Consider the following 144,179-nt stretch of genomic DNA (forward strand, 5'->3'; position numbering starts at 1 on the left):
AATTTAGCACAAAAATCTCTACTCATATAGCTTCTATCCGCACCCGAATCAAATAAAACGTAAGCAGATTTATTGTCAATAAGAAACGTACCCGTAACAAGCTCCGGGTCTTCCTGTGCCTCTGCCGCATTAATATTGAAAACTCTTCCGCGGCCTTGTCCATTCGTGTTCTCCTGGTTCGGGCAATTTCTAATAATGTGGCCCGGTTTTCCACATTTATAACAAACTACATTGGCATAACTTGCTCCGACACTACTTGCTCCGCCATTACTCGTTCCGACACCATTTGTTCCTTTCGTTCTGTTAACCCCTGGTCCGTAGACCTCACACTTCGTCGCGCTATGACCATTTCTTTTACACTTGTTGCAAAATTTGGTGCAGAACCCCGAGTGATTCTTTTCACACCTTTGGCATAGTTGCTTCTGATTGTTGTTGTTGTTGCGGTTATTATTGTTGTTGGGATGATTGTTGTAGTTGCTGTTGTTGTTGTTGTTGTTGTTGTTGGGCCGTTTGTTGTAGTTGCGATTGATGTTGCGATTGTTGGGATAATTGTTGCGATTATTGTTGTAATTGCTGTTGTTGTTGTATTGGTGATTCTTATCACCGTTTTCCTCCCACTTTCTTTTGACTTGCTTCACATTGGCCTCTTCAGCAGTCTGTTCTTTAATTCTTTCTTCAATCTGGTTCACTAGTTTGTGAGCCATTCTACATGCCTGTTGTATGGAGGCGGGCTCGTGTGAACTTATATCTTCTTGGATTCTTTCCGGTAATCCTTTCACAAATGCGTCGATCTTCTCTTCCTCATCTTCGAATGCTCCCGGACACAATAGGCACAATTCTGTGAATCGTCTTTCGTACGTGGTAATATCAAATCCTTGGGTTCGTAACCCTCTAAGTTCTGTCTTGAGCTTATTGACCTCGGTTCTGGGACGGTACTTCTCGTTCATCAAGTGCTTGAATGCTGACCACGGTAGTGCGTACGCATCATCTTGTCCCACTTGCTCTAGATAGGTATTCCACCATGTTAACGCAGAACCTGTGAAGGTATGCGTAGCGTACTTCACTTTGTCCTCTTCAGTACACTTACTTATGGCAAACACCGATTCAACCTTCTCGGTCCACCGTTTCAATCCGATCGGTCCTTCGGTTCCATCAAATTCCAAAGGTTTGCAGGCAGTGAATTCTTTGTAGGTGCATCCTACACGATTTCCTGTACTGCTAGATCCAAGGTTATTGTTGGTATGTAGCGCAGCCTGTACTGCGGCTATGTTTGAAGCTAGAAAAGTACGGAATTCTTCTTCATTCATATTCACGGTGTGTCGAGTAGTCGGTGCCATTTCCTTCAAAATAGTTAAATGGAACAAGTTAATCATACAGAATATTAAGAGTAGTTAATAGTATTTCGTAGCATAATATGAACTCATTTATAAAAGCTTTTTCTTCATATTAGCATTTTATAAGTTTAAATTCGGGTAGTACCTACCCGTTAAGTTCATACTTAGTAGCTAATATACAATTCAACTACTACAATTCTATATGAAAAACTGATTATAATAATATTTCGCGTTCAAACTTTTATACAATATTTTACAAACTTACAATACCGCTTATTTTACATAAAGCATGAAATATAGCACACAATAACTTTGATACAAGATAGTTGTGAAGACAATTCTAGCTAGTACACAAGTCGTTCAGCAAAGGCAATAAAGACCCGTAATTCATACGTCCAGAAACAAGTCATGCATTCTGGTTTTACTAGGACTACTTCCCATCCTTGGTCTTGTGCAACATAACCGTTATGGCCGTTGATAAGACAGCGTGTTGTAACGTCATCAAAGGGACGAGGGTTACGTAATGTCCAACAGTCCCGTAATAATCTAAAAACCTCATTTCTTACCCCAATTACCGACTCCGTCACTTGTGGAAACGTTTTGTTTAATAGTTGTAGCCCGATGTTCTTGTTCTCACTTTGGTGAGAAGCGAACATTACTAATCCGTAAGCATAACATGCTTCTTTATGTTGCATGTTAGCCGCTTTTTCTAAATCACGAAGTCCAATATTCGGATATATTGAGTCAAAATAATTTCTTAACCCGTTGCGTAAAATAGCATTTGGGTTCCCCGCAATATATGCGTCAAAGTAAACACATCGTAACTTATGGGTTTCCCAATGTGATATCCCCCATCTTTCAAACGAAAGTCTCTTATAAACCAAGACATTCTTGGAACGTTCTTCGAATGTCTTACAAACTGATCTCGCCTTAAATAGTTGTGCCGAAGAATTCTGGCCGACTCTAGACAAGATTTCATCAATCATGTCTCCGGGTAGGTCTCTTAAAATATTGGGTTGTCTATCCATTTTGTGTTTTTAAACTGTAAAATAGACAAGAGTTAGATTCATAAAAAAAATACTTATTAATACAAGCAATTTTTACATATATCATAAAGCATAAGAACACTATATTCCATATATTACACCACACGAATACAACTATCTTATTCCGACTCGCTCATTTCTTCTTCTTCGGTTTTGGTTCGTTTTGCCAAGTTTCTAGGGATATATGATGTTCCCCTAATACGAGCCGTCGTTGTCCACATTGGTTTAGAAAAACCTGGTGGTTTAGAGGTTCCCGGGTCATTGTTACAACTTAAGGACTTCGGGGGTTGACGATACATATAAAGTTCATCGGGGTTGGAATTAGATTTCTCTATTTTTATGCCCTTTCCCTTATTATTTTCTTTTGCCTTTTTAAATTCAGTTGGGGTAATTTCTATAACATCATCGGAATTCTCGTCGGAATCCGATTCATCGGAGAATTGGTAATCCTCCCAATATTTTGCTTCCTTGGCGGAAACACCATTGACCATAATTAACTTTGGTCGGTTGGTTGAGGATTTTCTTTTACTTAACCGTTTTATTATTTCCCCCACCGGTTCTATTTCTTCATCCGGTTCCGATTCTTCTTCCGGTTCCGATTCTTCTTCCGGTTCCGACTCTTCTTCCGGTTCCTCTTCGGGAACTTGTGAATCAGTCCACAAATCATTCCAATTTACATTTGACTCTTCATTATTATTAGGTGAGTCAATGGGACTTGTTCTAGAGGTAGACATCTATCACATAATATCAAACACGTTAAGAGATTAATATATCACATAATATTCATATGTTAAAAATATATAGTTTCCAACAAAAATGTTAAGCAATCATTTTTAAAGAAAACACGGTCGAAGTCCAGACTCACTAATGCATCCTAACAAACTCGATAAGACACACTAATGCAAATTTTCTGGTTCTCTAAGACCAACGCTCTGATACCAACTGAAATGTCCCGTTCTTATTGATTAAAAACGTTCCATATTAATTGATTTCGTTGCGAGGTTTTGACCTCTATATGAGACGTTTTTCAAAGACTGCATTCATTTTTAAACAAACCATAACCTTTATTTCATCAATAAAGGTTTAAAAAGCTTTGCGTAGGTTATCAAATAATGATAATCTGAAATATCATGTTTACACACGACCATTACATAATGGTTTACAATACAAATATGTTACAACAAAATAAGTTTCTTGAATGCAGTTTTTACACAATATCATACAAGCATGGACTCCAAATCTTGTCCTTATTTAAGTATGCGACAGCGGAAGCTCTTAATAATCACCTGAGAATAAACATGCTTAAAACGTCAAAAAAAATGTTGGTGAGTTATAGGTTTAACCTATATATATCAAATCGTAACAATAGACCACAAGATTTCATATTTCAATACACATCCCATACATAGAGATAAAAATCATTCATATGGTGAACACCTGGTAACCGACAATAACAAGATGCATATATAAGAATATCCCCATCATTCCGGGACACCCTTCGGATATGATATAAATTTCGAAGTACTAAAGCATCCGGTACTTTGGATGGGGTTTGTTAGGCCCAATAGATCTATCTTTAGGATTCGCGTCAATTAGGGTGTCTGTTCCCTAATTCTTAGATTACCAGACTTAATAAAAAGGGGCATATTCGATTTCGATAATTCAACCATAGAATGTAGTTTCACGTACTTGTGTCTATTTTGTAAATCATTTATAAAACCTGCATGTATTCTCATCCCAAAAATATTAGATTTTAAAAGTGGGACTATAACTCACTTTCACAGACTTTTTACTTCGTCGGGAAGTAAGACTTGGCCACTGGTTGATTCACGAACCTATAACAATATATACATATATATCAAAGTATGTTCAAAATATATTTACAACACTTTTAATATATTTTGATGTTTTAAGTTTATTAAGTCAGCTGTCCTCGTTAGTAACCTACAACTAGTTGTCCACAGTTAGATGTACAGAAATAAATCGATAAATATTATCTTGAATCAATCCACGACCCAGTGTATACGTATCTCAGTATTGATCACAACTCAAACTATATATATTTTGGAATCAACCTCAACCCTGTATAGCTAACTCCAACATTCACATATAGAGTGTCTATGGTTGTTCCGAAATATATATAGATGTGTCGACATGATAGGTCGAAACATTGTATACGTGTCTATGGTATCTCAAGATTACATAATATATAATACAAGTTGATTAAGTTATGGTTGGAATAGATTTGTTACCAATTTTCACGTAGCTAAAATGAGAAAAATTATCCAATCTTGTTTTACCCATAACTTCTTCATTTTAAATCCGTTTTGAGTGAATCAAATTGCTATGGTTTCATATTGAACTCTATTTTATGAATCTAAACAAAAAAAGTATAGGTTTCTAGTCGGAAAAATAAGTTACAAGTCGTTTTTGTAAAGGTAGTCATTTCAGTCGAAAGAACGACGTCTAGATGACCATTTTAGAAAACATACTTCCACTTTGAGTTTAACCATAATTTTTGGATATAGTTTCATGTTCATAATAAAAATCATTTTCTCAGAATAACAACTTTTAAATCAAAGTTTATCATAGTTTTTAATTAACTAACCCAAAACAGCCCGCGGTGTTACTACGACGGCGTAAATCCGGTTTTACGGTGTTTTTCGTGTTTTCAGGTTTTAAATCATTAAGTTAGCATATCATATAGATATAGAACATGTGTTTAGTTGATTTTAAAAGTCAAGTTAGCAGGATTAACTTTTGTTTGCGAACAAGTTTAGAATTAACTAAACTATGTTCTAGTGATTACAAGTTTAAACCTTCGAATAAGATAGCTTTATATGTATGAATCGAATGATGTTATGAACATCATTACTACCTTAAGTTCCTTGGATGAACCTACTGGAAAAGAGAAAAATGGACCTAGCTTCAATGGATCCTTGGATGGCTCAAAGTTCTTGAAGCAAAATCATGACACGAAAACAAGTTCAAGTAAGATCATCACTTGAAATAAGATTGTTATAGTTATAGAAATTGAACCAAAGTTTGAATATGATTATTACCTTGTATTAGAATGATAACCTACTGTAAGAAACAAAGATTTCTTGAGGTTGGATGATCACCTTACAAGATTGGAAGTGAGCTAGCAAACTTGAAAGTATTCTTGATTTTATGAAACTAGAACTTTTGGAATTTATGAAGAACACTTAGAACTTGAAGATAGAACTTGAGAGAGTTCAATTAGATGAAGAAAATTGAAGAATGAAAGTGTTTGTAGGTGTTTTTGGTCGTTGGTGTATGGATTAGATATAAAGGATATGTAATTTTGTTTTCATGTAAATAAGTCATGAATGATTACTCATATTTTTGTAATCTTATGAGATATTTCATGCTAGTTGCCAAATGATGGTTCCCACATGTGTTAGGTGACTCACATGGGCTGCTAAGAGCTGATCATTGGAGTGTATATACCAATAGTACATACATCTAAAAGCTGTGTATTGTACGAGTACGAATACGGGTGCATACGAGTAGAATTGTTGATGAAACTGAACGAGAATGTAATTGTAAGCATTTTTGTTAAGTAGAAGTATTTTGATAAGTGTATTGAAGTCTTTCAAAAGTGTATAAATACATATTAAAACACTACATGTATATACATTTTAACTGAGTCGTTAAGTCATCGTTAGTCGTTACATGTAAGTGTTGTTTTGAAACCTTTAGGTTAACGATCTTGTTAAATGTTGTTAACCCAATGTTTATAATAACAAAAGAGATTTTAAATTATTATATTATCATGATATTATGATGTACGAATATCTCTTAATATGATATATATACATTAAATGTCGTTACAACGATAAACGTTACATATATGTCTCGTTTCAAAATCATTAAGTTAGTAGTCTTGTTTTTACATATGTAGTTCATTGTTAATATAATTAATGATATGTTTACTTATCATAATATCATGTTAACTATATATATAACCATATATATGTCATCATATAGTTTTTTTACAAGTTTTAACGTTCGTGAATCACCGGTCAACTTGGGTGGTCAATTGTCTATATGAAACCTATTTCAATTAATCAAGTCTTAACAAGTTTGATTGCTTAACATGTTGGAAACATTTAATCATGTAAACATCAATCTCAATTAATATATATAAACATGGAAAAGTTCGGGTCACTACACCAAATAACTACGTACCGGCCCGACCTGCTTACTATCCTCCACACCAGCTCGATATGCGACCACCACTTACTCTCTACGACCCTAACCAGGCCTATCAGTACACCTATAACCAACTATGGAACCTGCCCGACGACATGCACTGGAACCCCTATCCAGATTGATATAGTTCCCGTTGGTAATTTCTATGATTTTTATCTTTTATTATTTTTATTTACTTATGTTTAAACATATAATATTGTGATACTTTTATATAAGTTTTAATATTATTATTATTTTGTACTAATATTTCATATTTGATTTAAAAGTGGGATGTTAAGTCCCATTTCAAATTACCATGCATGTTATTATTTGTATGTATGTATATTGTCAATTGTACACAACATGGTAAAACAGCGCATTTTCAAAGACTGGCATTAAAGTTCAGCAAAAACTACTAATTTTGACGACAAAACGAAAAACAAATGTGATGTAACAACAAGACGGAATGAACAAATGATGTGCACCATTTATCATTCAACAAACAAATGCCAATATGTTTGGAAACTTTGGTAAAATTTAATCATTTTTCTACACTAATTTCCCTCAATAATTTAAATTGTACTGATTTCTTGCAAATGAGGGCATTGCAAGATCTTAAGTGTGGGAAGGGGTTAAATTCTTTCGGATTTTTTTTTTAATTTTTAACTTAAACACTTGGTTACCATTAAAAATACTAGTAACGCAGTAGTTGTATTAGAATCTAGTGCTCTCTGATAATAAAGAACAGCCATAGTCTTATATACTAACTACCCAATTCTAGTAAAAAAATTTCAAAATTTTCAATTAAATAAACTCAAAATCATGTTTATACAAATTTATGAACGATAAAACTAGGTGTTAACACCGAAATTATTGTTACCTCGGAAAGGACATAAATTGAGAAACAACCCAAAATGTTAGAATTCATTTAAAATGGAATAGAGAAAAATAAAAAGGAAAAAAAAGGAAAATAAAAGCCAAGTGTGGGAAAAATTTACCAAATTATTTAGAACATATATCACATATTTTTGTACAAATAATTGAAGATACTTTTGTTTTGGATAATTTTATCAGTTTTACCTAATTTCTTATAATATATTTGAAAGAAAGATGGATCTACACGATGAATCAATTCCATCATTAAAAGGAAGTAAAGTCTTCCGAAAAAGACACGTATTTCTTGATTTAGGTCAGGAAGTTGTCGTCCAGACCAGTTGTAGAGTCTACGAAAAACCTTGAAAAGTTTTCTCGAAAATCAACTGGAAATTCACGGACCTCAGTATCAAACAGGGTCGCCAAATGGTCAGACTTATCCTAACCATGAGAGGATCTATCTCGTATAATGGGGGGCACCGTGCAAATTAGCTTATAAGACTAATGAATCAGATCCCCAGAAAGGATAATCTCCTTAAAGATCCAAAATCAGCTTTTAAGACTGATATTACTCAATCCTTGAGATTGACCTTAAAGATTGAGAATTACAAACTCATGGAATTCGATGATATGTAAACTTGAGCTTGAACGAGAAAATATTTTGATCAAATTACAAACCGATTTGTTTTCTGAAAACCCATTTTTAATGCATTCATTACTATTGAACGTAAAATTCTAGGAATTCACTTGGAATTCATTAGGTCACCTGAACCAAATCGGGTGTCAACCGTAAGAACGGTGTTTGCATAGCATGATCGAAGACAGGACCTTGTGCCATACCGAAAAACTATAGGGTGATCTTTACTATTGCTCCTATAAAGGATAGTAATTGCATCCGACATGATATAGACCATAATTAAAAGCATGTCACGGGATATTGCCTTAACAATTGTTTGTTCAACGCTTTCCTTTACAACCGGATGGTAGTTTACCGAAAGGTAATATACGGAGCAAGTGTACTGGACGTGTTGCTTTCCTAATACAAGGTTAACAAGTGGGTGACACAAAACAGTAAGTTTTGAGCTAAAATTTTCAAATCTGAAACCCACAAAACCCATAAAAACATTTTGCAAACACCGGTGAAGGGTTATTCCGGAAAACTTATCTAGGGTAAAAGCTAGATTGAATTTTCAAAAAGATCAAATATTTTCATAAAGATCCAATTTCCTTAAAGGATCTAAATTTTCATAGTCATGTGGGACTGTAAACCACAACGTTACTATCATTGTTCATACCGCCGTATAGAAATCACTGATGTACAAAGTGTGAAGAATAAAGAAGTGATTCAAGTATATTTTTATTTCAAGACTATATTGCTTGAGGACAAGCAATGCTCAAGTGTGAAAATATTTGATAATGCTAAAAACGAATATATATATTTCATAGCATTATCCCTCAAGAAAGAAAAGCTTTTAGTTGCAATTGTTCTATTTACAAGTGATATTCGTTTAAATAATAAAAGGTTTAAATAATAAAAGGTGAAGACAAAAGACAGATTCGACGAATTGAAGACGCAAATGACCAAAAAGCTCAAAAGTACAAAGTACAATCAAAGTGGTTCAAATTATTGATGAAAAACGTCTAAAAGTTATAAGAGTACGAGCCGCAAAACGCAAAGTACAAGATATTAAATAGTACGAAAGGACGTTCGAAAATCCAGAACCGGGACCAGAGTCAACTCTCAATGCGCGACGCAACGGACTAAAAATTACAAGTCAACTATGCACATAAATATAATATAATATATAAATAATTCTTAAAATTATATATATCTTATAATATATAAATAATTCTCAAATTTTGTGTTTAATGCAATATGAACCGGAGCAACAACAAGAACAACAACAACAACCTGATCAACACATACCATACTATGATCCGCAATAAGAATATGTTAATGCCTATGTACAATTTCCGATTCACCTGATAATAGAACACCCAACGATTCATGAAGAATAGTTGCATCCCAATTTGAGATTTGATCGAAGCTGGAGAGATTACCCGACGTACTAAAGTAATTGGGGGTGTGCATGAAGAGGAATTCCATGTAGGCTATAGCCTTCTTTCCTTTTTCTGTTGCACTCATTCACACCGAAATTCCATAAAGGGGCAAGAGAGAGTGAAAAGGCAGAAGAAGAAGGGCTTGTGCACTCAAAGGTGTAAAAATCTGCTAACATGAGGGCCTTTTCTGTGCATTCATTAAAGCTGTGAATCGTCGGGGCGAGTTATAAGTGTTGGTCGAGCCGGTGGCGCTAAGGACCTTCTTGAGAAAAGCTAATCTCATTTCCTCGGATTATCGCTTTGTAATGTTATTGTCATGTTGATGCTATTGCTATATTAAAGAATATAATCTAAAAAATTTGCTTTAGTCCCATTCTTTATAATTGTCTTTCTCGCCTTTCTCTACTATACCGGTAAACGAACTTCAAGTCTGAATTGTGTACTCACCAGGAACTGGTCTAAAAGCGGAGAGAGGAATTCCTCTAAGCCGTATGATCAATGTTAATAACATTTCTCGATGCTTCTCTACACGGACCTTTCTTCTGGTTGATTCGAACCAATCAAGTTACTTGCCTTTTAGTAGATAGTAAGAAAAAAGATGCAGTACCATTCAAAAGAAAATAACTGTTTTATAGGCGGTCATCAATGAGGGCCTTCATACTATCTACTACAGAATCAGTCACTTTTTCCTCGTAATTCTCAATTGTCAGATTATGCCCTTGCGACTCTAGACTCTAAATAAACAAAATCCATTGAGAAACCCAAAATCATAATAAGAGAGACGCTCATCAAAAAAGAGCGCAATTGCTAGAGCACGGGAGAATGAAGAGTAATGATTTCAGCAAGAGCAGCCGGACGGACTACTATAGTGAGTTTAGTGACTACTAGAGTAGAGTTAAGTCAAAAGGTATGGTATAGCAGCCTTTCCGAGCGAGCCTCTAGGATCTCCTGTAAACCCCCATGATGTGGTAAAGGGAGGATATTAGGGGAAGCAGTGAGGGTAATTGATTGGGAGCCTTTGGAAAGGGTCCAACTAGTTAACTCAGTTAGGCAGCATCTGATCCAAAGGTATAAGAACTCTTCTTTTCCTGATTAGGAACATTTATTCACCATTCGTAGGCCTGTATATAAAGAATGATGTGTTGAGCTTATGAGTACTATAGCATTAAATACGGATGTAGTTAGGTTAGATGATAGAAATTTTCTAAGATTTTTACTTGACCGTAGGATGTATAGGATGTCCATGCTGGACATGGCCAGGGCTTTACAGATTTACACTCCTGGTGAATTACTACTACCTGATTGTACAAATTTGATTTATCATGGTGAAAGGGTAGATAGGAATTTTGACGCGAACGCCGTCTGGAGGCGTATGTCAAATTATAATGTTTTTACGCTGGGAGGAAGACACTCCTATTTAGATATTAACAAAGCAGAGCTTCGCATTATACATAGATTTTTAGCTAATTCGATTACACAAAGAGGTAAAAAAAAAGGAGAAGATGACCTTACACGATTTATTTTACCTTAAGTGTATTCGAAACACTAGAATCTTTGTTAATATCCCCTACTGCGTTGGTTTTTATCTGTCCAAAATGGTGGCAGGAATACAGGACGGGGGAATAATAGGAGGAGGTATTTTTGTTACTCTCATTGGAGAGTATTTGGGTGTAGATAGGGATCAAGGGGGTCCACTGATGGTGTGTAGGGAACAGGTTGATACTTTAGGATTGAAGGTCTATCAGGTTGCAAAGGTATTAAAGAGCAGACGTAATCAGGCAGTACCATATGATGGTCGTCATCCACAGGTAGAGAGAGGTTCAGATGAAGAAATGGAGGAACCGGATGACATTAGGGATGTGATAATGCTAAAAATGAACATATATTTCATAGCATTATCCCTCAAGAAAGACAAGCTTTTAGTTGCAATTGTTCTATTTAAAGTGATATTCGTTTAAATAATAAAAGGTGAAGACAAATGACAGATTCGACAAATTGAAGATGCAAACGACCAAAAAGCTCAAAAGTACAAAGTACAATCAAAGTGGTTCAAATTATTGATGAGAAACGTCTCAAAATTACAAGAGTACAAGACGCAAAACGCAAAATACAAGATATTAAATTGTACGCAAGGACGTTCGAAAATCCGAAACCGGGACCAGAGTCAAATCTCAACGCTCGACGCAACGGACTAAAAATTACAAGTCAACTATGCACATAAATATAATATACTATTTAAATAATTCTTAAAATTATTTATATATTATATTTATTTATTAAACCGTCGGCAAGCTAGGAAACAAAGTCACATGAGCTGGAAAAAGTGGCCATGCGATCGCATGGCCTGGAAGAGCAAATTCCATGCGATCACATGGCAGTAGGTACCAGGCCACATCTATAAATTTCGCAGTTTTTGGTCGAATATTAATTTTAATTTTAAATTCCAATAATAAGGGTATGTTAGCGAATGTTGTAAGGGTGTAAGTCGAAATTCTGTCCGTGTAACGCTACGCTATTATTAATCATTGTAAGTTATGTTCAACCTTTTTAAATTAATGTCTTGTAGCTAAGTTATTATTATGCTTATTTATATCGAAGTAATCATGATGTTGGGCTAAATATTAAAGACGGGGTAATTGGGCTTTGTACCATAATTGGGGTTTGGACAAAAGAACGACACTTGTGGAAATTAGACTATGGGCTATTAATGAGCTTTATATTTGTTTAATTAAATGATAGTTTGTTAATTTAATATAAAGATTTACAATTGGACGTACCTATAAATAACCATATACACTCGATCGGACACGATGAGCGGGATATTTATAAGTACTAATAATCGTTCATTTAACCGGACACGGGGATGGATTAATAGTCAATGGACTTATTAAAATAGGGGTGAATTATATACAAGGAATATTGGTGTAATTATAGTTTAAGTCCCCAATTAGTTGGAATATTTGACTTCAGATATAAGGATAATTTGACGAGGACACTCGCACTTTATATTTATGACTGATGGACTATTATGGACAAAAACCAGATGGACATTTATAATAATCCAGGACAAAGGACAATTAACCCATGGTAATAAACTAAAATCAACACGTCAAACATCATGATTACGGAAGTTTAAATAAGCATAATTCCTTTATTTCATATTTAATTGCACTTTTAATTATCGCACTTTTATTTACTGTCATTTTATTTAATTTCACTTTCAATTATCGTACTTTTTAATTATCGCAACTTTATTTATTGTCATTTTATCTTTGGCATTTTAATTTATCGCACTTTAATTATTGTCATTTACTTTACGCTTTAAATTAAGTCTTTTATATATATAATAATTTACATTAGGTTTTAACTGCGACTAAAGTTTTAAAATCGACAAACCGGTCATTAAACGGTAAAAACCCCCTTTTTATAATAATAATAATATTACTTATATATTTTTGTATTTTTACAAATATAGTTTTTAAAAATATAGTGTTAAGCTTGTTTAAAAGATCCCTGTGGAACGAACCGGACTTACTAAAAACTACACTACTGTACGATTAGGTACACTGCCTATAAGTGTTGTAGCAAGGTTTAGGTATATCCATTCTATAAATAAATAAATATCTTGTGTAAAATTGTATCGTATTTAATAGTATTTCCTTGTAAAAATATAACTATTTTATACACCACCTCGTACACATCAGGATGTCATTAGGGAGGCTGTTACTAACGTTTATCAGCGTATATATGAGGTAGAAATGATAAACGAGGCTAGATTTAGTCAGTTCGAGCAGTGGCACGCCGAGAATGTGTACGAGCATTCCAGGCAACGACAGCATGATAGATGGCACTATCGTCAGCATCAGATCATGAGCCAGCTATCACCTCAGGTACCAAATAGCTACGTACCAACCCGACCTGCTTACTATCCGCCACATCAGCCCGATATGCGATCACCATTTACTCTCTACGACCCTAACCCGCCCAACTACATGAACTGGAACCCCTATCCAGATTGATATAGTTCTCGTTGGTGATTTTTATCTTTTATTATTTTTATTTACTTATGTTTAAACATATAATATTGTGATATTTTAATGTAAGTTTTAAATTTTTTTATTATGTTGTACTAATATTTCATATTTGATTTGAAAGTGGGATGTTAAGTCCCATTTCAAATTACCATGCATGTTATTATTTGTATGTATGTATATTGTCAATTGTACACAAGAGGGTAAAACAGCGAACTTTCAAAGACTGGCATTAAGTTCAGCAAAAGCTACTAATTTTGACGACAAAACGAAAAACAAATGTGATGTAACAACAAGACGGAATGAACAAATGATGTGCACCATTTATCATTCAACAAACAAACGCCAATATGTTTGGAAACTTTGGTAAAATTTAATCATTTTTCTACGATACTCGCCCTCAATAATTTAAATAGCTACTGATTTCTTGCAAATGAGGGCATTGCAAGATCTTAAGTGCGGGAAGGGGTTAAATTCTTTCGAATTTTTAAAATTTTAACTTATACACTTGGTTACCAATAAAAATACTAGTAACGCAGTAGTTGTATTAGAATCTAGTGCTCTCTGATAATAAATAACAGCCATAGTCTTATATACTGACTACCCAATTCTAGTAAAAAAATTTAAAATTTTCAATTAAATGAACTCAAAATCATGTTTATACATATTTATGAGCGATAAAACTAAGTGTTAACACCGAAATTATTGTTACCTCGGAAAGGACATAAATTGAGAAACAACCCAAAATGTTAGAATTCATTTAAAATGGAATAGAGGAAAATAAAAAGGCAAAGAAAGGAAAATAAAAGCCAAGTGTGGGAAAAATTTACCAAGTTATTTAGAACATATATCACATATTTTTGTACAAATAATTGAAAATACTTTTGTTTTGGACGATATTATTCAGTTTTACCCAGTTTATTGTAATATAAATGGAATCTAAAAGGAAGTAAAGTCTTCCGAGAAAAAGACATGCGTTTCTTGATTTAGATCAGGAAGTTGTCGTCCAGACCAGTTGTAGAGTCTACAAAAAACCTTGAAAAGTTTTCTCGAAAATCAGCTGGAAATCCACGGATCTCAGCATCAAACAGGGTCGCCAAGTGGTCAGACTTATCCTAACCATGAGAGGATCTGTCTCGTACAATGGGGGCACCATGCAAATTAGCTTATAAGACTAATGAATCAGATCCCCAGAAAGGATAATCTCCTTAAAGATCAAAAATCAGCTTTTAAGCCTAATATTACTCAATCCTTGAGATTGAATTTAAAGATTGAGAATTTAAACTTATGGAATTCGATGATATCTAAACTCGAGCTTGAACGAGAAAATATTTTGATCAAATTACAAACCGATTTGTTTTCTGAAAACCTTATTTTCAATGCGTTCATTACCATTGAACGTAAAATCCTAGGAATTCACCTGGAATTCATTAGGTCACCTGAACCAAATCGGGTATCAACTGTAAGAATGTTGGTTGCATAGCATGGTCAAAGACAGGACCTTGTGCCAGACCGAAAAACTATAGGGTGATCTTTACTATTGCTCCTACCAAGAATAGTAATTGCATTCGACACGATATAGACCATAATCAAAAGCATGTCACGGGACATTGCCTTAACAGTTGCTTGTTCAACGCTTTCCTTTACAACCGGACGGTAGTTTACCGAAAGGTAATATACGGAGCAAGTATACTGGACGTGTTGCTTTCCCAATACAAGGTTAGCAAGTGGGTGACATAAAACCATAAGTTTTGAGCTAAAAATTTCAAATCTGAAACCCACAAAAACAATTTGCAAACACCGGTGAAGGGTTATTCCAGAAAACTTATCTTGGGTAAAAGCTAGATTTAATTTTCAAAAGATCAAATGTTTTCATAAAGATCCAATTTCCTTAAGGATCTAAATTTTCATAGTCATGCGGGACTGTAAACCACAACGTTACTATCATTGTTTATACCGCCAAATCAAAATCACTGATGTACAAAGTGTGAAGAATAAAGAAGTGATTCTAGTATTTTTATTTCAAGAATATATTGCTTGAGGACAAGCAACGCTCAAGTGTGGGAATATTCGATAATGCTAAAAACGAACATATATTTCACAGCATTATCCCTCAAGAAAGACAAGCTTTTAGTTGCAATTGTTCTATTTATAAGTGATATTTGTTTAAATAATAAAAGGTGAAGACAAAAGACAGATTCGAAGAATTGAAGACGCAAACGACCAAAAAGCTCAAAAGTACAAAGTACAATCAAAAGTGGTTCAAATTATTGATGAGAAACGTCTAAAAGTTACAAGAGTACGAGCCGCAAAACGCAAAGTACAAGATATTAAATAGTACGAAAGGACGTTCGAAAATCCGGAACCGGGACCAGAGTCAACTCTCAATGCGCGACGCAACGGACTAAAAATTACAAGTCAACTATGCACATAAATATAATATAATATATAAATAATTCTTAAAATTATATATATATTATATTTATTTATTAAAACCGTCGGCAAATAAAAAATAAAAGTATGTGAGCTGTAAAAGAAGGCCATGCTATCGCATGGCCAGGAAGACCAAAAACCATGCGATCGCATGGTGCACAGTATCAGCTCAGGTCCTATAAAGTTCGCGTGTTTTGGCAAAAAATAACATACCTTTTTCTAATCTATCTCTCACTCTCTAAGATATATATATATATATATATATATATATATATATATATATATATATATATATATATATATATATATATATATATATATATATATATATATATATATATATATATATATATATATATATATATAATTTATAATTTTAATTTTAATTTTAATTTAATAATAATAAGGGTATGTTAGCGAATGTTGTAAGTGTGTAAGTCGAAATTCTGTCCGTGTAACGCTACGCTATTATTAATTATTGTAAGTTATGTTCTACCTTTTTAAATTAATGTCTCGTAGCTAAGTTATTATTATGCTTATTTAAATCAAAGTAATCATGATGTTGGGCTAAATATTAAAGACGGGGTAATTGGGCTCTGTACCATAATTGGAGTTTGGACAAAAGAACGACACTTGTGGAAATTAGACTATGGGCTATTAATGGGCTTTATATTTGTTTAATTGTATAATAGTTCGTTAATTTAATATAAAGATTTACAATTGGACGTACCTATAAATAACCATATACACTCGATCGGACACGATGGGCGGGATATTTATAAGTACTAATAATCGTTCATTTAACCGGACACGGGAATGGATTAATAGTTAATGGACTCATTAAAATAGGGGTGGATTACATGTAAGGACACTTGGTGTAATTGATAATAAAGTATTAAAACCTTATTACAGTTTAAGTCCCCAATTAGTTGGAATATTTGACTTCGGATATAATGATAATTTGATGAGGATACTCGCACTTTATATTTATGACTGATGGACTGTTATGGACAAAAACCTGATGGACATATTGAATAATCCAGGACAAAGGACAATTAACCCATGGTAATAAACTAAAATCAACACGTCAAACATCATGATTACGGAAGTTTAAATAAGCATAATTTCTTTATTTCATATTTTATCGCACTTTTATTTACTGTCATTTTATTTATTGCATTTTTAATTATCATACTTTTTAATTATCGTAATTTCATTTATCGTACTGTAATTATTGTCATTTACTTTACACTTTAAATTAAGTTATATTTATTTTTAATATTTTACATTAGGTTTTAACTGCGACTAAAGTTTTAAAATCGACAAACCGGTCATTAAACGTTAAAAACCCCCTTTTATAATAATAATACTACTTATATATATATATATATATATATATATATATATATATATATATATATATATATATATATATATATATATATATATATATATATATATATATATATATATATATATATATATACAAATATAGTTTTCAAAATATAGCGTTAAACTTGGCTACTTCCCTGTGGACGAACCGGACTTACTAAAAACTACACTACTGTACGATTAGGTACACTGCCTATAAGTGTTATAGCAAGGTTTAGGTATATCCACTCTATAAATAAATAAATAATTTGTGTAAAATTGTATCGTATTTAACAGTATTTTGCAACAAAAATATAACTATTTCGTATACACCTCTGCGCACATCAACAGTTGCATCCCAATTTAAGGATTGATAAAAGTTGGAGAGATTACCCGACGTACCAAAGTAACAAATTTAAGCTTTGAACCAAAAATGTAGAAGTACCAAGGGTAATAGATTGAGAGCCTTTGGAAAGGGTCCACCTAGCTAACCCAATTAGGCAGCATCTAATCCAAATGTGATGCCCCGTACAAAACCATCGTGTACGAATCATCAACAACAGGATTATTACAAGGTCAAATACTATATGCGGTTTCAAAAAAAGTTTGCATTCATGAATAAAAGGTGACATTTTAACCAACGTCATATGTTTAACATCTGAAAGTATGCTTCAACAAATAGCAAGCAAAAATAATAGTATGTGACCCATATGTCGTTACAATTACATCGTTTCAAAAGTAATATAGTTTGAATGCAAATTAAACGTTTCATGCGGTGACATCTCTAATAAGCGCAGCGGGTGTCTACAAAGCATGACTAGTACAGCGGAAGCAAGCAAACCTTAAGCACCTGAGAAAAACATGCTTAAAAATGTCAACACAAAGGTTGGTGAGCTATAGTTTAAGTATAACAGTAATGTAAGGTAGGCCACGAGATTTCAGTGCTTCAAACAACGTTTCAAAACAGTATGAAAAGTATATGTATAACCGTGGGCACTTGGTAACTAACTTAACGTTTATCACCCCCTAATAGTACACTTGGCGAGTGCGTATGTTTACGAAGTATTAAACACCCGTTAAATGTGTAGTGACCCGAACTTTTCCATGTTTATATATATTAAATGAAATTGTTATTTACATGATTAAGTGTTTCCAACATGTTAAACAATCAAACTTGTTAAGACTTGATTAATTGAAATAGGTTTCATATAGACAACTGACCACCCAAGTTGACCGGTGATTCACGAACGTTAAAACTTGTAAAAACTATATGATGACATATATATGGATATATATATATAGTTAACATGATATTATGATAAGTAAACATATCATTAAGTATATTTACAATGAACTACATATGTAAAAACAAGACTACTAACTTAATGATTTTGAAACGAGACATATATGTAACGATTATCGTTGTAACGACATTTAATGTATATATATCATATTAAGATATATTAATACATCATGATATCATGATAATGTAATAATTTAACATCTCATTTGATTTAATAAACAATGGGTTAACAACATTTAACAAGATCGTTAACTTAAAGGTTTCAAATCAACATTTACATGTAACAACTAATGATGACTTAACGACTCAGTTAAAATGTATATACATGTAGTGTTTTAATATGTATTCATACACTTTTTAAAGACTTTAAGACACTTATCAAAATACTCCTACTTAACAAAAATGCTTACAATTACATCCTCGTTCAGTTTCATCAACAATTCTACTCGTATGCACACGTATTCGTACTCGTACAATACACAGCTTCTAAATGTATGTACTATTGGTATATACACTCCAATGATTAGCTTTTAGCAGCCCATGTGAGTCACCTAACACATGTGGGAACCATCATTTGGCAACTAGCATGAAATATCTCATAAAATTACAAAAATACCTACAAACACTTTCATTCTTCAATTTTATTCATCTAATTGATCTCTCTCAAGTTCCATCTTCAAGTTCTAAGTGTTCTTCATAAATTCTACAAGTTCTAGTTTCATAAAATCAAGAATACTTCCAAGTTTACTAGCTCACTTCCAATCTTGTAAAGTGATCATCCAACCTCAAGAAATCCTTTTTGTTTACAGTAAGGTATCATTCTAAATCAAGGTAATACTCATATATACAAACTTTGATTCAATTCCTATAACTATAACTATCTTAATTCGAGTGATAATCTTACTTGAACTTGTTTTCGTGTCATGATTCTACTTCAAGAACTTTCAAGCCATCCAAGATCCTTTGAAGCTAGATCATTTCTTGTCACTTCCAGTAGGTTTACCTACTACAATTGAAGTAGTAATGATGTTCATAACATCATTCGATTCATACATATAAAGCTATCTTATTCGAAGGTTTAAACTTGAAATCACTAGAACATAGTTTAGTTAATTCTAAACTTGTTCGCAAACAAAAGTTAATCCTTCTAACTTGACTTTTAAAATCAACTAAACACTTGTTCTATATCTATATGATATTCTAACTTAATGATTTAAAACCTGGAAACACGAAAAACACCGTAAAACTGGACATACGCCGTTATAGTAACACCGCAGGCTGTTTTGGGTTTGATAATTAAAAACTATGATAAACTTTGATTTAAAAGTTGTTCTTCTGCGAAAATGATTTTTCTTATGAACATGAAACTATATCCAAAAATCATGGTTAAACTCAAAGTGGAAGTATGTTTTTCAAAATGGTCATCAAGACGTCGTTCTTTCGACTGAAATGACTACCTCTTACAAAAATGACTTGTAACTTATATTTCTGACTATAAACCAATACTTTTTCTGTTTAGATTCTTAAAATAGAGTTCAATATGAAACCATAGCAATTTGATTCACTCAAAACGGATTTAAAATGAAGAAGTTATGGGTAAAACAAGATTGGATATTTTTTTGATTTTTGTAGCTACGGGAAATATTAACAATTCTATACAAATCATATCCTAGCTAACTTATATCATATTATACATGTATTCTAATATATTATGTAATCTTGGGATACCATAGACACCTATGCAAATGTTTTGACATATCATATCGACCCATGTATATATATTATTTGGAACAACCATAGACACTCTATAGGCAGTAATGTTGGAGTTAGCTATACAAGGTTGAGGTTGATTCCAAAAATATATATACTTTGAGTTGTGATCTAGCCTGAGACGTGTATACACTGGGTCGTGGATTGATTAAAGATAATATATATAGATTTATTTCTGTACATCTAACTGTGGACAACTAGTTGTAGGTTACTAACGAGGACAGCTGACTTAATACACTCAAATCTTTAAAACATAATAAAAATGGTTGTAATTATATTTTGATCATACTTTGATATATATGTACATATTTGTATAGGTTCGTGAATCGATCCGTGGCCAAGTCTTATTTCCGAGGAAGGAAATATCTGTGAAAGTGAGTTATAGTCCCACTTTTAAAATCTAATATTTTTGGGATGAGAATACATGCAGGTTTTATAAATGATTTACAAAATAGACAGAAGTACGTGAAACTACATTCTATGGTTGAATTATCAAAATCGAATATGCCCCTTTTTATTAAGTCTGGTAATCTAAGAATTAGGGAACAGACACCCTAATTGACGCGAATCCTAAAGATAGATCTATTGGGCCTAACGAACCCCATCCAAAGTACCAGATGCTTTAGTACTTCGAATTCGTTTTTATCATGTCCGAAGAATTTCCCAGAATGATAGGGGATATTCTTATATGCATCTTGTTAATGTCGGTTACCAGGTGTTCACCATATGAATGAATTTTATCTCTATGTATGGGATGTATATTGAAATATGAAATCTTGTGGTCTATTATTATGATTTGATAATATATAGGTTAAACCTATAACTTACTAACATTTTTGTTGACGTTTTAAGCATGTTTATTCTCAGGTGATTATTAAGAGCTTCCGCTGTTACATACTAAAATAAGGACAAGATTTGGAGTCCATGCTTGTATGATATTATGTAAAAACTGCATTCAAGAAACTTATTTTTGATGTAATATATTCTTATTGTAAACCATTATGTAATGGTCGTGTGTAAACGGTATATTTTAGATTATCATTATTTGATAATCTACGTAATGCTTTTTAAACCTTTATAGATAAAATAAAGGTTATGGTTGTTTTAAAAATGAATGCAGTCTTTGAAAAACGTCTCATATAGAGGTCAAAACCTCGCGACGAAATCAATTAATATGGAACGTTTATAATCAATATGAACGGGACATTTCAGTTGGTATCCGAGCGTTGGTCTTAGAGAACCAGAAAATTTGCATTAGTGTATCTTATCGAGTTTGTTAGGATGCATTAGTGAGTCTGGACTTCGACCGTGTTTTCTTTAAAAATGATTGCTTAACATTTTTGTTGGAAACTATATATTATTAACATGTAAATATTATGTGATATATTAATCTCTTAACATGTTTGATATTGTGTGATAGATGTCTACCTCTGGCACAAATCCCATTGACTCACCTAATAATAACAAAGAGTCGAATATATATTGGCAAGATTCACAAGTTCTCGAAGAACCGGAAGAAGAGGAAACGGAACCAGAAGAAGAGGAACCGGAATAAGAGGAACCAGAAGAAGAGGAACCGGAAGAAGAAGAGGTTCCGGAGGGGGAATAGTAGGAACCACAGAAAACCGATCAAATAAAAGAAAATCCTCAACCAATGGACCAAAGTTAATAATGGTCAATGGTGTTTCCGCTAAGGAAGCAAAATATTGGGAAAATTACCAATTTTCCGATGAATCGGATCCTGATGAGGATTCTGATGATGTTATAGAAATTACCCTGACCCAATTTAATGAGGCAAAAGAAAATAATTAGGGAAAAGGCATCAAAATAGAGAAATCTGATTCCGACCCCGATGAACTTTATATGTACCGTCAACACCCGTATTTTCAATATCGTGACAATAACCCGGGAACCTCTAAACCACCAGCTTTTTCTAAACCATTATGGAAAACGACGACTCGTATTAGAGGAACATCATATATTCCTAGAAAAATAGGAAAATGAACCAAGTCCGAAGAAGAAGAAACCAGTAATTCAGATTAGAGGGTTGTAATCATGTTGTGTATTATATGTATTGTAGTGTGCTTGTACTTTTATGTTCTATGTAAAAAAATTGCTTGTATTGTTAGTTAATTATCTTTTACGAATCTAATCCTTGTCTATTTTACAGTATAAAAACAAAATGGACGTTAAGGGTAGACAACTGAATATTTTAGAAGACCTACCAGAGGATATAATTGAGGAAATCTTGTCTAGAGTCGGTCAGAATTCATCAGCACATTTAGTTATGGCGAAATTAACATGTCAAACATTTGAAAGAATTTCCAGAAATGCCTTAGTTTATAAAAGGCTTTCCTTTAATAGGTGGGGTATATCACATTGGGGAGACCGTAAGTTACGCCGTGTTTTCTTTAAAGCATTAAATGCGGGGAACCCAAATGCAATTTTATGCTACGGGTTAAGAACCTATTTTGACTCAACATATCCCAACATAGGATTTCATGAATTAGAAAGAGCTTCTAACATGCAACATAAAGAAGCATGTTATGCTTACGGGTTAGTGATGTTCGCTTCTTATCAAACTGAGAAAAAGAACATCGGATTGCAGCTTTTAAATAAAACTTTCCCACATGTGACAGATTCAGTAGTTGGGGTGAGAAACAAGGTTTTTAGATTATTACGGGGCTGTTGGACATTACGAAACTCTCGTCCTTTTGACGACGTTACAACATGCTGTCTAGGCAATGGTCATAACGGTTATTTTCCACAGACCAAGGATGGGAAGTCGTCTTAGTAAAACCAGAACGCATGACTTGTTTCTGGACTTATGAATTACGTGTCTTTATTTCCTTTGCTGAACAACTTGCGTATTAACTACGTTTATCTTCAAAACTGTCCTGTATCAAAGTGTACTATATTTCATGTTATATGTAATATAGCGAAGTTGTAAGTTTGAAGAATATTTATATGTGATATATTATTATAATCAGTTTTTCATATGGAATTGTAGTAGTTGAATTGTATATTAGCTACTAAGTATGAACTTAACGGGTAGGTAGTACCCGAATTTAAACTTATAAAACGCTAATATGAAGAAAAAGCTTTTATAAATGAGTTCATATTATGCTATGAAATACTATTGACTACTCTTAATATTCTGTATGATTAACTCGATTCAGTTGTCTATTTTGAAGGAAATGGCACCGACTACTCGACACACCATGAATATGAACGAAGAGGAATTTCATACCTTTCTTGCTGCAAACATAGCCGCAGTACAGGCTGCGCTACATACCAACAATAACGCTGAATCTAGCAATGCAGCTAACGGCACAAGAAATCGTGTAGGATGCACCTACAAAGAATTCACTGCCTGCAAACATTTGGAATTTGATGGAATCGAAGGACCAATTGGATTGAAACGGTGGACTGAGAAAGTCGAATCGGTGTTTGCCATAAGTAAGTGTACTGAAGAGGACAAAGTTAAGTACACTACGCATACCTTCACAGGTACTGCGTTAACGTGGTGGAACACCTATCTTGAACAGGTAGGACAAAATGCTGCTTACGCACTACCGTGGTCGGCATTCAAGAAATTGATGAACGAGCAGTACCGTCCTAGAAACGAAGTCAATAAACTCAAGGCAGAACTTAGAGAGTTACGAACACAAGGGTTCGACGTTACCACATATGAACGATGATTCACAGAGTTGTGCCTATTGTGTCCGGGAGCATTCGAAGATGAAGAAGAGAAGATCGATGCGTTTGTAAAAGGGTTACCAGTTAGGATTCAAGAAGACGTGAGTTCACACGAGCCCGCTTCTATACAGAAGGCAAGTCGAATGGCTCATAAACTCATAAGTCAGATTGAGGGAAGAACTAAAGAGCAGGCAGCTGAAGAAGCCAACACGAAACAACTCAAGAGGAAGTGAGAGGAAAATGGTGACAAGAGTCACCATTACAACAACAACAATTACAACCACAATCGCAACAACTATCCCAACAACCGCAACAACAATCGTAACAATAACCACAATCCTAACAATAAGTACAACAAACATCCTAACAACAACAACTACAACAACCGTTTCAACAACAATAACAATCCCAACAACAACCTCAATAACAACAACGGAAACAAAAACCAAAAACAGCCATGTCATAGGTGTGAAGAAAATCACCAGGGGTTTTGCACGACATTTTGCAACAGGTGTAAAAGAAATGGTCATAGCGCGACAAAGTGTGAGGTCTACGGACCAAAGTTTAACAGAACTAAGGGAGCAAATAATGCCGGAACAAGTAATGTCGAAACGAATAGTGTCGGAGCAAGTAATACCAACGCTGTTTGTTATAAATGTGGAAAACCGGGCCACATTATTAGAAATTGCCCAAATCAGGGGAATACTAATGGGCAGGGCCGTGGAAGAGTTTTCAATATTAATGCGGCAGAAGCACAGGAAGACCCGGAGCTTGTTACGGGTACGTTTCTTATTGACGATAAATCTGCTTATGTTTTATTTGATTCGGGTGCGGATAGAAGCTATATGAGTAGAGAATTTTGTGCTAAATTAAGTTGCCCATTGACACCTTTGGATAGTAAATTTTTACTCGAATTAGCAAATGGTAAATTAATTTCAGCAGATAATATATGTCGGAATTGAGAAATTAAACTGGTTAGCGAAACATTTAAGATTGACTTGATACCAGTAGAGTTAGGGAGTTTTGATGTGATAATCGGTATGGACTGGTTGAAAGAAGTGAAAGCAGAGATCGTTTGTTACAAAAATGTAATTCGCATTATACGAGAAAAAGGAAAACCCTTAATGGTGTACGGAGAAAAGAGCAACGCAAAGTTAAATCTTATTAGTAACCTGAAGACACAAAAACTAATATAAGAAAAGGTTGCTATGCTGTGCTAGCACACGTCGAGAAAGTCAATTCCGAAGAAAAGAACATCAATGATATTCCCGTCGCAAAAGAATTTCCCGATGTATTTCCGAAAGAATTACCGGGACTACCTCCACACCGATCCGTTGAATTTCAAATAGACCTTGTACCGGGAGCTGCACCAATAGCTCGTGCTCCATACAGACTCGCACCTAGCGAAATGAAGGAACTTCAGAGCCAATTACAAGAACTTTTAGAGCGTGGTTTCATTCGACCAAGCACATCACTGTGGGGAGCTCCTGTTTTGTTTGTCAAGAAGAAAGATGGTACATTCAGGTTGTGTATCGACTACCGAGAGTTGAACAAACTTACCATCAAGAACCGCTACCCACTACCGAGAATCGACGACTTATTTGATCAACTAAAAGGCTCGTCTGTTTATTTGAAGATCGATTTATGTTATGGATATCATCAAATGCGGGTGAAGGAGGATGATATTCCAAAGACTGCTTTTAGGATGCGTTACGGTCATTACAAGTTTATGGTTATGCCGTTTGGATTGACTAACACACCAGCTATGTTCATGGACCTAATGAACCGAGTGTGTGGGCCATATCTTGACAAGTTTGTCATTGTTTTCATCGATGACATACTTATTTACTCGAAGAATGATCAAGAGCACGAAGAACATTTGAAAAAAGTGCTAGAGTTGCTGAGAAAAGAAAAACTGTACGCTAAGTTTTCAAAGTGTGTATTTTGGTTGGAAGAAGTTCAATTCCTTGGTCACATAGTGAACAAAGAAGGTATTCAGGTGGATCCAGAAAAGATTGAAACCGTTGAAAAGTGGGAAACCCCGAAAACTCCGAAACACATACACCAGTTTTTAGGACTAGCTGGTTACTACCGAAGGTTCATCCAAGACTTTTCTAGAATAGCAAAACCCTTGACTGCATTAACGCACAAAAGGAAAAAATTTGAATGGAAAGATGAACAAGAGAAAGCGTTTCAATTGTTAAAGAAAAAGTTAACTACGGCACCTATATTGTCATTACCTGAAGGGAATGATGATTTTGTGATATATTGTGACGCCTCAAAGCAAGTTCTCGGTTGTGTATTAATGCAACGAACGAAAGTAATTGCTTATGCATCTAGACAATTGAAGATTCACGAACAGAATTATACGACGCATGATTTGGAATTAGGCGCGGTTGTTTTTGCATTAGAGACTTGGAGGCACTACTTATATGGGGTCAAAAGTATTATATATACCGACCACAAAAGTCTTCAACACATATTTAATCAGAAACAACTGAACATGAGGCAGCGCATGTGGATTGAATTGTTGAATGATTACGACTTTGAGATTCGTTACCACCCAGGGAAGGCAAATGTGGTAGCCGAAGCCTTGAGCAGAAAAGACAGAGAACCCATTCGAGTAAAATCTATGAATATAATGATTCACAATAACCTTACTACTCAAATAAAGGAGGCGTAACAAGGAGTTTTAAAAGAGAGAAATTTAAAGAATGAAATACCCAAAAGATCGGAGAAGCATCTTAATATTCGGGAAGAGGGAACCCGGGATAGGGCTGAAAGGATTTGGGTACCAAAATTTGGAGATATGAGAGAAATGGTACTTAAAGAAGCTCATAAAACCAGATACTCAATACATCCTGGAACGGGGAAGATGTACAAGGATCTCAAGAAACATTTTTGGTGGCCGGGTATGAAAAATGTTGCTAAATACGTAGGAGAATGTTTAACGTGTTCTAAGGTCAAAGCTGAGCATCAGAAACCATCAGGTCTACTTCAACAAACCGAAATCCCGGAATAGAAATGGGAAAACATTACCATGGATTTCATCACTAAATTGCCAAGAACTGCAAGTGGTTTTGATACTATTTGGGTAATAGTTGATCGTCTCACCAGATCAGCACACTTCCTGCCAATAAGAGAAGATGACAAGATGGAGAAGTTAGCACGACTGTATTTAAAGGAAGTCGTCTCCAGACATGGAATACCAATCTCCATTATCTCTGATAGGGATGGCAGATTTATTTCAAGATTCTGGCAGACATTACAACAAGCATTAGGAACTCGTCTAGACATGAGTACTGCCTATCATCCACAAACTGATGGGCAGAGCGAAAGGACGATACAAATGCTTGAAGACATACTACGAGCATGTGTTATGGTAGAAAGTGCAGATCTCCAATTTGTTGGAGTGAAGTGGGGGATAGACAGATTACGGGTCCGGAGATAATACAAGAAACTACCGAGAAGATCATCCAAATTCAACAACGGTTGAAAATCGCCCAAAGTCGACAAAAGAGCTACGCCGACATTAAAAAAAAGATATAGAATTTGAAATTGGAGAGATGGTCATGCTTAAGTTTGCACCTTGGAAAGGCGTTTTCGATTTGGTAAACGAGGTAAATTAAATCCAAGGTATATTGGACCATTCAAGATTATTGATCGTGTCGGACCAGTAGCTTACCGACTTGAGTTACCTCAACAACTCGCGGCTGTACATAACACTTTCCACGTCTCGAATTTGAAGAAATGTTTTGCTAAAGAAGATCTCACTATTCCGTTAGACGAAATCCAAATCAACGAAAAACTTCTATTCATCGAAGAACCCGTTGAAATAATGGATCGTGAGGTTAAAAGACTTAAACAAAACAAGATACCAATTGTTAAGGTTCGATGGAATGCTCGTAGAGGACCCGAGTTCACCTGGGAATGAGAAGATCAGATGAAGAAGAAATACCCGCACTTATTTCCAGAAGATACGTCAACACCTCCAACTGCTTAAAATTTCGGGACGAAATTTATTTAACGGGTAGGTACTGTAGTGACCCGAACTTTTCCATGTTTATATATATTAAATGAAATTGTTATTTACATGATTAAGTGTTTCCAACATGTTAAACAATCAAACTTGTTAAGACTTGATTAATTGAAATAGGTTTCATATAGACAACTGACCACCCAAGTTGACCGGTGATTCACGAACGTTAAAACTTGTAAAAACTATATGATGACATATATATGGATATATATATATATATATATATATATATATATATATATATATATATATATATATATATATATATATATATATATATATATATATATATATATATATATATATAGTTAACATGATATTATGATAAGTAAACATATCATTAAGTATATTAACAATGAACTACATATGTAAAAACAAGACTACTAACTTAATGATTTTGAAACGAGACATATATGTAACGATTATCGTTGTAATGACATTTAATGTATATATATCATATTAAGATATATTAATACATCATGATATTATGATAATTTAATAATTTAACATCTCATTTGATTTAATAAACTATGGGTTAACAACATTTAACAAGATCGTTAACTTAAAGGTTTCAAATCAACATTTACATGTAACGACTAACGATGACTTAACGACTCAGTTAAAATGTATATACATGTAGTGTTTTAATATGTATTCATACACTTTTGAAAGATTTCAAGACACTTATCAAAATACTTCTACTTAACAAAAATGCTTACAAATACATCCTCGTTCAGTTTCATCAACAATTCTACTCGTATGCACACGTATTCGTATTCGTACAATACACAGCTTCTAAATGTATGTACTATTGGCATATACACTCCAATAATCAGATCTTAGCAGCCCATGTGAGTCACCTAACACATGTGGGAACCATCATTTGACAACTAGCATGAAATATCTCATAAAATTACAAAAATATGAGTAATCATTCATGACTTATTTACATGTAAACAAAATTACATATCCTTTATATCTAATCCATATACCAACGACCAAAAACACCTACAAACACTTTCATTCTTCAATTTTCTTCATCTAATTGATCTCTCTCAAGTTCCATCTTCAAGTTCTAAGTGTTCTTCATAAATTCTACAGGTTCTAGTTTCATAAAATCAATAATACTTCCAAGTTTACTAGCTCACTTCCAATCTTGTAAAGTGATCATCCAACCTCAAGAAATCCTTGTTGTTTACAGTAAAATATCATTCTAAATCAAGTTAATACTCATATACAAACTTTGATTCAATTCCTATAACTATAACTATCTTAATTCGAGTGATAATCTTACTTGAACTTGTTTTCGTGTCATGATGCTACTTCAAGAACTTTCAAGCCATCCAAGATCCTTTGAAGCTAGATCATTTCTTGTCACTTCTAGTAGGTTTACCTACTGAACTTGAAGTAGTAATGATGTTCATAATATCATTCGATTCATACATATAAAGCTATCTTATTCGAAGGTTTAAACTTGAAATCACTAGAACATAGTTTAGTTAATTCTAAACTTGTTCGCAAACAAAAGTTAATCCTTCTAACTTGACTTTTAAAATCAACTAAACACATGTTCTATATCTATAAGATATGCTAACTTAATGATTTAAAACCTGGAAACACGAAAAACACGTAAAACTGGACATACACCGTCGTAGTAACACCGCGGGCGGTTTTGGGTTTGATAATTAAAAACTATGATAAACTTTGATTTAAAAGTTGTTCTTCTGGGAAAATGATTTTTCTTATGAACATGAAACTATATCCAAAAATCATGGTTAAACTCAAAGTGGAAGTATGTTTTTCAAAATGGTAATCAAGACGTCGTTCTTTCGACTGAAATGACTACCTCTTACAAAAACGACTTTTAACTTATATTTCCGACTATAAACCTATACTTTTTCTGTTTAGATTCATAAAATAGAGTTCAATATGAAACCATAACAATTTGATTCACTCAAAACGGATTTAAAATGAAGAAGTTATGGGTAAAACAAGATTGGATATTTTTTTATTTTTGTAGCTTCGGAAAATATTAAAAATTCTATACAAATCATATCCTAGCTAACTTATATTGTATTATACATGTATTCTAATATATTATGTAATATTGGGATACCATAGACACGTATGCAAATATTTTGACATATCATATCGACCCATGTATATATATTATTTGGAACAACCATATACACTCTATATGCAGTAATGTTGGAGTTAGCTATACAGGGTTGAGGTTGATTCCAAAAATATATATACTTTGAGTTGTGATCTAGCCTGAGACGTGTATACACTGGGTCGTGGATTGATTCAAGATAATATATATCGATTTATTTCTGTACATCTAACTGTGGACAACTAGTTGTAGGTTACTAACGAGGACAGCTGACTTAATACACTCAAATCTTTAAAACATAATAAAAATGGTTGTAATTATATTTTGATCATACTTTGATATATATGTACATATTTGTATATGTTTGTGAATCGATCCGTGGCCAAGTCTTATTTCCGAGGAAGGAAATATCTGTGAAAGTGAGTTATAGTCCCACTTTTAAAATCTAATATTTTTGGGATGAGAATACATGCAGGTTTTTTAAATGATTTACAAAATAGACACAAGTACGTGAAACTACATTCTATGGTTGAGTTATTAAAATCGAATATGCCCCTTTTTATTAAGTCTGGTAATCTAAGAATTAGGGAACAGACACCCTAATTGACGCGAATCCTAAAGATAGATCTATTGGGCCTAACGAACCCCATCCAAAGTACCGGATGCTTTAGTACTTCGAATTCGTTTTTATTATGTCCGAAGGATTTCCCAGAATGATAGGGGATATTCTTATATGCATCTTGTTAATGTCGGTTACCAGGTGTTCACCATATGAATGAATTTTATCTCTATGTATGGGATGTATATTGAAATATGAAATCTTGTGGTCTATTATTATGATTTGATAATATATAGGTTAAACCTATAACTCACCAACATTTTTGTTGACGTTTTAAGCATGTTTATTCTCAGGTGATTATTAAGAGCTTTCACTGTTGCATACTTAAATAAGGACAAGATTTGGAGTCCATGCTTGTATGATATTATGTAAAAACTGCATTCAAGAAACTTATTTTTGATGTAATATATTCTTATTGTAAACCATTATGTAATGGTCGTGTGTAAACTGTATATTTTAGATTATCATTATTTGATAATCTACGTAATGCTTTTTAAACCTTTATAGATAAAATAAAGGTTATGGTTGTTTTAAAAATGAATGCAGTCTTTGAAAAACGTCTCATATAGAAGTCAAAACCTCGCGACGAAATCAATTAATATGGAACGTTTATAATCAATATGAACGGGACATTTCAAAATGCTAGCGCTACTAGCCCGAGTGGGGATGTCAAACCCTATGGATCCATATCTAAGATTCGCGTTCACCGGTTCAAAGACCAATGACTAAACGTTACCGAGCTAAGGGAAAAGTTTATGCCGTTGTATAACCCACACATATATAAAGTTTAAGTACTCATGCCTAGTATGTAAAATGTAAAATGCTCATGTATTCTCAGTTCCCAAAATAGTTAAATTAAAAAGGGATGCTATAACTCACAGTGGAAAGTAGTAAAAGTCGATATGCGGGAATAGTAAGCAAGTGGTTGGTCCGAAAACTCCTCAACCTAAGTCAAAAGTTACTAAGTCAGTAAATCGTTCCCAAAGGTTTAAATGTATGTAAATTAGGTCTTAAGTATCATCATCATTCATCATCAAACAAAAAGTGTAAACTAAGTTTCAAGTCAAGACTAGGGTTTGAAATAAAGTCTGACTTCGTTCAGTTGAAACGACCTCTATACAAACTGAAATGAGGTGAGACCAGTGGCCATGGCTCCGTATATTAGTCCCCTAGAGGCTGACCAATTTCCAGAACCAAACTTGTCTTTGTTTGACCGTGGTGACGGTTTAAGTGCGAGTAGGTCAGAAATTTCAGCACAACGTTAATAGGGTGTAGTGACTTTCGGGAGGCCATAGATCCTAAGCCATAACTTGGATTAAGACGAGGTCTAAACGGAAAATCATCTAATCAAACCGAACTAACTGAAAATAAACTTTACAGTAGCCCAGGTAGTCTGATCAGTTCCAGAAACAGTAGCTAAATGTGTTCCGGTGGGTTCTTGGTGCTTGATGCTCATCACGGTTCTCATCCTTGATGCGTATAGCTTCAAGTGTACAACTCGTTGATGAGTTTGCATCATATTAACCAAGATTTGACCATCATAACACTAGTGTAAGTATAAGATAAGTAGCACAACTCATTTAAGTATTGCAAGTAGTTTGATGAACCAAAGTTACATCAAAATCTTAGATCCGACACATACATGAATTCTAAAAAGTAATATTAAGCTACAAACTTGAAAGTAAACTAAATAATCAAGATCTTAAGCTGTAGAACTTAGATCTTAGCTAGATATTAAAGATCCTAGACTAGAAAGTCTAGATCTAGTGTTCTTAAGTTAGATCCTAAGTTACAAAACTTGGATCTACACTTAAATGAAACCATAAGTTATGAAACTTAGATTTTCAACTTGAATAATGTATGTAAGCTCATAAGCTCTTGTTTACAACAAAATTAGAAGACCATAAGCTATAGAAACTTAGATCTTTCATAAGTATATGAAGTTGTAACTAGAATGTTAAACTTCTATGTTCTTGAACTTACAAAGTTTAACTTTAGTTCCAAGAAGTACGAGATCAAGATTAACTAGTAATACTTGACAATTAATCAACAATCACGAATTTATAAGTGCATAACATGAAGAATTAAACTAAATAAACAAGTAATAAGTTCATGTTTGTTCATACTTAGAAAGATTCAAGCCAAGGCTTTGATCTTTTAAGAAAGTAAACTTTAAGTTTACAAACATGAACACAAGTATGATTTTAAAACTCATGAACTTTCTCTTTAACAAGTTTTATGGAGGAATCAAACTATGAACTTGATTCTCCTTGGTTCTTGTATGTTCTTGTATGAACAAGATGATACGAAGAATAAACTAACAAGTTTGATTCTTAACATTTAGTAAGTAAACAACAAACAACTAGTAAGTAAACAATAAACAAAGAACAAGTAATTAAACAAGTAGGAATGATGATGATGAAGGTTTATGGTTTCAGTTTTCACAAGAAAAAGAAAGAAAAATCAAGCTTTGTTACTTACAAAGTAGAGAGCAAATGAGAGAAAATGAGATGCAAGTAAGTGTGTGTGTGAGAAATGAAGATAATACAAGTAATAAGTAACACAAAAAGAAAAGTAGAACCCCCTTTAACCACTCCAAAGCCGACGGCCCAAGGGGGTGCCAAAAAGGGAAAAAGTCCACTAGTTTCTTGCATGAATGGGTGAAGTTGTTAGCTTGAAATGGTAATAAAGCAAGTTGGCATGGGAAAGATGTGTAATGTGCATGTAACTAGCCTCCTTACTTCACTAACCAATCTAGTTTTACCTTAATGTAATACTTGCATAAAAGATGGGCTAAGTAGTCCATTAAGTGTGTAGGGTGGGCTTCCAAGTCCATTAATCATGAGTCCATTAATAAAAGACCAAGTATATAACAAATTAAATAAATAAGCCCAAGTAATTAACTACAAACACTAGTTAATTAAAAATGATTAATATTAATTAATCATGAATGCAAATAATACTCCAAAATATTATTCGTGAAAAGTTCGTGTGTCACAGAGACAAGTCCGGACATGCAAAGTCATGTACAGTAACAAGTAAATGTATAACAATACATTCATTAAAGTGCAAGCATTAATAATAAATATTATTAATAAAAGATGGAAAAACCAGGGACATTACATTACCCACCTGTTAAAGAAAATTTCGTCCCGAAATTTTAAGCTGAGGTAGATGGAGGAGTCGGGAATGTAGTGACCCGAACTTTTCCATGTTTATATATATTAATTGAGATTGATATTTACATGATTAAATGTTTCCAACATGTTAAGCAATCAAACTTGTTAAGACTTGATTAATTGAAATATGTTTCATATAGACAATTGACCACCCAAGTTGACCGGTGATTCACGAACGTTAAAACTTGTAAAAACTATATGATGACATATATATGGATATATATATAGTTAACATGATACTATGATAAGTAAACATATCATTAAGTATATTTACAATGAACTACATATGTAAAAACAAGACTACTAACTTAATGATTTTTTTAAACGAGACATATATGTAACGATTATCGTTGTAAAGACATTTAATGTATATATATCATATTAAGAGATATTCATACATGATAATATCATGATAATATAATAATTTAAAATCTCATTTGATATTATAAACATTGGGTTAACAACATTTAACAAGATCGTTAACCTAAAGGTTTCAAAACAACACTTACATGTAACGACTAACGATGACTTAACGACTCAGTTAAAATGTATATACATGTAGTGTTTTAATATGTATTTATACACTTTTGAAAGACTTAAATACACTTATAAAAATACTTCTACTTAACAAAAATGCTTACAATTACATCCTCGTTCAGTTTCATCAACAATTCTACTCGTATGCACCCGTATTCGTACTCGTACAATACACAGCTTTTAGATGTATGTACTATTGGTATATACACTCCAATGATCAGCTCTTAGCAGCCCATGTGAGTCACCTAACACATGTGGGAACCATCATTTGTCAACTAGCATGAAATATCTCATAAAATTACAAAAATATGAGTAATCATTCATGACTTATTTACATGAAAACAAAATTACATATCCTTTATATCTAATCCATACACCAATGACCAAAAACACCTACAAACACTTTCATTCTTCAATTTTCTTCATCTAATTGATCTCTCTCAAGTTCTATCTTCAAGTTCTAAGTGTTCTTCATATATTCTACAAGTTCTAGTTACATAAAATCAAGAATACTTTCAAGTTTACTAGCTCACTTCCAATCTTGTAAGGTGATCATCCAACCTCAAGAAATCTTTGTTTCTTACAGTAGGTTATCATTCTAATACAAGGTAATAATCATATTCAAACTTTGGTTCAATTTCTATAACTATAACAATCTTATTTCAAGTGATGATCTTACTTGAACTTGTTTTCGTGTCATGATTCTGCTTCAAGAACTTCGAGCCATCCAAGGATCCGTTGAAGCTAGATCCATTTTTCTATTTTCCAGTAGGTTTATCCAAGGAACTTAAGGTAGTAATGATGTTCATAACATCATTCGATTCATACATATAAAGCTATCTTATTCGAAGGTTTAAACTTGTAATCACTAGAACATAGTTTAGTTAATTCTAAACTTGTTCGCAAACAAAAGTTAATCCTTCTAACTTGACTTTTAAAATCAACTAAACACATGTTCTATATCTATATGATATACTAACTTAATGATTTAAAACCTGGAAACACGAAAAACACCGTAAAACCGGATTTACGCCGTCGTAGTAACACCGCGGGCTGTTTTGGGTTAGTTAATTAAAAACTATGATAAACTTTGATTTAAAAGTTGTTATTCTGAGAAAATGATTTTTATTATGAACATGAAACTATATCCAAAAATTATGGTTAAACTCAAAGTGGAAGTATGTTTTCTAAAATGGTCATCTAGACGTCGTTCTTTCGACTGAAATGACTACCTTTACAAAAACGACTTGTAACTTATTTTTCCGACTATAAACCTATACTTTTTCTGTTTAGATTCATAAAATAGAGTTCAATATGAAACCATAGCAATTTGATTCACTCAAAACGGATTTAAAATGAAGAAGTTATGGGTAAAACAAGATTGGATAATTTTTCTCATTTTAGCTACGTGAAAATTGGTAACAAATCTATTCCAACCATAACTTAATCAACTTGTATTGTATATTATGTAATCTTGAGATACCATAGACACGTATACAATGTTTCGACCTATCATGTCGACGCATCTATATATATTTCGGAACAACCATAGACACTCTATATGTGAATGTTGGAGTTAGCTATACAGGGTTGAGGTTGATTCCAAAATATATATAGTTTGAGTTGTGATCAATACTGAGATACGTATACACTGGGTCATGGATTGATTCAAGATAATATTTATCGATTTATTTCTGTACATCTAACTGTGGACAACTAGTTGTAGGTTACTAACGAGGACAGCTGACTTAATAAACTTAAAACATCAAAATATATTAAAAGTGTTGTAAATATATTTTGAACATACTTTGATATATATGTATATATTGTTATAGGTTCGTGAATCAACCAGTGGCCAAGTCTTACTTCCCGACGAAGTAAAAATCTTTGAAAGTGAGTTATAGTCCCACTTTTAAAATCTAATATTTTTGGGATGAGAATACATGCAGGTTTTATAAATGATTTACAAAATAGACACAAGTACGTGAAACTACATTCTATGGTTGAATTATCGAAATTGAATATGCCCCTTTTTATTAAGTCTGGTAATCTAAGAATTAGGGAACAGACACCCTAATTGACGCGAATCCTAAAGATAGATCTATTGGGCCTAACAAACCCCATCCAAAGTACCGGATGCTTTAGTACTTCGAAATTTATATCATATCCGAAGGGTGTCCCGGAATGATGGGGATATTCTTATATATGCATCTTGTTAATGTCGGTTACCAGGTGTTCACCATATGAATGATTTTTATCTCTATGTATGGGATGTGTATTGAAATATGAAATCTTGTGGGCTATTATTATGATTTGATATATATAGGTTAAACCTATAACTCACCAACATTTTTATTGACGTTTTAAGCATGTTTATTTTCAGGTGATTATTAAGAGCTTCCGCTGTCGCATACTTAAATAAGGAAGAGATTTGGAGTCCATGCTTGTATGATATTGTGTAAAAACTGCATTCAAGAAACTTATTTTGCTGTAACATATTTGTATTGTAAACCATTATGTAATGGTCGTGTGTAAACAGGATATTTTAGATTATCATTATTTGATAATCTACGAAAAACTTTTTAAACCTTTATTGATGAAATAAAGGCTATGGTTTGTTTTAAAATGAATGCAGTCTTTGAAAAACGTCTCATATAGAGGTCAAAACCTCGCAACGAAATCAATTAATATGGAACGTTTTTAATCAATAAGAACGGGACATTTCAGTTGGTATCCGAGCGTTAGTCTTAGAGAACCAGAATTTTGCATTAGTGTATCTTATCGAGTTTGTTAGGATGCATTAGTGAGTCTGGACTTCGACCGTGTTTACTTGAAAAATGATTGCTTAACAAATTTTGTTGGAAACTATATATTTTTAACATGTGAATATTATGTGATATATTAATCTCTTAACGCGTTTGATATTATGTGATAGATGTCTACCTCTAGAACAAGTCCCATTGACTCACCTAATAATAATGAAGAGTCAAATGTAAATTGGAATGATTCGTGGACTGATTCACAAGTTCCCGAAGAGGAACCGGAAGAAGAGTCGGAACCGGAAGAAGAATCGGAACCGGAAGAAGAATCGAAACCGGATGAAGAAATAGAACCGGTGGGGGAAATAATAAAACGGTTAAGTAAAAGAAAATTCTCAACCAACCGACCAAGGTTAATTATGGTCAATGGTGTTTTCGCCAAGGAAGCAAAATATTGGGAGGATTACCAATTCTCCGATGAATCGGATTCCGACGAGAATTCCGATGATGTTATAGAAATTACCCCAACTGAATTTAAAAAGGCAAAAGAAAATAATAAGGGAAAGGGCATAAAAATAGAGAAATCTAATTCCAATCCCGATGAACTTTATATGTATCGTCAACCCCCGAAGTCCTTAAGTTGTAACAATCACCCGGGAACCTCTAAACCACCAGGTTTTTCTAAACCAATGTGGACAACGACGGCTCGTATTAGGGGAACATCATATATCCCTAGAAACTTGGTAAAACGAACCAAAACCGAACAAGAAGAAACGAGCGAGTCGGAATAAGATAGTTGTATTCGTGTGGTGTAATATATGTAATATAGTGTGCTTATGCTTTATGATATATGTAAAAATTGCTTGTATTAATAAGTATTTTTTTTATGAATCTAACTCTTGTCTATTTTACAGTATAAAAACACAAAATGGATAGACAACCCAATATTTTAAGAGACCTACCCGGAGACATGATTGATGAAATCTTGTCCAGAGTCGGTCAGAATTCTTCGGCACAACTATTTAAGGCGAGATCAGTTTGTAAGACATTCGAAGAACGTTCCAAGAATGCCTTGGTTTATAAAAGGCTTTCATTCGAAAGATGGGGGATATCACATTGGGAAATCCATAAGTTACGATGTGTTTACTTTGACGCATATATTGCGGGGAACCCAAATGCTATTTTACGCAATGGGTTAAGAAATTATTTTGACTCAATATATCCGAATATTGGACTTCGTGATTTAGAAAAAGCGGCTAACATGCAACATAAAGAAGCATGTTATGCTTACGGATTAGTAATGTTCGCTTCTCACCAAAGTGAGAACAAGAACATCGGGCTACAACTATTAAACAAAACATTCCCACAAGTGACGGAGTCGGTAATTGGGGTAAGAAATGAGGTTTTTAGATTGTTACGGGACTGTTGGACATTACGTAACCCTCGTCCCTTTGACGACATTACAACACGATGTCTTATCAACGGCCATAACGGTTATGTTCCACAAGACCAAGGATGGGAAGTAATCCTAATAAAACCAGAATGCATGACTTGTTTCTGGACGTATGAATTACGTGTCTTTATTGCCTTTGCTGAACGACTTGTGTACTAGCTAGAATTATCTTCACAACCATCTTGTATCAAATTTATTGTGTGCTATATTTCATGCTATATGTAAAATAAGCGGTATTGTAAGTTTGTAAAATATTGTGTAAAAGTTTGAACGCGAAATATTATTATAATCAGTTTTTCATATAGAATTGTAGTAGTTGAATTGTATATTAGCTACTAAGTATGAACTTAACGGGTAGGTACTACCCGAATTTAAACTTATAAAATGCTAATATGAAGAAAAAGCTTTTATAAATGAGTTCATATTATGCTACGAAATACTATTAACTACTCTTAATATTCTGTATGATTAACTTGTTCCATTTGACTATTTTGAAGGAAATGGAACCGACTACTCAACACACCGTGAATATGAATGAAGTGGAATTTCGTACTTTTCTAGCTTCAAACATAGCCGCAGTACAGGCTGCGCTACATACCAACAATAACCTTGGATCTAGCAGTACAGGAAATCGTGTAGGATGCACCTACAAAGAATTCACTGCCTGCAAACCTTTGGAATTTGATGGAACCGAAGGACCGATCGGATTGAAACGGTGGACCGAGAAGGTCGAATCGGTGTTTTCCATAAGTAAGTGTACTGAAGAGGACAAAGTGAAGTACGCTACGCATACCTTCACAGGTTCTGCGTTAACATGGTGGAATACCTATCTAGAGCAAGTGGGACAAGACGATGCGTACGCACTACCGTGGTCAGCATTCAAGCACTTGATGAACGAGAAATACCGTCCCAGAACCGAGGTCAATAAGCTCAAGACAGAACTTAGAGGGTTACGAACCCAAGGATTTGATATTACCACGTACGAAAGACGATTCACAGAATTGTGCCTATTGTGTCCGGGAGCGTTCGAAGATGAGGAAGAGAAGATCGACGCGTTTTTGAAAGGATTACCGGAAAGAATCCAAGAAGATATAAGTTCACACGAGCCCGCCTCCATACAACAGGCATGTAGAATGGCTCACAAACTAGTGAACCAGATTGAGGAAAGAATTAAAGAACAGACGGCTGAAGAGGCCAATGTGAAGCAAGTCAAAAGAAAGTGGGAGGAAAACGGTGATAAGAATCACCAATACAACAACAACAGCAATTACAACAATAATCGCAACAATTATCCCAACAATTGCAACATCAATCGCAACTACAACAAACGGCCCAACAACAACAACAACAACAACAGCAGCAACTACAACAATCATCCTAACAACAATAATAACCGCAACAACAACAACAACAATCAGAAGCAGCTATGCCAAAGGTGTGAAAAGTATCACTCGGGGTTCTGCACCAAATTTTGCAACAAGTGTAAAAGAAATGGTCATAGCGCGGCGAAGTGTGAGGTCTACGGACCAGGGGTTAATAGAACGAAAGGAACAAATGGTGTCGGAATGAGCAATGGCGGAGCAAGTAGTGTCGGAGCAAGTTATGCCAATGTAGTTTGTTATAAATGTGGAAAATCGGGCCACATTATTAGAAATTGCCCGAACCAGGAGAACACGAATGGACAAGGCCGCGGAAGAGTTTTCAATATTAATGCGGCAGAGGCACAGGAAGACCCGGAGCTTGTTGCGGGTACGTTTCTTATTGACAATAAATCTGCTTACGTTTTATTTGATTCGGGTGCGGATAGAAGCTATATGAGTCGAGATTTTTGTGCTAAATTAAGTTGTCCATTGACGCCTTTGGATAGTAAATTTTTACTCGAACTAGCAAATGGTAAATTAATTTCAGCAGATAATATATGTCGGAATCGAGAAATTAAACTGGTTAGCGAAACATTTAAGATTGATTTGATACCAGTAGAGTTAGGGAGTTTTGATGTGATAATCGGTATGGACTGGTTGAAAGAAGTGAAAGCAGAGATCGTTTGTTACAAAAATGCAATTCGCATTATACGAGAAAAAGGAAAACCCTTAATGGTGTACGGAGAAAAGGGCAACACGAAGCTACATCTTATTAGTAATTTGAAAGCACAAAAACTAATAAGAAAAGGTTGCTATGCTGTTCTAGCACACGTCGAGAAAGTACAAACTGAAGAAAAGAGCATCAATGATGTTCCCATTGCAAAAGAATTTCCCGATGTATTTTCGAAAGAATTACCGGGATTACCCCCACATCGATCCGTTGAATTTCAAATAGATCTTGTACCAGGAGCTGCACCAATAGCTCGTGCTCCTTACAGACTCGCACCCAGCGAGATGAAAGAACTGCAAAGCCAATTACAAGAACTTTTAGATCGTGGTTTCATTCGACCAAGCACATCACCGTGGGGAGCTCCTGTTCTGTTTGTCAAGAAGAAAGATGGTACATTCAGGTTGTGTATCGACTACCGAGAGTTGAACAAACTTACCATCAAGAACCGCTACCCACTACCGAGAATCGACGACTTATTTGATCAACTACAAGGCTCGTCTGTTTATTCAAAGATTGACTTACGTTTTGGGTATCATCAAATGTGGGTAAAAGAAGATGATATTCCAAAGACTGCTTTCAGAACACGTTACGGTCATTACGAGTTTATGGTCATGCCGTTTGGTTTAACTAATGCACCAACTGTGTTCATGGACCTTATGAACCGAGTGTGTGGACCATACCTTGACAAGTTTGTCATTGTTTTCATTGATGACATACTTATTTACTCAAAGAATGACCAAGAACACGGTGAACATTTGAGAAAGGTGTTAGAAGTATTGAGGAAGGAAGAATTGTACGCTAAGTTTTCAAAGTGTGCATTTTGGTTGGAAGAAGTTCAATTCCTCGGTCACATAGTGAACAAAGAAGGTATTAAGGTGGATCCGACAAAGATAGAAACTGTTGAAAAGTGGAAAACCCCGAAAACTCCGAAACACATACGCCAGTTTTTAGGACTAGCTGGTTACTACAGAAGGTTCATCCAAGACTTTTCCAGAATAGCAAAACCCTTGACTGCATTAATGCATAAAGGGAAGAAATTTGAATGGAATGATGAACAAGAGAAAGCGTTTCAGTTATTAAAGAAAAAGCTAACTACAGCACCTATATTGTCATTGCCTGAAGGGAATGATGATTTTGTGATTTATTGTGACGTATCAAAGCAAGGTCTCGGTTGTGTATTAATGCAACGAACGAAGGTGATTGCTTATGCATCTAGACAATTGAAGATTCACGAACAAAATTATACGACGCATGATTTGGAATTAGGCGCGGTTGTTTTTGCATTAAAGACTTGGAGGCACTACTTATATAGGGTCAAAAGTATTATATATACAGACCACAAAAGTCTTCAACACATATTTAATCAGAAACAACTGAATATGAGGCGGCGTAGGTGGATTCAATTATTGAATGATTACGACTTTGAGATTCGTTACCACCCGGGGAAGGCAAATGTGGTTGCCGATGCCTTGAGCAGGAAGGACAGAGAACCCATTCGAGTAAAATCTATGAATATATTGATTCATAATAACCTTACTACTCAAATAAAGGAGGCGCAACAAGGAGTTTTAAAAGAGGGAAATTTAAAGGATGAAATACCCAAAGGATCGGAGAAGCATCTTAATATTCGGGAAGACGGAACCCGGTATAGGGCTGAAAGGATTTGGGTACCAAAATTTGGAGATATGAGAGAAATGGTACTTAGAGAAGCTCATAAAACCAGATACTTAATACATCCTGGAACGGGGAAGATGTACAAGGATCTCAAGAAACATTTTTGGTGGCCGGGTATGAAAGCCGATGTTGCTAAATACGTAGGAGAATGTTTGACGTGTTCTAAGGTCAAAGCTGAGCATCAGAAACCATCAGGTCTACTTCAACAACCCGAAATCCCGGAATGGAAATGGGAAAACATTACCATGGATTTCATCACTAAATTGCCAAGGACTGCAAGTGGTTTTGATACTATTTGGGTAATAGTTGATCGTCTCACCAAATCAGCACACTTCCTGCCAATAAGAGAAGATGACAAGATGGAGAAGTTAGCACGACTGTATTTGAAGGAAGTCGTCTCCAGACATGGAATACCAATCTCTATTATCTCTGATAGGGATGGCAGATTTATTTCAAGATTCTGGCAGACATTACATCAAGCATTAGGAACTCGTCTAGACATGAGTACTGCCTATCATCCACAAACTGATGGGCAGAGCGAAAGGACGATACAAACGCTTGAAGACATGCTACGAGCATGTGTTATTGATTTCGGAAACAGTTGGGATCGACATCTACCGTTAGCAGAATTTTCCTACAACAACAGCTACCATTCAAGCATTGAGATGGCGCCGTTTGAAGCACTTTATGGTAGAAAGTGCAGGTCTCCGATTTGTTGGAGTGATGTGGGGGATAGACAGATTACGGGTCCGGAGATTAGACAAGAAACTACCGAGAAGATCATCCAAATTCAACAACGGTTGAAAACCGCCCAAAGTCGACAAAAGAGCTACGCTGACATTAAAAGAAAAGATATAGAATTTGAAATTGGAGAGATGGTCATGCATAAAGTTGCACCTTGGAAAGGCGTTGTTCGATTTGGTAAACGAGGGAAATTAAATCCAAGGTATATTGGACCATTCAAGATTATTGATCGTGTCGGACCAGTAGCTTACCGACTTGAGTTACCTCAACAACTCGCGGCTGTACATAACACTTTCCACGTCTCGAATTTGAAGAAATGTTTTGCTAAAGAAGATCTCACTATTCCGTTAGATGAATCCAAATCAACGAAAAACTTCAATTCATCGAAGAACCCGTCGAAATAATGGATCGTGAGGTTAAAAGACTTAAGCTAAACAAGATACCAATTGTTAAGGTTCGATGGAATGCTCGTAGAGGACCCGAGTTCACCTGGGAGCGTGAAGATCAGATGAAGAAGAAATACCCGCATCTATTTCCAGAAGATTCTTCAACACCTTCAACAACTTAAAATTTCGGGACGAAATTTATTTAACGGGTAGGTACTGTAGTGACCCGAACTTTTCCATGTTTATATATATTAATTGAGATTGATATTTACATGATTAAATGTTTCCAACATGTTAAGCAATCAAACTTGTTAAGACTTGATTAATTAAAATATGTTTCATATAGACAATTGACCACCCAAGTTGACCGGTGATTCACGAACGTTAAAACTTGTAAAAACTATATGATGACATATATATGGATATATATATAGTTAACATGATACTATGATAAGTAAACATATCATTAAGTATATTGACAATGAACTACATATGTAAAAACAAGACTACTAACTTAATGATTTTTTTAAACGAGACATATATGTAACGATTATCGTTGTAAAGACATTTAATGTATATATATCATATTAAGAGATACTCATACATGATAATATCATGATAATATAATAATTTAAAATCTCATTTGATATTATAAACATTGGGTTAACAACATTTAACAAGATCGTTAACCTAAAGGTTTCAAAACAACACTTACATGTAACGACTAACGATGACTTAACGACTCAGTTAAAATGTATATACATGTAGTGTTTTAATATGTATTTATACACTTTTGAAAGACTTCAATACACTTATCAAAATACTTCTACTTAACAAAAATGCTTACAATTACATCCTCGTTCAGTTTCATCAACAATTCTACTCGTATGCACCCGTATTCGTACTTGTACAATACACAGCTTTTAGATATATGTACTATTGATATATACACTCCAATGATCAGCTCTTAGCAGCCCATGTGAGTCACCTAACACATGTGGGAACCATCATTTGGCAACTAGCATGAAATATCTCATAAAATTACAAAAATATGAGTAATCATTCATGACTTATTTACATGAAAACAAAATTACATATCCTTTATATCTAATCCATACACCAACGACCAAAAACACCTACAAACACTTTCATTCTTCAATTTTCTTCATCTAATTGATCTCTCTCAAGTTCTATCTTCAAGTTCTAAGTGTTCTTCATATATTCTACAAGTTCTAGTTACATAAAATCAAGAATAGTTTCAAGTTTACTAGCTCACTTCCAATCTTGTAAGGTGATCATCCAACCTCAAGAAATCTTTGTTTCTTACAGTAGGTTATCATTCTAATACAAGGTAATAATCATATTCAAACTTTGGTTCAATTTCTATAACTATAACAATCTTATTTCAAGTGATGATCTTACTTGAACTTGTTTTCGTGTCATGATTCTGCTTCAAGAACTTCGAGCCATCCAAGGATCCGTTGAAGCTAGATCCATTTTTCTATTTTTCAGTAGGTTTTTTAAGGAACTTAAGGTAGTAATGATGTTCATAACATCATTCGATTCATACATATAAAGCTATCTTATTCGAAGGTTTAAACTTGTAATCACTAGAACATAGTTTAGTTAATTCTAAACTTGTTCGCAAACAAAAGTTAATCCTTCTAACTTGACTTTTAAAATCAACTAAACACATGTTCTATATCTATATGATATGCTAACTTAATGATTTAAAACCCGGAAACACGAAAAACACCGTAAAACCGGATTTACGCCGTCGTAGTAACACCGCGGGCTGTTTTGGGTTAGTTAATTAAAAACTATGATAAACTTTGATTTAAAAGTTGTTATTCTGAGAAAATGATTTTTATTATGAACATGAAACTATATCCAAAAATTATGGTTAAACTCAAAGTGGAAGTATGTTTTCTAAAATGGTCATCTAGACGTCGTTCTTTCGATTGAAATGACTACCTTTACAAAAACGACTTGTAACTTATTTTTCTGACTATAAACCTATACTTTTTCTACTTAGATTCATAAAATAGAGTTCAATATGAAACCATAGCAATTTGATTCACTCAAAACGGATTTAAAATGAAGAAGTTATGGGTAAAACAAGATTGGATAATTTTTCTCATTTTAGCTACGTGAAAATTGGTAACAAATCTATTCCAACCATAACTTAATCAACTTGTATTGTATATTATGTAATCTTGAGATACCATAGACACGTATACAATGTTTCGACCTATCATGTCGACACATCTATATATATTTCGGAACAACCATAGACACTCTATATGTGAATGTTGGAGTTAGCTATACAGGGTTGAGGTTGATTCCAAAATATATATAGTTTGAGTTGTGATCAATACTTAGATACGTATACACTGGGTCGTGGATTGATTCAAGATAATATTTATCGATTTATTTCTGTACATCTAACTGTGGACAACTAGTTGTAGGTTACTAACGAGGACAGCTGACTTAATAAACTTAAAACATAAAAATATATTAAAAGTGTTGTAAATATATTTTGAACATACTTTGATATATATGTATATATTTTTATAGGTTCGTGAATCAACCAGTGGCCAAGTCTTACTTCCCGACGAAGTAAAAATCTTTGAAAGTGAGTTATAGTCCCACTTTTAAAATCTAATATTTTTGGGATGAGAATACATGCAGGTTTTATAAATGATTTACAAAATAGACACAAGTACGTGAAACTACATTCTATGGTTGAATTATCGAAATCGAATATGCCCCTTTTTATTAAGTCTGGTAATCTATGAATTAGGGAACAGACACCCTAATTGACGCGAATCCTAAAGATAGATCTATTGGGCCTAACAAACCCCATCCAAAGTACCGGATGATTTAGTACTTCGAAATTTATATCATATCCGAAGGGTGTCCCGGAATGATGGGGATATTCTTATATATGCATCTTGTTAATGTCGGTTACCAGGTGTTCACCATATGAATGATTTTTATCTCTATGTATGGGATGTGTATTGAAATATGAAATCTTGTGGGCTATTATTATGATTTGATATATATAGATTAAACCTATAACTCACCAACATTTTTGTTGATGTTTTAAGCATGTTTATTTTCAGGTGATTATTAAGAGCTTCCGCTGTCGCATACTTAAATAAGGAAGAGATTTGGAGTCCATGCTTGTATGATATTGTGTAATAACTGCATTCAAGAAACTTATTTTGCTGTAACATATTTGTATTGTAAACCATTATGTAATGGTCGTGTGTAAACAGGATATTTTAGATTATCATTATTTGATAATCTACGTAAAGCTTTTTAAACCTTTATTGATGAAATAAAGGCTATGGTTTGTTTTAAAATGAATGCAGTCTTTGAAAAACGTCTCATATAGAGGTCAAAACCTCGCAACGAAATCAATTAATATGGAACGTTTTTAATCAATAAGAACGGGACATTTCAGGGAAAAGGTGAGGATACTTCTGCATCATTTGATCCTCTCGTTCTCAGGTAAACTCAGGTCCTCGTTTGGCATTCCATCGTACTCGGACGATCGGAATCTTGTTGCGTTTCAAAGTTTTGACCTTACGGTCCATAATCTCGACAGGTTCTTCCACGAAGTGGAGTTTGTCATCAATCGTAAGTTCCGTCAATGGTATGACATGTTCCAGTTCAGCAAGACACTTCTTCAAATTTGATACATGAAAGGTAGGATGAACTGAGCTCAATTGTGTTGAAAGATCCAAACGGTAAGCAACGGGTCCAACACGCTCCAAAATTTCAAAAGGACCAATGTATCGCGGGTTTAACTTCCCACGTTTTCCAAAACTGATGACACCTTTCCAAGGTGCGACCTTCAACATTACATGGTCACCCACGTTGAATTCAAAGTCTTTTCGTTTAAGGTCGGCATAACTCTTTTGACGATCACGGGCCGTCTTGAGTCTCACTTGAATTTGAACAATCTTCTCAGTTGTTCATGGACTATCTCTGGTCCGGTGATTTGCGTTTCGCCTACTTCGGCCCAACAAATAGGAGATCGGCACTTGCGGCCATACAATGCTTCAAAAGGTGCGGCATTAATACTCGAATGATAACTGTTGTTGTAAGAGAATTCGGCTAGCGGCAAAAGCCTTTCCCAAGCCTTTCCGGAATCAATGACACATGCACGCAACATGTCTTCCAAAGTCTGAATCATTCGTTCGCTCTGACCATCGGTCTGTGGGTGATATGTAGTGCTCATGTCGAGACGAGTTCCCAAGGCTTCTTGCAAAGAACGCCAAAATCTGGAAGCAAAATGGGGATCGCGATCTGAGATGATCGATAAAGATACACCATGACGAGATACAACCTCCTTTATGTATAGTTGAGCTAGTCTTTCCATCGTATCCATTTCTTTCATGGCTAAGAAGTGTGCAGATTTAGTAAGATGGTCAACGATAACCTAGATGGTATCGTATCCGCCCACCGTCTTTGGTAACTTCGTAATGAAATCCATTGTTATCCTTTCCTACTTCGAACAAGTCAAACACTTTTCAACATAAGTTGCAACGTCCTTCTTAAGATTAGGACACCAATGCTGTTCTTTAAGATCGTGGTACATTTTACCGGCTCCCGGATGAATTGAATATCTCGACTTGTGGGCTTCATCTAGTATAAGGTTCCGTAGATCTCCATAAAGAGGTACCCAAATTCTTCCGGCATAGCATCGGAGTCCAGTTTCCTTAACTTCGAATCGAGAAACGAGGATGTTCAAGTATTCATGAGATATATTCTCCTCCTTGAGAGCCTCGTCTTGGGCTGTTCGGATTTGGCTATTAAGGTTCGAATGAATGGTGATGTTCAAGGCTCGGACATGAAGAGGTGCCATCCTCTCCTTTCGGCACAAAGCGTCAGCTACAACATTGGCCTTACCTGGGTGATAACGAAGTTCACAATCATAGTCGTTTAACATCTCGATCCATCGACGCTGTCTCATATTCAGTTGCTTCTGATCGAAGATGTGTTGGAGGCTTTTATGATCGGTGAAAATAGTGCTCTTAGTTCCATAAAGATAGTGTCTCCATAGCTTTAATGCAAAGACAACGGCTCCAAGCTCGAGATCGTGCGTAGTTTAATTTCGCTCGTGAATCTTCAGTTATCGGAAGGCATAAGCGATAACCTTTGTGCGTTGCATCAGTACACAACCAAAACCACTTTTCGAAGCATCGCAATAAACGACGAAATCGTCACTGCCTTCAGGAAGTGATAAGATATGTGCGGTGGTTAGCTTCTTTTTCAAGGTTTGAAATGCAGATTCCTATTCGGGTTCCCAAATGAACTTCTTCCCTTTGTGAGTCAGCGCGGTCAAAGGACGCGCAATCAGAGAGAAACCTTCAATAAATCTTCGGTAGTAACCGGCGAGGCCTAAAAATTGGCGAATATGAGTCGGAGTAGTGGGGGTTTCCCACTTGCTGATAGCTTCAATCTTTGCGAGATCAACTTTGATACCTTGATCACTCATAACGTGACCCAGAAATTGGACTTCCTTCAACCAAAAATCACACTTGGAGAATTTTTCATAAAGTTGCTCTTGTCTCAAGAGTTCCAACACTAGACGAAGATGTTGTACATGTTCTTCTTCGCTTTTGGAGTAGATGAGGATATCATCTATGAAGATGATAACGAACTTATCCAGGTATGGCTTGCAGACACCATTCATGAGATCCATAAACACAGCAGGTTCGTTGGTTAAACCGAATGACATCACAAGAAACTCATAATGACCATAACGAGTCCTGAATGCAGTCTTCATCACCTCACTCTCTTTCACCCTCAACTGGTGATAACCAGATCGCAAATCGATCTTAGAGTAAATGCTCGATCCTTGTAGTTGATCAAAAAGATCGTCAATTCGGGGAAGAGGATACCTATTCTTGATCGTCAATTTATTGAGTTCATGGTAGTCGATACACATGAGGAAGGATCCGTCCTTCTTCTTCACAAATAAAACAGGTGCGCCCCAAGGTGAGAAACTTGGTTGGATAAATCTACGGTCTAGCAGTTCTTGTAATTGGCTCTGTAACTCTTGCATCTCGGAAGGTGCGAGTTGATAAGGTGCGCGAGCTATAGGTGCAACTCCTGGCACTAAATCGATCTGAAACTCCACTGCTCTCGGTGGCGGTAATCCAGGCAATTCTTCCGGGAAGACATCGGAAAATTCGTTCACAATTCGTACGTCATCCACGCTCTTTACTTCAGTTTCTAACGTTTTCACATGTGCCAAAACAGCAAGACGTCATTTCTTCATGATCTTTTGCACTTTCATGCAACTAATGAGATTCAGTTTCGAACTACATCTCTCTCCATAAATAATCAGTGGCTCACCATCTCTGTGTGGTATACGAAGAGCTTTATCTCCACAGATAATGTCAGCCCTTATCTTGGTCAACCAGTCCATACCGACAATAACATCAAAGCTTCCCAACTTAATGGGTATCAAGTCAATCGCGAAATCCACACCAGCTATGTTGATAATGTGAAAACCCATCCTAATCCATCCGGACGAAGTCCATATCGATTATAAACGATTCACAACAGTTGATTACATCGCGAGGTACTTGACCTCTATATGATACCTTTTACAAACATTGCATTCGTTTTTGAAAAGACAATCTTTCATTACATCGAAAGTTGACGGTGTGCATACCATTTTATAATATATCTAACTATAATTGACTTAATAATAATCTTGATGAATTCAACGACTCGAATGCAACGTCTTTTGAAATATGTCATGAATGACTCCAAGTAATGTCTTTAAAATGAGCAATTGCACAGCGGAAGACTTCTTTCATACCTGAGAATAAACATGCTTTCAAGTGTCAACCAAAAGGTTGGTGAGTTCATTAGTTTAACATAAATAATCATTTCATAATTTGAATAGACCACAAGATTTCATATTTCTATTTCTCATAAACATACGTCCCATGCATAGAGACAAAAATATCATTCATATGGATTGAACACCTGGTAACCGACATTCACAATATGCATATTAGAATATCCCCATCATTCCGGGATCCTCCTTCGGACATAATATAAATTTCGAAGTACTAAAGCATCCGGTACTTTGGATGGGGCTTGTTGGGCCCGATAGATCTATCTTTAGAGTTCGCGTCAATTAGGGTGTCTGTTCCCTAATTCTTAGATTATCAGACTTAATAAAAAGGGGCATATTCGATTTCAATCATTCAACCATATTGAAATGTCCCGTTCTTATTGATTAAAAACGTTCCATATTAATTGATTTCGTTGCGAGGTTTTGACCTCTATATGAGACGTTTTTCAAAGACTGCATTCATTTTTAAACAAACCATAACCTTTATTTCATCAATAAAGGTTTAAAAAGCTTTACGTAGATTATCAAATAATGATAATCTAAAATATCCTGTTTACACACGACCATTACATAATGGTTTACAATACAAATATGTTACAACAAAATAAGTTTCTTGAATGCAGTTTTTACACAATATCATACAAGCATGGACTCCAAATCTTGTCCTTATTTAAGTATGCGACAGCGGAAGCTCTTAATAATCACCTGAGAATAAACATGCTTAAAACGTCAACAAAAATGTTGGTGAGTTATAGGTTTAACCTATATATATCAAATCGTAACAATAGACCACAAGATTTCATATTTCAATACACATCCCATACATAGAGATAAAAATCATTCATATGGTGAACACCTGGTAACCGACAATAACAAGATGCATATATAAGAATATCCCCATCATTCCGGGACACCCTTCGGATATGATATAAATTTCGAAGTACTAAAGCATCCGGTACTTTGGATGGGGTTTGTTAGGCCCAATAGATCTATCTTTAGGATTCGCGTCAATTAGGGTGTCTGTTCCCTAATTCTTAGATTACCAGACTTAATAAAAAGGGGCATATTCGATTTCGATAATTCAACCATAGAATGTAGTTTCACGTACTTGTGTCTATTTTGTAAATCATTTATAAAACCTGCATGTATTCTCATCCCAAAAATATTAGATTTTAAAAGTGGGACTATAACTCACTTTCACAGATTTTTACTTCGTCGGGAAGTAAGACTTGGCCACTGGTTGATTCACGAACCTATAACAATATATACATATATATCAAAGTATGTTCAAAATATATTTACAACACTTTTAATATATTTTGATGTTTTAAGTTTATTAAGTCAGCTGTCCTCGTTAGTAACCTACAACTAGTTGTCCACAGTTAGATGTACAGAAATAAATCGATAAATATTATCTTGAATCAATCCACGACCCAGTGTATACGTATCTCAGTATTGATCACAACTCAAACTATATATATTTTGGAATCAACCTCAACCCTGTATAGCTAACTCCAACATTCACATATAGAGTGTCTATGGTTGTTCCGAAATATATATAGATGTGTCGACATGATAGGTCGAAACATTGTATACGTGTCTATGGTATCTCAAGATTACATAATATATAATACAAGTTGATTAAGTTATGGTTGGAATAGATTTGTTACCAATTTTCACGTAGCTAAAATGAGAAAAATTATCCAATCTTGTTTTACCCATAACTTCTTCATTTTAAATCCGTTTTGAGTGAATCAAATTGCTATGGTTTCATATTGAACTCTATTTTATGAATCTAAACAAAAAAAGTATAGGTTTCTAGTTGGAAAAATAAGTTACAAGTCGTTTTTGTAAAGGTAGTCATTTAAGTCGAAAGAACGACGTCTAGATGACCATTTTAGAAAACATACTTCCACTTTGAGTTTAACCATAATTTTTGGATATAGTTTCATGTTCATAATAAAAATCATTTTCTCAGAATAACAACTTTTAAATCAAAGTTTATCACAGTTTTTAATTAACTAACCCAAAACAGCCCGCGGTGTTACTACGACGGCGTAAATCCGGTTTTACGGTGTTTTTCGTGTTTCCAGGTTTTAAATCATTAAGTTAGCATATCATATAGATATAGAACATGTGTTTAGTTGATTTTAAAAGTCAAGTTAGAAGGATTAACTTTTGTTTGCGAACAAGTTTAGAATTAACTAAACTATGTTCTAGTGATTACAAGTTTAAACCTTCGAATAAGATAACTTTATATGTATGAATCGAATGATGTTATGAACATCATTACTACCTTAAGTTCCTTGGATGAACCTACTGGAAAAGAGAAAAATGGATCTAGCTTCAATGGATCCTTGGATGGCTCAAAGTTCTTGAAGCAAAATCATGACACGAAAACAAGTTCAAGTAAGATCATCACTTTAAATAAGATTGTTATAGTTATAGAAATTGAACCAAAGTTTGAATATGATTATTACCTTGTATTAGAATGATAACCTACTGTAAGAAACAAAGATTTCTTGAGGTTGGATGATCACCTTACAAGATTGGAAGTGAGCTAGCAAACTTGAAAGTATTCTTGATTTTATGAAACTAGAACTTTTGGAATTTATGAAGAACACTTAGAACTTGAAGATAGAACTTGAGAGAGATCAATTAGATGAAGAAAATTGAAGAATGAAAGTGTTTGTAGGTGTTTTTGGTCGTTGGTGTATGGATTAGATATAAAGGATATGTAATTTTGTTTTCATGTAAATAAGTCATGAATGATTACTCATATTTTTGTAATTTTATGAGATATTTCATGCTAGTTGCCAAATGATGGTTCCCACATGTGTTAGGTGACTCACATGGGCTGCTAAGAGCTGATCATTGGAGTGTATATACCAATAGTACATACATCTAAAAGCTGTGTATTGTACGAGTACGAATACGGGTGCATACGAGTAGAATTGTTGATGAAACTGAACGAGGATGTAATTGTAAGCATTTTTGTTAAGTAGAAGTATTTTGATAAGTGTATTGAAGTCTTTCAAAAGTGTATAAATACATATTAAAACACTACATGTATATACATTTTAACTGAGTCGTTAAGTCATCGTTAGTCGTTACATGTAAGTGTTGTTTTGAAACCTTTAGGTTAACGATCTTGTTAAATGTTGTTAACCCAATGTTTATAATATCAAATGAGATTTTAAATTATTATATTATCATGATATTATCATGTATGAATATCTCTTAATATGATATATATACATTAAATATCTTTACAACGATAATCGTTACATATATGTCTCGTTTAAAAATCATTAAGTTAGTAGTCTTGTTTTTACATATGTAGTTCATTGTTAATATACTTAATGATATGTTTACTTATCATAGTATCATGTTAACTATATATATATATCCATATATATGTCATCATATAGTTTCAAGTTTTAACGTTCGTGAATCACCGGTCAACTTGGGTGGTCAATTGTCTATATGAAACATATTTCAATTAATCAAGTCTTAACAAGTTTGATTGCTTAACATGTTGGAAACATTTAATCATGTAAATATCAATCTCAATTAATATATATAAACATGGAAAAGTTCAGGTCACTACAGTACCTACCCGTTAAATAAATTTCGTCCCGAAATTTTAAGCTGTTGAAGGTGTTGACGAATCTTCTGGAAATAGATGCGGGTATTTCTTCTTCATCTGATCTTCATGCTCCCAGGTGAACTCGGGTCCTCTACGAGCATTCCATCGAACCTTAACAATTGGTATCTTGTTTTGCTTAAGTCTTTTAACCTCACGATCCATTATTTCGACGGGTTCTTCGATGAATTGAAGTTTTTCGTTGATTTGGATTTCATCTAACGGAATAGTGAGATCTTCTTTAGCAAAACATTTCTTTAAATTCGAGACGTGGAAAGTGTTATGTACAGCCGCGAGTTGTTGAGGTAACTCTAGTCGGTAAGCTACTGGTCCGACACGATCAATAATCTTGAATGGTCCAATATACCTTGGATTTAATTTCCCTCGTTTACCAAATCGAACAACGCCTTTCCAAGGTGCAACTTTAAGCATGACCATCTCTCCAATTTCAAATTCTATATCTTTTCTTTTAATGTCAGCGTAGCTCTTTTGTCGACTTTGGGCGGTTTTCAACCGTTGTTGAATTTGGATGATCTTCTCGGTAGTTTCTTGTATAATCTCCGGACCCGTAATCTGTCTATCCCCGACTTCACTCCAACAAATCGGAGACCTGCACTTTCTACCATAAAGTGCTTCAAACGGCGCCATCTCAATGCTTGAATGGTAGCTGTTGTTGTAGGAAAATTCTGCTAACGGTAGATGTCGATCCCAACTGTTTCTGAAATCAATAACACATGCTCGTAGCATGTCTTCAAGCGTTTGTATCGTCCTTTCGCTCTGCCCATCAGTTTGTGGATGATAGGCAGTACTCATGTCTAGACGAGTTCCTAATGCTTGCTGTAATGTCTGCCAGAATCTTGAAATAAATCTGCCATCCCTATCAGAGATAATAGAGATTGGTATTCCATGTCTGGAGACGACTTCCTTCAAATACAGTCGTGCTAACTTCTCCATCTTGTCATCTTCTCTTATTGGTAGGAAGTGTGCTGATTTGGTGAGACGATCAACTATTACCCAAATAGTATCAAAACCACTTGCAGTCCTTGGCAATTTAGTGATGAAATCCATGGTAATGTTTTCCCATTTCCATTCCGGGATTTCGGGTTGTTGAAGTAGACCTGATGGTTTCTGATGCTCAGCTTTGACCTTAGAACATGTCAAACATTCTCCTACGTATTTAGCAACATCGGCTTTCATACCCGGCCACCAAAAATGTTTCTTGAGATCCTTGTACATCTTCCCCGTTCCAGGATGTATTGAGTATCTGGTTTTATGAGCTTCTCTAAGTACCATTTCTCTCATATCTCCAAATTTTGGTACCCAAATCCTTTCAGCCCTATACCGGGTTCCGTCTTCCCGAATATTAAGATGCTTCTCTGATCCTTTGGGTATTTCATCCTTTAAATTTCCCTCTTTTAAAACTCCTTGTTGCGCCTCCTTTATTTGAGTAGTAATGTTATTATGAATCATTATATTCATAGATTTTACTCGAATGGGTTCTCTGTCCTTCCTGCTCAAGGCATCGGCTACCACATTTGCCTTCCCCGGGTGGTAACGAATCTCAAAGTCGTAATCATTCAATAATTCAATCCACCTACGCTGCCTCATATTCAGTTGTTTCTGATTAAATATGTGTTGAAGACTTTTGTGGTCGGTATATATAATACTTTTGACCCCATATAAGTAGTGCCTCCAAGTCTTTAATGCAAAAACAACCGCGCCTAATTCCAAATCATGCGTCGTATAATTTTGTTCGTGAATCTTCAATTGTCTAGACGCATAAGCAATCACCTTCGTTCGTTGCATTAATACACAACCGAGACCTTACTTTGATGCATCACAATAAATCACAAAATCATCATTCCCTTCAGGCAATGACAATATAGGTGCCGTAGTTAGCTTTTTCTTCAATAACTGAAACGCTTTCTCTTGTTCATCATTCCATTCAAATTTCTTCCCTTTATGCGTTAATGCAGTCAAGGGTTTTGCTATTCTGGAAAAGTCTTGGATGAACCTTCTGTAGTAACCAGCTAGTCCTAAAAACTGGCGTATGTGTTTCGGAGTTTTCAGGGTTTCCCACTTTTCAACAGTTTCTATCTTTGCCGGATCCACCTTAATACCTTCTTTGTTCACTATGTGACCGAGGAATTGAACTTCTTCCAACCAAAATGCACACTTTGAAAACTTAGCGTACAATTCTTCCTTCCTTAATACTTCTAACACCTTTCTCAAATGTTCACCGTGTTCTTGGTCATTCTTTGAGTAAATAAGTATGTCATCAATGAAAACAATGACAAACTTGTCAAGGTATGGTCCACACACTCGGTTCATAAGGTCCATGAACACAGCTGGTGCATTAGTTAAACCAAACGGCATGACCATAAACTCGTAATGACCGTAACGTGTTCTGAAAGCAGTCTTTGGAATATCATCTTCTTTCACCCGCATTTGATAATACCCGGAACGTAAGTCAATCTTTGAATAAACAGACGAGCCTTGTAGTTGATCAAATAAGTCATCGATTCTCGGTAGTGGGTAGCGGTTCTTGATGGTAAGTTTGTTCAACTCTCGGTAGTCGATACACAACCTGAATGTACCATCTTTCTTCTTGACAAACAAAACAGGAGCTCCCCACGGTGATGTGCTTGGTCGAATGAAACCACGCTCTAAAAGTTCTTGTAATTGGCTTTGCAGTTCTTTCATCTCGCTGGGTGCGAGTCTGTAAGGAGCACGAGCTATTGGTGCAGCTCCTGGTACAAGATCTATTTGAAATTCAACGGATCGATGTGGGGGTAATCCCGGTAATTCTTTCGGAAATACATCGGGAAATTCTTTTGCAATGGGAACATCATTGATGCTCTTTTCTTCAGTTTGTACTTTCTCGACGTGTGCTAGAATAGCATAGCAACCTTTTCTTATTAGTTTTTGTGCCTTCAAATTACTAATAAGATGTAGCTTCGTGTTGCCCTTTTCTCCGTACACCATTAAGGGTTTTCCTTTTTCTCGTATAATGCGAATTGCATTTTTGTAACAAACGATCTCCGCTTTCACTTCTTTCAACTAGTCCATACCGATTATCACATCAAAACTCCCTAACTCTACTGGTATCAAATCAATCTTAAATGTTTCGCTAACCAGTTTAATTTCTCGATTCCGACATATATTATCTGCTGAAATTAATTTACCATTTGCTAATTCGAGTAAAAATTTACTATCCAAAGGCGTCAATGGACAACTTAATTTAGCACAAAAATCTCTACTCATATAGCTTCTATCCGCACCCGAATCAAATAAAACGTAAGCAGATTTATTGTCAATAAGAAACGTACCCGTAACAAGCTCTGGGTCTTCCTGTGCCTCTACCGCATTAATATTGAAAACTCTTCCACGGCCTTGTCCATTCGTGTTCTCCTGGTTCGGGCAATTTCTAATAATGTGGCCTGGTTTTCCACATTTATAACAAACTACATTGGCATAACTTGCTCCGACACTACTTGCTCCGCCATTACTCGTTCCGACACCATTTGTTCCTTTCGTTCTATTAACCCCTGGTCCGTAGACCTCACACTTCGCCGCGCTATGACCATTTCTTTTACACTTGTTGCAAAATTTGGTGCAGAACCCCGAGTGATTCTTTTCACACCTTTGGCATAGCTGCTTCTGATTGTTGTTGTTGTTGCGGTTATTATTATTGTTGGGATGATTGTTGTAGTTGCTGTTGTTGTTGTTGTTGTTGTTGTTGTTGGGCCGTTTGTTGTAGTTGCGATTGATGTTGCGATTGTTGGGATAATTGTTGCGATTATTGTTGTAATTGCTGTTGTTGTTGTATTGGTGATTCTTATCACCATTTTCCTCCCACTTTCTTTTGACTTGCTTCACATTGGCCTCTTCAGCAGTCTGTTCTTTAATTCTTTCTTCAATTTGGTTCACTAGTTTGTGAGCCATTCTACATGCCTGTTGTATGGAGGCGGGCTCGTGTGAACTTATATCTTCTTGGATTCTTTCCGGTAATCCTTTCACAAACGCGTCGATCTTCTCTTCCTCATCTTCGAATGCTCCCGGACACAATAGGCACAATTCTGTGAATCGTCTTTCGTACGTGGTGATATCAAATCCTTGGGTTCGTAACCCTCTAAGTTCTGTCTTGAGCTTATTGACCTCGGTTCTGGGACGGTACTTCTCGTTCATCAAGTGCTTGAATGCTGACCACAGTAGTGCGTACGCATCATCTTGTCCCACTTGCTCTAGATAGGTATTCCACCATGTTAACGCAGAACCTGTGAAGGTATGCGTAGCGTACTTCACTTTGTCCTCTTCAGTACACTTACTTATGGCAAACACCGATTCAACCTTCTCGGTCCACCGTTTCAATCCGATCGGTCCTTCGGTTCCATCAAATTCCAAAGGTTTGCAGGCAGTGAATTCTTTGTAGGTGCATCCTACACGATTTCCTGTACTACTAGATCTAAGGTTATTGTTGGTATGTAGCGCAGCCTGCACTGCGGCTATGTTTGAAGCTAGAAAAGTACGGAATTCCTCTTCATTCATATTCACGGTGTGTCGAGTAGTCGGTGCCATTTCCTTCAAAATAGTTAAATGGAACAAGTTAATCATACAGAATATTAAGAGTAGTTAATAGTATTTCGTAGCATAATATGAACTCATTTATAAAAGCTTTTTCTTCATATTAGCGTTTTATAAGTTTAAATTCGGGTAGTACCTACCCGTTAAGTTCATACTTAGTAGCTAATGTACAATTCAACTACTACAATTCTATATGAAAAACTGATTATAATAATATTTCGCGTTCAAACTTTTATACAATATTTTACAAACTTACAATACCGCTTATTTTACATAAAGCATGAAATATAGCACACAATAACTTTGATACAAGATAGTTGTGAAGATAATTCTAGCTAGTACACAAGTCGTTCAGCAAAGGCAATAAAGACACGTAATTCATACGTCCAGAAACAAGTCATGCATTCTGGTTTTACTAGGACTACTTCCCATCCTTGGTCTTGTGCAACATAACCGTTATGGCCGTTGATAAGACAGCGTGTTGTAACATCATCAAAGGGACGAGGGTTACGTAATGTCCAACAGTCCCGTAATAATCTAAAAACCTCATTTCTTACCCCAATTACCGACTCCGTCACTTGTGAAAACGTTTTGTTTAATAGTTGTAGCCCGATGTTCTTGTTCTCACTTTGGTGAGAAGCGAACATTACTAATCCGTAAGCATAACATGCTTCTTTATGTTGCATGTTAGCCGCTTTTTCTAAATCACGAAGTCCAATATTCGGATATATTGAGTCAAAATAATTTCTTAACCCGTTGCGTAAAATAGCATTTGGGTTCCCCGCAATATATGCGTCAAAGTAAACACATCGTAACTTATGGGTTTCCCAATGTGATATCCCCCATCTTTCAAACGAAAGTCTCTTATAAACCAAGACATTCTTGGAACGTTCTTCGAATGTCTTACAAACTGATCTCGCCTTAAATAGTTGTGCCGAGGAATTCTGGCCGACTCTAGACAAGATTTCATCAATCATGTCTCCGGGTAGGTCTCTTAAAATATTGGGTTGTCTATCCATTTTGTGTTTTTAAACTGTAAAATAGACAAGAGTTAGATTCATAAAAAAAATACTTATTAATACAAGCAATTTTTACAAATATCATAAAGCATAAGAACACTATATTACATATATTACACCACACGAATACAACTATCTTATTCCGACTCGCTCGTTTCTTCTTCTTCGGTTTTGGTTCGTTTTGCCAAGTTTCTAGGGATATATGATGTTCCCCTAATACGAGCCGTCATTGTCCACATTGGTTTAGAAAAACCTGGTGGTTTAGAGGTTCCCGGGTCATTGTTACAACTTAAGGACTTCGGGGGTTGACGATACATATAAAGTTCATCGGGGTTGGAATTAGATTTCTCTATTTTTATGCCCTTTCCCTTATTATTTTCTTTTGCCTTTTTAAATTTAGTTGGGGTAATTTCTATAACATCATCGGAATTCTTGTCGGAATCCGATTCATCGGAGAATTGGTAATCCTCCCAATATTTTGCTTCCTTGGCGGAAACACCATTGACCATAATTAACTTTGGTCGGTTGGTTGAGGATTTTCTTTTACTTAACCGTTTTATTATTTCCCCCACCGGTTCTATTTCTTCATCCGGTTCCGATTCTTCTTCCGGTTCCGATTCTTCTTCCGGTTCCAACTCTTCTTCCGGTTCCTCTTCGGGAACTTGTGAATCAGTCCACAAATCATTCCAATTTACATTTGACTCTTCATTATTATTAGGTGAGTCAATGGGACTTGTTCTAGAGGTAGACATCTATCACATAATATCAAACACGTTAAGAGATTAATATATCACATAATATTCATATGTTAAAAATATATAGTTTCCAACAAAAATGTTAAGCAATCATTTTTAAAGAAAACACGGTCGAAGTCCAGACTCACTAATGCATCCTAACAAACTCGATAAGACACACTAATGCAAATTTTCTGGTTCTCTAAGACCAATGCTCTGATACCAACTGAAATGTCCCGTTCTTATTGATTAAAAACGTTCCATATTAATTGATTTCGTTGCGAGGTTTTGACCTCTATATGAGACGTTTTTCAAAGACTGCATTCATTTTTAAACAAACCATAACCTTTATTTCATCAATAAAGGTTTAAAAAGCTTTACGTAGATTATCAAATAATGATAATCTAAAATATCCTGTTTACACACGACCATTACATAATGGTTTACAATACAAATATGTTACAACAAAATAAGTTTCTTGAATGCAGTTTTTACACAATATCATACAAGCATGGACTCCAAATCTTGTCCTTATTTAAGTATGCGACAGCGGAAGCTCTTAATAATCACCTGAGAATAAACATGCTTAAAACGTCAACAAAAATGTTGGTGAGTTATAGGTTTAACCTATATATATCAAATCGTAACAATAGACCACAAGATTTCATATTTCAATACACATCCCATACATAGAGATAAAAATCATTCATATGGTGAACACCTGGTAACCGACAATAACAAGATGCATATATAAGAATATCCCCATCATTCCGGGACACCCTTCGGATATGATATAAATTTCGAAGTACTAAAGCATCCGGTACTTTGGATGGGGTTTGTTAGGCCCAATAGATCTATCTTTAGGATTCGCGTCAATTAGGGTGTCTGTTCCCTAATTCTTAGATTACCAGACTTAATAAAAAGGGGCATATTCGATTTCGATAATTCAACCATAGAATGTAGTTTCACGTACTTGTGTCTATTTTGTAAATCATTTATAAAACCTGCATGTATTCTCATCCCAAAAATATTAGATTTTAAAAGTGGGACTATAACTCACTTTCACAGATTTTTACTTCGTCGGGAAGTAAGACTTGGCCACTGGTTGATTCACGAACCTATAACAATATATACATATATATCAAAGTATGTTCAAAATATATTTACAACACTTTTAATATATTTTGATGTTTTAAGTTTATTAAGTCAGCTGTCCTCGTTAGTAACCTACAACTAGTTGTCCACAGTTAGATGTACAGAAATAAATCGATAAATATTATCTTGAATCAATCCACGACCCAGTGTATACGTATCTCAGTATTGATCACAACTCAAACTATATATATTTTGGAATCAACCTCAACCCTGTATAGCTAACTCCAACATTCACATATAGAGTGTCTATGGTTGTTCCGAAATATATATAGATGTGTCGACATGATAGGTCGAAACATTGTATACGTGTCTATGGTATCTCAAGATTACATAATATATAATACAAGTTGATTAAGTTATGGTTGGAATAGATTTGTTACCAATTTTCACGTAGCTAAAATGAGAAAAATTATCCAATCTTGTTTTACCCATAACTTCTTCATTTTAAATCCGTTTTGAGTGAATCAAATTGCTATGGTTTCATATTGAACTCTATTTTATGAATCTAAACAAAAAAAGTATAGGTTTCTAGTTGGAAAAATAAGTTACAAGTCGTTTTTGTAAAGGTAGTCATTTAAGTCGAAAGAACGACGTCTAGATGACCATTTTAGAAAACATACTTCCACTTTGAGTTTAACCATAATTTTTGGATATAGTTTCATGTTCATAATAAAAATCATTTTCTCAGAATAACAACTTTTAAATCAAAGTTTATCACAGTTTTTAATTAACTAACCCAAAACAGCCCGCGGTGTTACTACGACGGCGTAAATCCGGTTTTACGGTGTTTTTCGTGTTTCCAGGTTTTAAATCATTAAGTTAGCATATCATATAGATATAGAACATGTGTTTAGTTGATTTTAAAAGTCAAGTTAGAAGGATTAACTTTTGTTTGCGAACAAGTTTAGAATTAACTAAACTATGTTCTAGTGATTACAAGTTTAAACCTTCGAATAAGATAACTTTATATGTATGAATCGAATGATGTTATGAACATCATTACTACCTTAAGTTCCTTGGATGAACCTACTGGAAAAGAGAAAAATGGATCTAGCTTCAATGGATCCTTGGATGGCTCAAAGTTCTTGAAGCAAAATCATGACACGAAAACAAGTTCAAGTAAGATCATCACTTTAAATAAGATTGTTATAGTTATAGAAATTGAACCAAAGTTTGAATATGATTATTACCTTGTATTAGAATGATAACCTACTGTAAGAAACAAAGATTTCTTGAGGTTGGATGATCACCTTACAAGATTGGAAGTGAGCTAGCAAACTTGAAAGTATTCTTGATTTTATGAAACTAGAACTTTTGGAATTTATGAAGAACACTTAGAACTTGAAGATAGAACTTGAGAGAGATCAATTAGATGAAGAAAATTGAAGAATGAAAGTGTTTGTAGGTGTTTTTGGTCGTTGGTGTATGGATTAGATATAAAGGATATGTAATTTTGTTTTCATGTAAATAAGTCATGAATGATTACTCATATTTTTGTAATTTTATGAGATATTTCATGCTAGTTGCCAAATGATGGTTCCCACATGTGTTAGGTGACTCACATGGGCTGCTAAGAGCTGATCATTGGAGTGTATATACCAATAGTACATACATCTAAAAGCTGTGTATTGTACGAGTACGAATACGGGTGCATACGAGTAGAATTGTTGATGAAACTGAACGAGGATGTAATTGTAAGCATTTTTGTTAAGTAGAAGTATTTTGATAAGTGTATTGAAGTCTTTCAAAAGTGTATAAATACATATTAAAACACTACATGTATATACATTTTAACTGAGTCGTTAAGTCATCGTTAGTCGTTACATGTAAGTGTTGTTTTGAAACCTTTAGGTTAACGATCTTGTTAAATGTTGTTAACCCAATGTTTATAATATCAAATGAGATTTTAAATTATTATATTATCATGATATTATCATGTATGAATATCTCTTAATATGATATATATACATTAAATATCTTTACAACGATAATCGTTACATATATGTCTCGTTTAAAAATCATTAAGTTAGTAGTCTTGTTTTTACATATGTAGTTCATTGTTAATATACTTAATGATATGTTTACTTATCATAGTATCATGTTAACTATATATATATCCATATATATGTCATCATATAGTTTCAAGTTTTAACGTTCGTGAATCACCGGTCAACTTGGGTGGTCAATTGTCTATATGAAACATATTTCAATTAATCAAGTCTTAACAAGTTTGATTGCTTAACATGTTGGAAACATTTAATCATGTAAATATCAATCTCAATTAATATATATAAACATGGAAAAGTTCAGGTCACTACACATATAATGTAGTTTCAATTACTTGTGTCTATTTCGTAAAATAGTTATAAAAACAGCGCATGTATTCTCAGTCCCAAAAATATATATTGCAAAAGCATTTAAAAAGGGATTAATGAAACTCACGCATATAAATATTGTAAAACAGTTAATAAAGCATTTACATGTATTCTCAGCTCAAAAATGTAATGAGTAAAAAGGGCAAATGAAACTCACCTAATGTATTTTGTAGTATAAATACATATGACGACATTAAACAAACTGAACAATGCAGGGTTGGCCTCGGATTCACGAACCTAAATCATTTGTATATTCATTAATACATATAATCGTATTCGAATGAATATATATATAGTTTTATTAATTACATTACTTTTATATTAATAACATATATTTTAAATTTGTGTGTTCATTCAAATGGTTAATATTTTATAGTTATATTAATATATTGATATACGTACTTGTTTAATATTATATTTAAAAATCGATAATTTGTTGTTTGTAAGTGTTTATATAAATAATTTTAGTAGGTTTTATATATATATATATATATATAGTTATGTGAAGTTTTAATATAAGTGTAGTATATATAATAAATATATTTTATGTACAAAGTATTTATTTGCTTAAAAATGATAGTTTTTGAGATTAATAAAGATAATATTAATAATCATATTATTTAATATCAATAATTATTTTGATAATAATATTATTAGTAATAACAATAATAATAATAATTATAATTGTAACTAGGGTTATGTTAACGATAATAATAGTTGGTAACTACTACTTGTATTAATGGTAGTAACAATAATAATAATAATTATGATGATAATATTAATAATAATACTTATCAAATACTAATAATAAGTATAACAATATCTAACTTTATAAATGATAACATTAATCATAATATTAATGGTAGTAATACTTTGATTAGCATAATTATAAATAATAATACAATAATAATAATAATTATAATTATATTAATAATAATAATAATAATAATAATAATAATAATAATAATAATAATAATAATAATAATAATAATAATAATAATAATAATAATAATATTAATAATGATAATAAAATTGAAAGTACCTTAGGAAAACAAAAAGAACAGATTTGTGCCTCATGCGAGGCTCGAACTCCCGACCTCTCGAAAACCCGAAACATCACTAAACCATCTAATCCGTTTTGTTTTTCTAACATAACTCGTACCCAAAATTTAATTAACCAATAACTCTGTACTCATCTTCTTCTTAAACTTTAGTCGACCTGAAGCCAAGCAATAACCATAAAATCGATTTACCAGCTTAGTTTAGAACTTGAATTTGAAACAGAAATGATCGACTGTAGGTTACATTGATTGACACAGAGAAAAAAAAAATTAAAAAGATAAAACAGTTCGCGATGAACACCTGTGAACTCCAACTTGGATTTTGAAATTCATACATTTTCAGATCCTAACTTCTACATGAAAAAAGTAGTAAATCACTATTAGAAAGTTTTGCAACCAACAATTGATCCAGAAACACAAAAACGAATTCAAATTTCATCTTTGTTCATAAGTTTGACTTTTTACAATTATCCTTTGACTTTAAAATTCAGATTACATAAGAATAATTGGAAGATAATCTTTTGCAGATAGTTTACTGGAATGATTCCTAATAAAACTGCATTATTACTTTTTGAAAATATTTTCGATTTCAAAGAATTGATTAAAAAAAATGCAAGAACATGGAACGGGACTGAGTTCTTGCATCTTTCTGTTAAAATTAAATCGATTCATGGAGTTTTTAATTGACTATTTGTAATGATATTGAGAGAACTGATTGTGTTACTCACAACCATCGAATAATTCGTTTGATATAAAGCTCAGTAGTCGACAAAAAATATAATCGATCAGTGATAGAATAAAAAAATAAAAAATGACAGCAGTCTATAAATCCCATTGATTGGTACTAATGATCTTGTTGTTTAACAGATTGTGAGACAGAAAACAAAACTTCAACTATATAGTGATGGATACAGATAACAAATTGGTACGATTTCCATATTTATATTTATATAACTTATATAATTGAAATTAATATTAATAATAATAATAAATAATTAAATATATTAGTAATAGTGGTAATTATATAATAATTATATAATAATTATAAATAATAATGATACTAATAAATATAAAAAAAATGATAATTATATTATTAATGATAACAATAATAGATTGTATTAATTTCTATTAATAACAACTATGATATAAAAATATTAATATTAATATTAATATGATAATATAATTAATAACAATAATGATAATAATACTATTATTAGTGATAATAATAATAAATTGTATTATTTTCTATCTATAATAATAATAAGGATTTTAAAATAATAACATTAATATCACAAATTACATGTATTAGATTTTATATCCATAATAAATAATAATAATGTTCATTATTCTAATATTAATATTAATACTAATATTTATTTCAATGAAAATAATAATATTATATTTTAACTTGTAATTATTTTTAATATATACCATTTATTTTTTAATTTTTTTTAATTTTTAATGAGTGTATATATATATGTATATATAAATTCGATTTAAGTACAACTTAGTTATTTTATATCTTATCTTTCATATTTTGTTTTAATGTTTAAATTATATTTTTATAATTTCAAATTATTGTTTATACTACATTATGTATATATACAGTTTTATTTATAAACAACAGTTCGTGAATCGTCGGAGATGGTCAAAGGTTAAATGATTGTATAACAAAAGTTCAAAATTTTTTTTTTTTTTTTTTTTTTTTTGAGATTCAATTAAATAGACTTTGCTTATCATGTCGAAGTTGTTTAAAGATAAAGTTTAAATTTGATCGGAAATTTTCGGGTCATCACAGTACCTACCCGTTAAAGAAATTTCGTCCCGAAATTTGAGTGAGGTGGTCATGGCTGACAATAAAAATGTTTTCATAACGAATATGAGTTGATAAATTGAGTTTTATCATCATTGAATAATATGGATAAAAATAACTCGATTATTCGAAGAGTACGAATGAAGCTATCACCAAAAAGTGAAATAGGAAAGTAAAGGTTCATCTTAACTTTTGACAGAGTCAGGGTTGAATTCCGGAATTCAAGGGATTTAAAGAAAATCTTCAAAATCTAAAAGATTTGATTCTTCGGCGAATAAGAAAATTAAGATCTCTATAATTAATGCGGAAATCTACCTTGATTTCTTTATCTGGTATTTTCACTATAAATGAACTTCTTCCGTTCCATTACTTTCACCATTCCTATACTTTCTTCCTCTATTCCTACTTCTAAAATATTGTAGAAATGCTACATCCAGTTCTGATTCTTGATATTTTTCTATCTATGTATCTATCATCCTTCTTTTCAATCTTCCACCAGAAAATCTGTTTACTTCTACTAGTACCTTGGGGGGAATACTATTCTTAATTATACCGTGTCTTTATGTTACTATTTGTATTAATATCCACGGTTTGTAACTTCTGTGTTGTTATTGGGTTTTATATCTTCCCTTATATTTCAATGTCCCTGCTTCTGTCTCCTATAATTATTGTCATCCACAGTTAATGCGCTCTCTTATTTGCTTTGATTTATGCCCCCTTTCTATTTCGGAGCTTCATGCTTTTGTTTACTTTTCGCAAGTAACGGTCCAGAATTCATAGGTATGGAGTTTCGAATTATCATAATATACAAGGTAGAAAGGAAAGATGGTAGCACGATTTGTTTTGTCAAATTACCTGAATCACTGAAAATAGAACTATCAAAAATATATTTTCTTAATATGTTCAGAAGTTAAGCAGAATGAAAGAGTTATGTAACATGGCACATGATGACATTATAATCTGTGAATCATCATGTTCCATTTAGAAACTCAGCATGAATTACTGTAATATAATCACGTTGATCAAGTGTCATTATATTATACTAACTCATGCATCAGTTCCTAACATTACTTCAATAACATTCATATTTTAAGCTCGAAAGTTTACAGAATATAGAAACTAATAGTTTCTATATGATGTAATGCTGATAGCACGAATAGATTAATGATTTCAGATAAGAATAGTTATAAAAATATCTCCAGAAATATGGTTAATATTTATAATGAAAGATACGATAATATCTCGGAATTTCTAAGATCAGAGGATGATAGAAACTATTGTCTGCAAGGGTTTAGAGTAAGGAGCAAGATATTCACTAAAGACTTTAGCAGACATTGAATCATTTGGATTCTTTGAAGTCAAACTTATTCTTTGTGATTTGTCCACGACTTTCTTCATAGTTTCGCATAATCTGCTTTTCGGTACTAAATTTTCTATTGAATGTTTCCAATATAATGATACACAGGAAGCACAAAGAGGTATATAATTTCGGACGAGAATATTTATGAAAATATCCTCAGAAATATCGAAGATATTGATGATGATATTTTGGAATTTCTAAGTTCGATGGTTGATGAAGAAAATTTGTCCTCAAGAGTTTGGAGTCAGAAGCAAGGTATTCGCTAAAGATTTCATCAGAAACTGAATCATCAGTATTTTTAATGTACAAGTTTAGTCCTTGTGATTTGTTCAGAGTCTCCTTCGTAGTTAGCTCAATCCGTTTTCTAGTTCCAGCTTTTTTGAGCTTTTCTAACATACTATTCTTTATCATCAAACTTCTGATGAATTAGGTCATTTACGGTTGTCTATGGTTTCTGCTGCTTCATTCAGCTTTTTCAACATTCAGAGTATTGATTCGCAGACTGGGTACTTTTCATAATTTCAGAATAAAAGATCATAGTTCTAAGAGATAAATGTTATATGTTTACATATATCTGTTGATGTAGATATGCTGTGAGTTTTCAAAGTACTGATTGCTGATTCCCGATAATTGTTGTGGCAGTTCTCGTTACAAGATGCGGATGAGTACATGACGAGACTTCAATAGATAAATATAGTGATTTGTCGGAGAGATTTAAACCAAGGAGCGACGAGGTTGCTGGTACATTTGCTGGTAATATGGTGGAATTTAATAAAAATTTTCCCAGTAATAATAAAAGAGCACACATATAAATCAAGGTTATAATAAGGTTGTTTCGAACGAAAAGTCAAAGTTGACTTGCTGGAGCTGTGACAAAATTTGCTAATTTGGAAAGGGATTGCAAAGTTATTTTTGCTAATAAATGCCAAAGGATCTGACGCGGCTACGTGTTAAACTTTTACTCAGTTGCCGAGAGTTTCTCAGGTGCATAACTATATGCATAAATCTTTCCTTCCATAGATGAAGTGCGATTGATTCATCCTATCGATTGAGGTGTTTTCAAGAATCATGAAAGGTTTGAAGGCAGATTGTAATCATCAAGATACAAATGAGGTTTAAGATAAATCAAGTGGCAAACTTGAAAAATTATTTAGTTTCATATATTATAATCAATATTTTAATTCATTTTTAATTGTCCAATCTTGATAGTCCACAGTCGATAGTCCACAGTTAACAGTCCAATAATTTATATATAGTTTAATTTATAATATTCGAATTAATTAATACGTATCGTGACCCGTGTACATGTCTCAGACTCGATCACAACTCAAATTATATATATTATTGTAGAATCAACCTCAACCCTGTATAGAGAACTCGATCATTACTGCATATAGAGTGTCTATGGTTATTCCAAATAATATATATAAATGCGTCGATATGATATGTCAAAACCTTGTATACGTGTCCCGATATTTAAAGTGCGTAAAATAAATAACAGAAATTAAATAACGATAAATAAAGTGCGTAAAGTAAATAACAGAAATTAAATGACGATAAATAAAATTGCGAGAATGTAAATTGCGATAATTAAATTGCGATAAATAAAATGTAATCAGTTAGCTAGGAACAATTAGCTAGGAACAGTTAGCGTGGATTCTTAACAAAATTTCTCATAGTTAATTTGTTTGTTTCTAACAAATTTTATTTTGTCAAATGTTTTCTTCATTATGCCACTTGTTGGATTCTAATAAATCAAAATTCAAATATGAAATTGGATGAAAATGGTTATTCTGTGGTGAAAGGATTTGTATAACGGTGGATGTAAGTAGGATAGTAAATGACTGTTGAATCAGCTGGGAAGAATGTACAGTGTAACTTATTAATGTGAATCTTAAATATTCCTCGGGTATTACCTACCCGTTAAAATATTTTCATCATTAACAGTTTGTACGAAAGAATTTTTAATTACAATCTTTATGAAAATATACTTACATATATATTTCCTTCAGATGTAATCTTAGATTTAATGAGTTAATATAATATTAATCTCATTTGGTTTAACGTTATAACTAGAATACATAATTTCTAAAACATTAGAGATTACATAATCGCCATGAAGAACGAAGATGATTGATGTAGAACGATACGTATAACGATGATTGTACTCGAGGTACTGAATGAGATGTTGAGGCATGGATTATTGGTGGTACTGGTGCTGTTACTGATGGTACTGTTGGTGCCGGTGATGTAGCTGAAGCTGGTAAATTTTGCACTATATTCTTCGAATTTATTACTAGGGCGCGAAGCTCGTTGACTTCTTCCATTACTTCCAGGATGATTGTCAGTCGGGACGAACGGATGAATAAGGTTTAGAATTGTGGATAATATATAGTAGTTACGAGATATCCTGGAAATGAGGGTGAAAATGGTGTTTCGGACTGATTCGCCGGTAAGTGTTTCAGGTTCTTCATCAAGAGTGCAGGTTGGTGAGTGGAAAGGATCGTCTTCTTCTCGCCTCCATTAATTTAGTCGACTACGAAACCATCAGATGAATTGGGGATGGCTGATTGGTTGATTCATTCTGATGACACTGCTTTCGGAGCTCGAGTGAAACTCTATGTCGGAATAGCTGTCGGAATAACTATCAGAATAGCTATTGAAATCTGAGGGACTCGAACTGGTTGAGGGATTCATCTCGTACGATCAGATGAAGGATTTTTGATAAGGAATAGTATAGGATGTAGATTAGTACCCTGCAATACATAATTTACATATGCATATATAATACTAAAATCTCATAAGTTACGAAGGTATCTACGGAAGCTGTCAGGCAAAGGTAACAATAACAGATACGGTAAGATATGAATTAGCAGATATGCTAAGATATGAATTTTGTCTATACACTAATCATTTAGTCAATGCAAAAAGATGTGTCTAGACTAATGATGATAAGCAAGTGATTCTCTAAAATGATAAGCAGGTAATTTTTGACATGAAATGATAAGCAAAAATTTTGACATGCAGACACGGTCGAAGTCCAGACTCACTAATGCATCCTAACGACTTATCAGTTAGACACATTAATGCAGACATGGTTCGCTAAGACCACCGCTCTGATACCAACTGTGAAAACCCTTCCTAATCTATCCAGACGAAGTCCATATCGATTATAAACGATTCACAACAGTTTATTACATCGCAAGGTACTTGACCTCTATATGATACCTTTTACAAACATTGCATTCATTTTTGAAAAGACAATCTTTCATTACATCGAAAGTTGACGATGTGCATACCATTTTATAATATATCTAACTATAATTGACTTAATAATAATCTTGATGAATTCAACGACTCGAATGCAACGTCTTTTGAAATATGTCATGAATGACTCCAAGTAATATCTTTAAAATGAGTAATTGCACAGCGGAAGACTTCTTTCATACCTGAGAATAAACATGCTTTCAAGTGTCAACCACAAGGTTGGTGAGCTCATTATTTTAACATAAATAATCATTTCATAATTTGAATAGACTACAAGATTTCATATTTCTATTTCTCATAAACATACGTCCCATGCATAGAGACAAAAATATCATTCATATGGATTGAACACCTGGTAACCGACATTCACAATATGCATATTAGAATATCCCCATCATTCCGGGATCCTCCTTCGGACATGATATAAATTTTGAAGTACTAAAGCATCCGGTACTTTGGATGGGGCTTGTTGGGCCCGATAGATCTATCTTTAGAGTTCGCGTCAATTAGGGTGTCTGTTCCCTAATTCTTAGATTACCAGACTTAATAAAAAGGGGCATATTCGATTTCGATCATTCAACCATATAATGTAGTTTCAATTACTTGTGTCTATTTCGTAAAACAGTTATAAAAACAGCGCATGTATTCTCAGTCCCAAAAATATATATTCAAAAGCATTTAAAAAGGGATTAATGAAACTCACGCATATAAATATTGTAAAACAATTAATAAAGCATTTACATGTATTCTCAGCTCAAAAATGTAATGAGTAAAAAGGGCAAATGAAACTCACCTAATGTATTTTGTAGTAAAAATACATATGGCGACATTAAACAAACTGAACAATGCAGGGTTGGCCTCGGATTCACGAACCTAAATCATTTGTATATTCATTAATACATATAATCGTATTCAAATGAATATATATATAGTTTTATTAATTACATTACTTTTATATTAATAACATATATTTTAAATTTGTGTGTTCATTCAAATGGTTAATATTTTATAGTTATATTAATATATTGATATATGTACTTGTTTAATATTATATTTAAAAATCGATAATTTGTTGTTTGTAAGTGTTTATATAAATAATTTTAGTAGGTTTTATATATATATATAGTTATGTGAAGTTTTAATATAAGTGTAGTATATATAATAAATATATTATATGTACAAAGTATTTATTTGCTTAAAAATGATAGTTTTTGAGATTAATAAAGATAATATTAATAATCATATTATTTAATATCAATACTTATTTTGATAATAATATTATTAGTAATAACAATAATAATAATAATTATAATTGTAACTAGGGTTATGTTAACGATAATAATAATTGGTAACTACTACTTGTATTAATGGTAGTAACAATAATAATAATTATGATGATAATATTAATAATAATACTTATCAAATACTAATAATAAGTATAACAATATCTAACTTTATAAATGATAACATTAATCATAATATTAATGGTAGTAATACTTTGATTAGCATAATAATAAATAATAATACAATAATAATAATAATTATAATTATATTAATAATAATAATAATAATAATAATAATAATAATAATAATAATAATAATAATAATAATAATAATAATAATAATAATAATAATAATAATAATAATAATAATAATAATAATAATATTAATAATGATAATAAAATTGAAAGTACCTTAGGAAAACAAAAAGAACAGATTTGTGCCTCATGCGAGGCTCGAACTCCCGATCTCTCGAAAACCCGAAACATCACTAAACCATCTAATCCGTTTTGTTTTTCTAACATAACTCGTACCCAAAAATTTAATTAACCAATAACTCTGTACTCATCTTCTTCTTAAACTTTAGTCGACCAGAAGCCAAGCAATAACCATAAAATCGATTTACCAGCTTAGTTTAGAACTTGAATTTGAAACAGAAATGATCGACTGTGGGTTACATTGATTGACACAGAGAAAAAAAAAATTAAAAAGATAAAACAGTTCGTGATGAACACCTGTGAACTCCAACTTGGATTTTGAAATTCATACATTTTCAGATCCTAACTTCAACATGAAAAAGGTAGTAAATCACTATTAGAAAGTTTTGCAACCAACAATTGATCCAGAAACATAAAAACGAATTCATATTTCATCTTTGTTCATAAGTTTTACTTTTTACAATTATCCTTTGACTTCAAAATTCAGATTAAATAAGAATAATTGGAAGATAATCTTTTGCAGATAGTTTACTGGAATGATTCCTAATAAAACTACATTATTACTTTTTGAAAATATTTTCGATTTCAAAGAATTGATTAAAAAGAATGCAAGAACATGGAACGGGACTGAGTTCTTGCATCTTTCTGCTAAAATTAAATCGATTCATGGAGTTTTTAATTGACTGTTGGTAATGATATTGAGAGAACTGATTGTGTTACTCACAACCATCGAATAATTCGTTTGATATAAAGCTCAGTAGTCGACAAAAAATATAATCGATCAGTGATAGAATAAAAATAAAAAAATGATAGCAGTCTATAAATCCCATTGATTGGTACTAATGATCTTGTTGTTTAACAGATTGTGAGACAGAAAACAAAACTTCAACTATAGAGTGATGGATACAGATAACAAATTGGTACGATTTCCATATTTATATTTATATAACTTATATAATTGAAATTAATATTAATAATAATAAATAATTAAATATATTAGTAATAGTGGTAATTATATAATAATTATAAATAATAATGATACTAATAAATATAAAAAAAATGATAATTATATTATTAATGATAACAATAATAGATTGTATTATTTTCTATTAATAACAACGATGATATAAAAATATTAATATTAATATTAATATGATAATATAGTTAATAACAATAATGATAATAATACTATTATTAGTGATAATAATAATAAATTGTATTATTTTCTATCTATAATAATAATAAGGATTTTAAAATAATAACATTAATATCACAAATTACATGTATTAGATTTTATATCCATAATAAATAATAATAATTTCATAATTCTAATATTAATATTAATACTAATATTTATTTCAATGAAAATAATAATATTATATTTTAACTTGTAATTATTTTTAATATATACCATTTATTTTTTTATTTTTTTTGTAATTTTTAATGAGTGTATATATATATGTATATATAAATTCGCTTTAAGTACAACTTAGTTATTTTATATCTTATCTTTCATATTTAGTTTTAATGTTTAAATTATATTTTTATAATTTCAAATTATTGTTTATGCTACATTATGTATATATACAGTTTTATTTACAAACAACAGTTCGTGAATCGTCGGAGATGGTCAAAGGTTAAATGATTGTATAACAACAGTTCAAAAAAATTTTTTTTTTTTTTTTTTTTTGAGATTCAATTAAATAGACTTTGCTTATCATGTCGAAGTTGTTTAAAGATAAAGTTTAAATTTGATCGGAAATTTTCGGGTCATCACAGATAATAGCTCCTCGGCTAATTTGGTCAACTTTCTCAAGTTTTCCATTAGCCACTTCTACAAGCATACTCTCCTTTAAAGGAACTAATGACCAATTTATCTTAAAGCAAAAGTGTCTACATACATAACTTCTATCGGCACCAGTATCAAATAGGACAGAAGCTAATAAATTGTTGATAGTGAATATACCTGTGACCAAGTCGGGGTTCTCACGGGCATCCATTGCATTTACATTGAATGCTCTTCCACGCGGTGGTCCGCCATCCTTTCGCTTGTTGGGACACTCATTTCTGAAGTGGCCCGTCTGTCCACATTCATAGCACTTTCTCGGTCCCGTGGGGTTCGGCTTCCTAGTCATGGTGGTGATCTTGCAGTCCTTGCCAATATGCCCGGTCCTTTTGCATTTTTCACAAACAACGTTACAGTACCCGGTATGGTGCTTGTAGCACCTCTTGTACTACGGCAAACTACCCTTGTAGTTGGAGTTCGAGCTAGTGTTCGGATTGGGATTCCCACCGTTGTTGTGCCTCTTAGCGGGGACTTGATCATAGACTATCCCCTTGTTGTTGTCCCACTTTCGCTTATCACTACTACCCGATTCGGATTTAGCCTTTTCCTATTCATCGATGATAATTTGGTTCATTAAGGTGTGCACCATACGCATTGCTTCTGGGACATTAGGTAGCTTAGATGAGGTGACATTTCCCTTAATGGACTTAGGAAGTCCCCACAAGTACCTTTCCATACACTTAAACTCCGGAGTAACCATGGTAGGACACATCAGGGCTAGTTCTAGATACCTACAGTTGTAACCATCGAGATCGTTTCCCACAACCTTCAACTGCCCAAACTCAATCTTCATCTTCTGGATCTCTTTTCGGGGACAGTACTCTTCAATCATGGCCCCCTTGAATTCTTCCCACGGCATAGCATACGCCTCGTCAATACCCTGTGCTTGAGCCAGTGTGTTCCACCAGGTTAGTGCACCGTCTGATAGCGTACACGAGGCATACTTGGTTTTGTTCGTCTCTGAGCAGTTACTAACACGGAACACAGATTCTAATTTCTCAAACCACCTAGTGAGACCAACCGGCTCCTCAGTACCACTAAAGTTGTGGGGCTTGCAGCTTTGAAACTCTTTGTATGTGCACCCATTACGAATGGGCTGGTTAACTGGTGGAGCTTGGGGGTTCCTTTCCGCTAAAGTTGTGGCCACACGTTCAGCGATCATTTCCTCGATTTGTGCCGCGGTTGGCATTGATCTTCCGTTTGCCATTGATGTTCTAAACAAAAATTTTGACTCAAGTCAAAATCCAGTATTCAAATAGTTATAATACAGTATATGGTAACCAGCATGGAATCAACACAACACATGCTAATTAAGTAACGCAAATAGATTCAGATACCACAAAGTCATCACACAGTAATGTAAATAGAACACTGTGCAAGAATTAAACAACACAAAGTTCCATTCATTCATAATAAGTTGCATACATCCGCATATGTTCGTACAGTACATAAGTAATACATGAAACTATAAATGAGATTACATAATGAAATCTTATACAAATGTCCTATGGTGACGGTGGGTAAAGGATGTCCATCATGTGGGACACCTGGTCCTCGAGCTCAGTTACCCGAGCACAGAGGATATCCACCTCCCTCGTCAGTTCCTCGACAGAGGGGGAGGCTGGTGGAGCAGGCGGTGCTGATGGTGCAGGTGGTGCTGGTGGTGTGGGTGGTGCAGACGGTCCGGCTCCATAAGTAGATGGTGCAAGTCGGTAAGGCTTACGGATGAAGGGATCAGCAGGATACGGCACAAGCCGCTTACGGGCGATAACTCTAGTCCTCAATCCATGTGTGTTAACGGACGATCTCCCTCCGTTAACCCCAAGAATAACATTAGAGGGTGGTTGCATGGGTGCTTCCTCGGGATCCTCGTCGGAATCCTCATCACTGGAGTCATCAGAGGATGAGTCGTCGGATGATGAGTCATCGGAATCATCTGGGGGTGGCTGCACGGGTGGCTCTGCTCGGCCGGCTATCATCAGTCGGTATCTGAAAGGCGGGATTGGCACGAGACGTCCATCAGGAAGGCGTCGGCACCAATGGTTATGCTCATTACGAACCGGACCTTCTCCAAGTTCCGCGAGAATCACAGCACCACCGGAATGGTGCTGTGGCTCCGAGGGTCCTGGGGCAAGTGGAGCTAGAATCTCCTATAGGTCCTCGGCTCCGTCTGAGGTGACCACTGGGTTGGGTACATGGCTACTGGCTCCAGAGGACGAAGCGCCTGAGTCACTGGAAGGTGTCGTCAACGGAATCTGAGAATCGGCAACAATGGCAGGCGAGGTGGACAAATGAGTCCGAGTCGCTCTCCAAAATGATAACAGGTGGAATATCCGACATCTGAACAAGGAAAAATAGCTTTTTCCATGTCACTAAGTCATAAAGCAAGCACGTATTAGGCAAAGTAACTAAGACAGTCTAGATCATGTATAGCGGTAAATAGCATGGCAATAATAACGAATCGTATAGAAGTAGCATGCAATCGAAAGTAGATAGTATCATGCAGTAGTGAAAACAAGTAACAGTGTATAACATATAGCAGTAAAAGCAAGCAGTAGCATGCATTAAGTTCCGCAGAAACAAGTAAATTAGCAAGTTGTAGATTAGTCATATTAGTGAATCCTACTAGGTCGGGTCTTGACTCACTAATGCAACCTAATTCCCTACAACCAATGTTCTGATACAAAATGTGATTGTAACAACCCAACCCGTTAACCAACCAATAACGCGGAATAAAAAAAAAATTTCTTTGTGCAGCAAATGGCGCGGCGCGCCATGACCCCGCGCGGCGCGCAAAAGGGCCTAGACAGGCTGCTGTCCCAAAAAGTCCCAAATTGCGAAAATGTTTGACCACTTCCCGACACATTTAGACTAAACAGTTTTCCCAACATATTATAATAGTTAAAACTAACACGTTCCATCAATAAAAAGGGTTTTACGACGCCAGGCCTACATATGCCCAAATTACCCTTTAAGTACCAATTTCAAGTTTTCGACCACACGAATTTTAACACAAAATAAAGCCGAGCATGGCGATTGGGGATACGCTACCCAATCCTAATCAATCCAAAAGCAAGCCTTCTAAAGCAACTACGCGAGTCCACTAGTCCCACGCTTACCCGAGCCACCGTATCCATGCAAATCTATAGAAAGGTAAACAACGAGAGGGTAAGCTAACGCTTAGTGAGTGAGAATATACTACATACATATATATGCATAAAATGGACACGCCACACAAAACCAAATACCGCATACCGGAGCTTCCAAGCATAAAGGCAAACTAGTCTAAGCATACCGTAAGATCACTAAGCAATGAGCTAAAGATACATCAACAAAATATAAGTTCACCAACAACGATGTGAACAATGCCAATAAGCTACACCCGAAGGGTTAGCTACATCACGACAATACAACATTATATGTATACGATATATATATATATATATATATATATATATATATATATATATATATATATATATATATATATATATATATATATATATATATATATATATATATATATCGAATAATATAATTTGCTTACGCTTACAACACAATAACCATGGTTAACCAAATCTTCGCAAGGGAATGACTTCGCGAAACAAGTCATCGATGTTCATAACAACCATTAGTGCACTTAACACTTCGTACACTAACCCCACGGGTGGCATCTTAACACGTCGATACTTCACCCTGGGTGGCGTCTTAATGAAAGGACCCGTCCTAATCCATCCAGACGAAGTCCATATCGATTATAAACAATTCATAACAGTTGATTACATCGCGAGGTACTTGACCTCTATATGATACATTTTTACAAACATTGCATTCGTTTTTGAAAAGACAATCTTCCATTACATCGATAGTTGACGACATGCATACCATCTCATAATATATCCAACTATAATTGACTTAATAATAATCTTGATGAACTCAACGACTCGAATGCAACTTTTTTTTTTGAAATATGTCATGAATGACTCCAAGTAATATCTCTAGAATGAGCAAATGCACAGCGGAAGGTTTCTTTAATACCTGAGAATAAACATGCTTTAAAGTGTCAACCAAAAGGTTGGTGAGTTCATTAGTTTAACATAAATAATTATTTTATAACTTTAATAGACCACAAGATTTCATATTTCCATTTCTCATAAACATACGTCCCATACATAGAGACAAAATATCATTCATATGGATTGAACACCTGGTAACCGACATTCACAATATACATATAAGAATATCCCCATCATTCCGGGATCCTCCTTCGGACATGATATAAATTTCGAAGTACTAAAGCATCCGGTACTTTGGATGGGGCTTGTTGGGCCCGATAGATCTATCTTTAGAATTCACGTCAATTAGGGTGTCTGTTCCCTAATTCTTAGATTACCAGACTTAATAAAAAGGGGCATATTCGATTTCGATAATTCAACCATATACTGTAGTTTCGATTACTTGTGTCTATTTTGTAAAACATTTATAAAAATAGCGCATGTATTCTCAGTCCCAAAAATATATATTGCAAAAGCATTTAAAAAGGGATTAATGAAACTCACCATACTGTATTTTGTAGTAAAAATACATATAACATCAATGAACAAAAGTAAGGTTGACCTCGGGTTCACGAACCTATATTAATTATATGTATATTAACACATATATTGGAAATCGATCAAATTCATATATCTAGATTTATTAGTTATATCATTTTTTTATATTAAGAACTTATATAATTCATTATTCAGTTAAATATCTTCATTTTATAGATAAAAATATTAATATAGTTAAGTTATGTATATTAAATATATTTTTATATGAAGATTGTTTGTTTGTGAAATTAAATAATTATGATAATACTAATATTAGTAATAATAAGGATACTATATAAAAATAATGATAAAAGCGATAGTAATAATAATAATGTTAATAAAAATAATAATATTAATAATGTTAATATTACTAAGTTGTATTATAATAACTATGATAATAATAATTTTGTTAATTCCTTTAAATCATAACCTAATTGAAATTTTTAATCTTAATGGCACTAAATTTTAACCTTAGTGAATATTCTAACAATAATACCAATAAAGATAATAGTAATGATAGTTTCAAAAATAATGATAATGATAGTAATAATAATAATTCTGATAATAATAATAATTATAATGATAATTAAAATGTTAATACTTATAATAATATTGATAATGATATAAATAATAATTCTAATAATAATAATAATTTTAATTATAATGTTAATTTTAATGTTAATGATAACAACAACAACAACAATAATAATAATAATAATAATAATAATAATAATAGTATTAATAATAAAAATAGAATAACTACCTCAAAGATTAAGTTCCAAAAGAAAATGCCTTTGCCCAGGCTCGAACCCTCAACCTCTCACTAACACGAAACACCCCTAAACCATTCAGCTAATATTCACTTTCCTGGCTTATAACACAACATAAATCGATTTAAACTGAATTTCTGATTCTGTGTCAAATATACCATCGGTCCAACATACACTTGATCTCGGTCCATCACCTAAACAAGCCTCCGGCCCAACAGCAACTAAATTATTTCGGCCCAACTAGCCTGATCCATAATCTTAACAGTTGGTGTGTAATTAAAAAGAAAAAAAATTATGTTGCAGGCCATAATCGAACCTGTGACCTCCCGTTAAACAACCATATGCCCAAACCACTGAAGCACTCGAGGATTCTTGTTCTCATACGCATTTTCAATTATTTATAGTATATTCCAGCAGTTATCATCATCTATTAAACAGAAGAAAAGAAATAAGGCAGCGATGGTTGTTTGATCTTTCTCCTAAATTTTATTTCGCCACCAAACCATCATTATTATCGTTATTTTAGCTATCATCATCATCAATTATCAACTCATCATCGATCGTTATCTATCATCGTCTTTATCAGTATCATCAACTCATATCGTGGTCACATAATCGTTATCATCATCATCGTATCGTTAACGTACCCTTATCATACATGATTAACATCATTGTAATCATGATACTCGTTATCATAACCATCGTTGTTCATACTCTTCCTTATCGTAACAATACCACCATTTTTATCATCATCACCCATTATCTTCTCCGCTATAGTTAATGAATTATATCAACCGATAGGACTTACTGCAGCAGAAATTATATCACAACAGCTGTGACATTAAACGAAGAAGGAAAGAAACAAGGTGAGTAATAGCGTAACAGAAAACAGAAGACTGGAACAGGAGAACATCTTGTTGTTTTTGAAGAGGATGTCATGATGGCGGTGGCGTTAGATGGTGATTGTTGTGGTGTTTTCATCAAGCAAGTAATACGGAAGATATATACATATATATATATATATCTAGATAGAGAGAGAGTGTGCGTGTGTGGTGGTGTTGCGGTGGTTTGTGGTTGTGTCAGACGGTGGCACGTTTCTGGTGGTTGTGTTCGGTTGATGGTGGTTCGAGTAATGGTGGCCTACGGTGGGACTAGGGTGCTGTGGTGGTTTGACATCGAAAAGTGGTGAGATGGTGGTGATTTCATGGATGTTTGTAGGGTGGTACATGGTGATAGTCTAGTAGCGGTTCACGAGGTGGTGATCGACGGTGGTCATGGATGGCGGGATGGTGGCACCCGGTGGTGGTGAAAGGTGTGAATTGATTTATGAATCTTCTTCCTAAATCTCTAGATGTATTACTTACATCTATATTATATAAGATCTTATGTTGATTATAGTATTAATATTTATTAATAATAATTATTAATAATAATATAATTATAATATAAAAATAACAACTTTTATGCATAGTAAGCCATCACAAATAATGCTGCCGACACTTTTCCCGGGATGGCCATATCGCGTCCATTGCTAAACAGTTACCGTATAAAGTGTCCCTAAAAATCCTAATTTTTTTAGATTAAGCATATTTAATTATTTCACTCATTACCTGTTTGAAACCAGATCAAAAAGGTTCAATAATTATTTATTTTCTGTTCTAATTTATATGTACGGAGTACTAATAGTTAAACTTAAAAAGGTAAAAATATTTTTAACAAATCTAAAATCTTCGTAATCAGTTTACAGTTTAACTTTTATTTTAACTCTTCATGAACATGGGTTATATCTATATTAAAACTAATGAATCGTTAACCGAGTGCTACCGACGTTTACTAATTAGACACGAAATCATTTATTTTTAATATATTCTCTTTATATATATAAAGAGTTTTAAATAGCAAGTTTAACTACTAAATAAATATATTATATATCCTTAATCCATTTAGTTTAATATTATTTATATATTTACAAGTAATATTTATATTCATACATTTATATATATAAATATATATCTATATATTTATAATAATAGTTTTCATTACATCGCATATTATTTTTCATATTTATTTTCAACAATTAGATCATATATTATCTTAAATAATATTTTCAAATTAATGTATATGTATCTATTTATATATAGTTGTTCGTGAATCGTCGAGAATGGTCTAAGGTCAATTGAATATACAAAACAGTTCAAAGTTTTTGAGACTCAACATTACAGAATTTGCTTATCGTGTCGGAATCATATAAGAATTACGTTTAAATTTGGTCGGAAATTGCCGGGTCGTCACAGTACCTACCCGTTAAAGAAATTTCGTCCCGAAATTTGAGTGAGGTGGTCATGGCTAATCATAAGAATGTTTCCATGACAAATATGATTTGATAAATGGTGTTTTATCATTATTTACTAGTATAGATAAAATGATTCGACTAGGTGAAGCGTACGAATGAAGTTGTCACAACAGATTGAGATAGAGATTTAACTTTTGACGTAGTAACGGTGGAAATTAGAAAATAAGGTGCGTCTTAGCTTTTGACGTTGTCTTGGATGAATTTCGGAATTCAAGGGATTTAAAGAAAATCTTCGAAATCTAAAAGATTTAACTCTTCGGCGAGTAAGGAAATTAAGATCTCTATAATTAAATACGGTGATCTGCATCGATTACTCTGTCTGATATTTCCATTATAAATTAAAATTTTCCGTTCCATTATTCTCATCATTCCTATACTTTCCTTCTTGTTTCATACACCCAAAAGATTCTGAAAATGCTTAATCCAGTTCTGATCCTTGTCCTCATCCTGACTACTGCAACAATCATCCTCCTTTTCCAACTTCCACCGGAGGAATCTGTTTTCTTTTACTTCGCTCTTGGGGTTATAGTGTTTTTAATTCTCCCGTGTCTTTATGTTGCGATAAACATTGATATACACGGTCTGTAATTTCCGTGTTGTTATTGGGTTTTATATCTCCCCTTATATTTCAATGTCCTTATTTCTGTTATAATCATTGTTATCCACAGTTAATACCCCCTCCTATTTGCTGCGATTTATACTCCACTTTCTATTTTGGAGATTCATTCTTTTGTTTTTCTTTTCCCGACTTTAAACCAAGCGAATAATGGTCCAGAATTCGTAGATATGAATTTCGAAATGAACATAGTTAATGTTCTAAGAAAGAGATGGTAATAGCACGATCTTGATTTTGTCAAATTACCAGAATATCTGAAAAAAATTGAACTATCAATAAGATATGTCCTCAATATGTTTAGAGATTGGGTAGAATATAAGAGTCGTGTAAATGGCACATGACGACTGTATGTTCTGTGAATCATCACGTTCCATTAGATACTCAGCATAAATTACTCTAATATAATCACGTTGATCAAGTGTCATTATATTATACTAACTCATGCATCAGTTCCTAACATTACTTCAATAACATTCATATTTTAAGCTCGAAATTTTACAGAATATAGAAACTAACAGTTTCTATATGATGTAATACTGATAGCAAGAAGAGATTAATGATTTCAGATAAGAATAGTTATAAAAAAAAATATCTCCAGAAATATGGGGGATATTTATAATGAAAGATACGATAATATCTTGGAATTTCTAATATCGATGGATGATGAAGAAGATTTATCCGTAAAGGTTTAGATTCGGAAGCAAGGTATTCGCTAAAGATTTCATCTGAAACAGAATCATTTGGATTCTTTGAAGTCAAACTTATTCTTTGCGATTTGTCCACGGCGTTCTTCATAGTTTCGCATAATCTGCTTTTCGGTACTAAATTTTCTATTGAATGTTTCCAATATAATGATACACAGGAAGCACGAAGAGGTATATAATTTCGGACGAGAATATTTATGAAAATATTCTCAAAAATATCGAAGATATTGATGATGATATTTTGGAATTTCTAAATTCGATGGTTGATGGAGAAAGATTTTCCGCAAGATTTTAACATGACTTCGGAGCAAGATATTCTCTAAAGATTTCAACGGATCTAGATTTATCTGGGTTCTATGAATTTAGGGTATGTTACTTGTATTTCTCCTTGGTTTCCTTTATGGTTAGCTCAATCCGCTTTTCAGTTCCAACTTTTCTGAGCTTTTCCAACATACTAATCTTTATCATCAACTTTCGATGATTATGGTCGTTTACGGTTATCTACAGTTTCTGCTGCTTCATTCAGCTTTTTCAACATTCAGAGTATTGATTTGTGACTGAGTGCTTTTCAGAATTTCAGAATGAGAGATCATAATTCTAAGAGATAAATATCATATATATAACTGTTGATGTAGATATGCTGTGAGTTTTCAAAGTACTGATTGCTGATTCCCGGTAATTGGTATGGCAGTTCTCGTTACAAGATGTGGATGAGTATATGATAGGGTTTCAATGAATAAATATAATGATTTGTCAGAGAGATTTAAGCCAAGAAGCAACGAGGTTGCTGGTACGTCTGCTGGTAATATGGTGAAATATAAAAGAATTCTCCGGTATCAAAAGGGTAATCGTATATATATCAGGATTATAGTAAGGCTACTTCGAATGAAAAGTCGAAGTTGAATTGCTGAAGCTGTGACAAAATTGGCTAATTTAGAAAGGGATCGCAAAGTTATTTTTGTTAATAAATGTCAAAGGATCTGACGCGGCTACGTGTTAAACTTTTACTCAGTTGCCAAGAGTTTCTCAGGTGCATAACTATATGCATAAATCTTTCCTTCCGTTAATGAAGTGCGGTTGATTCATCCTATAAATTGAGGTGTTTTCAAGAATCATGAAAGGTTTGAACGCAGATTGTAATCGTCAAGATACAAATGAGGTTTAAGATGAAATCAAGTGGCAACTTGAAGAAATGTTTAGTTTCATATGTTATATTCAATATTTTAATTCAGTTTAATTGTCCAATGTTATTAGTCCACAGTCGATAGTCCACAGTTGACAATCCAATAATTCATATATAATTTAATATATAATATTCGAATTAATTAATACGTATCGTGACCCGTATACGTCTCAGACTCGATCACAACTCAAAGTATATATATTATTTGAGAATCAACCTCAACCCTGTATAGAGAACTCGATCATTACTGCATATAGAGTGTCTATGGTGATTCTAAATAATACATATAGATGCGTCGATATGATATGTCAAAACCTTGTATACGTGTCCCGATATTTAAAGTGCGTAAAATAAATACAGAAATTAAATGACGATAAATAAAATACATAAAGTAAATAACAGAATTCAAATGACGATAATTAAAATTGCGATAATTAAATTGCGATAAAATAAATTGCGATAAATAAATTACGGTAATTAAATGGTAATACGGAAATAACAGTTAGCTTGGAACAGTTAGCTAGGATTTTGTTAGCGTGGATTCTTAATAGGATTTCATATTGTTAATTAATCTGTTTCTAATCAATTTTTATTGTGTCCATTATTTCTTCATTATGCCACTTGTTGGATTCTGATAAATCAAAATCCAAATATGAAACTTGAATGGAAATGGTTATTCTGTGGTGAACGGATACGTATATCTATGGATGTAAGTAGGATAGTAAATGACTGTTGAAACAGATTCGAACAACGTATAATGTAACTTATTAATGTGATATTTAAATATTCCTCGGGTATTACCTACCCGTTAAAATATTTTCACCATTAACAGTTTGTACAAGAGAATTTTTAATTACAATCTTTATGAAAACATATATACATATATATTTTCTTCAGATGTATTCATGGATTTAATGAGTTAATATAATATTAAACTCATTTGCTTTTCGGTTGGAACTAGAATAAATAATCTCTAAAAATTTAGAGGTTACATATTCGCCATGTCGAACGAAGATAAATGAGGTAGAACGATACGTAGAACGAAGATCATACTCAAAGTACAGATGATGATATTAAAGCATGGATTGTTGATGGTACTGGTGCTGTTATTGATTGTACTGTTGGTGCCGGTGATGTTGCTGAAGCTGGTACATTTTGCACCATATTCCCCGAATTGATTATTCGAGCACGAAGTTCGTTGACTTATTACTCCAGGATGATTGTCGGTCGGAACGAGCGGATGAATAAGATTCAGAATTGTGGATAGAATATAATCTTGTCGTGTTACCCTGAAAATGAGACTGAAAATGGTGTCTCGAACAGGTTTGCGGGTAAACGCTTCAGGTTCATTGTCAAGAGGTGAATTCGGTTGTGGAAGGGATCGCCTTCTTCGAGTCTCCATTGATTAAGTCGACTACGAATGCATCAGATGAATTGGGAATGGCTGATTGATTGATTCATTCTGGTGACATCGCTTTTGGAGCTTAGGTGAATATCCATGTCGGAATAGCTGTCAGAATAACTATCGAAATAAATATCAAAATTTGAGGGACTCGAACTGGTTGAGGGATTCATCTCGTATGATCAGATGAAGGATTTTCGATAAGAAATAGATTATAGGATGTAGATTAGTACCCTGCAATACATAATTTACATATGCATATATAATATTAAAAACTCATAAGTTACAGAGGAATCTACGGAAGTTGTCAGGCAAAGTTACAGTAATAGATCCGCTAAGATCTGAAGTAGCAGATACGCTAAGATATGAATTTTGTCTATACACTATTTATGCAATCAATGCAGTAAGATGTGTCTAGACTAAGAATGATAAGTAGGTAATTTCCTAAGGAGGATAAGCAGATGATTTTTGTCATAACCCGTCCTTAACCATAAGAACGCGTTAGATAACGTATGATTTCATTGCGAGGTATTGACCTCTATATGAGACATTTTTAAAAGAAAAACTGCATATATTATACATTACAAACCACAACCATTATTTTTGTTACAAGCTTAAGACAATAAAAAGAAGATTAACGTTTAGCGATAATCTTCGACTTACAAACTTTACAAATGATGACAACAACACGGTTTCTAGCATATTTTACAATACAACATCTCGGATATGCAGTTTTATTTTTGACACAAACATGCGTACGCAAGATCCTGGTTAGATCCAACATGATGCAGTGGAAGCTTTTAGTTATCACCTGAGAATAGACATGTTTAAAACGTCAACATAAAGTTGGTGAGATATAGGTTTAATGCCGGCAGCGATATAAATATAGACCACAAGATTTCATATATAAACATTTTAATAAAAGTATTCTAAGTGGTTGAGCACTTGGTAACCATACTTAACATTTTCACGTCGCATATTCCCTTTAATATGAAATCTTACTACACCGTACCAAGTGTAGTCACAAAACGAAGTACTGTGCAACCGTTGAATACTGGTCGTCCAGTCCGGTTGGGGTTGTCAGGCCCAATAGATCTATCAACAGGATTCGCGTTTACAATACCGCTGTAAATATTAGTTACCAAGCTACAGGGAAGTATGCCAGTGGTACAACTCAACGTAGAATATATTTTTCAGTTACTTGTGTCCATATCGTAAAACATAAAATACATGTATTCTCATCCCGAAATATTTAGAGTTTAAAAGTGGGACTATATACTCACTTTCGTCTTGAAGATATGTAATTTTGACTTGGTCTCCGATTGATATCACGAACCTATCCATATATAATATATCAATACCTTTTCTTTTTAAACAATCATCACATATATATACTTATAATACTTTTAATACTTTTAATAATTCCTTAGTCCGTAGTTAGCAGTCCGATGTTAGTAATTCAATTTTAAATGGTTCATTTTTAGGTGTTTAATAAACCCCCAACGAAATAAATAAAACCCCCATCGTATATGTATTGGTCGAGATTAATCTTGACCCACGGTACCGGTGTTGTCAAATGACGTGTTGCGTACATAAAGTACCGGTGTTGTCAAATGACGTGTTGCGTACAATCATGGGATCTTATGATTAATCTTCTCGTATTGTTTACGGGTGATCCTGAACCATATAAAATTAAATTATGAGTACATATATATAAAATATCATGTTATTTTAAAAAGATGTGATTTATTTAATTTTCTCCAATTATTTTCGTAGCTAAACTAGTCTTAGATATCCGATCTCGTTTTGGTCATAGTTTCTTCGTTACAACTCCGTTTTCGTTGATTCAACTTGCCACTTCCTTGGATCGAGTCCCTCTTTAAGACTATGAACTGTAAATACCTTAGTTTGTATTCGAAATCACAGGTCATAGGTCAAACTTTAGTGAAACTTATGAAGTTAATCATTTTCCATCATGTAAACAACCTTAAATGATTATTTTTCTAAAAATACTTATACTTTGAGTTAAATCATGAAATTTTTATGTGTTATCATATTCATAGTAAAAATCATTTTTCCAGAAAATGAACCTCCAATTCAAAGTTTAAGATGGTTTTTAATTATCCAACCCAAAACAGCCCCCGGTTGCACTCCGACGTCGTAAATTCAGTTTTTAAGGTGTTCTTTGAAAAACCAAGTTATACCTTGTTAAATTAGCATATATTTATGTTATATTACAGGTCTTGAAGTATTTTAAAAGTTAAGTTAGAAGGATCTATTTAGTTTGCAAACAAGTTTGAAAACATTCAAACTATGTTCTTGTTGTTAAAATTTTTTATACCACAAAATAAGATAGCTATATATATATGAATCGAATAAGGTTATGAACAAAGTTACTACCTCAAGTTACTTGGACAAGATTGCTGTAAAAGAGGAGTAAGAACCTAGAACCAAAAGAGTGATGGAATTGGATGAAAGATTGGAAGTAAACTTGTGTTCTTGAAAGGATTCTTGAAGTGTTTTTGTAAGGTTTTTCTTATGGTGTTTAAGTGATGTTTTTATGGCTAGATCTTCATGGATACTAGCTGAATGGTTATGGAGTTTCTTAAGAGTGTGTTTTTGTTAAAGGAAATGTGTAGTAAAATGAAAATGGAATGGAGTATAAATGGTGGTGTAAAAGGTGTATAAGTTTGTAATTTTGTGAAAAAAATCTTTTAATCATGTGAAATTGTCATACTAGATAACAAAAGTAGTTACCTTATACATAAGGCATTGAACAAGGGCTGGTTGGTGGTGATTTGATGTGTATATACCAATAGTAAATACGTATAGAGGTTAGGTATAATACGAGTACATGTACTCTAGATATACGTATAGAAATTTTGTGAAAAATGGAATGAGAATTCAAATATAGCTATCTTTTGTGAATACACTTATATTGTTTTATGTATTTAAGTCCTTAAAAAGTGATTAAATACATTACTTATACGATATATGTATAAACATTATAGGTCATAAGTATTTATGTCAAATAACGTTACGTATGGTTATCGTTTTAAAAACTTAAGTTAGTAGTTTCAAAATATACTTGTAACTTATTGTTATTAATACAAAATGAGGTATTAAAACATTCTTAGATCATGTTAAATATGTATATATACATATATATACACAAACGTATAATTATCATATATTGTATAGTTCGTGATATCATCGGTCAAACTAGACGGTCAAACGTTGTGTAAAACTCTTTTCGAAGACATAAGTCTCAACAATTTGGATTGATTGTCATGTTGGTAAGGTTTAATTTATGTAAATATTAATCTTATAAGTATAGAATGATCGAAAAAGTGCGGGTCATTACAGTACCTACCCGTTAAATAAATTTCGTCCCGAAATTTTAAAATTGTACCTATTTTGCGTCATCGGGAAACAAGTGTGGATACTTTTGTTTCATTTGATCCTCTCGTTCCCAAGTAAACTCAGGACCTCTTCGAGCATTCCAACGAACCTTAACGATCGGTATGTTGCTCTGCTTGAGCTGTTTAACTTCACGGTCCATGATTTCGATTGGTTCTTCGATGAATTGTAGTTTCTCATCGACATGGATTTCTTCAAGAGGAATGGTGAGGTCTTCCTTTGTAAGACACTTCTTAAGGTTCGAGACGTGAAATGTATTATGTACTCCGGCGAGTTGTTGCGGTAACTCGAGTCGATAAGCTACCGGTCCAATGCGTTCGATGATCTTGAACGGGCCTACATATCTTGGGTTTAGTTTACCCCTTTTTCCAAAACGTATTACACCTTTCCATGGTGACACCTTTAACATAACCATGTCACCGATTTGAAACTCTAATGGTTTCCTTCGAACATCGGCGTAGCTCTTTTGGCGACTACGTGCTGTTTTCAATCTCTCCTTGATTTGTACTATCTTCTCAGTCGTTTCGTGTATGATCTCGGGACCAGTTAATTGTCGATCTCCTACTTCATTCCAACAGATAGGAGATCTACACTTCCTTCCATACAATGCTTCGAATGGTGCAGCTTTAATGCTCGCATGATAACTATTATTATACGAGAATTCTGCTAATGGTAGATATTTATCCCATCCGTTTCCAAAATCGATCACACATGCCCTGAGCATGTCTTCAAGAGTCTGAATTGTTCTTTCACTCTGCCCGTCGGTTTGCGGATGATATGCGGTACTCATATCCAAACGAGTTCCTAGTGCCTCCTGTAGTGATTGCCAGAACTTTGAGGTAAATCTACTATCACGATCAGATATAATGGAAATAGGTATTCCATGCCTTGAAACAATTTCCTTTATATACAATCGTAATAGTCTCTCCATCCTATCCGTTTCCTTTATAGGCAAGAAATGTGCAGACTTGGTGAGACGATCAACAATCACCCAAATGGTGTCGTATCCCCAGGCAGTCTTTGGTAACTTCGTGATGAAATCCATGGTAATACCATCCCATTTCCATTCTGGGATTTCTGGTTGTTGAAGTAACCCTGACGGCTTCTGGTGTTCTGCTTTGACTTTGGAACAAGTTAAACACTCCCCAACATATGTTGCAACGCCTGTCTTTAAATTAGGCCACCAATAATGCGTCTTAAGATCTTGATACATCTTTCCAACTCCAGGATGTATCGAGTATCTTGTCTTATGTGCCTCGTTCAATATCAACTTCCTTAATCCACCCAACTTCGGTACCTAAATACGATTTGCAAAATATCGAGTTCCATCTTCCTGCATAACGAGTTGCTTCTCATACTTCTTCATTATTTCATTTCCTATATTTTCTTTAGTAAGTGCTTCTCGTTGAGCCTCTTTGATTTGTGAGTTGAGATTCATGCGAATTTTTATGTTCATCGCTCGAACTCGAATTGGTTCTCGTTCCTTTCTGCTTAAAGCATCGGCCACCACGTTCGCCTTCCCGGGATGATAACGAATTTCACAATCATAGTCGTTTATCAGCTCGACCCACCTACGTTGCCTCATGTTCAACTGTTTCTGATCAAAAATATGTTGAAGACTTTTATGATCAGTAAACACAGTGCATCTAACCCCATATAAGTAGTGTCTCCATATCTTCAACGCAAACACGACTGCTCCCAGTTCTAGATCGTGCGTCGTATAATTCCGCTCGTGAATCTTCAATTGTCGGGATGCGTATGCAATAACTTTCTTCCGTTGCATAAGAACGCAACCAAAACCTTGTCGCGAAGCGTCACAATATATTTCAAAATCATCGTTCCCTTCTGGTAACGATAAAATAGGCGCCGTAGTCAACTTCTTTTTCAGTAATTGAAATGCACTCTCCTGCTCAGAAGTCCATTCATATTTCTTCCCTTTTTGCGTTAACGCTGTCAACGGCTTAGCTATTCGGGAAAAATCTTGAATAAACCTTCTATAATAACCGGCTAAACCCAAAAATTGGCGTATCTGTGTTGGTGTCTTAGGAGTCTCCCATTTTTCAATGGCTTCAATTTTTGCTGGATCAACCTGAATTCCTTTGCTACTAACAACGTGGCCAAGAAATTGCACTTCTTTCAACCAGAAAGCACATTTAGAAAATTTAGCATATAGCTGTTCTTTTCTCAACAACTCTAATATCAACCTTAAATGCTGCTCATGCTCTTGCTCACTCTTGGAATAGATAAGAATGTCATCAATGAAAATAATAACAAACTTATCTAAATATGGACTACAAACTCGATTCATGAGGTCCATGAATACAGCTGGCGCATTTGTCAACCCAAACGGCATGACCAAAAATTCGTAATGACCATAACGTGTCCGAAAAGCAGTTTTCGGTATATCTTCTTCTTTGACACGTAATTGATGATAGCCCGATCTTAGGTCAATTTTCGAGTACACACATGATCCTTGGAGTTGATCAAATAAGTCGTCAATTCTCGGTAGTGGATACCGATTCTTGATAGTTAACTTATTTAATTCACGATAATCTATACACATCCTAAAAGATCCATCTTTCTTTTTAACAAATAGAATCGGAGCTCCCCACGGTGAAGTACTTGGTCGTATGAATCCACGATCCAGTAATTCTTTTAACTGACTCTGAAGTTCTTTTAACTCGGACGGTGCAAGTCTATATGGAGCACGGGCAACTGGTGCAGCTCCTGGTACTAAATCTATTTGAAATTCTACAGATCTAAATGGAGGTAATCCCGGCAACTCTTCCGGAAAAACTTCAGGAACATCTCTTGCCACAGGCACGTCGTTGATGCACTTCTCTTTTTCTTTCTTTTCGACTTTATTAACATGTGCTAAAATAGCGTAACATCCCTTTTCTAAACACTTCTTGGCTTTCAAACAGCTAATGAGTTTTAGCTTTGAGTTACCCTTCTCTCCATAAATCATCACCGGTATTTTATCCTTACCAGGAATACGAATTGCCTTCTTAGCACAAACAACTTCCGCTCCTATTTTGGACATCCAGTCCATGCCTACTATTACATCAAAACTTCCTAATTCTACGGGTATCAAGTCAATTTTAAATGTTTCTCCGGCTAAATTTATTTTACAATCGCGGTAAATTTTATCGGCTTTAATTAGTTTACCATTAGCTAACTCAATCATGTACTTAGCATCTAGAGGTAATGATGAACAATTCAATTTAGCGTAAAAGCCTCTACTCACGTAACTTCTATCGGCACCAGTATCAAATATAATAGATGCGGATAAGTTATTAATGGTAAACGTACCCGTAACAAGCTCCGGGTCTTCACACGCCTCTCTAGCATTAATAACAAATGCTCTTCCACGTGCAGATCCATTATTCTTCTCTGGATTCGGACACTGGCTCTTATAGTGACCTTGTTTTCCACACCCATAACAAGTAATGGTAGCCAAAGCAGTTCTATTTGCATTGGTGGCAGGAGTCTTGGTACCATTTGTATTTGTAACGAGAGCCCTACAATCTTCAGCAAGATGACCCTTTCGATTACATTTGTTGCATACCACATTACAGTAGCCAGAGTGATGTTTGTGGCATCGGTTACATAAAGGATTTTTTCCTTTGTAACCAAAGCTTAAACCACTACCCGCACCTTGCGTGATTTCTTGTTTCTTAAAAGATTGTTGTTGATTACCTCGATCATAACTTCCATTCCACTTTCTTTTGTTACCTGATACCTTCACATCAGTATTGGATGCTTTCTTATCCAAGATGACCTGATCCATTAGCTCGTTTGCCATGGTTATAGCTTCATGAATTGTCTTAGGTCTCGATGCTGTAACATTTGCCTTGACCTTTTTGGGCAAACCATCTTTGTACATTTCAATCTTCCGTTCTTCAGTTGGAACCAATTCAGGACATAGCAAAACTAATTCCATGAATCGCTGATTGTAGTTGGTGATTTCAGTACCAACAACCTTCAGGCTTCGTAATTCATCTTCCAACTTCCTAACCTCGTTCCTTGGACAATACTCGTTGATTAACATTGTTTTGAATTCTTCCCAAGGAGTATCATAAGCTACATCTCCTCCTACAGCCTTCACATAATTTTTCCACCACGTGAGTGCACTATCTTGTAAAGTGCATGATGCATACTTGGTCATGTCCTTTTCAACACAACCACTTATTTTAAACACAGTCTCCATCTTTTCTATCCACCGGGTTAAACCGATCGGTCCTTCCGTTCCACTAAATGATGAGGGCTTGCAAGCTTGAAAAGTTTTGTAGGTGCATCCTACACGAGGATTTGGGTTAACTGCAGCAGCTCTTGCAGCCTCGACCCATAACATTCTGTCGTTCACTCGCTGATTGATGAGTTCCTGGATTTCTTGTTCCGTCATTCGGTTCAATCGCGCCATTTCCTAATGAAAGAAAATAATTATTCACATGGAATATTATAGATGTAGTGTGTATTTATAGTACATTATAGCTTGTTAACAATATGAACCAGGTATTATTATAAAAGCCTTTTCTTCTTATTAGCGTTTTATAATTATATCTAGGGTAGTACCTACCCGTTAATGTCCATACTTAATAGCTTAGTACAGAACCAATTACTACCATCTAAATAATACTTAACCATGGAAAATTATTGCATTTCATACTTCACTATTTTACATATGCTTATCTTACATCGAACATTAAGCAAACCACACTAATAATATTATACAAAACATTATATGATCCCATGGTTTAATACGGCAGCGCATCGTTTGGTCTATTTTCTAGGACGTTTAGGTTCAAGGAATGGCCTAACGCTTATCCTAGCTGTCTGCCTATATTTTGGCTGTGGGACTGAAGAACTGGATGCCGGGATAGAACGAATAGGAATAGCGGGAATAGGGGTGGTAGTGTCTAGTGGAGTTGGTGCCACATCATCCTTACTAAACTCAGGATTTGAATTTTCTAATTCATTAGCCTTTCGTTTCTTTCCTAGTTCGAACTTGTCTTTCGTAATTTCTTGTATTTCTTCCTCGGGTTCACTTTCCTCCTCGGGTTCACTTTCCTCCTCGGGTTCACTTTCCTCCTCGGGTTCACTTTCCGGGTTCCCTATAGTTGGTTCATCCGGAATTTGTGAGTCTTCCCCAAAGATATCATTTTCGTCATCGGATAGGTTAATGACTGAAACGCCATCTGAAGATTCTGATTCGGAGTCGCTGAATGTGATAATAAGTTTCGAGCCCGACATCTATCACATAACAACTAACCCATTAGTACTACATAATATTTACATATAAATTTTAACCAACAGTGATAAGCAATGGTTTTTTTTTTTTTTTTTTTTTTTTTTTAAATCAGACCCGGTCAAAGTCCAGACTTTACTAATGTATCCTAACGACTTCTCGGTTAGACACACTAATGCAAACCTGGTTCGCTAAGACCAACGCTCTGATACCACATGTCATAACCCGTCCTTAACCATAAGAACGCGTTAGATAACGTATGATTTCATTGCGAGGTATTGACCTCTATATGAGACATTTTTAAAAGAAAAACTGCATATATTATACATTACAAACCACAACCATTATTTTTGTTACAAGCTTAAGACAATAAAAAGAAGATTAACGTTTAGCGATAATCTTCGACTTACAAACTTTACAAATGATGACAACAACACGGTTTCTAGCATATTTTACAATACAACATCTCGGATATGCAGTTTTATTTTTGACACAAACATGCGTACGCAAGATCCTGGTTAGATCCAACATGATGCAGTGGAAGCTTTTAGTTATCACCTGAGAATAGACATGTTTAAAACGTCAACATAAAGTTGGTGAGATATAGGTTTAATGCCGGCAGCGATATAAATATAGACCACAAGATTTCATATATAAACATTTTAATAAAAGTATTCTAAGTGGTTGAGCACTTGGTAACCATACTTAACATTTTCACGTCGCATATTCCCTTTAATATGAAATCTTACTACACCGTACCAAGTGTAGTCACAAAACGAAGTACTGTGCAACCGTTGAATACTGGTCGTCCAGTCCGGTTGGGGTTGTCAGGCCCAATAGATCTATCAACAGGATTCGCGTTTACAATACCGCTGTAAATATTAGTTACCAAGCTACAGGGAAGTATGCCAGTGGTACAACTCAACGTAGAATATATTTTTCAGTTACTTGTGTCCATATCGTAAAACATAAAATACATGTATTCTCATCCCGAAATATTTAGAGTTTAAAAGTGGGACTATATACTCACTTTCGTCTTGAAGATATGTAATTTTGACTTGGTCTCCGATTGATATCACGAACCTATCCATATATAATATATCAATACCTTTTCTTTTTAAACAATCATCACATATATATACTTATAATACTTTTAATACTTTTAATAATTCCTTAGTCCGTAGTTAGCAGTCCGATGTTAGTAATTCAATTTTAAATGGTTCATTTTTAGGTGTTTAATAAACCCCCAACGAAATAAATAAAACCCCCATCGTATATGTATTGGTCGAGATTAATCTTGACCCACGGTACCGGTGTTGTCAAATGACGTGTTGCGTACATAAAGTACCGGTGTTGTCAAATGACGTGTTGCGTACAATCATGGGATCTTATGATTAATCTTCTCGTATTGTTTACGGGTGATCCTGAACCATATAAAATTAAATTATGAGTACATATATATAAAATATCATGTTATTTTAAAAAGATGTGATTTATTTAATTTTCTCCAATTATTTTCGTAGCTAAACTAGTCTTAGATATCCGATCTCGTTTTGGTCATAGTTTCTTCGTTACAACTCCGTTTTCGTTGATTCAACTTGCCACTTCCTTGGATCGAGTCCCTATTTAAGACTATGAACTGTAAATACCTTAGTTTGTATTCGAAATCACAGGTCATAGGTCAAACTTTAGTGAAACTTATGAAGTTAATCATTTTCCATCATGTAAACAACCTTAAATGATTATTTTTCTAAAAATACTTATACTTTGAGTTAAATCATGAAATTTTTATGTGTTATCATATTCATAGTAAAAATCATTTTTCCAGAAAATGAACCTCCAATTCAAAGTTTAAGATGGTTTTTAATTATCCAACCCAAAACAGCCCCCGGTTGCACTCCGACGTCGTAAATTCAGTTTTTAAGGTGTTCTTTGAAAAACCAAGTTATACCTTGTTAAATTAGCATATATTTATGTTATATTACAGGTCTTGAAGTATTTTAAAAGTTAAGTTAGAAGGATCTATTTAGTTTGCAAACAAGTTTGAAAACATTCAAACTATGTTCTTGTTGTTAAAATTTTTTATACCACAAAATAAGATAGCTATATATATATGAATCGAATAAGGTTATGAACAAAGTTACTACCTCAAGTTACTTGGACAAGATTGCTGTAAAAGAGGAGTAAGAACCTAGAACCAAAAGAGTGATGGAATTGGATGAAAGATTGGAAGTAAACTTGTGTTCTTGAAAGGATTCTTGAAGTGTTTTTGTAAGGTTTTTCTTATGGTGTTTAAGTGATGTTTTTATGGCTAGATCTTCATGGATACTAGCTGAATGGTTATGGAGTTTCTTAAGAGTGTGTTTTTGTTAAAGGAAATGTGTAGTAAAATGAAAATGGAATGGAGTATAAATGGTGGTGTAAAAGGTGTATAAGTTTGTAATTTTGTGAAAAAAATCTTTTAATCATGTGAAATTGTCATACTAGATAACAAAAGTAGTTACCTTATACATAAGGCATTGAACAAGGGCTGGTTGGTGGTGATTTGATGTGTATATACCAATAGTAAATACGTATAGAGGTTAGGTATAATACGAGTACATGTACTCTAGATATACGTATAGAAATTTTGTGAAAAATGGAATGAGAATTCAAATATAGCTATCTTTTGTGAATACACTTATATTGTTTTATGTATTTAAGTCCTTAAAAAGTGATTAAATACATTACTTATACGATATATGTATAAACATTATAGGTCATAAGTATTTATGTCAAATAACGTTACGTATGGTTATCGTTTTAAAAACTTAAGTTAGTAGTTTCAAAATATACTTGTAACTTATTGTTATTAATACAAAATGAGGTATTAAAACATTCTTAGATCATGTTAAATATGTATATATACATATATATACACAAACGTATAATTATCATATATTGTATAGTTCGTGATATCATCGGTCAAACTAGACGGTCAAACGTTGTGTAAAACTCTTTTCGAAGACATAAGTCTCAACAATTTGGATTGATTGTCATGTTGGTAAGGTTTAATTTATGTAAATATTAATCTTATAAGTATAGAATGATCGAAAAAGTGCGGGTCATTACAATTTTCGACTAGAAATGATAAGCAAAACTTTTGACATGCAGACACGGTCGAAGTCCAGACTCACTAACGCATCTAAACAACTATCAGTTAGACATACTAATGCAAGACCTGGTTCACTAAGACCACCGCTCTGATACCAACTGAAAGGACCCGTCCTAATCCATCCGGACGAAGTCCATATCGATTATAAATGATTCATAACAGTTGATTACATCGCGAGGTACTTGACCTCTATATGATACATTTTTATAAACATTGCATTCGTTTTTGAAAAGACAATCTTCCATTACATCGATAGTTGACGACATGCATACCATCTCATAATATATCCAACTATAATTGACTTAATAATAATCTTGATGAACTCAACGACTCGAATGCAACGTTTTTTTTTTAAAATATGTCATGAATGACTCCAAGTAATATCTCTAGAATGAGCAAATGCACAGCGGAAGGTTTCTTTAATACCTGAGAATAAACATGCTTTAAAGTGTCAACCAAAAGGTTGGTGAGTTCATTAGTTTAACATAAATAATTATTTTATAACTTTAATAGACCACAAGATTTCATATTTCCATTTCTCATAAACATACGTCCCATACATAGAGACAAAATATCATTCATATGGATTGAACACCTGGTAACCGACATTCACAATATACATATAAGAATATCCCCATCATTCCGGGATCCTCCTTCGGACATGATATAAATTTCGAAGTACTAAAGCATCCGGTACTTTGGATGGGGCTTGTTGGGCCCGATAGATCTATCTTTAGAATTCGCGTCAATTAGGGTGTCTGTTCCCTAATTCTTAGATTACCAGACTTAATAAAAAGGGGCATATTCGATTTCGATAATTCAACCATATAATGTAGTTTCGATTACTTGTGTCTATTTTGTAAAATATTTATAAAAACAGCACATGTATTCTCAGTCCCAAAAATATATATTGCAAAAGCATTTAAAAAGGGATTAATGAAACTCACCATACTGTATTTTGTAGTAAAAATACATATAACATCAATGAACAAAAGTAAGGTTGACCTCGGGTTCACGAACCTATATTAATTATATGTATATTAACACATATAATGGAAATCGATCAAATTCATATATCAAGATTTATTAGTTATATCATTTTTTTATATTAAGAACTTATATAATTCATTATTCAGTTAAATATCTTCATTTTATAGATAAAAATATTAATATAGTTAAGTTATGTATATTAAATATATTTTTATATGAAGATTGTTTGTTTGTGAAATTAAATAATTATGATAATACTAATATTAGTAATAATAAGGATACTATATAAAAATAATGATAAAAGCGATAGTAATAATAATAATGTTAATAAAAATAATAATATTAATAATGTTAATATTACTAAGTTGTATTATAATAACTATGATAATAATAATTTTGTTAATTCCTTTAAATCATAACCTAATTGAAATTTTTAATCTTAATGGCACTAAATTTTAACCTTAGTGAATATTCTAACAATAATACCAATAACGATAATAGTAATGATAGTTTCAAAAATAATGATAATGATAGTAATAATAATAATTCTGATAATAATAATAATTATAATGATAATTAAAATGTTAATACTTATAATAATATTAATAATGATATAAATAATAATTCTAATAATAATAATAATTTTAATTATAATGTTAATTTTAATGTTAATGATAACAACAACAACAATAATAATAATAATAATAATAATAATAATAATAATAATAATAATAATAATAATAATAATAATAGTATTAATAATAAAAATAGAATAACTACCTCAAAGATTAAGTTCCAAAAGAAAATGCCTTTGCCCAGGCTCGAACCCTCAACCTCTCACTAACACGAAACACCCCTAAACCATTGAGCTAATATTCACTTTCCTGGCTTATAACACAACATAAATCGATTTAAACTGAATTTCTGATTCTGTGTCAAATATACCATCGGCCCAACATACACTTGATCTCGGTCCATCACCTAAACAAGCCTCCGGCCCAACAGCAACTAAATTATTTCGGCCCAACTAGCCTGATCCATAATCTTAACAGTTGGTGTGTAATTAAAAAGAAAAAAAAATTATGTTGCAGGCCATTAACGACCATGTGACCTCCCGTTAAACAACCATATGCCCAAACCACTGAAGCACTCGAGGATTCTTGTTCTCATACGCGTTTTCAATTATTTATAGTATATTCCAGCAGTTATCATCATCTATTAAACAGAAGAAAAGAAATAAGGCAGCGATGGTTGTTTGATCTTTCTCCTAAATTTTATTTCACCACCAAACCATCATTATTATCGTTATTTTAGCTATCATCATCATCAATTATCAACTCATCATCGATCGTTATCTATCATCGTCTTTATCAGTATCATCAACTCATATCGTGGTCACATAATCGTTATCATCATCATCGTATCGTTAACGTACCATTATCATACATGATTAACATCATTGTAATCATGATACTCATTATCATAACCATCGTTATTCATACTCTTCCTTATCATAACAATACCACCATTTTTATCATCATCACCCATTATCTTCTCCGCTATAGTTAATGAATTATATCAACCGATAGGACTTACTGCAGCAGAAATTATATCACAACAGTTGTGACATTAAATGAAGAAGGAAAGAAACAAGGTGAGTAATAGCGTAACAGAAAACAGAAGACTGGAACAGGAGAACATCTTGTTGGTTTTGAAGAGGATGTCGTGATGGTGGTGGCGTTAGATGGTGATTGTTGTGGTGTTTTCATCAAGCAAGTAATACGGAAGATATATATATATATATATATATATATATATATATATATATATATATATATATATATATATATATATATATATATATATATATATATATATATATATATATATATATATATATATATCTATATATATATATGTATATATATATATATATATATATATATGTATATATATATATATATATATATATATATATATATATATATATATATATATATATATATATATATATATATATCTAGAGAGAGAGAGTATGTGTGTGTGGTGGTGTTGCAGTGGTTTGTGGTTGTGTCAGACGGTGGCACGTTTCTGGTGGTGGTGTTCGGTTGATGGTGGTTCGAGTAATGGTGGCCTACGGTGGGACTAGGGTGCTGTGGTGGTTTGACATCGAAAAGTGGTGAGATGGTGGTGATTTCATGGATGTTTGTAGGGTGGTACATGGTGATAGTCTAGTGGCTGTTCACGAGGTGGTGATCGACGGTGGTCATGGATGGCGGCATGGTGGCACCCGGTGGTGGTGAAAGGTGTGAATTGATTTATGAATCTTCTTCCTAAATCTCTAGATGTATTACTTACATCTATATTATATAAGATCTTATGTTGATTATAGTATTAATATTTATTAATAATAATTATTAATAATAATATAATTATAATATAAAAATAACAACTTTTATGCATAGTAAGCCATCACAAATAATGCTGCCGACACTTTTCCCGGGATGGCCATATCGCGTCCATTGCTAAACAGTTACCGTATAAAGTGTCCCTAAAAATCCTAATTTTTTTAGATTAAGCATATTTAATTATTTCACTCATTACCTGTTTGAAACCAGATCAAAAAGGTTCAATAATTATTTATTTTCTGTTCCAATTTATATGTACGGAGTACTAATAGTTAAACTTAAAAAGGTAAAAATATTTTTAACAAATCTAAAATCTTCGTAATCAGTTTACAGTTTAACTTTTATTTTAACTCTTCATGAACAAGGGTTATATCTATATTAAAACTAACGAATCGTTAACCGAGTGCTACCGACGTTTACTAATTAGACACGAAATCATTTATTTTTAATATATTCTCTCTATATATATAAAGAGTTTTAAATAGCAAGTTTAACTACTAAATAAATATATTATATATCCTTAATCCATTTAGTTTAATATTATTTATATATTTACAAGTAATATTTATATTCATACATTTATATATATCAATATATTTATAATAATAGTTTTCATTACATCGCATATTATTTTTCATATTTATTTTCAACAATTAGATCATATATTATCTTAAATAATATTTTCAAATTAATGTATATGTATCTATTTATATATAGTTGTTCGTGAATCGTTGAGAATGGTCGAAGGTCAATTGAATATACAAAACAGTTCAAAGTTTTTGAGACTCAACATTACAGAATTTGCTTATCGTGTCGGAATCATATAAGAATTACGTTTAAATTTGGTCGGAAATTGCCGGGTCATCACACTTAACACGTCGACACTTCACCTCGAGTGGTGTCTTAACACTTCGACACTTCACTCTTCATTTTACTTGAGGTGGCATCTTAACACGTCGATACTTCACCTCGAGTGGCGCCTTAACACATCGGCACTTCACCCTTCAACTTACTTGGAGTGGCATCTTAGCACATCGATACTTCACTCCGGGTGGCGTCTTAACACATCGACACTTCACCCCGGGTGGCGTCTTAACACATCGACACTTCACCCGTCACATTACTTTGAGTGGTGTCTTAGCACATCGACACTTCACTCGTCACGTGAAATGTGGTGTCTTAGCACATCGACACTTCACATCTCACGCTATAACAAATAAATACATTATATACCTACGCATATAATTATTCCACTCACTATATTAACCCTTCGTCATTGGGGTTATATAAGTCCACATCACACGCCCATGTGATAACGTACACAAAAAGTGTGCACCTCGCCAAAGTGGTCAACCAAAATGCACAACCGTGCCAATTGGACCTATACACAAGTCCAACAATTCCACTTATACGAGAAGCGAGCTCTATAAGCGAGAACCCCTTCACCCGACCCGCACCCATCCTACACATACATATGCATATAGGATATTAACACTCACCTTGTCGCCTTGAAGAATGCTACCGAATAATCCGCAATCGCCGATGGAATGTACCTAATCCATTTATCACATAACAAGTAACACAATTAGGGTGGATATACAAATCAACCCAAATTGACAACTAGTGCAATTTCGACCCAAATGCACTTCCAAGCACACACCGCGCCCAAACTAACCAATAATCACTAACACAAGTGAGAATGGTCCTAATATGCCAATCAAACCCAATCATAGGTGTTAAACACCTATCTTGCCCAAAATGACACTTAAACCCTAGTTTGACCCATAAGAAGTCAATATCACGCCATCAGCAAGTTTTGACACCAAAACTTATTTAACTCGGTTCTATGCTTCAACTTAATCCATTTTAAGTTTATAAACCTTATTAAATCGCCAATTGAGTCATAATCATCAACAAACCCTAATTTTGACTTTAGCCAAAATTAGTCAACCATAAGAACCCTAAAGGTTTTCAAAACACCAATAATCACTAACACTAGTGATTATACACCATTTACAAGTCTTAAACATGGTTAAATCATTAACCAACACAAAACCCGCCAAATATCAAAATAGCAAGTTTCCATAAACCCTCTTCATCAACCAAATGGGTTTTACAACTAACAATCTCAAACCCTAACTTGAATATCAAATCAAACAAATGAAATTCGGAGTTAGAACTTACCAATACTACCAAAACATAGCTAGGAGCGAGATGAACAACTTTAAACCCGATCTTTGGCGACAATTCAACTCCTTCTTCTCCAAATCATGCTCTCTCACTCTAGAACTCTTCCTCTCTCTCTAGATGTGGATGAGAGTGTTTGTGTGGGTGAGAAATGAGCTCCAATGGAGTTCTAGATCAGTCTTGATGACCCCAAACCGACCTTAATTGAAAAGACCAAAGTACCCCTCATTTAAACCTTTTAAAAAAGCTGAAAATTGCTTCTGACGCGATTGGAGCGCCGCTCCAACCTTCAGGTCAGTTTTCAGAAACTTGTTTTGGCCATAACTTTTTGACCGTAGCTCCGTTTTCGATGAATCAAATATCGTTGGAAACGTAATAAGATTTTATTTCCAATGGTAAGGCTTTGAAACATCAACTCAAACTTTATTTGGGGTTGAAAAGATACGTACACACCTTGTCACTTCAGACAACGTCCAGTTTCCTTCGACGTTCGAGCAAACAACACGTACATGCTTCGTACACTTCATACACGTATCGTACACCATAAATACATTTTGTACAATAAATATTTGGGTCTTACAACTCTCCCCCACTTAAACTCGATCACGTCCTCTTGATCTTCTCCATTTAACCAATCCGGACCTACTCAACGGTCCTCAATCATAAGTCCCAATCCGAACTTTCCTAGACAATTCTTCCCAATGAATCACCTTTAACAACTAAATCGTCACCCGCGATTTATCAAATCCACCAACTGAGCACTAAAACCTTGCGCAATCCCTCACATCGGGAAAAACTCGACCAATCTCGAACCGAGATATCAATTCCTTAGCGTACCTTTACCAAGGACCACGCTAAAAGCGACCAAGTCTCAACCTAAAGTCAACAATCCGAACATTGAAGATCGAACCACATGAATCCTTACGGATTACACTTACCACTAAACATCCTTTGTAGTGCGCAATACAACCAATACGCCACTATCCTAACATCATAAGCAATGGCTAAAACCAAAAGCGCTCAAAACGACTATGGCAACGTTAATCCTAAGGTGTCCAAAATCGACTATTGTCACACCCGTAACAACATGTGAGCGAAACACGGCTATCGCAATCACTAATCACACAACATGGTCCTCACGATCCCACCATCGGTGTATAAAACAACCGATAGATCACACCACACGGTCCTTACGAACCCACCATCAGTGTATAAAACAACCAATAGATCACTCAACACCGGATGAAGTCAGCGGACCCCGTCAACGGTCATGCTTCACCGATAATACACTACACCCATGATGAAGTCAGCGGACCCCGAAGGTCATGCTTCACCAATCAACAATACCATGATGAAGTCAGCGGACCCCGAAGGTCATGCTTCACCAATCAACAATACCATGATGAAGTCAGCGGACCCCGAAGGTCATGCTTCACCAATCAACGCCCTTTTGGCCTCGAACAACGAGTAAAGTAACATCGAGCTCTGCTACGCCATAGTGAATCCTAACGGATACCACTAACCATTCACACAATCGAGCAAGAACCACCTATATCGAACATAGGCACAAAACAAAAATTCTCTAAAAGAGAATCCGCCACACACACATCCCTTAACCGAGGGATTTCACCTTGCTCGCCAAACACGTCCTTTATCTCTCAACGAGATTTACCACATTACCACCCCGGTGATAATTCAAATCCAAAATCATAAGTACAACTTAAACGAAATTGTACTCTACCACAAATCGACCAAACTAGGTCCCAACACAAGTTTCGGATCTACCATAAGCATTATCCAAATTCTCACCCTAAGGTCCCCTCGTGTGGGAGTATAACTCTTCCACTTGGAACTACGTTCCATATCCACAACTCGTACAATGCTACCAAAAGTAGACTTTACCAACAATTGGGTTCACATGACCCATCACCATATCTTGCTCTAATCTTGAGCACCCGAAGGATTTCAATCAATCCTTAAACACTTCAAACGAAAAGTGTAACACAATTACACAAACCATACCCCCGCAATCATTCAATTGCTTTAGTTTGTCAAATTCCACCTAGTCACTCATGTACCTAAGGGTTTCTCTTCGGTACCCTAAGTACAATGTAACCGCAACACAATCGGAGTCGAACACCACGTTAGTAGGTATAAAAGAGGCACCTAATGTCGCGTCACGTAGACTCCTTTACCAACATACATCGAGATCAACACTCGATTTCTCGGGTTTCATCCCACCCGTCGAACCTCGTGGTTCATCAACTTCAACACAAAAGCGAACACGCTCTAACATCTGAACACCAAAACTCATTTCCATGGCTTGGTAGAAACATTTCCCAAATACTAAGGAATGCTTGGTTACGCCAAGTCTTACGCCCTTCGCCCAACAATCAAAACGTCACCATAGGGTACTTCCATTAGGAACGTCACCCATGACGATAACATGCACAACACGATGCATTTAACATACTCTAACTCAAACGGCACATAATAAATAATCAAAGGACATATTTATTAAAACAAAACCTACCTTAACGTCTCCTTGCCTCCCCCGTCCCCGCTAACCCGGGACATTCGGACTTACGATGTCCTTCTTCTTGGCAATTGAAACATACTGTGCCATCGCCCTTTGGCACCGGACATTCCCAAGACTTGTGACACCTCACGCCACAATTGTAACACCTAGACGCATTAGAATCTGATATACCCGTTCGTGTACCACCCGTGCTCACACTCGGACCCTTAGTCCTCTTACTTGGAGCACCAAAAGAAACAACCCTTCTCTCACTTGAAGGTTCACCAACCTTCGATCGCGAATACGACTCGAAACCTCTAGCCGCGGCGAATAACTCCGCAAACGATTTTGCCTGAACTCTGCTAATCTTACTCTTCAAGTCATCATTCAAGGTTCGATAGAAATCTTGCATCAACAAATGATCATTCCCCAAATACTCCGGGCAAAAACGAGCCTTCGCCATAAAGGTCGTCTTGAGAGTATTTAAATCCATAGAACCTTGTTGCAAATTTCGTAACTCATTACGTATTTCCGACAAATCGGCTGAAGTTCGGAATACTTCTGATGTCAAAGCTAAGGGGTATAAAATACTATTAAATTTTAGTAGGAAATACTATTAAATACGATACAATTTTACTCAAGATATTTATTTATTTATTGAATGGATATACTTAAACTTTGCTACAACACTTATAGGCAGTGTACCTAATCGTACAGTAGTGTAGTTTTTAGTAAGTCCGGTTCGTTCCACAGGAAAATCTTTTAATCAAAGCTTAATGCTATATTAGTTTTATTATTATTATAAAGGGGGGTTTTTACCGTTTAATGACCGGTTTGTCGATTTTAAAAACTTTAGTTGCAGTTAAAACAAAATGTAAAATATTAAATAAATAAAATACTTAATTTAAAGCGTAAAGTAAATAACGATAATGAAATTGCGAATAATAAAAGTGCGATAAAATAAACTTGCGATAATTAAAAAGTACGATAATTAAAAGTGCAATTAAATACAATAACAATAAATAAAAAATGCGATAATTAGAAGTGCAATTAAATATAAAATAAAGGAAATTAAATATGAAATAAAAGAATTATGCTTATTTAAACTTCCGTAATCATGATGTTTGACGTGTTGATTTTAGTTTTATGCCCATGGGTTAATTGTCATTTGTCCTGGATTATTTAATATGTCCGTGTGGTTTTTGTCCATAACAGTCCATCAGTCATAAATATAAAGTGCGAGTGTCCTCGTCAAATTATCCTTATACCCGAAGTTAAATATTCCAACTAATTGGGGACTTAAACTGTAACAAGATTTTAATACTTTGTTTAATAATTACACCAGGATGTCGACTGAGTGTAACCCAAGGTTTTAATACTTTGTTATCAATTATGCCAAGTGTCCTTGTACATAATTTCACCCCTGTTCTAATAATTCTAGTGGCTATTAATCCATTCCCGTGTCCAGTTAAATGAACGATTATTCGTACATATAAATACCCCGCCCATCGTGTCCGATCGAGTGTAAATGGTTATTTATAGGGACGCCCAATTGTAAATCTTTATATTAACATTAACAAACTATCATTTAGTTAAACAAATATAAAGCCCATTAATAGCCCATAGTCTAATTTCCACAAGTGTCATTCTTTTGTCCAAACCCCAATTATGGTACAAAGCCCAATTACCCAATTTTAATAATTAGCCCAATATCATGATTACTTCGGATTAAATAAGCATAATAATAACTTAGTTACGAGACATTAAATTAAAAAGGTTGAACATAACTTACAATGATTAAAAATAGCGTAGCGTTACACGGACAGAATTTCGACTTACACCCTTACAACATTCGCTAACATACCCTTATTATTAGGATTTAAAATTAAAATATAAATATATATATATAATTTACGTTGAATGAGGAGAAGAAAAAGATGTGTTTTGTGTTACACCAAAGCTCGATTTTTATAGGCATGTGGGCTGGAACTGTGCACCATGCGATCGAATGGAGTTTCTTCCTCCAGGCCATGCGATCGCATGGCCAGCTGGGGAGACTCAAAAAGTCTTTGTTTTTTTATGCCGACGGTTTTTAAATATAATATAATATATATATTAATTTTAAGAATTAATTATATACTATATTATATTCATGAGCATAGTTGACTTGAAATTTTTAGTCCGTTGCGTCGAGCGTTGAGAGTTGACTCTGGTCCCGGTTCCGGATTTTCGAACGTCCTTGCGAATAATTTAATATCTTGTACTTTGCGTTTTGAATCTTGTACTCTTGTAATTTCGAGACGTTTCTTATCAATAATTGGAACCTTATTGATTGTATTTTGTACTTTTGAGCTTTTTGGTCGTTTGCGTCTTCAATTCGTCGAATCTGTCTTTTGTCTTCACCTTTTATTATTTAAACGAATATCACTTGTAAATAGAACAATTGCAACTAAAAGCTTGTCTTTCTTGAGGAATAATGCTATGAAATATATGTTCATTTTTAGCATTATCAACTTCCTATCCATTTCTTCTCGAAACGCACTCATTTGCTCCGCAACGGCGGCCGCAACTCTAGCGTTAAACTCAGCGTCGTTCGTCTCGATCCCATTTCCCGTTGCTATTCTAAGGAATGCAAAGCGATTAGACCACGAACGTATAAAATCACACGCACAACACCGCTCCATCTTGCTTAACATTCATCGTACATCACTTGTTAGACACGATTTGCACCCGTAATAAGGTTTGCAAGTCCTTATTACGCATACACGCCGTATCGACTCATTAGTACAACGACCGCCTCGCTTGATGATATATGCAAACACAAACAAAATTCTACGCGATATAAACACACGCGAGAATTATTATCACATCACAATAGCAAATTAATAATATCCGCATTACTAATATAAACGTTAGTCAACCTATAAATAAGGCACTAGTTAGAACCCATTCCGACCCGTAATCCTACAAGTCCCGCAACAATTAAGCACACACAAAAGTCTAAGTCTAGGCACCTATCTCAAGTCACCTAAATCCCTTAGACCATGCTCTGATACCACTTGTAACAACCCAACCTGTTAACCAACCAATAACGCGGAATAAAAAAAATTTCTTTGTGCAGCAAATGGCGCGGCGCGCCATGACCCCGCGCGGCGCGCAAAAGGGCCTGGACAGGCTGCTGTCCCAAAAAGTCCCAAATGCGAAAATGTTTGACCACTTCCTGACACATTTAGACTAAACGGTTTTCACAACATATTATAATAGTTAAAACTAACACGTTCCATCAATAAAAAGGGTTTTACGACGCCGAGCCCACATATGCCCAAATTACCCTTTAAGTACCAATTTCAAGTTTTCAACCACACGACTTTTAACACAAAATAAAGCCGAGCATGGCGATTGGGGATACGCTACCCAATCCTAATCAATCCAAAAGCAAGCCTTCTAAAGCAACTACGCGAGTCCACTAGTCCCACGCTTACCCGAGCCACCGCATCCATGCAAATCTATAAAAAGGTAAACAACGAGAAGGTAAGCTAACGCTTAGTGAGTGAGAATATACTACATACATATATATGCATAAAATAAAAAGCGTTGCTTGTCCTCAAGCAATATAGTCTTGAAATACTAGAATCACTTCTTTATTCTTCACACTTTGTACATCAGTGATTTCTTTACGGCGGTATAAACAATGGTAGTAACGATGTGGTTTACAGTCTCACATGACTTATGAAAATTTAGATCCTTTAGGAAATTGGATCTTTATGAAAACATTTGATTTTTTTTTTAAAATTAAATCTAGCTTTTACCCTAGATAAGTTTTCCGGAATAACCCTTCACCGGTGTTTGCAAAATATTTTTGTGGGTTTGGTGGGTTTCAGATTTGAAAATTTTAGCTCAAAACTTGTGGTTTTGTGTCACCCACTTGCTAACCTTGTATTGGGAAAGCAACACGTCCAGTTTACTTGCTCCGTATATTACCTTTCGGTAAACTACCGTCCGGTTGTAAAGGAAAGCGTTGAACAAGTAACTGTTAAGGCAATGTCCCCTGACATGCTTTTAATTATGGTCTATAACGTGTCGGACGCAATTACTATCCTTTGTAGGAGCAATAGTAAAGCTCACCCTTATAATTTTCCGGTCTGGCACAAGGTCCTGTCTTTGACCATGCTATGCAACCACCGTTCTTACGGTTGACACCCGATTTGGTTCAGGTGACCTAATGAATTCCAGATGAATTCCTAGGATTTTACGTTCAATGGTAATGAAAGCATTGAAAATGGGTTTTCAGAAAACAAATCGGTTTATAATTTGATCAAAATATTTTCTCGTTCAAGCTCGAGTTTAGATATCATTGAATTCTATGAGTTTGTAATTCTCAATCTTTAAGGTCAATCGCTAGGATTGAGTAATATCAGTCTTAAAAGCTAATTTTTTATCTTTAAAGGAGATTATCCTTTCTGGGGATCTGATTTATTAGTCTTATCAAGCTAATTTGCACGGTGCCCCCCATTGTACGAGATAAATCCTTCTCATGGTTAGGATAAATCTGACCACTTGGTGACCCTGTTTTATGTTGAGGTCCGTGGATTTCCTGCTGATTTTATAGATGACTTTTCTAGATTTTTCATCAACCTACAGCTGGTCTGGACGACAACTTCATGACCTAAATCAAGAAGCGCGTGTCTTTTTCGGAAGACTTTACTTCCTTTAAATGATGGAATTGATTCATCGTGTAGATCCATCTTTCTTTCAAATATATTACAGTAAATCGGGTAAAACAGTTAATTATCGTCCAAAACAAAAGTATCTTCAATTATTTGTTACAGAAATATGTGATATATGTTTAAGATAACTTGGTAATTTTTCCCACACTTGGCTTTTATTTTCCTTTTTATTGTCCTCTATTCCATTTTAAATGAATTTTAACATTTTGGTTCGTTTCTCAATTTATGTCCTTTCTGAGGTAACAATAATTTCGGTGTTAACACCTAGTTTTATCGTTCATAAATATGTATAAACATGATTTTGAGTTCATTTAATTGAAAATTTTGAAAATTTTTACTAGAATTGGGTAGTCAGTATATAAGACTAGGGCTGTTCTTTATTATCAGAGAGCACTAGATTCTAATACAACTACTACGTTACTAGTATTTTTAATGGTAACTGAAATGTCCCGTTCTTATTGATTAAAAACGTTCCATATTAATTGATTTCGTTGCGAGGTTTTGACCTCTATATGAGACGTTTTTCAAAGACTGCATTCATTTTTAAACAAACCATAACCTTTATTTCATCAATAAAGGTTTAAAAAGCTTTACGTAGATTATCAAATAATGATAATCTAAAATATCCTGTTTACACACGACCATTACATAATGGTTTACAATACAAATATGTTACAACAAAATAAGTTTCTTGAATGCAGTTTTTACACAATATCATACAAGCATGGACTCCAAATCTTGTCCTTATTTAAGTATGCGACAGCGGAAGCTCTTAATAATCACCTGAGAATAAACATGCTTAAAACGTCAACAAAAATGTTGGTGAGTTATAGGTTTAACCTATATATATCAAATCGTAACAATAGACCACAAGATTTCATATTTCAATACACATCCCATACATAGAGATAAAAATCATTCATATGGTGAACACCTGGTAACCGACAATAACAAGATGCATATATAAGAATATCCCCATCATTCCGGGACACCCTTCGGATATGATATAAATTTCGAAGTACTAAAGCATCCGGTACTTTGGATGGGGTTTGTTAGGCCCAATAGATCTATCTTTAGGATTCGCGTCAATTAGGGTGTCTGTTCCCTAATTCTTAGATTACCAGACTTAATAAAAAGGGGCATATTCGATTTCGATAATTCAACCATAGAATGTAGTTTCACGTACTTGTGTCTATTTTGTAAATCATTTATAAAACCTGCATGTATTCTCATCCCAAAAATATTAGATTTTAAAAGTGGGACTATAACTCACTTTCACAGATTTTTACTTCGTCGGGAAGTAAGACTTGGCCACTGGTTGATTCACGAACCTATAACAATATATACATATATATCAAAGTATGTTCAAAATATATTTACAACACTTTTAATATATTTTGATGTTTTAAGTTTATTAAGTCAGCTGTCCTCATTAGTAACCTACAACTAGTTGTCCACAGTTAGATGTACAGAAATAAATCGATAAATATTATCTTGAATCAATCCACGACCCAGTGTATACGTATCTCAGTATTGATCACAACTCAAACTATATATATTTTGGAATCAACCTCAACCCTGTATAGCTAACTCCAACATTCACATATAGAGTGTCTATGGTTGTTCCGAAATATATATAGATGTGTCGACATGATAGGTCGAAACATTGTATACGTGTCTATGGTATCTCAAGATTACATAATATATAATACAAGTTGATTAAGTTATGGTTGGAATAGATTTGTTACCAATTTTCACGTAGCTAAAATGAGAAAAATTATCCAATCTTGTTTTACCCATAACTTCTTCATTTTAAATCCGTTTTGAGTGAATCAAATTGCTATGGTTTCATATTGAACTCTATTTTATGAATCTAAACAAAAAAAGTATAGGTTTCTAGTCGGAAAAATAAGTTACAAGTCGTTTTTGTAAAGGTAGTCATTTCAGTCGAAAGAACGACGTCTAGATGACCATTTTAGAAAACATACTTCCACTTTGAGTTTAACCATAATTTTTGGATATAGTTTCATGTTCATAATAAAAATCATTTTCTCAGAATAACAACTTTTAAATCAAAGTTTATCATAGTTTTTAATTAACTAACCCAAAACAGCCCGCGGTGTTACTACGACGGCGTAAATCCGGTTTTACGGTGTTTTTCATGTTTCCAGGATTTAAATCATTAAGTTAGCATATCATATAGATATAGAACATGTGTTTAGTTGATTTTAAAAGTCAAGTTAGAAGGATTAACTTTTGTTTGCGAACAAGTTTAGAATTAACTAAACTATGTTCTAGTGATTACAAGTTTAAACCTTCGAATAAGATAGCTTTATATGTATGAATCGAATGATGTTATGAACATCATTACTACCTTAAGTTCCTTGGATGAACCTACTGGAAAAGAGAAAAATGGATCTAGCTTCAATGGATCCTTGGATGGCTCAAAGTTCTTGAAGCAAAATCATGACACGAAAACAAGTTCAAGTAAGATCATCACTTGAAATAAGATTGTTATAGTTATAGAAATTGAACCAAAGTTTGAATATGATTATTACCTTGTATTAGAATGATAACCTACTGTAAGAAACAAAGATTTCTTGAGGTTGGATGATCACCTTACAAGATTGGAAGTGAGCTAGCAAACTTGAAAGTATTCTTGATTTTATGAAACTAGAACTTTTGGAATTTATGAAGAACACTTAGAACTTGAAGATAGAACTTGAGAGAGTTCAATTAGATGAAGAAAATTGAAGAATGAAAGTGTTTGTAGGTGTTTTTGGTCGTTGGTGTATGGATTAGATATAAAGGATATGTAATTTTGTTTTCATGTAAATAAGTCATGAATGATTACTCATATTTTTGTAATCTTATGAGATATTTCATGCTAGTTGCCAAATGATGGTTCCCACATGTGTTAGGTGACTCACATGGGCTGCTAAGAGCTGATCATTGGAGTGTATATACCAATAGTACATACATCTAAAAGCTGCGTATTGTACGAGTACGAATACGGGTGCATACGAGTAGAATTGTTGATGAAACTGAACGAGAATGTAATTGTAAGCATTTTTGTTAAGTAGAAGTATTTTGATAAGTGTATTGAAGTCTTTCAAAAGTGTATAAATACATATTAAAAAACTACATGTATATACATTTTAACTGAGTCGTTAAGTCATCGTTAGTCGTTACATGTAAGTGTTGTTTTGAAACCTTTAGGTTAACGATCTTGTTAAATGTTGTTAACCCAATGTTTATAATATCAAAAGAGATTTTAAATTATTATATTATCATGATATTATGATGTACGAATATCTCTTAATATGATATATATACATTAAATGTCGTTACAACGATAAACGTTACATATATGTCTCGTTTCAAAATCATTAAGTTAGTAGTCTTGTTTTTACATATGTAGTTCATTGTTAATATACTTAATGATATGTTTACTTATCATAGTATCATGTTAACTATATATATATCCATATATATGTCATCATATAGTTTTTACAAGTTTTAACGTTCGTGAATCACCGGTCAACTTGGGTGGTCAATTGTCTATATGAAACCTATTTCAATTAATCAAGTCTTAACAAGTTTGATTTCTTAACATGTTGGAAACATTTAATCATGTAAACATCAATCTCAATTAATATATATAAACATGGAAAAGTTCGGGTCACTACAGTACCTACCCGTTAAATAAATTTCGTCCCGAAATTTTAAGCTGTTGAAGGTGTTGACGAATCTTCTGGAAATAGATGCGGGTATTTCTTCTTCATCTGATCTTCACGCTCCCAGGTGAACTCGGGTCCTCTACGAGCATTCCATCGAACCTTAACAATTGGTATCTTATTTTGCTTAAGTCTTTTAACCTTACGATCCATTATTTCGACGGGTTCTTCGATGAATTGGAGTTTTTCGTTGATTTAGATTTCATCTAACGGAATAGTGAGATCTTCTTTAGCAAAACATTTCTTCAAATTCGAGACGTGGAAAGTGTTATGTACAGCCGCGAGTTGTTGAGGTAACTCAAGTCGGTAAGCTACTGGTCCGACACGATCAATAATCTTGAATGGTCCAATATACCTTGGATTTAATTTCCCTCGTTTACCAAATCGAACAACGCCTTTCCAAGGTGAAACTTTAAGCATGACCATCTCTCCAATTTCAAATTCTATATCTTTTCTTTTAATGTCAGCGTAGCTCTTTTGTCGACTTTGGGCGGTTTTCAACCGTTGTTGAATTTGGATGATCTTCTCGGTAGTTTCTTGTATAATCTCCGGACCCGTAATCTGTCTATCCCCCACCTCACTCCAACAAATCGGAGACCTGCACTTTCTACCATAAAGTGCTTCAAACGGCGCCATCTCAATGCTTGAATGGTAGCTGTTGTTGTAGGAAAATTCTGCTAACGGTAGATGTCGATCCCAACTGTTTCCGAAATCAATAACACATGCTCGTAGCATGTCTTCAAGCGTTTGTATCGTCCTTTCGCTCTGCCCATCAGTTTGTGGATGATAGGCAGTACTCATGTCTAGACGAGTTCCTAATGCTTGCTGTAATGTCTGCCAGAATCTTGAAATAAATCTGCCATCCCTATCAGAGATAATAGAGATTGGTATTCCATGTCTGGAGACGACTTCCTTCAAATACAGTCGTGCTAACTTCTCCATCTTGTCATCTTCTCTTATTGGTAGGAAGTGTGCTGATTTGGTGAGACGATCAACTATTACCCAAATAGTATCAAAACCACTTGCAGTCCTTGGCAATTTAGTGATGAAATCCATGGTAATGTTTTCCCATTTCCATTCCGGGATTTCGGGTTGTTGAAGTAGACCTGATGGTTTCTGATGCTCAGCTTTGACCTTAGAACACGTCAAACATTCTCCTACGTATTTAGCAACATCGGCTTTCATACCCGGCCACCAAAAATGTTTCTTGAGATCCTTGTACATCTTCCCCGTTCCAGGATGTATTGAGTATCTGGTTTTATGAGCTTCTCTAAGTACCATTTCTCTCATATCTCCAAATTTTGGTACCCAAATCCTTTCAGCCCTATACCGGGTTCCGTCTTCCCGAATATTAAGATGCTTCTCTGATCCTTTGGGTATTTCATCCTTTAAATTTCCCTCTTTTAAAACTCCTTGTTGCGCCTCCTTTATTTGAGTAGTAATGTTATTATGAATCATTATATTCATAGATTTTACTCGAATGGGTTCTCTATCCTTCCTGCTCAAGGCATCGGCTACCACATTTGCCTTTCCCGGGTGGTAACGAATCTCAAAATCGTAATCATTCAATAATTCAATCCACCTACGCTGCCTCATATTCAGTTGTTTCTGATTAAATATGTGTTGAAGACTTTTGTGGTCGGTATATATAATACTTTTGACCCCATATAAGTAGTGCCTCCAAGTCTTTAATGCAAAAACAACCGCGCCTAATTCCAAATCATGCGTCGTATAATTTTGTTCGTGAATCTTCAATTGTCTAGACGCATAAGCAATCACCTTCGTTCGTTGCATTAATACACAACCGAGACCTTGCTTTGATGCGTCACAATAAATCACAAAATCATCATTCCCTTCAGGCAATGACAATATAGGTGCCGTAGTTAGCTTTTTCTTCAATAACTGAAACGCTTTCTCTTGTTCATCATTCCATTCAAATTTCTTCCCTTTATGCGTTAATGCAGTCAAGGGTTTTGCTATTCTGGAAAAGTCTTGGATGAACCTTCTGTAGTAACCAGCTAGTCCTAAAAACTGGCGTATGTGTTTCGGAGTTTTCGGGGTTTCCCACTTTTCAACAGTTTCTATCTTTGCCGGATCCACCTTAATACCTTCTTTGTTCACTATGTGACCGAGGAATTGAACTTCTTCCAACCAAAATGCACACTTTGAAAATTTAGCGTACAATTCTTCCTTCCTCAATACTTCTAACACCTTTCTCAAATGTTCACCGTGTTCTTGGTCATTCTTTGAGTAAATAAGTATGTCATCAATGAAAACAATGACAAACTTGTCAAGGTATGGTCCACACACTCGGTTCATAAGGTCCATGAACACAGCTGGTGCATTAGTTAAACCAAATGGCATGACCATAAACTCGTAATGACCGTAACGTGTTCTGAAAGCAGTCTTTGGAATATCATCTTCTTTCACCCGCATTTGATGATACCCGGAACGTAAGTCAATCTTTGAATAAACAGACGAGCCTTGTAGTTGATCAAATAAGTCATCGATTCTCGGTAGTGGGTAGCGGTTCTTGATGGTAAGTTTGTTCAACTCTCGGTAGTCGATACACAACCTGAATGTACCATCTTTCTTCTTGACAAACAAAACAGGAGCTCCCCACGGTGATGTGCTTGGTCGAATGAAACCACGCTCTAAAAGTTCTTGTAATTGGCTTTGTAGTTCTTTCATCTCGCTGGGTGCGAGTCTGTAAGGAGCACGAGCTATTGGTGCAGCTCCTGGTACAAGATCTATTTGAAATTCAACGGATCGATGTGGGGGTAATCCCGGTAATTCTTTCGGAAATACATCGGGAAATTCTTTTGCAATGGGAACATCATTGATGCTCTTTTCTTCAGTTTGTACTTTCTCGACGTGTGCTAGAACAGCATAGCAACCTTTTCTTATTAGTTTTTGTGCCTTCAAATTACTAATAAGATGTAGCTTCGTGTTGCCCTTTTCTCCGTACACCATTAAGGGTTTTCCTTTTTCTCGTATAATGCGAATTGCATTTTTGTAACAAACGATCTCCGCTTTCACTTCTTTCAACCAGTCCATACCGATTATCACATCAAAACTCCCTAACTCTACTGGTATCAAATCAATCTTAAATGTTTCGCTAACCAGTTTAATTTCTCGATTCAGACATATATTATCTGCTGAAATTAATTTACCATTTGCTAATTCGAGTAAAAATTTACTATCCAAAGGCGTCAATGGACAACTTAATTTAGCACAAAAATCTCTACTCATATAGCTTCTATCCGCACCCGAATCAAATAAAACGTAAGCAGATTTATTGTCAATAAGAAACGTACCCGTAACAAGCTCCGGGTCTTCCTGTGCCTCTGCCGCATTAATATTGAAAACTCTTCCACGGCCTTGTCCATTCGTGTTCTCCTGGTTCGGGCAATTTCTAATAATGTGGCCCGGTTTTCCACATTTATAACAAACTACATTGGCATAACTTGCTCCGACACTACTTGCTCCGCCATTACTCGTTCCGACACCATTTGTTCCTTTCGTTCTATTAAACCCTGGTCCGTAGACCTCACACTTCGCCGCGCTATGACCATTTCTTTTACACTTGTTGCAAAATTTGGTGCAGAACCCCGAGTGATTCTTTTCACACCTTTGGCATAGCTGCTTCTGATTGTTGTTGTTGTTGCGGTTATTATTGTTGTTGGGATGATTGTTGTAGTTGCTGTTGTTGTTGTTGTTGTTGTTGGGCCGTTTGTTGTAGTTGCGATTGATGTTGCGATTGTTGGGATAATTGTTACGATTATTGTTGTAATTGCTGTTGTTGTTGTATTGGTGATTCTTATCACCGTTTTCCTCCCACTTTCTTTTGACTTGCTTCACATTGGCCTCTTCAGCAGTCTGTTCTTTAATTCTTTCTTTAATTTGGTTCACGAGTTTGTGAGCCATTCTACATGCCTGTTGTATGGAGGCGGGCTCGTGTGAACTTATATCTTCTTGGATTCTTTCCGGTAATCCTTTCACAAACGCGTCGATCTTCTCTTCCTCATCTTCGAATGCTCCCGGACACAATAGGCACAATTCTGTGAATCGTCTTTCGTACGTGGTAATATCAAATCCTTGGGTTCGTAACCCTCTAAGTTCTGTCTTGAGCTTATTGACCTCGGTTCTGGGACGGTACTTCTCATTCATCAAGTGCTTGAATGCTGACCACGGTAGTGCGTACGCATCGTCTTGTCCCACTTGCTCTAGATAGGTATTCCACCATGTTAACGCAGAACCTGTGAAGGTATGCGTAGCGTACTTCACTTTGTCCTCTTCAGTACACTTACTTATGGCAATCACCGATTCGACCTTCTCGGTCCACCGTTTCAATCCGATCGGTCCTTCGGTTCCATCAAATTCCAAAGGTTTGCAGGCAGTGAATTCTTTGTAGGTGCATCCTACACGATTTCCTGTACTGCTAGATCCAAGGTTATTGTTGGTATGTAGCGCAGCCTGTACTGCGGCTATGTTTGAAGCTAGAAAAGTACGGAATTCCTCTTCATTCATATTCACGGTGTGTCGAGTAGTCGGTGCCATTTCCTTCAAAATAGTTAAATGGAACAAGTTAATCATACAGAAAATTAAGAGTAGTTAATAGTATTTCGTAGCATAATATGAACTCATTTATAAAAGCTTTTTCTTCATATTAGCGTTTTATAAGTTTAAATTCGGGTAGTACCTACCCGTTAAGTTCATACTTAGTAGCTAATATACAATTCAACTACTACAATTCTATATGAAAAACTGATTGTAATAATATTTCGCGTTCAAACTTTTATACAATAGTTTACAAACTTACAATACCGCTTATTTTACATAAAGCATGAAATATAGCACACAATAACTTTGATACAAGATAGTTGTGAAGACAATTCTAGCTAGTACACAAGTCGTTCGGCAAAGGCAATAAAGACACGTAATTCATACGTCCAGAAACAAGTCATGCATTCTGGTTTTACTAGGACTACTTCCCATCCTTGGTCTTGTGCAACATAACCGTTATGGCCGTTGATAAGACAGCGTGTTGTAACGTCATCAAAGGGACGAGGGTTACGTAATGTCCAACAGTCCCGTAATAATCTAAAAACCTCATTTCTTACCCCAATTACCGACTCCGTCACTTGTGGAAACGTTTTGTTTAATAGTTGTAGCCCGATGTTCTTGTTCTCACTTTGGTGAGAAGCGAACATTACTAATCCGTAAGCATAACATGCTTCTTTATGTTGCATGTTAGCCGCTTTTTCTAAATCACGAAGTCCAATATTCGGATATATTGAGTCAAAATAATTTCTTAACCCGTTGCGTAAAATAGCATTTGGGTTCCCCGCAATATATGCGTCAAAGTAAACACATCGTAACTTATGGGTTTCCCAATGTGATATCCCCCATCTTTCAAACGAAAGTCTCTTATAAACCAAGACATTCTTGGAACGTTCTTCGAATGTCTTACAAACTGATCTCGCCTTAAATAGTTGTGCCGAAGAATTCTGGCCGACTCTAGACAAGATTTCATCAATCATGTCTCCGGGTAGGTCTCTTAAAATATTGGGTTGTCTATCCATTTTGTGTTTTTAAACTGTAAAATAGACAAGAGTTAGATTCATAAAAAAAATACTTATTAATACAAGCAATTTTTACATATATCATAAAGCATAAGAACACTATATTCCATATATTACACCACACGAATACAACTATCTTATTCCGACTCGCTCATTTCTTCTTCTTCGGTTTTGGTTCGTTTTGCCAGGTTTCTAGGGATATATGATGTTCCCCTAATACGAGCCGTAATTTTCCACATTGGTTTAGAAAAACCTGGTGGTTTAGAGGTTCCCGGGTCATTGTTACAACTTAAGGACTTCGGGGGTTGACGATACATATAAAGTTCATCGGGGTTGGAATTAGATTTCTCTATTTTTATGCCCTTTCCCTTATTATTTTCTTTTGCCTTTTTAAATTCAGTTGGGGTAATTTCTATAACATCATCGGAATTCTCGTCGGAATCCGATTCATCGGAGAATTGGTAATCCTCCCAATATTTTGCTTCCTTGGCGGAAACACCATTGACCATAATTAACCTTGGTCGGTTGGTTGAGGATTCTTTTTTTACTTAACCGTTTTATTATTTCCCCCACCGGTTCCGATTCTTCTTCCGGTTCCGATTCTTCGTCCGATTCCGATTCTTCTTCCGGTTCCGACTCTTCTTCTGGTTCCTCTTCGGGAACTTGTGAATCAGTCCATGAATCATTCCAATTTACATTTGACTCTTCATTATTATTAGGTGAGTCAATGGGACTTGTTCTAGAGGTAGACATCTATCACATAATATCAAACACGTTAAGAGATTAATATATCACATAATATTCATATGTTAAAAATATATAGTTTCCAACAAAAATGTTAAGCAATCATTTTTAAAGAAAACACGGTCGAAGTCCAGACTCACTAATGCATCCTAACAAACTCGATAAGACACACTAATGCAAATTTTCTGGTTCTCTAAGACCAACGCTCGGATACCAACTGAAATGTCCCGTTCTTATTGATTAAAAACGTTCCATATTAATTGATTTCGTTGCGAGGTTTTGACCTCTATATGAGACGTTTTTCAAAGACTGCATTCATTTTTAAACAAACCATAACCTTTATTTCATCAATAAAGGTTTAAAAAGCTTTACGTAGATTATCAAATAATGATAATCTAAAATATCCTGTTTACACACGACCATTACATAATGGTTTACAATACAAATATGTTACAACAAAATAAGTTTCTTGAATGCAGTTTTTACACAATATCATACAAGCATGGACTCCAAATCTTGTCCTTATTTAAGTATGCGATAGCGGAAGCTCTTAATAATCACCTGAGAATAAACATGCTTAAAACGTCAACAAAAATGTTGGTGAGTTATAGGTTTAACCTATATATATCAAATCGTAACAATAGACCACAAGATTTCATATTTCAATACACATCCCATACATAGAGATAAAAATCATTCATATGGTGAACACCTGGTAACCGACAATAACAAGATGCATATATAAGAATATCCCCATCATTCCGGGACACCCTTCGGATATGATATAAATTTCGAAGTACTAAAGCATCCGGTACTTTGGATGGGGTTTGTTAGGCCCAATAGATCTATCTTTAGGATTCGCGTCAATTAGGGTGTCTGTTCCCTAATTCTTAGATTACCAGACTTAATAAAAAGGGGCATATTCGATTTCGATAATTCAACCATAGAATGTAGTTTCACGTACTTGTGTCTATTTTGTAAATCATTTATAAAACCTGCATGTATTCTCATCCCAAAAATATTAGATTTTAAAAGTGGGACTATAACTCACTTTCACAGATTTTTACTTCGTCGGGAAGTAAGACTTGGCCACTGGTTGATTCACGAACCTATAACAATATATACATATATATCAAAGTATGTTCAAAATATATTTACAACACTTTTAATATATTTTGATGTTTTAAGTTTATTAAGTCAGCTGTCCTCGTTAGTAACCTACAACTAGTTGTCCACAGTTAGATGTACAGAAATAAATCGATAAATATTATCTTGAATCAATCCACGACCCAGTGTATACGTATCTCAGTATTGATCACAACTCAAACTATATAAATTTTGGAATCAACCTCAACCCTGTATAGCTAACTCCAACATTCACATATAGAGTGTCTATGGTTGTTCCGAAATATATATAGATGTGTCGACATGATAGGTCGAAACATTGTATACGTGTCTATGGTATCTCAAGATTACATAATATATAATACAAGTTGATTAAGTTATGGTTGGAATAGATTTGTTACCAATTGTCACGTAGCTAAAATGAGAAAAATTATCCAATCTTGTTTTACCCATAACTTCTTCATTTTAAATCCGTTTTGAGTGAATCAAATTGCTATGGTTTCATATTGAACTCTATTTTATGAATCTAAACAAAAAAAGTATAGGTTTCTAGTCAGAAAAATAAGTTACAAGTCGTTTTTGTAAAGGTAGTCATTTCAGTCGAAAGAACGACGTCTAGATGACCATTTTAGAAAACATACTTCCACTTTGAGTTTAACCATAATTTTTGGATATAGTTTCATGTTCATAATAAAAATCATTTTCTCAGAATAACAACTTTTAAATCAAAGTTTATCATAGTTTTTAATTAACTAACCCAAAACAGCCCGCGGTGTTACTACGACGGCGTAAATCCGGTTTTACGGTGTTTTTCATGTTTCCAGGTTTTAAATCATTAAGTTAGCATATCATATAGATATAGAACATGTGTTTAGTTGATTTTAAAAGTCAAGTTAGAAGGATTAACTTTTGTTTGCGAACAAGTTTAGAATTAACTAAACTATGTTCTAGTGATTACAAGTTTAAACCTTCGAATAAGATAGCTTTATATGTATGAATCGAATGATGTTATGAACATCATTACTACCTTAAGTTCCTTGGATGAACCTACTGGAAAAGAGAAAAATGGATCTAGCTTCAATGGATCCTTGGATGGCTCAAAGTTCTTGAAGCAAAATCATGACACGAAAACAAGTTCAAGTAAGATCATCACTTGAAATAAGATTGTTATAGTTATAGAAATTGAACCAAAGTTTGAATATGATTATTACCTTGTATTAGAATGATAACCTACTGTAAGAAACAAAGATTTCTTGAGGTTGGATGATCACCTTACAAGATTGGAAGTGAGCTAGCAAACTTGAAAGTATTCTTGATTTTATGAAACTAGAACTTTTGGAATTTATGAAGAACACTTAGAACTTGAAGATAGAACTTGAGAGAGTTCAATTAGATGAAGAAAATTGAAGAAATGAAAGTGTTTGTAGGTGTTTTTGGTCGTTGGTGTATGGATTAGATATAAAGGATATGTAATTTTGTTTTCATGTAAATAAGTCATGAATGATTACTCATATTTTTGTAATCTTATGAGATATTTCATGCTAGTTGCCAAATGATGGTTCCCACATGTGTTAGGTGACTCACATGGGCTGCTAAGAGCTGATCATTGGAGTGTATATACCAATAGTACATACATCTAAAAGCTGCGTATTGTACGAGTACGAATACGGGTGCATACGAGTAGAATTGTTGATGAAACTGAACGAGAATGTAATTGTAAGCATTTTTGTTAAGTAGAAGTATTTTGATAAGTGTATTGAAGTCTTTCAAAAGTGTATAAATACATATTAAAACACTACATGTATATACATTTTAACTGAGTCGTTAAGTCATCGTTAGTCGTTACATGTAAGTGTTGTTTTGAAACCTTTAGGTTAACGATCTTGTTAAATGTTGTTAACCCAATGTTTATAATATCAAAAGAGATTTTAAATTATTATATTATCATGATATTATGATGTACGAATATCTCTTAATATGATATATATACATTAAATGTCGTTACAACGATAAACGTTACATATATGTCTCGTTTCAAAATCATTAAGTTAGTAGTCTTGTTTTTACATATGTAGTTCATTGTTAATATACTTAATGATATGTTTACTTATCATAGTATCATGTTAACTATATATATATATCCATATATATGTCATCATATAGTTTTTACAAGTTTTAACGTTCGTGAATCACCGGTCAACTTGGGTGGTCAATTGTCTATATGAAACCTATTTCAATTAATCAAGTCTTAACAAGTTTGATTTCTTAACATGTTGGAAACATTTAATCATGTAAACATCAATCTCAATTAATATATATAAACATGGAAAAGTTCGGGTCACTACAGTAACCAAGTGTTTAAGATAAAAATTTTAAAAATCCGAAAGAATTTAACCCCTTTCCACACTTAAGATCTTGCAATGCCCTCATTTGCAAGAAATCAGTAACAATTTAAATTATTGAGGGTGATTAGCATGAAAATTATTAAATTTTACCAAAGTTTCCAAACATATTGGCGTTTGTTTGCTGAATGATAAATGGTGCATATCATTTGTTCATTCCGTCTATTGTTACATCACATTTATTTGTCATCTTGTCGTCAAAATTAGTAGCTTTTGCTGAACTTAATGCCAGTCTTTGAAAATGCATTGTTTTACCCTGTTTTGTACAATTTACAATATACATGCATACAAATATAAACATGCATGACAATTTGAAATGGGACTTAATATCCCACTTTCAAATCCTAAATGTGAAATATTAGTACACAATAATAATAAAAATGATAAAGATTACATAAGTATATTCAATAACATAAGTTTAAACATGAATAAGTAAAAAGATAAAAACATAAAAATCATATAAATAACCAAATGGAACCAAATCAGTCTGGATAGGGGTTCCAGTTCATCTCATCAGGTGGGTTCCATTGTTGGTTATAGGTGTTCTGATAGGCTTGGTTATAGTCATACCGGTTAAAGGGTGGTTGGATATCGGGGCTGTGTGGCGGAAAATGAGCAGGTCGAGTAGGTACATAGTTATTTGGTACCTGATATGATAGCTGGCTCATGATTTGGTGCTGATGAACTACCCAGCTATCATGTTGGCGTCGCCTATAATCCTCGTATACGCGCTCGGAGTTCCACTGCTCATACATACTATGTCTGGCCGCGTTCGTCATTGCTTCCTCATCTATACGAACGTGGACGTCAAGAATAGCATCTCGAAAGACATCCCTAATGTCTTCCGCCTCCTCCATTTCCTCGTCTGAGCCTCTCTCTACCTGAGGATGAGATCCCTCATAGGGTACTTCCTGGTTACGTCTACTTTTCAATACCTTAGCACCCACATAAACTTTCAATCCTAAGGGCTCAACCTGTTCTCTACAAAGCTGTAATGGACCCCCTTGGTTCCTATCAACACCTAAATACTCTCCAATGAGAGTAACAAAAATACCTCCTCCTATTATACTCTCGTCCTGCATTCCCTCTACCATTTTAGATAAATAAAAAGCAACACAGTAAGGGATATTGACAAAGCTTCTAGGATCCCGAATACACTTTAGGTAGAATAAATCATGTAAGGTAATTTTTTATTTATTGTGACCTCTATGTGTAATCGAGTTAGCCAAAAATCTATGAATAATACGAAGCTCGGCTCTGTCAATATGTGTATAGGAGTGTCCTCCTGCTCGTGTAAAAACATCAAAATGTGACATACGCCTCCAAATGGCGTCAGCGTCAAAGTTACTATCTACCCTTTCACCATAATGAATCAAATTTGTACAATCGGGTAATAGCAACTCACCAGTAGTATATATATGTAAGGCCCTGGCCATGTCCAGCATGGACATTCTGTACATCCTACCGCCAAGGATAAACCTAAGAAATCTTCTATCATTTATTCTAACTATATTTGTATCAAGTGATACAGTACTCATCAACTCAACACACCATTCCTTATATACAGGCCTACGAATGGTGAAAAGACGTTCCCAATCTGTAAAAGAAGAACTGCCATACCTTTGAACTAAAAGCTGTCTAACACGGTCAGCTAGATGGACCGTTTCCAAAGGGGCCCAATCGATTACCCTTGGCACCTCTACATTTTTTGTTACCAATTTGAATTTGTTCCTTTGATATGTCTCGTAATCTCTCCATCTCCTATCAAATCTCAGATTAGGATGCAGAGTGTGCTCAGGAATCGTTGGGAATTCTACTGGCGGTCTCATTGGGAATACTATGAATTCATCAACAAACTGTACCGGATCATAATAAGGTATGTGCTGATCAGGCTGTTGTTGTGGTTCTTGTTGTGGTTCTTGTTCGTGTTGCATTTCTGGTTCTGGTGCTGGTGCTGGTCGTCTAGATGATGATGCTCCTGAACCTCCAGTATCGGCTTTCTGCAAAACACATTAAACATAAAATTTGTGCATCCAAATATGCATTAGTGTTAGCAAAATAACAACTTAAAACAATCACTACAACATGTTAAATCAAAATTAAACTTATACACATTTTCACAATTTTTCACAATTCTACACTTTTCAAATAAGCACATATGAAAATGTATACAAAGTTCATAAGCTTTTAAATCAAATAACATGTCAAAATAGTCATTACTAATAATTAAACAAGTCTCAAATGGCAAATATATCAAATTAATCAATTTCATGAATTTTGGACTTAAAAAGTCCACTTTAATCTCTAAAAATCATGTTTAGGATCAATGTTTGGATCATTTAACTATCTAAACATGTTACACTACTCAATTTAGCAATAATTCATGACAAAAATCAGCCATAACCTGTTTATATCAAAAAGCCCCAAATTGCTCAAGAACACAAACCCTAGATTTCTAAAAATTTTGAAGTTTTTGGCTTCAAATCATGTTAAATAGCATCAATCTAGGTTATACATGCATAAAATACTAACAATTTAACACTAATTACACTAGAAATTAACAAAATTGCATTAGGTAAAAAATTTGTAATTATCACAAAAACTAGAAATTTGTAGAGTTTAGGGGTGTAATTTTTACCATTTTGCTGAAGAATGAGAATCTAGGCATGATTAGAGCAAGAAAAATGACGAATTACGGTGGAAAAATGATGAAATTTGGTGAAGATTTGAGAGAGTTTCGTGTTTGTGTGTGTTGTGTGGAGAAGACAGACCCGCTGGGAGTTTTGAGTCTGACCTGCATTTGGTCCCCATGCGATCGCATGGGTTCCAAGTGCAAACCCCATGCGATCGCATGGGGTGCCGGCTACAGTGTTTCAGCTTTTTTATTTTTTTATTTTTTTTAAATAAAACCTTATACTTTATAAAACTTATAATTAATTAAATTTTAAAAATTTGTTCTCCTTTAGGAGCGAGGGTGTTTCGGATCGATGTCCTAGTCTGTCCCTTGGCAAAAAAATTTTAAAATTTGTCAAATCAAAGCGCGGTTTTAAAAGTAAAGATTTTTGGTTTTTTTAATGTTTTTGGCATGCTTTAATTTAATAAGATTAAAAATAATGATAATAAAAGTTCTCGTCCCTCCCTCGGGTAAAGCAATTTCGGTTCAACGACCTAGTCTTCAACTCATGACGAATTTTAAAAATCAAATTTTTAACTTAACGAAATAAAGTAAATTTTTGTTTTTAAATTCACACCAAACTTAAATTTAAAATGCATAAAATTAAAAATTCATATAATAAAAATTAAAAATTCACACCAAACTTATATTATATTTTTGTTTTTATACATACAAAATTATATTATATTTTTGTTTTTATACATACAAACTTATATTAAAAAGATTAATTTTTCAAATATTTACAATTTTAAATATATAAATTTTAAAAAGTTTACAATATTATTTTAATTTTTATATATTAATTATAAAACATGGTAAAAATAAAATTAAAAATCTTTTTGGTCTTTTATCCCACTTTAATCAATCAAATATTATCAAAAATATACGCCCCTCTTTTCGGTAAAGTAATTTCGGTTCCATGACCTAATTTAACTCATGACGAATTTTTGAAATATTTTGAGTTGATTGATTAAAGATATTTATACCTTAAGAATAAACGTTAAATTTCGCAGTGATGTAATAAATTTTTGAATGATATCAATAATTTCGGTCGCCAAACCTAATTTTATTCAATACAAATTTAATACTTTATAGCGAACAAATTAGCGTTTATTATCAAAAGGTTAAAAATAAAAATAAAAAATAAAAACTGTACAGACTTACCTGTGAGATAGTATTCTTAGTTATATGATCTATCCCATTCATAAGATAGTCGGTTTAATTGGTTTTCCATAGCTACATAGGCGTAACCTCGAGCATTCAGTGTTTTTTCTTCTAAACATATGAACGGTCCGTCTCTTCATAAAGTAACAAATTCGGTGTTTGAATAGGTTTGATTATTTGAACATTTACCTCCATGTGACCATTTTCTGCATTTGTGACATCTTTCAAGGTGTCGTGCTCTTCTTTTCGCTGCCGATTTTGATTTTCCTTTACCAAATTGTAACTTATTATCTTCGCATCTGGATTCTTTTCTTACTCCGTCCAATCTTTCTCTGATTACTGGTACTATTTCATTCGGAAGTGTGTCATTATTAGGTTTAGTAATCAAAGCGTGTAGCATTAGACCATGGTTTAGTTCACAGGAAGTCTTCATTTCGTAAAAACCTAAAAAAAATAAAAATTCAGAATGGGGGGAGAAGACTAGTTCTTTAGGGTCTGCTAGGGAAAGACCATTCGGGTTCCATTTTCGAGAACTACACGAAAACAGAAAATCTAATTCTAACAGAAATATATATTATCCTTTAAAGACTTGATTCTCCCCACACTAAGTTAGCTGTAGTGTCGAAATTGTGATTAACTTCGTTGTCGACTTCCATCGGACTATCTATGTAGTGTTTAACTCTGTGACCATTAACCTTAAATTCAATCCCATTTGAATTTATCAATTCTACTGTTCCGTATGGGAAAACTCTTTTGACTATGAATGGTCCAGACCATCTTGATTTCAATTTTCCAGGAAATAGCTTGAATCGTGAATTGAAAAGAAGAACTCTGTCTCCTTCTTTAAATTCTTTTGAACTTCTGATTTTTTTATCATGCCATTTCTTCGTTCTTTCTTTATAGATTAACGAATTTTCGTATGCTTCATGTCTTAATTCTTCTAATTCGTTTAATTGACTTAACCGTAGACGTCTGGCTTCATGTAAATCAAGATTACATGTCTTCAAAGCCCAAAATGCTTTGTGTTCAATTTCTACTGGAAGATGACATGCTTTTCCGTAGACGAGTTTAAAAGGTGTGGTTCCAATTGGAGTTTTGTAGGCTGTTCTAAAAGCCCAAAGTGCATCCTCCAGTTTAATGGACCATTCCTTCGGATTTGATCCTACGGTTTTTTCTAGAATACGTTTTAAAGCTCGGTTGGTATTTTCAACTTGTCCACTTGTTTGTGGATGATATACGGTGGAGATTTTATGAGTTACTCCATATCTTTTGAGAACTTTCTCAAGTTGATTATTACAGAAATGAGTTCCCCGATCACTTATTAAAGCTTTCGGTGTTCCAAACCTTGCAAAAAGACGTTTTAAAAAGTTGACTACAACTCGTGCATCGTTAGTTGGGAGAGCTTGTGCTTCCGCCCATTTAGATACATAATCAATGGCGACGAGAATATAGAGATTATTATGAGATTTTGGAAATGGACCCATAAAGTCAATACCCCAAATGTCAAATACTTCGCATACTTGAATGACATTTTGTGGCATTTCATCACGTTGACTTATTTTTCCGGCCCTTTGACATGCATCACAGGATTTGCAAAGAAGGTGTGCGTCTTTGTAAATTGTAGGCCAATAGAATCCAGCATCATAAACTTTTCTTGCTGTTAGTTGAGGCCCATAATGCCCTCCTGTTGGTCCTGTGTGACAATGGTTTAAAATTTTACTAGCTTCATCTCCAAATACACATCGGCGTATTATTCCATCTGGACAACTTTTAAACATATGTGGATCTTCCCAGAAATAGTGTTTTATATTACTAAAGAATTTCTTTCGTTTTTGGTACGATAATCCTTTATCAAGGAATCCACATACTAAGTAGTTTGCATAGTCTGCAAACCATGGAATTTCATTATAATCTATCTTCAATAGATATTCATCAGGAAAGTTGTCTTGTATGGCCGATTCATTTAGAACTTCTAATTCAGGATTTTCAAGACGAGAAAGTTGATCAGCGGCGAGATTTTCTGCTCCTCTTTTATCTCGGATTTCAATATCGAGCTCTTGTAAGAGTAAGATCCAACGGATTAATCTTGGTTTGGCATCTTGTTTCGAAAATAAGTATCTAAGAGCAGAATGGTCGGTATAGACCACCGTTTTTGCTAGAACGAGATATGAACGAAATTTGTCAAAAGCAAGGAGTTCTTTTTCAGTAGTTGTGTAATTCGTTTGTGCTCCTTGTAACATCTTACTAGCATAATATATAGGTTGAAATCTTTTTTCAATCCTTTGTCCTAAAACGGCTCCCATTGCAAAATCACTTGCATCGCACATTAGTTCAAACGGTAGATTCCAATTTGGTGTTATCATGATCGGCGCATTAGTGAGTTTCTCTTTAAGAATATTAAAAGATTTGATGCATTCATCTGAAAAGATGAATGGAGCATCCTTTTCTAGGAGTTTATTCATAGGAGTGGCAATTTTAGAAAAATATTTTATGAAACGTCGGTAAAAACCGGCATGCCCTAGAAAACTCCTAACTCCTCTAATATTGGTGGGATGTGGAAGTTTAGCAATTACATCTACTTTAGCTCTATCTACTTCAATTCCTTCCTTTGAGATTTTATGTCCAAGAACGATGCCTTCTTTAACCATGAAATGACATTTCTCCCAATTAAGAACTAGATTTGATTGTTCGCATCTAATAAGCATTCGTTCAAGATTAACTAGACATGATTCAAATGTATCACCGAAGAGTGAAAAGTCATCCATGAAAACTTCCATGCATTCTTCTATCATGTCGTGAAAAATCGCCATCATGCACCTTTGAAAGGTTGCAGGGGCGTTGCAAAGTCCAAATGGCATGCGTTTGTAAGCAAAAGTACCATAAGGGCACGTGAACGTGGTTTTCTCTTGATCTTCGGATGCTATTGAAATTTGAAAATATCCTGAAAATCCATCAAGAAAACAATAGTAAGTATTTCTGGCTAATCTTTCCAACATTTGATCAATAAAAGGTAAGGGAAAGTGATCTTTTCTGGTGGCGTCATTTAATTTTCTATAATCAATACATACACGCCATCCTGTTACAGTCCTAGTAGGAATAAGCTCATTTTTTTCATTTGTAATGACAGTCATGACACCCTTCTTAGGCACGCATTGAACTGGGCTTACCCATGGACTATCAGAGATTGGATAAATTAAACCTGCATCTAGCAGTTTAATAATTTCTTTTTTAACTACATCTTGCATATTAGGATTTAGTCTTCGTTGGCGTTGCACATACGTTTTATGACCTTCTTCCATAAGGATTTTATGTGTGTAATACGAAGGACTTATTCCTTTAATATCATGAATCTTCCATGCAATGGCTGGTTTATGAGCTTTCAACACAGAAATGAGTTGAGATTTTTCATTTTCAGTAAGAGAAGACGATATTATTACAGGTAATTTAGATTCACCATGTAAATAAGCGTATTCCAAATGGTTTGAAAGTGGCTTTAACTCTAATTTCGGTGGTTCTTCTATCGATGATTTATATCGATATCTGTCTTCTTCTTTTAGCATTTGAATTTCTTCTGTTGTTGGTTTATATCCATTAGCTATTAGTGTAGCTAACATTTCAGCTTCATCAATTGGTTCAGTACCTTCTCCTAAATAACATTCTCCTGTTCCTTGTAATTCTGGAAATTCTTCTAACAATTCTGCATGTGAATCTATAGTTTGAATATAATAACATGTATCATCTGCAGATTGTGGTTGTTGCATTGCTTTATCAACTGAAAAGGTAACACTCTCATCCTCTATACTTAGGGTCAATTTCTTACCGAACACGTCTATCATTGCTTTAGCCGTGTTTAAGAATGGTCTTCCTAATATGAGAGGAACTTGAGAATCTTCTTCCATGTCCAGAACAACAAAATCTACTGAAAATACTAAAGTACCAACTTTAACTAGCATATTCTCCATTATCCCTCTAGGATATTTTATTGATCGATCGGCTAGTTGTATGCTTATTCTTGTTGGTTTCAATTCTCCAAGGTCTAGTTTAGTGTATAGTGAATACGGCATTAAATTTATACTAGCACCTAAGTCTGCCAATGCTTCTATTGAACTAAGACTACCCAGAAAACATGGAATTGTGAAACTTCCTGGATCAGATAGTTTTTCTGTTATCTTATTCAACAGCACTGCTGAACAATTAGCATTCATAGTAACAGCCGAGAGTTCTTCCATTTTCTTTCTATTTGAGATTAGATCTTTCAAGAATTTAGCATATCTAGGCATTCCTGAAATCACATCAATGAAAGGAAGATTTACATTTATCTGTTTAAACATATCCAAGAATTTGGATTGCTCGGCTTCAAGTTTCTCTTTCTTCATTTTACTCGGGTAAGGAAGTGGTGGTTGGTATGGTTTAACATAAGGTTTATCCTTAGCTGTGTTATCTTCATTAACCTTTTCAACTACCGGTTCTTTTTCCTTATCTTGATCAGGTTGTGGTTCTTGTGGAGTAGGAATAGCTTCATCAGAAGTTACAGGTATTTCAGGTGGTTTAAGTGTTGTACCACTTCTTGTGGTAATGGCTTTAGCTGTTTCATTCTGGGGGTTTGCATTTGTATCACTAGGTAAACTTCCCGGTTTTCTTTCACCTATTAACCTTGCTAGGTTACTTAATTCTTGTTCTAAATTTTGAATAGAAGCTTGTTGATTTCTAAATGCTTGAGCATTTTGTTCATTGGTTTGTTTTTGAGATGTGAAAAACTGCGTTTGAGTTTCAACTAGCTTCGTCATCATATCTTCTAAATTCGGCTTTTTATCATCGGTTTGTGGTGGTTTGTTTTGAAAATTAGGTCTTTGCTGATTGTAAGTATTATTGGATACTTGTTGATTGCTAGGACCTTTTTTGGTTGTTGTATAAAATATTTCGGTTATAATTCTGGTTTTGATTGTAAATCGGTCTTGGCGGTTGATAATTATTCTGATAATTATTTCCAGGCCTTTGGTTTAGATATGAAACATTCTCTCTTTGTTCCATTGTTAATTCAATACTGAGACAATCTTTTGTCAAATGTGGTCCTCCACACTGCTCACAACTAATTCGTATTGAGTGGATATCTTTAGTCATCTTTTCCATTCGTCTCTCGACAGCATCTATCTTTGCAGAAATAGAATCTAAGTCATGGCTAGAATCGGCTCTAGCTGCTTTAGATGATCTAACGATATCTTTTTCTTGGTGCCACTCATGTGAGTGGGAAGCAGTGTTATCAATAATTTTGTAAGCATCAGTTTCGGTTTTCTTCATAATAGAACCACCAGCTGCTATATCTATGTCTTTTCTTGTAGTGATGTCGCATCCTTGGTAGAATATTTGTACTATTTGACAGGTATCTAAACCATGTTGCGGACATCCTCTTAATAACTTTCCAAATCTTGTCCACGCCTCATATAGAGTTTCATTTGGCTTCTGTGTGAACATAACAATTTCTCCTTGAAATCTTACGGCTTTAGATGCCGGAAAGAATTGTTTAAGAAATTTTTCAACTAAAACGTCCCATGTATCAATCGCCCCTTCAGGTAACGATTCCAACCAATCTTTGGCTTCTCCCTTTAAAGTCCAGGGAAATAACATGAGATATATCTGTTCATCCTCCACTTCTCGGATTTTAAATAGAGTGCAGATCCTATTAAAGGTACGAAGATGTTCATTTAGATCTTCCTTCGGTGCACCACTAAATTGGCATTGATTAGTCACCATGTGTGGAATTTGTCCTTTGATTTCATAATCTGGCGCATTAATGTCAGGATGAGTAATTGCGTGACCTTGGCCAGTGCGTTTAGCTCTCATTCGGTCTTCCATACTTAAAGGTTCCAGATTCTCCATAATTGAATTTATTGAATCGGAATCACTAGAGGATTCTGATTTAATGGTTCGTTCCTCAACAATCTCTGTTTGAATGATTGGTGGTTTCGGAGGAAAATTTAATGGTTCAGGATCTATGAATCGTCCCTAAATATTCTCCGGATTCTCAATTGTGAGGTCGGGTTCAAAAAATGGATTATCGAAAATTTGAATTGGAGTACTTGGTCGACTGGATGACGATTCTAAAGAAAAATCAACGGCGGTAATATTTGCTAGATGTCTTGATCTAGTTACAGGTGGTGAATGTACAAAAGGTGGTGAACGTCTTGCTCGGTGCATTCACTGAATATCCTATTAGTTTTTAAAAGGAAAAAAAAATTATATAAGTTATCCAATTAATAGACTTTTCTGATTTTGCCCACGTTTCGAATAGCCAAAAGATGCAGCAGAGGGGCAGGATTCGTTTGGTCTCAATATAATTGAGGACTGTTTGGCTCCAATAACCCGGTCCACGTACAAATCCAACTATTACTACGAACCAGAAAATTTTGATGTCTATCAATTTAACCACTTAAAATAAATTTTCGTAATTTTAAGAAATTTAGATAAGAAGTAGAATAAAAATCTATGTCCTAAAACTAGAATGGCGAGAAATAAGAAAGAAAAAGAGCGCGTCGAAAAAAGGTCGAAAAATAAAAGGCGTCGAAAAATAAGAAAGAAAAAGAGATGACTATAAAAAAAATTCGACTAACCCAACCTTATTACTATCACTAACTTAAAATTATAATCGCAAATTGAGATTACTAATTGGAATGATAATTGATACATAGGTAAAAGGCGTCTAAAAATATTAAAGCTTACAGGAAAAACTATATCCCAAATGGCAATATCTTAAAAAGGTACTAAAACTTAAAAAGGCGTCGCAAAATTCTAAAGCACCTATATCTTAGTCTAAAGAAAAAGCACTTAAGGGATTTTACGACAGAGCCTAAAAATCTTGAAATAAAAATAACTATGGCAAAAACTATGAATTAAAACTAAATACGAACGGAAAATACAAAAGTTACGCTAAAAACAAATAAAAAGGGACAAAATATAAAAATATACTAAAAGTTGTAAAAAGGACAATTTTTATAAAAATATTATTTTTATATTATTTATTTTATAAAACTATTAATTTTACAATTTAAATAAACTAATTAAACTAAAAATACAAATTAAATCTAAAAACTAATAACTAATTAAATAATAAAACCTAATTAGGGTTTATTAAATAATAATAATAATAATAATACCCGTAATTAATGCAGTTTTAGGGTTGCAGTTGGCGTGTCAGACACTCTCATGCGATCGCATGAGTTTATGCCTTCGGGCTCATGCGATCGCATGAGCTAGGATTTTGGGCCAGGTTACGGGCTGCTACAGTAGCAGGCCGAATGTTTTTTTTTTTTTTTTGCTGTGTTGAATTTTCTGTTTTATATATTTATGTAATATATTTATATAAATTAAATAAAACTTATATTTTTATAAAATAAAGATAAAGAAACTTTTATAGAACTTAAATATTTAACAAACTCTTAAAAATATTTATATTTTTGTTTTCTTTTTATATTTTCGAATATATTAAAACGTATTTTTTTACAAAAGCGTATTTTAATAAAAGTAAACTAAAAATAAAAATCTTTTTGTTTTTTTCTTTTTAGCGTTGCGCTTCCGGCTTTTAAGCTAGATGGTTCCCCGGCAGCGGCACCAAAAATACTTGATGTCAAAGCTAAGGGGTATAAAATACTATTAAATTTTAGCAGGAAATACTATTAAATACGATACAATTTTACTCAAGATATTTATTTATTTGTTGAATAGATATACTTAAACCTTGCTACAACACTTTTAGGCAGTGTACCTAATCGTACAGTAGTGTAGTTTTTAGTAAGTCCGGTTCGTTCCACAGGGAAAATCTTTTAATCAAAGCTTAACGCTATATTAGTTTTATTATTATTATAAAGGGGGGTTTTTACCGTTTAATGACCGGTTTGTCGATTTTAAAAACTTTAGTTGCAGTTAAAACAAAATGTAAAATATTAAATAAATAAAAGACTTAATTTAAAGCGTAAAGTAAATAACGATAATGAAATTGCGAATAATAAAAGTGCAATAAAATAAACTTGCGATAATTAAAAGGTACGATAATTAAAAGTGCAATTAAATACAATAACAATAAATAAAAAATGCGATAATTAGAAGTGCAATTAAATATAAAATAAAGGAAATTAAATATGAAATAAAAGAATTATGCTTATTTAAACTTCCGTAATCATGATGTTTGACGTGTTGATTTTAGTTTTATGCCCATGGGTTAATTGTCCTTTGTCCTGGATTATTTAATAAGTCCGTCTGGTTTTTGTCCATAACAGTCCATCATTCATAAATATAAAGTGCGAGTGTCCTCGTCAAATTATCCTTATATCCGAAGTTAAATATTCCAACTAATTGGGGACTTAAACTGTAACAAGATTTTAATACCTTGTTTAATAATTACACCAGGATGTCGACTGAGTGTAACCCAAGGTTTTAATACTTTGTTATCAATTATGCCAAGTGTCCTTGTACATAATTTCACCCCTGTTTTAATAATTCTAGTGGCTATTAATCCATTCCCGTGTCCGGTTAAATGAACGATTATTCGTACATATAAATACCCCGCCCATCGTGTCCGATCGAGTGTAAATGGTTATTTATAGGGACGCCCAATTGTAAATCTTTATATTAACATTAACAAACTATCATTTAGTTAAACAAATATAAAGCCCATTAATAGCCCATAGTCTAATTTCTACAAGTGTCATTCTTTTGTCCAAACCCCAATTACCCAATTTTAATAATTAGCCCAACATCATGATTACTTCGGATTAAATAAGCATAATAATAACTTAGTTACGAGACATTAAATTAAAAAGGTTGAACATAACTTACAATGATTAAAAATAGCGTAGCGTTAAACGGACAGAATTTTGACTTACACCCTTACAACATTCGCTAACATACCCTTATTATTAGGATTTAAAATTAAATTTAAAATTAAAATATAAATATATATATATATAATTTACGTTGAATGAGGAGAAGAAAAAGATGTGTTTTGTGTTACACCAAAGCTCAATTTTTATAGGCATGTGGGCTGGAACTGTGCACCATGCGATCGCATGGAGTTTCTTCCTCCAGGCCACGCGATCGCATGGCCAGCTGGGGAGACTCAAAAGTCTTTGTTTTTTTATGCCGACGGTTTTTAAATATAATATAATATATATATTAATTTTAAGAATTAATTATATATTATATTATATTCATGTGCATAGTTGACTTGAAATTTTTAGTCCGTTGCGTCGAGCGTTGAGAGTTGACTCTGGTCCCGGTTCCGGATTTTCGAACGTCCTTGCGAATAATTTAATATCTTGTACTTTGCATTTTGAATCTTGTACTCTTGTAATTTCGAGACGTTTCTTATCAATAATTGGAACCTTATTGATTGTATTTTGTACTTTTGAGCTTTTTGGTCGTTTGCATCTTCAATTCGTCGAATCTGTCTTTTGTCTTCACCTTTTATTATTTAAACGAATATCACTTGTAAATAGAACAATTGCAACTAAAAGCTTGTCTTTCTTGAGGAATAATGCTATGAAATATATGTTCGTTTTTAGCATTATCAACTTCCTATCCATTTCTTCTCGAAACGCACTCATTTGCTCCGCAACGGCGGCCGCAACTCTAGCGTTAAACTCAGCGTCGTTCGTCTCGATCCCATTTCCCGTTGCTATTCTAAGGAATGCAAAGCGATTAGACCACGAACGTATAAAATCACACGCACAACACCGCCCCATCTTGCAAAACATTCGTCGTACATCACTTGTTAGACACGATTTGCACCCGTAATAAGGTTTGCAAGTCCTTATTACGCATACACGCCGTATCGACTCGTTAGTACAACGACCGCCTCGCTTGATGATATATGCAAACACAAACAAAATTCTACGCGATATAAACACACGCGAGAATTATTATCACATCACAATAGCATATTAATAATATCTGCATTACTAATATAAACGTTAGTCAACCTATAAACAAGGCACTAGCTAGAACCCATTCCGACCCGTAATCCTACAAGTCCCGCAACAATTAAGCACACACAAAAGTCTAAGTCTAGGCACCTATCTCAAGTCACCTAAATCCCTTAGACCATGCTCTGATACCACTTGTAACAACCCAACCCATTAACCAACCAATAACGCGGAATAAAAAAAATTTCTTTTTGCAGCAAATGGCGCGGCGCGCCATAACCACGCGCGGCGCGCAAAAGGGCCTGGACAGGCTGCTGTCCCAAAAAGTCCCAAATGCAAAAATGTTTGACCACTTCCTGACACATTTAGACTAAACGGTTTTCACAACATATTATAATAGTTAAAACTAACACGTTCCATCAATAAAAAGGGTTTTACGACGCCGAGCCCACATATGCCCAAATTACCCTTTAAGTACCAATTTCAAGTTTTCGACCACACGACTTTTAACACAAAATAAAACCGAGCATGGCGAGTGGGGATACGCTACCCAATACTAATCAATCCAAAAGCAAGCCTTCTAAAGCAACTACGCGAGTCCACTAGTCCCACACTTACCCGAGCCACAGCATCCATGCAAATCTATAAAAAGGTAAACAACGAGAGGGTAAGCTAACGCTTAGTGAGTGAGAATATACTACAAATAAATACATTATATACCTACGCATATAATTATTCCACTCACTATATTAACCCTTCGTCATTGGGGTTATATAAGTCCGCATCACACGCCCATGTGATAACGTACACACAAAGTGTGCACCTCACCAAAGTGGTCAACCAAAATGCACAACCGTGCCAATTGGACCTATACACAAGTCCAACAATTCCACCTATACGAGAAGCGAGCTCTATAAGCGAGAACCCCTTCACCCGACCCGCACCCATCCTACACATATATATGCATATAGGATATTAACACTCACCTTGTCGCCTTGAAGAATGCTACCGAATAATCCGCAATCGCCGATGGAATGTACCTAATCCATTTATCACATAACAAGTAACACAATTAGGGTGGATATACAAATCAACCCAAATTGACAACTAGTGCAATTTCGACCCAAATGCACTTCCAAGCACACACCGCGCCCAAACTAACCAATAATCACTAACACAAGTGAGAATGGTCCTAATATGCCAATCAAACCCAATCATAGGTGTTAAACACCTATCTTGCCCAAAATGACACTTAAACCCTAATTTGACCCATAAGAAGTCAATATCACGCCATTAGCAAGTTTTGACACCAAAACATATTTAACTCGGTTCTATGCTTCAACTTAATCCATTTTAAGTTTATAAACCTTATTAAATCGGCAATTGAGTCATAATCATCAACAAACCCTAATTTTGACTCTAGTCAAAATTAGTCAACCATAAGAACCCTAATGGTTTCCAAAACACCAATAATCACTAACACTAGTGATTATACACCATTTACAAGTCTGAAACATGGTTAAATCATTAACCAACCCAAAACCCGCCAAATATCAAAATAGCAAGTTTCCATAAACCCTCTTCATCAACCAAATGGGTTTTACAACTAACAATCTCAAACCCTAACTTGAATATCAAATCTAACAAATGAAATTCGGAGTTAGAACTTACCAATACTACCAAAACATAGCTAGGAGCGAGATGAACAACTTTAAAACCCAAGCTTTGGCGAGAATTCGACTCCTTCTTCTCCAAATCAAGCTCTCTCACTCTAGAACTCTTCCTCTCTCTCTAGATGTGGATGAGAGTGTTTGTGTGCGTGAGAAATGAGCTCCAATAGAGTTCTAAATCAGTCTTGATGACCCCAAACCGACCCCAATTGAAAAGACCAAAGTACCCCTCATTTAAACCTTTTAAAAAAGCTAAAAATTGCTTCTGACACGATCGGAGCACCGCTCCATAAGGTGGAGCGCCGCTCCAACCTTCAGGTCAGTTTTCAGAAACTTGTTTTGGCCATAACTTTTTGACCGTAGCTCCGTTTTCGATGAATCAAATATCGTTGGAAACATAATAGGATTTTCTTTCTAATGGTAAGGCTTTGAAACATCAACTCAAACTTTATTTGGGGTTGAACAGATACGTATACACCTTGTCACTTCAGACAACATCCAGTTTCCTTCGACGTTCGAGCAAACAACACGTACATGCTTCGTACACTTCATACACGTATCGTACACCATAAATACATTTTGTACAATAAATATTTGGGTCTTACAGTGATGCCCCGTACAAAACCATCGTGTACAAATCATCAACAACAGGATCATTACAAGGTCAAATACTATATGCGGTTTCAAAAAAAGTTTGCATTCATGAATAAAAGGTGACGTTTTAACCAACGTCATATGTTTAACATTCGAAAGTATGCTTCAACGAATAGCAAGCAAAAATAATAGTACGTGACCCGTAGGTCGTTACAATTACATCGTTTCAAAAGTAATATAGTTTGAATGCAAATTAAACGTTTCATGCGGTGACATCTCTAATAAGCGCAGCCTACAGCGGAAGCAAGCAAACCTTAAGCACCTGAGAAAAACATGCTTAAAAACGTCAACACAAAGGTTGGTGAGCTATAGTTTAAGTATAACAGTAATGTAAGGTAGGCTACGAGATATCAGTGTTTCAAACAGCGTTTCAAAATAGTATGAGAAGTATATGTATAACCGTGGGTACTTGGTAACTAACTTAACGTTTATCACCCCCTAAAGGTACACTTGGCGAGTGCGTATGTTTACGAAGTATTAAACACCCATTAAATGCTAGCGCTACTAGCCCGAGTGGGGATGTCAAACCATATGGATCCATATCTAAGATTCGCGTTCACCGGTTCAAGGACCAATGACTAAACGTTACCAAGCTAAGGGGAAAGTTTATGCCGTTATATAACCCACACATATATAAAGTTTAAGTACTCGTGCCTAGTATGTAAAATGTAAAATGTGCATGTATTCTCAGTTCCCAAAATAGTTAAAGTAAAAAGGGATGCTATAACTCACAGTGGAAAGTAGTAAAAGTCGATATGCGGGAATAGTAAGCAAGTGGTTGGTCCGAAAAGTCCTCAACCTAAGTCAAAAGTTAATAAGTCAGTAAATCGTTCCTAAAGGTTTAAATGTATGTAAATTAGGTCTTAAGTATCATCATCATTCATCATCAAACAAAAAGTGTAAACTAAGTTTCAAGTCAAGACTAGGGTTTGAAATAAATTCTGACTTCGTTCAGTCGCCACGACCTCTATACAAATTGAAATGAGGTGAGACCAGTGGCCATGGCTCCGTATATGAGTTCCCTAGAGGTTGACCAATTTCTAGAACCAGAATCATCTTTGTTTGACCGTGGTGATGGTTTAAGTGCGAGTAGGTCAGAAATTTCAGCACAGCGTTAATAGGGTGTAGTGACTTTCGGGAGGCCATAGATCCTAAGCCGTAACTCGGATTAAGACGAGGTCTAAATGGAAAATCATCTACTCGAATCGAACTAACAGAAAATTAACTTTACAGTAGCCCAGGTAGTCTGATAAGTTCTAGAAACAGTAGCTAAAGGTGTTCTGATGGGTTCTTGGTGCTTGATGCTCATCACGGTTCTCATCCTTGATGCGTATAACTTCAAGTGTACAACTCGTTGATGGGTTTGCATCATCTTAACCAAGGTTTAACCATCATAACACTAGTGTAAGTCTAAGATAAGTAGCACAACTCATTTAAGTGTTGCAAGTAGTTTGATGAACCAAAGTTACATCAAAATCTTAGATCCGACACATACATGAATTCTAAAAGTAATATTAAGCTACAAACTTGAAAGTAAACTAAATAATCAAGATCTTAATTTGTAGAACTTAGATCTTAGCTAGATCTTAAAGATCCTAGACTAGAAAGTCTAGATCTAGTGTTCTTAAGTTAGATCCTAAGTTACAAAACTTGGATCTACACTTTAATGAAACCATAAGTTATGAAACTTAGATTTTCAACTTGAATAATGTATGTAAGCTCATAAGCTCTTATTTACAACAAAATTAGAAGACCATAAGCTATAGAAACTTAGATCTTTCATAAGTATATGAAGTTGTAACTAGAAAGTTAAACTTCCATGTTCTTGAACTTACAAAGTTTAACTTTAGTTCCAAGAAGTATGAGATCAAGATTAACTAGTAATACTTGACCATTAAACAACAATCACGAATTTATAAGTGCATAACATGAAGAATTAAACTAAATAAACAAGTAATAAGTTCATAGTTGTTCATACTTAGAAAGATTCAAGCCAAGGCTTTGAGCTTTTAAGAAAGTAAACTTTAAGTTTACAAACATGAACACAAGTATGATTTTAAAACTCATGAACTTTCTCTTTAACAAGTTTTATGGAGGAATCAAACTATGAACTTGATTCTCCTTGGTTCTTGTATGTTCTTGTATGAACAAGATGATATGAAGAATAAACTAACAAGTTTGATTCTTAGCAATTAGTAAGTAAACAACAAACAACTAGTAAGTAAACAATAAACAAAGAACAAGTAATTAAACAAGTAGGAATGATGATGATGAACGTTTATGGTTTCGGTTTTCACAAGAAAAAGAAAGAAAAATCAAGCTTTGTTACTTACAAAGTAGAGAGCAAATGAGAGAAAATGAGATGCAAGTAAGTGTGTGTGTGAGAAATGAAGATAATACAAGTAATAAGTAACACAAAAAGAAAAGTGGAACCCCCCTTTAACCACTCCAAATCCGACGGCCCAAGGGGGTGCCAAAAAGGGAAAAAGTCCACTAGTTTCTTGCATGCATGGGTGAAGATGTTAGCTTGAAATGGTTGATGTGTTCTAGAGGGTGTGTATGAAACGGCTATCAGTTTTATATTTATTTACTACAGGAAATCACCTAAATTAAACTAAAACACAAAAGGCAAGTATACCTATCGTGTAATAATATAGCTAAGGTAAAGTCCGGGAGGTCGATCCGTGGACACTATTATTGGGTGTCTTACTAGGTCAAATTAGTTAATTAAGTAGTTAAACTAGATATAGTAATTATAGGTAACTTTGGGGGGATTTACCGTTTAATGACCGGCTTGTCGATTTTATATTTTAAGCGTACAGATAAATGACGATAATTAAAGTGCTTAAAATAAATAACAATATTAAAATGACAATAAATAAAATTGCGAGTAAATGAAAGTACGATGAGAAATACAATAAAAGAATTATGCTTATTTAAACTTCCGTAATCATGTTGTTTGACATTTTGATTTTAATTTATTATGCTGGGTTAATTGTCCTTTGTCCTGGATTTATTTGATACCTATCTGGTTTTTGCCCATA

This window comes from Rutidosis leptorrhynchoides, chromosome 8 (genome assembly GCF_046630445.1).
Source record: "Rutidosis leptorrhynchoides isolate AG116_Rl617_1_P2 chromosome 8, CSIRO_AGI_Rlap_v1, whole genome shotgun sequence".
Lineage (NCBI taxonomy): Eukaryota > Viridiplantae > Streptophyta > Magnoliopsida > Asterales > Asteraceae > Rutidosis > Rutidosis leptorrhynchoides.